This window comes from Pseudonaja textilis, chromosome 3 (assembly GCF_049901715.1).
Source record: "Pseudonaja textilis isolate UNSWEBS1 chromosome 3, rPseTex1.2, whole genome shotgun sequence".
NCBI lineage: Eukaryota > Metazoa > Chordata > Lepidosauria > Squamata > Elapidae > Pseudonaja > Pseudonaja textilis.
Genome location: NC_141992.1, coordinates 95,877,757 through 96,021,935, shown reverse-complemented (window position 1 = coordinate 96,021,935; position 144,179 = coordinate 95,877,757). Strand labels below are relative to the sequence as shown.

Genomic DNA, 144,179 nt, shown 5'->3' with positions numbered 1-144,179 from the left:
ATTCTCTCAGAACTAATCCTTCCATCAACCCCACCATCCCGCAAGAACCAATGAAGCTTCTTGGATGAGAAGCAAAATGTCTTCTTCTTCCTCATGGAAAAAACAGTCCAGTTGCCCTTTGAAAAAACACCTTTGAGGCACTTTTAACATGTTTCTTGTAATAGCAACTAGTATAATTCTTGCCTCCTAAGTGAAAGTTTGCTATTTTGAAACACAGCATTTTTTCAAATGTATTATTATGCCTTTTGAGAGTTCTACTTCTCCCTTAACTTATTTTTTTTCCATTCTACTTTTTTCTAATTTTCTGAAATTTAAGTGTTTACCCTCAGCTCCCAAATAGGCCATAGTGGGCCCATATAATCAGCATTCTGTTCCACAAAATGCAACCAGGAATCTCACTTATAACAAATTAAGGCAATCCTCCATGCCTATTGTTGTTCCTTTGCTTTTAGTGAGTAGAGCCACACAGTTTCCATGGCTGGAGGCAGTAATTAGTCATGAAGTCTAATCTATTAGCTTTTGAGAGATCTGTCTGAATTTATTTAATCCTTTGGAAAGCCATCTACACCAGCAACCAAACATTTTATGGCATATCGTGGTAGTTTCTTTGAATAGGCTTCCTCATAACTGAATGGGTCTATCCTCTGGATGTAGTAGCAATAGTAACATAATAATTTAATATGAATGCTTAATAAGAATATTAATAATGCTATTCCAAGACTTTTTGAGTACTTTCTGAGTGTTTAGAGTTATAGCAACCATGCCAAATTAAGCAAATTTACATCACCGTGAGAGGCTATGACAGAGAGTTGGGAATACAATTGAAGAAAATGCTGCTTTCTATATAAGAAAAAGAGTTGAAGCTAAAATTTTCTAAAGCTTCTGTACTCAGAGAACTCAAACTGTCAGTCTGTCTTAATTTCATCCTGGATGACCTTGAGGAAACTTTGCACATTTGTCTCTAACAACTCTACTCTGAGAAGGACTGTCAACCATTTAATGCAGCTTTCTAACTTCTTATTATGTCACAACCTTTGTATCAGGCTGGGTGTGGGTCTGCATGCACACAAATAAACATGTGTATATATCCACTAAAAATAAGACTTCAGATATCAGGGATGTCTATGATTGTCTCTGAATTCTTCATATCTTATACAGTATAGCAGTTTTTCTATCTTTTTTTCAGCTTGGCACTACAAAGGATATTGCAATGTCATCAGAATGGGTGGGATTGACTTTTTTTAATCCTTAACTTTTCCTTTGGCGAGTTTAAAGAGAAAAAATGGCTCAACACAACCATTTTCTTTTGCCAAAGGAAAAAGCAAAAAAAAAAAAAGGTATATATTTGGAGGCACCTAAGAGTTGCTATGGCTTAAACCTAAGCTATTTATTTATTTATAATTTATGTGTAACAAAATTTACTGGTCATTCCCATCTAGTGCTTTCCTTTAAAACACAAAATGTGTGTATGGAGGGAAGGATAAGGCAGAATTAACTGAAAGCAGAGAAGGATTTTTCTTCCCCAATTCATTTTACTCCTGACAATACTATCTGTAGATATTTTGGATTATAGACTGTGAACCAATTAAAGACACATAAAACAACTGAAGAAAGAAATCACTCTTCTCATCTTCTAATATTTCACTAATTCCATTCCTGTTGTTAAGCTACTTTAACCACAATAAGCTTGACAATCACACTTTTAATAAGTCAAACTCATAGTTCCATTACAAATGTCTCATTCAAACCTAAGAAACCAACTGGGATCTCTCTTCAGGAGTCAACTTAGAATTGCAATTCTTCACTGGATTCTTGAAATCTCCTGTTTTCCACTCTCTGAATTATTTTTTCTCACTCTGTTCATCCCACCGTGTTTCATTTCTTTGGTGGTAATAGCATGCACTTTCCCAAAATTTCTCTTCATCCATTTGACATCATTATTTATTTCTTCGTTTCTGGTCCAATGTTTCTATGGATTTTACTGTGAAAATTCTGAAGGCTTTGAAAAGAAACCAGAATATTCTTTGGGGGAAAATATATGCCTCGAACAAGGCTATTTAAAGTGTCTGAGAAGACCAGGAGCAGAATGTTAGTTACTTCTTATATCAAATGTAATTTCTTTTGTTTTCTAGTGATCTTAGTCTACTTAAAATCAGTGGTCTCAATAAATGAAATCCAAATTATTGCAAATACTAAAACACTTGAATTTTATAACTTCTATTTAACTGAGTTCAGAATAATTGTCCTATAATTCTCTGAAAATGCCCTGGATCCAAGCACAAATTAGACCTATTTTTGACATTGGTGTAGAGTATACAGGGTTTTTATTTGGGTACGGAGGTTCCATTGATCCCTTTTTTAATTTGTTACACTGAAATACTGACAGAAACTAGGTAAATGGGTTGGGATTCTATCAGCCGCATAATTCTCTAAACATTGAACAGAAGAGTACCAAAATTCAGCAAAACAATTACCAAGGAAGCTGTTAAGAAAAAGACCTAGAAACTTTCATCCTAAACTTCTCTTTTGTGATCAGTTGCAGCACGAATTACAGAATAACACAGACAAGAGAGAAAAAGAGAGAGAGAGAGAGAGAGGGAGGGAGGGAGACACCCAGCACATTATTATATTGTGCAGAGCAACATAATGACATTTCCTATGGCCACTGCTAGTAAAGGCATTGTAAAAATTCCAGATGTTAAAAAATGATGTACCCTTTAAACAATGGCAAAATGATTTATCAAGTTTTATATAGTGGGGGAGGCGGAAACTGAGAATAAAATATAAGATTTTACAAAAAGCAAAAGAAAGAGGATTAGAGATACTTAAATTGTATTTTGATGCTTGTTGTATGGATAAAGGAATGGTTATTGTTAAGAAATAAGAAAATATTAGAATTGGAGGATCAAAATCTGAGGTTTGCATAGCATTGTTTCTTATAGTATGAAAAGTTTCTGAACAAGCTTTTTATAGTAGAGAAACAGCATATAAAGAATTATGGTTAACATACGTGATCAAAGGACATCATTTTCAATGATTTTCTTATAATCAGTTGAAAGTGAGGTTTAGTATGGACAACAGGACAATTGGAATTGAGAAGAAAACTGAATCTGAAGTAGAATTATGTACAAATATTGATCATATAACAGCTAATATGTATAAAATTTAAATTTGTATACATTTTGTATAAATCAAATGAAGATTTGTAACAGAAGATGAATTTAAAGATTGTATGTGAAATGGCCTGCAAATTTTGGTTAAAATATAAATATGGGCATAACATATGGAAGAAAATGTAAGAAACTAGTGTTAAATTTACACTGTGTCATAAAAAGACAAAAATTTTATATACGATACTGACAAATATATATATATATATGTTTTCTGAGGTTCTCGCGGGTATTTGTATGTGGATCTTTGGTTGTTCGGGTTTTCTCCCGCGTAAGATTCGAAGTATCTAGGCAACGTTTCGATGAAGTCTCATTCATCATCTTCAGGCTTCTGTCTTCGGCTCTTGCTTCTCAGACTGATGTGAGATTGCAGCTGCTTCTTCCTTTTAACTGCTAGTGGGGGTGGGACTTGATTGGGTGGGGGCTTGGCTGTGTTCTGATTGGGTGGGGGTGTGTTCTCATTGGTAGGGGGTTTGGCTGTGTTCTGATTGGCTGGAGGCGTGTTCTGTTCAGGTGGGGGCTTGTTTGTGCTCAGGTTAGTCTTAGTTGCTGGGGATTTGAGTTGGTGAGCTGTGATCTTGCTGTTTGGCTTCGAGTTCGTGACTATGGGTCTGAGTGGGGTTCCTTCTTTGTGTATCTTGGGGAGACCATAAAGCTTAGGGCATCTGGATGATTTCTCTCTGGGTATAATTCTTTGCTGGATTTCTTCACTGATGGGGGAGGCTTTTATTTTGGATTTAGTAGTTTTTTCTAGGTAGGTGGTGGGGTCTGTCTTTAGGGGTTTGTATGTGGGGTCTTGGAATAGGTTGGTTAACTTGGTTTGGTAGTCAGATGTGTTCATAACCACTGTCGCGTTGCCCTTGTCTGCTGGTAGGATTATTATGCTGGTGTCTTCTTTCAGGTTAAGTAGTGCAGTTTGTTCTTCTTTGGATAAGTTGCTTTTGGGTGGTTTGCTAGTGCAGAGGATGTTGGTGATTTCGAGTCTGATTTTGTTAGCATCATCAGGGTTGGTTTTGGTCAGGCTGGTTTCAACTCCGCATATGATGGTTTCTGTGGGGATGTGTTTGGGAGCGACAGCAAAGTTGAATCCTTTTGAAAGGACCTTGGTTTCAGCTTTGGTGAGGATCTTGTCTGAGATGTTGTGCACTGTTTGTTTCATATGTGGCTGTGGGAGGAGAGGAGTTGGTTTCTGGCATTGTTGTAGTTTTCTGATGCCCTAAGCTTTATGGTCTCCCCAAGATACACAAAGAAGGAACCCCACTCAGACCCATAGTCAGCTCCATAGGCTCACCTCTACAAAACCTGGCCAAATTTCTCACCAAACAACTACAACCCTATGCAGAATCCATCAACTCACACGTAAGAAACTCATTCCAGTTCATCGAGATCATAAAGAAACAAAACTTACAACCCAGCGACCTACTAGTAAGCTTCGATGTCATATCCCTCTTCACCCAAGTGCCAATAAAAGAAGCCTTGAGAGCCATCCAAAACAAATACAACCCCCTCCAAGCACATCCTAGATCTGACCAACCACTGCCTATCCAATACATACTTCACCTACAATGGACAAAAATACAAACAAATAGAAGGAGCACCCATGGGATCACCCCTCTCACCTGTCATCGCAAACCTCTACATGGAACACTTTGAAACACAAGCTCTAGAAAAATACAACCACAAACCCAAACTCTGGCTCAGATACGTAGATGACACCTTCATAATCTGGCCACACGGAAAGAAAAACTGAACAACTTCCTCACACACCTCAACAGCCTACACCCCAAAATACAATTCACCATGGAAACAGAAGCCAACAATCAACTCCCCTTCCTAGATGTCTTGGTATACAAAAGATCCAATGGCTCCCTAGGACACACCATCTACCAGAAGAAAACACATACAAACCGCTATCTACATGCACTCTCACACCACCACCCAGCACAGATCAATTCCGTGGCCGAGACACTCATCTCCAGAACAAAATGCTTAGCTGATGAACAACACCAAAAAGCCGAACTACACACTCTCACCAATGTACTAACAGCCAATGGATTCCAAAGAAGGAAGATTACCCACCTAATCCAAAAGAAACCCCAACCAAAATCCAAGACAGAGAACAAGAAAACGGCAAAGCCCTCCTCCCATATATAAAAGGCACCACAGACAAAATCAGCAAGATCCTCCAAAAACACAACATTAAAACAGCATTCTGCACAAACAGAAAAATATCCACCATCCTAAGAAACCCCAAAGACAAAATCGAATTAGAAAACCAAGGAGTATATGAAATCCCCTGCACTGCCTGCCCCGCCACATACATTGGACAAACGAACAGAAGAATAAGTGCACGTGTTGAAGAACATAAGAACTCAATCAAAAAGAAGAAACGACCTCCTCCCTGGTCCAACACCTCAAAACCACAGAACATGAGATTGACTTTAAAAATACCAGAACCATCGCCAAAACTTAACACTTCAACAGCAGAATAATCAGAGAAGCCATAGAGATAGAAAAACGCCCACACAGCATGAACAAATGAGATGACACCTCCCGCCTTCCAGCCATTTGGAAACCCGCCCCCATGAACAGACGAGTACCCAACATGAAGATTGACACCAGACCCACACCCATGAGAGCCACACAAGATGCCACCACCACACTTCCATGTAGAAAACAGACTCACACCCACTCAGAAGATGACACACGACCACGGACCAGAAGCCGCACTGCAGCTGCATCACTACCCACTTCAAACCCCTCCGAGCCATACACAAAGCAAACCGACACCCACTATGAAGATGCAGCACGACCACGAACTCGAAGCCAAACAGCAAGATCACAGCTCACCAACTCAAATCCCCCAGCAACTAAGACTAACCTGAGCACAAACAAGCCCCCACCTGAACAGAACATGCCTCCAGCCAATCAGAACATGGCCAACCCCCAACCAATCAGAACACAGCCAAACCCCCTACCAATGAGAACACACCCCCACCCAATCAGAACACAGCCAAGCCCCCACCCAATCAAGTCCCACCCCACTAGCAGTTAAAAGGAGGAAGCAGCTGCAATCTCACATTACTCTGAGAAGCACAGAGCCGGAGACAGAAGCCTGAAGATGATGAATGAGACTTCATCGAAACGTTGCCTAGATACTTGAATCTTACGCGGGAGAAAACCCGAACAACCAAAGATCCACATATATATATATATGTATGTATGTATGTATGTATGTATGTATGTATATGTATATATATGTATGTATGTATATGTATATATATATATATATTTAAAAAAACAAACCTGTGTTGAAAGTATGAAAAAGAGACTTTTTGTCATGGTTGGTGGACTTGAGAAAAAATATAGAAATTTTTAATGCAAAATCATAAAACACTGCAAAAGATAATGTAGATGAATATTGCATTTGAAACCAGAGTTATTTCTATTGGGTTTTATGGACACTGAACAAGAAAAGAATTAATTGGGACACTAATTGGATATGAGTGTATATGATAACTGTGACAAGATTAGTTTTATTGTATACAAGTGTGGGTGTGCTGTATGTGTTTGTGGGGGGGGGGGGTCATGTATAAATTAGATAGCTACTTTCCTAGATAGACATTATGTTAATCCCGTAGAGCAGTATTTAACTGACAGATGCACAGCCTTCATCTTATAATATAGCAGTGAAGAAAAGGAGGTTCGTTTTTGAAGTATGACTTTTCAAACTAGGAACCACCAGCTGGTGTGCTCTAGGTCACTTCCAGTCAAACTAATTTCACCATTTGTGGAGACTGATGGTGGAAAATAAGAACACTCCATCCTAAAAGCTGTCAATGCAGTTTTATATATGAGGGAGCCTGATGCTTATTTCAGATGGACACTTAACACAAAAGCTAGCATCTGTGAATAAGACTGCAGTTGCCATAGAAATTAATTCACACTGTCAGAACAAATGCAACAGATCACCTCTGAAATTATGACTCTCTGATATGTCCTTCCTGCTCTTCAACCTCAATTTTTTTTTATACAAATACAAAATATTAGATCCCATATAATTTCTCTCTCCAGTCCCCACTCCCCCGCCCTTAGTCTCTCATTGAGTTGTTGTTTGGAGAATGAACAGGAGTCCCTCTTCTGCTGCTTGCCATTCACACGTCTGCCAACTCCTCTAGAAAGTCAAGATCTTTGCTGGGTATATCAAGTGAGCCGGGAAGAAAATCCAAGCCCCCAAAACGGTGAGACACACCAAGTTAATGGATTGCTTCATATGTATTTCTGTATGAATTCCGACTACCTTGTGCACATAAGCCTTTGTTCTAATTTTCTTTTTAGGGGAAAAACCATTCACTTGCCTCCTAGCGTATGCTAAACAAAATTTAAATGAAACACTGCATGATGTGTCTGCCAGGGTGTTACTTGTATAATTTGTGCTTTTAGTCTTAGAAAACAAAAAGTTAGAATTTATCCAAATCTGTTGGGTAGAACTGGACAACCCCATTCTTTGCTCTCAGCCTCTCTGACTAATATACTGCAACAGCCGTTTATTATCCTATTAAGCCTGGGATGTAATGGCAGTCACCACTGCACGCCAGTGAATAAGAGATCACTGCAGTAGAGATGGATGTGAACAAAATATGTTTTACTGATATTAAGATTCTATTAAATTAGCTGAAGGGAGGCTGTGTAGATTCACTGTAGAACTAGTTCGGATACTGGAAAAAAGTGCGAACTCCAATATTGCAGGAGTTGTTGCGTTTATCTAACTTACACTTACTCCACACTATTCCAACAGTTAAAGTATTGGTATGTTCCATTGGAGAGATCCGTTTATTTCATTTATTTTATTCATTTAATATATATGGCCTCCAATTTGCAAAAAGCAACTCTGGGCAGTTCACAATTTGTACACATCTACAAAGATAAATTCAATAAACATAGAACAGAGTAACAGATAGCTTCGGCAGCACATATACTAAAATTGGAGTAACAGACTGACAGAAAGACCAATAATGCATATCTTATTCAAGATTGTGGGCTCCTCCCACATTCTGGTCCAATGCAGGTTTTCAGGGCCTTACTTAGAAAGACAGAAAAGTTAAGGTCATCTGAAGCTCAGGAGAATGTCAATTCACAAGGCAGTCTCCATGACAGTGAAGGCAGGCAATCAGGTGACAGTTTTATAGACGAGATCTAAAGCAGGCCCACTGCAGGACCTCAGAGCTGGAGCAGAGATAATTGGTGGTCCCACAGATTATTTGGCCCTGTGCCATGGAAGGCTTTATAGGTGATACATTTTGTAATGTTCTGGAACCTTATAGGGAAAAGTGCAGTGAATAATCCCTAGGGTTTTAGATAGGTGATGGGGGAGCATATATTCCCCTGAATTTAGAACACTAGCATTTTAGAGACAAGTTTAGGCAATTATATACTTAAAAGTGGAAGTGGGTTTTGTCTGGATGTGTTTGGGTGTCTCTGTGTGTGAAAAGCTACATCAGAACAGCTTTCTGATATAGCTATTTACTTCAATTCTTTTCCTTGCTATTTTCTGAAGCCGCCTCCCCTGCACGAGCCATTCACATACTCAATTGTTCTTTTAGAGAAGAGGGTTCCCATTCCCCAAATAGTGGAAATATTTTCTTATGAATGAATACAATAAAAAATGTTTTCCTTTATGCCAATATTGAGACCAGGTAAAATCTCTCATGTGGCCAGATGTTGCCATTTTGCCAATAAACACATACCCCCCAAAATATTGAGGTTGGATTTTTTTCCCCCGGCACATAGTTTTTTCCTATAGCTTTTTAAATTGGAAGGAGAATAACAAGAATGAAAAGAAAGGGAAAACTATTTATTATTATTATTATTATTATTATTATTATTATTATTATTATTATTATTATTTTATTATTTTATTTATTTATTTATTTATTTATTTATTTATTTATTTATTTATTATGAGCCTCGGTGGCGCAGTAGTAAGAGTGCAGTACTGTGCAAGCTACTTCTGCTGCAGCCGGCTGCCTGGTTCAAGGTTAACTCAGCCTTCCATCTTTCTGAGGTGTGTAAAATGACGACCCAGATTATTGGGGCAATATGCTCACTCTGTAAACCGTTTAAAGAGGGCTCTGTGAAACATTATAAAGCGGTATAAGTCTAAGTGCTATTGCTATTATGTCTGTAAGGTGAAAGTAGGATAACTATTCTCCTTCTGTTGTAACTAAATTCTAACACCCATCATCCCCAGCCAGAGTTGGTCTAGAATGATTTGAATTCATGCCCACATTCTCCTGTACTGCTTAGGAAATGTTCACAAGTTAAAAATCCTATCTTCTCCCTGATACAAGAATTTTTTTTAAGATAGGAAAATTTTAAGGAAGTGGGGGCGGGAATAGAAACATTTCCCATGTTGGCATTTCCATTAAACATGCAATTCTTCATCCACAGAATTCTAATGTGGTCACTTCAGGATGTTTGTATTATGTGATTCATTTGAATTTATAAAGTGCCCAGGCTATTGCTGAGGTTAAAGAGGATCGTGTCCCTGCTACATTTCACAAATGATGGCTCCAGGCCAAACTTATGCTCATGTAATATTTCATATTCTCTTCCTGGGGCTTTGGTGACAGGCCTGCTTTCATTTCTCACTCCTAGAAAAATCCCACTGCTATTACAAATTTTCGGTCTGAATCTGTTCTCATTTTATTATTAATGTGTACCTTCTGATCTGTGACCCGAAAGAGCTTTTTAAAACAATTATTTATTGCTGCCAAACTTGTGAAATGATAAAATTGCTGCTATTAACAGTCCAAATTTTTTAAAAAAATACTTTTAAAAGGACTGTTACAATACAAAGCCAACATCTGAAAAACATACCAGGAGGCTTTCCAATTCAGCAGATTTCGGTTTTCATTCTTAGTAGGTACTTGCAGATGATCCGTGGCACTTCACATGCCTTTGGCAGTACAACAACAATATACACACATCTGAATACTCCCTCCCCCAAGTTAGATGAATAAATATCTTATTTGAAAAAAAGCTGTCCTTGGGTCACTGATTCGTACAACCCCTTAGAAAGTTAAGATCTTGACAGGCATCACAGAGCTAATTGTATTCTTTCTTACTTGGTAGTAACTTCATTGTTTTAGCGACTAAAAATCATTTTAACTGTAAGGGCAAAAGGTCATTTATGCTCCTGCTGAGCTGTCATTTTGTTAGTGAATCCAACCATACCATCTCAGTTTAAGAAAAAGGGGGCGGGGGGAGAGAACCTTTTAGATCTTGGTTCTTAAGAATAAAGACCTCTTTATTCTTCAGAAAACTGGCCTCTTCGGTGACTTTTTCAGAGTCTAATTAATGTCACATCAGTGCATCTGGCCTAAAATATAAAGCAAATGGTTTTCATAAACTTTTGTTTTAAAAATGCAACCCAGCTGGATTGACTCCTGGTGATATATAAAACATATCTAAACACAGTTTCTCAAAATGTACACCAAAAATAATTATAGCTGCCCAGTCAAGACCTCCACACCAATCAAATCCCAGATGCTGGATCCTAATTGGCTTAGAAAAGACCAATAGGAAGGGTGTAAGACATACTTTCTGAGACATGGTGTGGATGCCAATGTAGTGTTTGCTCTGTACCACCAATTTGAAAGCTGGCCTTTTCAAAAGTGGGATCAACATTCATTTTTTCAATATCGGCAACCATTCTTCTTCTCTCAAAGAGGCATTCAAGCCATGCTCTTGATATTCACTCAAAAGAGCTAGGAAGGGCGTGCATCTGACTCTCCGATGGCAGTGCCATCCCTACAAGGCACCCCATTTATTCGGAGAGAAACACAAGATCTTACAAGGGAATACCAACATGAATTGTAACCAAGATAATGTATGACAAGCTCATGATTGCCTTGGAGGCTATGAAATCCTGAATGCATATTTCCCTGGCATAGAATCCTTCCCTCTGGCCCCTATCCTTAAGAATAGAGGTTGAAGTCCAAAGCATATCAGTATAAGGGGTTCTACCATCAGTCTTGCAAGGATAGCTGTGAACTCAGCAGGAAACACTGCTGAGCAGCAGAATGGGTAACGCATCAACAAATGCATCAACTTGTCCCTATGGCTCAGTCTCATATAAAGGCATTCAATGTGGGCACTAATGAAGCAGTGCATATTATATCAATATGTCACACAGAATCACCACTATTTAATTCTCCACCTTGGTGTCTCAATTGCTGATCCTTGTCATCACTCAGCCATGTTTTGTAATACATGCCAAATATGCTTATTAACCACCACATAATTGAAAGAGGTTTTGGAAGGGGGTTGGTGCTTACCACCAGAAGCCTGAAGCCATGATTTTCAGTCACCATGCTTCTGGGCAAAAACTAGCCCAAAACTAGGAATCTGCATTACATTTCTGGTCCCTCTTTTCAAATGATATAACCTGCTCTTACCTTCACATCTCCCTCTGTCATGGAAATCTGCTCCCAAGCCCCAGTTCAATTTGAGCCTTGGATACCCAATCTACCCTATAGGATTGCTGAGAAAGTAACTTTGGAGGAATGAATATTTTGTAAATTACCTTGCATTCCAATAAGAATAATGGAATATTGATAAAGATGATGATGATGATTGATGGTGATTGACAACCATGACAGCTTTGATGAATGCCAAGTAAGGATATTGCAAAAAAGTAGACGTTCTCTTTAGCTGAGAGTGCAACCTGTCCCACTTGCTTCATAGAATTTAGTAGAGATCAATTCAAACCTCCAGAATATTCCCACACAATAATCATAATTTTACACAGAATTAAAAGCACTAAGGTCGGAATAGACAGCTTTGTATCTTTTCTAGAGGCTACTTAGGGCATGGCTGGAGAAATTGTTATATCACTGGAGACAACATTGTCTATTTGATTCTGTTTGTTTGTTTGAAGAATCTTGTATCAGGAACAATTAATAACTTTACCTGCTATCCAACTCAGGCAGGGGTAAAAACAGTGTGAGGGAGGGTCAGTTTATGAAGATTTATATATGTTATTCATTAAGCCATCTCACAAAATGGTTTTGAGGAAAACAGGAAGAAACACTGTGTATACCATTTTGAGCTCCTGAATGAACAGCAGGATATAAATCTAATAAATAAATAAATCCAGCTCCAAAGGAAACTTGCTATTCTGTGGTGACTTCTCTGAGAACCATGAATGGGCTGCTGAGAGTTGCTTACCATCTTCAAGCATGGGACAATTCATCATAGCCAACTTGCCACGGCCATCTCACCACAACTATCTTACTGCGGCCAACTCACAGTGGCCATCTTGCCACAGTCAACTTACCTCAGGCCAATTTGCCATGGACAATTCCATGCAGGATAATTCAAAACCCGCAATAAATATATTTTTATACATGATTTCCACTGTTTTTTTCAACATTATTTCCATTTTTATCAATTTTGTCAATAATATTGTTGCGACAAGATGACCATGGTGAGATGGTTGTGGTTAGTTGGCCATGGCAACTTGTCATAGACCCCTACAGCATACAGATTTTTCATCTCTAATATAAGGGAAAGCACTAGAATTTTTCAAGTATAGTATTAACTACACTATTTTCTCTTACACATGAGCCTGAAAGCTCTTGCTTCAAATTTATTTTACTTATTTAGTTTTTTAAAAAAAATCTCCCCTTAAAAATATTTTTATAAATATTCAAAAGTGGTGAAAAAATATAAACCAGACACTGGTATTCTGTTGCTATATCTCAGCTCAAATTCTCTCACAAGGTTGTTCTGAGGACAAAGTGAAGAATGATATGCCAGGTAAACTACCTTGAATTTCTGAAGGAAAGGAAAAGTATATATCTAACAAATAAATAATACACCCTCCCAAACTATTTTTCATTTTCATTCCAACTCTTATAATACAATCTGTAGCACCAGAATCTAGTCTCAATTGCCTAATACATCTTGCTACAGAAGGCTTTGATTCAATGAGGATGTCCTGCAAATCATGACAGCTAATAATTTTCATGTCCAAATTAACTGCACCAATGGTTTATTTTTCCTCACATCATTCCATATATAATATTGGCCTGTCATAAGCTTCTGCACAGATCATGATGTGGTGAATTTATTTGTGTAGCTTCCTAGACAAACAAAAGCTTATATTCCCAGCACAATAGAACAAAATGGCTATACTTCCACTCATGTCAAACAAAAGTACCTCATGATTATTCTGAACATTTTAGAGCTCTGAAGAAATAAAGGTTACATTCTACATGTTGCCCAGCAAATTCACCCTCCCTTCTTATCTCAGATTAGCTTTAGGATTCAAAAACAATCAATGGGATTTTTCTTTCTCATCTACCAAGATGCCCAAATTAAGGATTATTCAAACTCCAGGTTTCTATCAAGGTCAAAGAATAGAGCTGTACTGTATTGCTTCTGCTCTCTTCAGTTATATCAATATGTGTCCAGCATACACATTGAAACTATGGCCCTTGTTCAAGTGATTGTTTTCAAAAAATGAACTTCCGAAAACTTTGTTCTACAACAGTGGCCCCCAACTTTTTTTGTGCCACGGCCCGGTACCGGCATCAGCACGCATGACAAGGCAAGGCGAGCCGAGCGACCGGCCAGCCAGCCATCCCCCGCTTCTCCCTGCCACCTTCAACTCCTCCTTTGTACCTTTGTCGATGAGCTTCAGGACAGTCGCTCGGCTCACCTTGCCTTGGGTGCTGAAAGAATCCTTGCACCTTAGTTTCATTCGAAGCCCCCCCCCTCGATGAAACTAAGACACGAGGATTCTTTCAGCACCCAAACGCCGCTTTCCAACCAGAAAAGCTCACCTGGAAGCACTTTCTTGTCAAACAAGATGGCGGCGCCCAGCAAACCAGCAGCCCGGTAGGAAATGTTCCACGGACCAGTACCAGTCCACGGACCAGTGGTTGGGGACCCCTGTTCTACAGGAAATATGGATACATTTTTGTGCTTAGGGAATACATTTCCCCCCACATTGTTCAGCCTTAGAGAACTACAGTTATGGCTAGTAAGATTATGATGTATATGGAGTGGGTTAGGGTTAGGGTTAGGGTTATGGCTGTGGTTTGTGAGTGTTTTAATAGGAACATACAGGTGAAACTCAAAAAATTAGAATATCATGCAAAAGTTCATTTATTTCAGTAATGCAACTTAAAAGGTGAAACTAATATATGAGACAGACTCATTACATGCAAAGCAAGATAGTTCAAGTGGTGATGTGTCGTAATTTTGATGATTATGGCTTACAGTTCATGATAACCCCAAATCCACAATCTCAGAAAATTAGAATATTGTGAAAAGGTTCAATATTCTAGGCTCAAAGTGCCCCACTCTAATCAGCTAATTAAGCCATAACACCTGCAAAGGGTTCCTGAGCCTTTAAATGGTCTCTCAGTCTGGTTCAGTAGGAATCACAATCATGGGAAAGACTGCTGACCTGACCGTTGTGCAGAAAACCATCACTGACACCCTCCATAAGGAGGGAAAGCCTCAAAAGGTAATTGCAAAAGAAGTTGGATGTTCCCAAAGTGCTGTATCAAAGCACATTAATAGAAAGTTATGTGGAAGGGAAAAGTGTGGGGGAAAAAAAGTGCACAAGCAGCAGGGATGACCACAGCCTGGAGAGGATTGTCAGGAAAAGGCCATTCAAAAGTGTTGGGGACTTTCACAAGGAGTGGACTGAGGCTGGAGTCAGTGCATCAAGAACCACCAACACAGACGGATCCTGGACATGGGCTTCAAATGTCGTATTCCTCTTGTCAAGCCTTTCCTGAACAACAAACGTCAGAAGTGTCTTACCTGGGCTAAAGAAAAACAGAACTGGTCTGTTGCTCAGTGGTCCAAAGTCCTCTTTTCTGATGAGAGCAACTTTTGCATCTCATTTGGAAACCAAGGACCAAGAGTCTGGAGGAAGGATGGAGAGGCACACACTGCAAGATGCTTGAAGTCCAGTGTGAAGTTTCCACAGTCTGTGTTGATTAGGGGAGCCATGTCATCTGCTGGTGTTGGTCCACTATGTCCAGGGTCAATGCAGTCGTCTACCAGGAGATTTTGGAGCACTTCATGCTTCCTTCCACAGATGAGCTTTATGGGGATGCTGACTTCATTTTAAAGCAGGACTTGGCATCTGCCCACACTGCCCAAAGTACCAAAACCTGGTTCAATGACTGTGGGATTACTGTGCTTGACTGGCCAGCAAACTCGCCTGACCTGAACCCCATAGGGAATCTATGGGGCATTGCCAAGAGAAAGATGAGAGACATGAGACCGAACAATGCAGAAGAGCTGAAGACCGCTACTGAAGCATCCTGGTCTTCCACAACACCTCAGCAGTGCCACAGACTGATAACTTCCATGCCACACCGCATTGAGGCAGTAATTGCTGCAAAAGGGGCCCAAACCAAATACTGAGTACATATGCATGCTTATACTTTTCAGAGGTCCGATATTGTTTTATGTACAATCCTTGTTTTATTGATTGCATGTAATATTTTAATTTTCTGAGATTGTGGATTTGAGGTTTTCATGAGCTGTAAGCCATAATTATCTCAATTATGACACATCATGGCTTGAACTATCTAGCTTTGCATGTAATGAATCTATCTCATATATTAGTTTCACCTTTTAAGCTGCATTACTGAAATAAATGAACTTTTGCATGATATTCTAATTCTTTGAGTTTCACCTGTAGATACTTATTCCTTTCATTTCCAGTAGAAACAAATGCTGCTCAAAATGGCTGGTTTTGATGCTGATTTGTAGCAACATAATCTGAGTGTATTCTGGAGCTTGCAAAGTGGGAGTCATAGATTACATATGATCATCAGACTTCTAATTTCCCACATTTGTTCTACAGAGGGGTTGGTGACCTCTACTAAAGAGAGAAAACAATAGCTTGATCAGCAATTTTAAGAAACATACTGGAGATCTTTGGAGACACATTAAGATTCCAACAAATTTCAGGGGATGAAGTATTGCTAGATATATTCTAGTTATCAAAACTCCTGCTGGTTGCAGCAGAACACAACATTTTATTAGATCATAACCCTACCAAAAAAAGTCTTACAGAAAACAATATCCCCAATTCGGCTATCTCAGCCTTGATTTCCATAGTTCTACTGTGAAAAAAACCCCCAATTTTGACAATTGTATATTTGTTTGAATTCTTCTGAAGAACTGAAGCAAATGGAAAAAAACCCAAGAAAGTTCAATTGTCTTTTGGAAAAGCAGCTTTGGGTTTGAACTCTTCCTTCTTTGCTGGCTAGTATGCAGACATCATGAAGTCTATCATGTGATCTATAAATCAATCAAATATTTTAAATTAGCTTAGAATTAACCATTTTACTTGATTTTGCCCAACGGTAATACTAAACATTAAAATCACTGTTCTCATAACTCTTAATCCAGCATATTGGCAAATAAAAGAATTTTCACAATTTCATGAACCTTTTCACCTAAGTTAACTGAAAAACAGAAAGCTCGCTACTGGAGAATTATTTTAATTTTTTTTTTAAATGGAAAAGTAGGAAATTCTTTGAACCAGTCAAAATTTTCGCTACTGGTACTGTACAACCAGTCTGAACCAGCTGAATACCACCTCTGCACCCACTGCGCTATTACAAAATTCCCACAAGGAATAGATCAGTGATGGGATTCAAATTTTTTAACTACTGGTTCTGTGGGCATGGATTGGTGGGCATGGCAGGGGAAGGGTACTGTAAAATCCCCAGTCAGAGGTGGTATTTGCCACTTCTCCGAGCTACTCAAAATTTCCGCTACCGGTTCTCCAGATCTATAAGAATACAATGGTTCTTCTATCCTTATCCCTGCCCTATTGAACATCTTGCCTCCTGAGGTGGGGTTGGCCCCCAATATGCTGGCTTTCCAGAAGAACATTGAGACCTGGCTTTACCAACTAGCATGAAGATCCAAGAGGGGGACACAACCCTGGTGGTGGCTGATGGCTTGAGGGCACTCTTTCCAATCTTTTTACTTTATTTTTGTATGGATATTTGCATAGATTTTATTGTTTCTTACTTGAAAGCTGCCCAGAATCACTGAGGCACTGAGATGGGCAGTATACAAATGTGATAAATAAATAAATTGTATGAATTCAACTTTATGTTTAAACCACAGTCATTTTTCCAACATTTCAGTTTTCACATGTTTCATTTATTTGATCAAAGAAACAAAAACACTAGATTATAATGGATCTAATTTAAAAAATATACAGCCAAGAAAGCAATAATTCTGCAGCAATCATCACAAAAGGAGAAGCTGACAGTCTTAGGAAAGAAAAATCCTTCATAGGCTTTAATTTCTGATCCCAAAGGTTTCTTTAATGAAGGTTAACTTGATATGCAGGGTAATAAGCTCAGAGCTGTAACAGATAAAATGCTAATAGTCTAATTCTTATACATCTGATTGCATATGGAGAAGGGTACCACCTCTTCCGTTTTAATACACTTAGAAACTTTCTATCATTTTAGTACACGTTTCTTCCAGTTCAACCCCAAGCAAGAAACTAAGTGGGCTACAAGAAACCTGTTTACCAACAAAGGGCAATAGGTAGATTTTGCTTGATCTCTCTTTAAGGAGTTATGTAAGAAAGACATCAACACTCCTAATTTAGAAGAGAACCTATCCTTAAATTATATCTGACTATCCTATATAAGAGGGAGCAATGGATCAGCAGTTAAAGGCCCTGAGCTTTTCAGCTGGAAAACTGACAGTCCCGAGACCCGAGTGCTTTGTGATGGGGTGAGCTTCTGTTATTTGCCCGAGCTCCTGCCAACTTAGCAGTTCGAAAGGATAGAAATGTGAATAGATGAATAGGTACCACTTTAGTGGGACGATAACAGTATTCCATAAACAGTGTTCTGTGTGTCTCAGCAAATAGTCATGCTGGCCACATGACCATGGAAAATGTCTTCAGATTGACTTCTGGTTGACATCGCAATGGGACCAGAAGCAGAGAATGGATGTCTCCGTTCCTGTGCCGGCTTCTCCCTGTTTGTGGGCTCTGGAGGGAGCCAAAAACTGCCCTGGAGGGGTGGTGAAGCCAAGGAGGGGTGCTCCGTGAGGTCCAGGGGGAGAACACAACCCCTCTTTAGAAATCTGGAGCTTTTTCCCTCTATGCCATGATGGAGAGAAGAGGCTGGTCAAAATGGTTACCAAAAAGTTCAGACAACCATGACAATCTAAGCACTGAGCAGGAGAAGAGAACTGTGAACAGTGTGTGGATCAGGCAAAATAGCTGGACAATAAAAGGTAATTAAAAGGAAGACGTTTTATTAAAGATTGTAGCAGCAGCGACTTGAGAGAGAGAGGAAAATTGGAAATTTAAGAAACTGGATTTTGAACTTGGAAAAGAATTAAATTGGAGGTTGAAAAATTAAGAGAAATGCTTGATTTGGAAATCATTGGATAATCATATGGATTTTGGCACTAAATAGGCATTGATTAAATGCTGGAATTGACTGTGTTAAAAAAGGAATAATAGCCAATAATTGGTAATTAGCAAAATTAATAAAAACTTACAAAAAGGAAAAAAGCAGAAGATAAAAGGTGGAAAGTAGAATTGAATTAAGAGTGTCACCTAATGCTAAAGAAAAAAAATTCAGTGACCTTTTGAAAAGTGTCTGGTCTCTTTAAAACAGGAAAATGAAATGAAATAAGAGAAATCTTATTGCACTAAAATAAAAACCCCGAAAAGTGGAATATTAAAACATTACAATAAAGGGATGCATGAAGACATTATCCCAGGATTGACTGGTGATTTTGAAAAGAAGTTTGAAAAGAAGTAAATTGAATAAAACTTGGAAATAAAGACTTATAGATTTTGACTGTTAAACTTAAAAATAAAAGACGCTGGTTGAAATAAACTGTTGGACAATCGGATCGGATACAATACTAAAGGAGGAAAAGAAGAAGTGCACAAAATGAGTGGAATATTTATCGAAATAAAATCGGAATTACAAAGCATGAAGGAAATGATGAAAGAAAGCTTGGAACTGTGGAACGTTATGTTAGAAAAATTAGAAATGGCAACACAAGTCAAAGGAGAACAAAGAGAGCCAGAGGGGGAGGAATTAAACGAAGAAGAAATCAGCTTTAAAGAACAAGTGGAACAATGAACAGGACAAAAAAAGAGTTAAAATTAAAAATTTAAGATTTGATGTAATAAATAAAGGGGAAATTGTTTGGAAGTTTAAACAAAGGAAAAGGAAACAACAGGAGAGACAAAGGAAAAATCAAAAGAGGGGGATAAAATATATAATTGGAGTAAGAAATTGAGGGAAATAACAGGGAAAGAAAGGGAAATTAAGAGAAAGGACCAAAAAATGATAGAAAATAAAAAGCAAGCTAAAATGAGAAGAAATTATATAGTCAGAAGGATGAGAGATGATGGCTAGAAGATTATTAAGGAGGGATTCTGCATGGTTTTATAAAAAAAAAAAAAAAAAAAAAAAAAAAAAAAAAAAAAAAAAAAAAAAAAAAAAAAAAAACAAAAAAAAAAAAACTTATGTATTGTGACATTTAAGAATAAGAATTATTGTTAAATTAGATATAAACTCAATTGAAATAGATATGGGAATTAGAATTTATTATAAGATATTCATCACATTATTTGAATGTTAATTAATAAAAGTAAAAATGGAGTATGAGAATTGAAATGGAAATATTATTATTAGTTCTTAAAATTATTTGAATGGATTAAAATGGGGAAATTTTTTTTGCTATGTTAATGTTTCTAGCATAAAATAGAAAACTTAGACTGCAATAAAGAAAAGGGAATACCATGTGGAATCTGATTTAAAACATATGTGTGTTTATGTATGTATGTGTATGTGTATGCATATGTATATGACATATAGTAGTTAAGGGATTATTGTTACTAATGTAGAATGTGATAATTAAAAAATGACTATATTAACAAAATTTTTGATAATGAATTAAAGGGAGTAAAATAGGGGAAATGTATAAGTTAAAGGGGTGGCTAGCTTGAATTGACAATGAAAGGGGATAACTTTTGGATAATAAGATTTAAGATGATCTCTAAGGAACAATGAATGGAATAATAGTAAGTGAAAAAATTTACAAATGTGATGGATATAAGAAAATGTATGTAATGAGTATAGAAATTGAATAAGAACTTAGATAATATTGTAAAATAAGGCAAGAGAATATTTAAAGAAAAAATAAATAAGCTACAACATGAAATGAAATTGGATAAAAGGAATGTAATGAATATAACAATGTAGGAGAATATTTAAAGAAAAGTCAAACAAGTAATAATATGATATGAAATTGAATATGAATATTGAATATGTAATTATTGTCACTTTTGTATTGCAATGTAAAAATCTGGAACCATGTTGTTTGCCTAAAGAGCTGATTTTTAAAAGATAAAAATAAAAAATTTATTGCAAAAAAAATGTCTTCAGACAATGCTGGCTCCCTCGGCTAAGAAACAGAGGTGAGCATTGCCCCCTAGAGTTGGACACCAATGTACAGGGGAAATCTTTACCTTTATCCTACATAAACTTTACCTTTCTCCACAATAGCAATGAGCAGGATTTCAATCTTCCATTTGGAAGATGTATTAATACCAGAAATGAAACTGTTGTTAACCAAATGATTAGCTGAATTAACCTAATTGCCATAAATGGCATAGTACTCTGAGCCATAAACTAACAAACCACCATATTTTTAGCACGCTACACAAATGCAGCCAAGCTGTCACTTTTCTTCTTTTAAGCCAGGAGCAGGGACAGTTTTGTAACAGCTGAGGATAGCATCCTTTCATGAAAAACTGGAAAGGAGGTACCAGTCAATGATGGATGGATTCAGACCCAGAATGAAGAGGCGATCTATTACTCCTCTTATTACTTATTTTTCTGTGTTTTTGTCTTTCTATCTATAGTTCTTTCTATCATATGAAATTAATCAGAGGTCAGTATGTAGGTTTAGGGAACAGATTGTCTCACCATGTATTTAAATATGAATGTAAATTTCTTGTTTCTTCTTAATGGTTGAATTGCTGATATATTGTATAATTTGACACAACAGCTTTGAAAACAGTAGTAACTTTGATATTGTTTATTACATGAGTTCACCATTTATGCCAAATGCACAGCAAGCTATTCTCATGACTGGCTACCAAAATTCTTGCAAGCATCAGATATGAGTTACTCACAGCACATGGTATCTTTATGGCATTTTTAAAGGCTATTTATTATAAATTGTAAAAATCCTTTGCTAATATCCTGTATATATGTTATTATTCCTACATATGAAAACATTTTACCAATACTACCTCCCTGAACAATTTCAGGATCTGTTTTGAAATAAAGGACACTGAAAGATCCAGACACAAATTTTTGAATATAATGTCCAGTTTGTCCCTCTGGCTACTTTAAGCCATAAAATCAACATGCCACTTAAGAAAACTTATGAAATATTATTGAACATACCCAATCAGTTAACATTACCATGTTTTGTGAATCTCTCCCTCTCTCTCTTTCTGTCTATATATGTGTCTCCATTTCCATCTCATCTATCTATCTATCATCTATCTATCTATCTATCTATCTATCTATCTATCTATCTATCTATCTATCTATCATCTATCTATCTATCTATCTGATAAAGTCTTCAGAGTAGTGTGAAAACTAATAAACTTTGCAAGTGCAGAGTTATTTTTGTTCTTTAGAATTATTTATTCAATTTCTATAACCACCCAACTCAATCAAGTGACTCTGATAGAGGGATTAGCTTGAATTTGAGATTGGCTAATAAGTGGGGATATAAATAACAGAGTAGTGCTGCCACCATATCTGATACTCTTTTAGAACAGTATTTTTCAACCCCGGTAACTTTAAGTTGTGACTGAGGAATTCTGGGAATTGAAGTCCATTCATCTTAAAATTGCCATAGTTGAGAAACACTGCTTTAGAACCACAAGATAACAGGGGCATTTGGGGAAATATTTGTGCAGAGGTAAGTTAATGAGTAAGATTCAAAGATGACCATCATGGTAAAATAAAGCTTTAAAGCAGAGTTAGACTCCATTTTTGGAAATCATGTTTATATTAGTTATTTAATGACTTCTATGAATACTAAATTCCTGAGAATTAAAAATATGATGCCTTGTGTCTCACCCATTTTTCTATAACCTATGTCTAGTGTTTCTTCAATTTTTAAAATTTTTGCAATGCATTATGCAAGCTTAGGTGAAATAGAAATTTTTTTAAGAAAGAGAATTTAGCTTCCTTTCCCATTTTCTGCCTGCTTTGCTGCATTTGTACTATTTCCTGTTCGCAAGGATTTGCAATAAAACCTCACACAAGAGAGAAATCTTTTATTTGCTGCAAAGCTTTTCACAAATCAAAGGGAAAAAAGGAATCTTTCATTCTTACTTTATAGTTCTGTCTGCATGTATACTTAACTATGCTGACACCGCCTGTTATGTCCTGAGGACTCAAGAGCCTCTCATTGCTCAAACTTAACACCGCCAGTTTTAATCTTGGTCCTATGACACTGCCTTATTTTATCCTCCACATTTGCTTGTAATTAGTAATAGTACCTTTTCCCTTATCCCAATACCATTCAGGGAAGTGGTAACCAATGGTACGTATGTTCAGAAGACTTTGGGGAGACCTGAGAGATATAGGCATGCCCACCCCATTCTGGTCCCTGCCAGCTTCCACTGCTGTGTTTTTCTACCATCATTTTTAACTCAATTACCACTTTGTTTTCTGAATCTTTTTCATACTTGTCATTTGCCCCATCTTCCAATTCTGTTTTGACACCAGCTTCGCTCCAGGGCCTCAACAAGATAAAGAAGAGGAAAACAGATCTGCTGTCTTATTTAAGTTGTCGTTTAGCTTAACTGCCAAGCATGATTACCGTTACCTGTTTTAAAAATAAAGATGACTTTGCCTTAAAGATAGCAGCCCTCCTTTTCCACTTGGCAGGGTATAAAGCAAGGGTCTTCAAGCTTGGCAAGTTTAAGACTTGTGGACTTCAACTCCCAGAATTCCTGAGCTTACATGACTGGAGGAGGAATTCTGGGAGTTGAGGTCCACAAGTCTTAAAATGGTCAAATTTGAAGAGCACTGGTACAGAGCATAAATGAGGGGTGGTGAACTGGGCTTGTATTGGTTTATTTGTCTATTTCAATCACTTCTTGAAGTCCGTAAAGATAGATGCATAGGATCTGGTTTGGTCCAAATCATGACAGGATCTACATCTTTCTTCTCTAGGCCTATGTCAAGGGCAAACAAACTGGCCTTGAAAAGACAGAATCTAGAAGTCAGACTGTGCCTATGGTGTGCACAATTTCTCTGCTGACTGATAAAGTGTTGAAAGAAACCAGCAACCACATATAACGCATAGCAACTCCCAGATCAGGACAATGCCATTCACCAGTGGCTTTGAACTGACATTATAGAGGGGTGATCAGAACTGGCACGTGGGTTGTTTCACTTGTATTTCATTTGGTTTGTAACTTAAGTGCCATTCATTGCAAGCCAGAAAGAAGAAGGAAAGCCTAGCAATTTTTATTTTTTTTTAATAATGAAAATCAGACTTTTCCTTAAGAAATTACTCCAGTGTTTTTTTTTTCCAGAAAGTTAAGTCTTCATCCATAGATAAACTACAAATAAGGGATTGGTCCCTTGACAACAGTTTCCAAATCCAAATTGAGGAGTACTAGTTTTAGATGACAAATCAGACACAGAAATCACAATAGTCTACTCTTTCCCTCCCCTAATTCTACTATTTTTTTCGCTACCAGAAATCAATTTCCTGGCGATCTGACAGCTTATTTTAAAAAAAGCATATGGCTGTGTCTAAGATATACATTAGATAAAAATATGGAACAAAACAGTGACAGCATGTGACTTACAGCCTATGGGACACCTACACAAACCAAAGCTTTTCTGTTAGTCTTGGAAATCGAATCAAGAGACATCACGCATAGTTCTCTAGTGATTCACTGAGAAGTGGGCTGAAGAAGTAGACAAATTCTCATCAGTGAAAGCATCGGTTTTGTATGAATTTTGTATGAATTCATGGCAGAAGCTAGATTAACATGGCTGGTGGCTTTATTATTTATTTAGTTAAGAGAATATTAAATATAAAAGGTGAATTTTAGAATATGAAAGAAAAGAAAGGAAAAAAATAGGTCAAATGCTCCTACATACAACTCTTACTGTATATTATTCTCTGATGGAAAAGAACTTCCATGAAAAAAAAGAGACTGACAGACAGACAAACAGACAACTGGTCAATACATTCTGAGTAGAACATGGTATCAGCTAACCATAGGTTGGTTTCACTGGCTTTTTTGTCCTAACATCCACCTGTATAACAAAAGTCTTAGACTGTTGGTTAAAACCTTTCTACATATATGTTTAATACTTTTCTTTCCCTATTACAAATTACAATTCGGGAGTTACAACTGGAAGGGCTGCATGCATCTGTAGTTTTGGAGGGGCCATTTGAGACACAGATTATGTCTGTTAGACATGTTGTCTGATAAGAAGGATGGTCAGGAAGAGGAGGCAGGTTCACCAAGTTACAATAGTCTTGGTGTCATATTTCCAATAGCTGCAGAACCAATGACTCCATCTGGTGGAGACAATTGCAGCAAGACCCTAAGATGTCTTGCCTGTACCCAGTGACAGCCCCTTAGATTACAAAGTCCAGTCACCCAGTTCTAAGCAGAGGCATGTGATAGATATAAGAAAGAGAATAGGATTCTGTAGATTGTAGAGACTTCTCAAAAAGCACATTTGCAGAAGAGCCTATGTTGAGGAGTAAACTGCCATAGCTATATAATGGATGAAAGATCAGCTGGGCTTATTTAGTATACTGGTCTTACTCCTTTAGACAAAACATAAGGAACAACTTTTCAAACTTCACTCAATTGTGCGTAACTTGCCATACTTTGAAGTCTGAATTCTACCTCACCTTGTCTCCTGCCATTTCTTTCAGATTTGTTGCTTGTTTATTGGATTCCTGGTTTCAACTGTGCCAAACCTGTTACTATGTTACAATTAGCATCTTGATAGGCAATTGTAATAAAGTAAATTGGAAAAAGAATATAGGTAAAATGCCTTTATTTTTATAAAAGTTGTGTCTAAATTACATAGTTACATTGTGATAGGCACCCAACTTTCTATCTTGTTAATTGACAGCCAGCATGCCAGCACAGATAATAAATGGCACAGACAGTGCACCTTTAATTATAATAAAACGATGGAAGAGAGAAAAATGGAATATAAAAGAAGAGTTGTGTCAAATGAATGAATATATGAAAGAAAGGAAAGATGGAAGGTAGAGCCTTGCAATTAAAAACAAGATGACTAGTGATGTGCTGAAATGGGGGCCAGGTGACCAGGAGGTTTTTACCCAAGAGGTTGAGACAAGAGAGATTATTCAAGTCTTGCAAACAAGTAGAATAGCAACATGAGAGGCAAGAGATATAGTTTTGGATGGTTGAAATTATCTGAGAATAAGGTAGCCTTAAAGAACAGCAATAAATGCCATATTTGAAAGAAGGGATGAGAAGAAAGACATCCAAGGAAGAAATGGTGAAGATGTCTCCACTAAAAGAGAGCCAATGATTGCAGTGGACTGGAGAGCTGGTGAATAAACCAGCTCTTCATAGTTCTTCTAATATCGGTTTTAAATACAGGTTTAAGGACTTGTATTTAAGAACTTGTTGGGGAGTATAATGGCTCAGTGGTTAAAGACACTGTGCTTGTCAGCTGGAAAAATGACAGCCTGGGTTTAAGACCTGAGCACCATGCAACTGAGTGAGCTCCTGACTTTGCTCCAGCTCCTGCCCACCTGGTAGTTGAAAAACATCTAAATGCAAATAGATAAACAGGTACCACTTTGGTGGGGAGGTAAATAGTGTTCTGTGCACCTCAGTGTATAGTTGTGATGACCCAAAGGCAACACAGTCAGATAATCAATAAGAGTTCCTTTAATAGCTCCAACTTTGCCCCCAATGTCCAGGTTAACTTCTGGTTGGAGAAAAACTCTCCCAGGAACAGCCTTTAACTGCAGGGAATCAAGTCCAAAACATGGTCAACAAAAATTGTAACTTTAAGTCAAATCAAGCCAAACTGAGGTAATTAGTTTGGCAGGACAGGAGCAAGAATTCCAGATGTGAAGGCACGGCAAAACTCACACGCTTGAAAAGATGCCAGGAACACAGATAAGCAAAGAAAACACAGGATAAAGTCATGTTTGCTCCCAGCAGCTGCCGCTCTCAGCATTCCGTTCTTATAAACTTTCATTCCCAGGTGTAGCTAATGAAGGGAATCAGGGCCCTTTCTTCCCATGTAAGCCACGCAACCCATGTTGCTCTCTTCTCTGTTCCTCCCTGCATGCCCTAGGATGAAGAGGGGGTGGGCCTAGGTCTTCCTCTGAACTCCCTCTCCCTTGTTCTATCTCTCCCCCACTCTGCCCAGCTGGACTTCGTCCTTCCCCAGCCTCCTCCACAGCCAATGGAGCCATATTCCCACTCCCTATCAGCTGTTCGTCTTACTCCTCAGATTCAGATTCTGATAGGGGCATGACAATAGTCATGCTAGCCACATGATCATGGAAATGTCTTCAGACAACACTGGCTCCCTCAGCCAAGAAATGAGATGAGTACCACCCTGCTAGAGTCGGACATTACTGGACTGGGGAAATCTTTATCTTTACCTATTTAAGGACTTGAGATCATTTGCTAAAATTGCTTATATTTATGATGAATGGAGAAGAAATTACTTTATAGATTCCTTTTCTTTTTCTTTACTATATAGTTGTTTTTCCTTTTATTTTTCTATTTTTTTCTACACCTTCTATATTTTTAGTATGTATTAGGTTTTATCTTTGTAATTGTAATTTTTAATAAAATTACTGGAGAGAGAGAAAGAGAGACAAAAGGAATGAGCCATCATAGAAGAAGAACTGAACATTTACAAGGAAGGTGGTTTTTTTTTTAGATGGGAGACAACACTAGAGGGATTTAGAGCTGGAACATATATGTTTAGAAGGATATGAGGACAGAGAAATAAAAGAATAAGAATGATTTTGAACATATGGATGAAGAGTTTCTGTCTGAATCAAGAACAAATATGAAGGCATCTATAGGGATGAAAAATGGGAGAAGTATTTCTTCATATGGTCAAAAACTGTACAGAACTTTAGGCTTCTTATATTGCAGCAGATTGGATAAGTATAGATTGATTTCATTTGATTAAAGTTTGCAGTGCTTTTAACACACCAATGGGGTTTTACCTAAATCAACACCCATCTTCGTTTCATTTTTACCATTGGCAAACAAGTAACAATTAAAAAGGGGACTTGGCAAGGTCTAAGGTTGATTTATAGCGGAGAATAATTTTATTTGGGAAAGAATCTCCCTTTCGTAATACCTTTTGTCATCTTATTGCCAGAATAAGACTTCTCACACAATTAATGACAAAATAATTACCCAAAATAGCATCCATGCAAATCCAAATGGTTTTTTTTTTCAAATTGCGTTTTATTTTCCTTCAATAGAAATGTATGCAAAAATATGCTAATGCAAAAGCCTCACAGCCATACCATTCATTTTCACACCCTCTGAGCATCCAGTCTGTTTAACATGAAAAGACATCTGTGTGACTGAAATACAGTAGAGTTGTTTGGTGATGTTTGTCACCTAAGAGATTCTAGTTCTCATTTTAGTCAAGCTCTTGGATTTAAAGTATTAGCAACTGTTTCTTTTTTTAAAATATTCCACAGATCGTGTTTATTTTTAATGTCTCAAACTATTTTTCTTTTCTTTTTCTAATTATCTTCAAAAGTATTTTGTATATTTGTATCTCATCCATCCTTCAAGAACCCTAGGAACTATATCTCACAGGTTGTTGTTTTTTTTTTCACTTGAATAAAATGAGTTGAAAACTGAAGGAGAGAATGAATTTACTTCAAGAGAGTCATGATCAAATGCATGAAGCATTACAGAGTAATGGAAAAGCATCATACCTGCAGGGACATCATAGCTATTTATTTGCTGACTGGGTGAACTACTGAATAAAGTTGTGCTTCAGGTGATATCAAGCGATGTAAATATTCCATCTTTGTTGTCAGATCTCAGAACCTTTTATTTCTTTATTGTATTATTATTTTATTACAATAATCTAGTAACAAAATGGAACTCTCAGTAACGCCAAGCATTTTCAAGAAATCTATTCCTCTTGTTCTTTTCATCAACAACCAAAAAAGTCATTGTCAAAGAAAACCCCAAACATCCCAAGTTGATAGTCATATTTAAGGCAAAAAAAATGTACAAGATGCTCCACTGTCATTACCAGGAATAATAGAAAATATTGCTCCTTTAAAAATACCAGACTAATAAATTACAGAAACTTAATGTTCAAACCTAAATGCCTCCTATAAGAAGAAATGATGTTTTGAAGACAATATCTTAGAGAAATTTTTATTTGCAGGTAGAAATTTTTTATTCAAGAGAATTTTTATTCAAGAGCATTTTTGTGTCCTTAGAATGCAGCACAATTATTGATTAAAGAATCATTCTGCATTGAAAGGGACATTTTACCATTGTATTCTTGTATATTATTTTTCCTTCAGCAGCAGGATAAAAAAAGTTTTATTACATTATTATGAAGAGGGGCACAGTGTACACATCCTAGTTGCTCATACTGCTAAACCACCACAGTAAATACCTATGCACACAACTAGAAGAATCACATATTGTATATTTTCCTAGATAGTTTCACCAAAGTTTACAGATGTGTGAAATGGGTTACCACATATAAAGGCTCCACATACCCGCACACAAAGAGAGAGACACCTCACAAACCAAATAAGAAGAGATTCTTCGCTAGAAGAGATTCAGCGAAGGTCACTAGAAAAAACACTGGTTTTTCCACATGCAGAAAGAATTGTTTTCATTGAACCAGCATTCAGATAGGTTCAGATAATACTGGGGTCTCAGAGCGTTTCTTGTTCTACCTTCTACTTAGTGAAGAATCTTCTAAAGCATTTTGGACAGACAGCTATCTAGATGAATACCTCTAGTAAAGGTGAACATATCACTTCATGATTTGCCCAAGACAAGAGTTAGCAGCTCTTGTCCTCCTAACCAGAATATATTTCCTTGTAGTTTCAACCTATTGGTTCTGGTCCTTCCATTTGGGGCAACAGATAAGAATCCACTTCCCCATCTCTTTGATAGCCCTTCAAATATTTGAAGGCTGCGATCACATGTCCCCTCAGTTTTTACTTCTGCAATCTAAATATACCTAATTCCTTTAACTGCTTGTCTTGGGACAGTTTTCAGTTCCTTTATCATCTTGGTTTTTCTGAACTAATTTTAGCTTGCTGATGCCATGTTTAGATTGAAGTCCCAAGGATGTAATATTCTATGTAGGGCCTAACCAAAACAGAGAAGGCTGGGACAATTATTTTCCATTATCTGGAATCTGCTTATTAGTTTATACCAAAATTGTCTTCTTAGTAGCTGCATCACACTGGAATCTCATATTTAACTTTTGATCTCCTAAAGAACATGCAGATCCTTTTCATTATTCAGTCAAGCCAAGTCTTCTCTATACTATATCTGTGCCTTTCATTCCTACATACCATTACAGACCTGGAGACTTGGACTGATATAAATTAGCTAAGTGTTTTATCCAGAGGTGGGCTTCAAAAAATTTAGCAAACAGTTCTCTGCCCGGTTGCTGGCCAGGGTGGCTGTGGCCTAGTCAGCCTCCTGCACCACAGTAGGGGGGCAGTTTTTGCCCTCCCTGGGCTCCAGAGGCTTTCTTCTAGCCTCCAGGAGGGTGAAAATGGCCTCTCCAGGCTCCGGAGGCCCTCCAAGAAGCCTTCCAGAGCCTCTGGGAGGCCCATTTTCCCTCTCCCCAGGCTCCGGAATCTTTCCTTGAGCCTCTGGGAGGCCCGTTTCCCCCTTCCCGGGCTCTAGAGACTCTCTGGAGGCCAGAAACAGGCCCGTTTCCGGCCTTCTAGAGCTTCTGGGAGGCCCATTTTTGCCCTCCCCAAGCCTGTGTGTGTGCCCTGCACTTACCTGGGATCCAAAATGGGGCACATGGAGACTCCTGGGAGGGCCGGGGCGGGGTGGGCAGGGCCAGCCAGTCGGCTGAACTACTGGTTCAGTGACCTAGGTGTAAAATTAACATCCAGTTCACCTGAACCAGTGCAAATCAGCCCACCCATGATTTTATCCTCTTCTTATCTTCCCCAACTTGCAGCTTCTTCCTTCCACTAATAGTACAATGATTACCAACTAGGGTTTCATTTCCCTTCAACTCAAAGGACCCAGTCTCCCCAAAAGCTAGGGTTGACAAGGCTTCATCAGATAGTTGAGGATTGTCTTCAAAAATGGGAATCTATTTCTGAACTCCCAATGGCACTGGATACCTCCTAATATTCTTGCTTTGCTGGGACACATGCTTTCACTTATCTTCTGGTTTGTGTTCTTGGGATTCAGTTCCATTTCTGCCCTCTTAAGGAGCTTCACCCATTCAATTGAACAACTTCTCACCTTCCCTGATATGTTCCAGTCTAGAAACTCTCTCTGCAACCTTGCATTTCTAGCATGTACAGTTGAATTCAGAACAAAGTTTTCTTCACTGTGCATACTGTTTGAAGTTGACTGAATTCTCCCACAAAAGACTCCTGTTTGCTTTTCTTGTTCATTGATCAATGTATAGTTCCCTATTTTTTTAAAAAAACCCATGCACTTACATTATTTTTAATATATGTATGGAAGCTACAGAGAAACATGGAGTTTCACCAGAAACAACTATATCACAGAATGACAAAAACTTCTGCTAAATAAATATTTAACCATATGTAATGTTTTAAAGAGGCATAAATAGCTCTTGCAATCTCTAATCTTACAGGTAGTAAACATAACACCTGATAGAGTATTATTTTTAGATATATTGTAAAAAGAAGAAAACCGACATTTACTTTTGCCATCCATATACAATATTTGCAATGTATAATTCTCAATGCCACTTCAGTTTTAATTCAGAAAAACACTCATGGGGAAGAGCCTAATAATTATTTTTACCCTTTTTAAGTTTCCATTTGCAGTTCTGCTGGTGGCATTCACATCTTTTCTTCCAATTATTTAATTCAAGCAGTAAAGCAAAGGGAAAGAACAAATTAACACTTATTCAATAATCTGCTTAATTCAGTTCACTTAGACGTGCTTTTTTTCTTTTGGGACTATGTTTCTGACTGAAAAACTTCTAATGTGAATTACTGTGGAATTTAATGGTCTTCTCAATGCTAGCAATTTGCAAAATAATCCTAATACAGGATTGTACTGTAAGTAGTCAGATTTGGTGATTTCTAAGAAAAGATTTGTGGCTTGGTGAGTAATAGTAAAACTTTGCAAGCAGCTGTTTCTTTCGCTTTAGAATCCAAAGGGCAAATCTTGTGACTACTGCAGCTCTGGAATATGGGATTGACTTTCCCACCAACATCAGCAAGCCACCATCAGTCAAAATTCATACAGTGGTCCGTGGGATTTAAAATTATGAGTTTGGTGGTCCCTGAGGTCCAAAAGGCTGGTGATCCCTGCTTTAGATCACAGATTACCAGGACTTTAATCCTATGAACAATTACCTGAGGAACACATCCTACTTAATTTAATGAGTATTACTGCTGAGTAGACATAAATTTGGACTGTCATACTGGTACATGGAAATGGGAAAACTTTTTAAAACTTAGTAAATATTACAAATTGGAAAGCGGACATTAATTCATTAATTTTCCTATAGTTTGAAAATAGGCCAGGAAGTAATTTATGCAATTTGTAGGTTGTTTAAAGAATGGTAAATATATTTATCACTTTCATTATATGGTAGCTCCCACACCAAATACATTTAACACGACAGAAGCGGGGTATCTAATATATTATTAATAAAGACCTGTTGATTATATTGGCAACACTAACATAATAGCGTTAGTTGTATCTATACCTATCTGATATCTCTTTACTTAAGGATCACATCTTTGTAAAATATTTGTAAGACTGTATTAGAAATATAACATATGATGATGATGCTATCTGTTCAATCATGTCCAATTCACAGTGATTCTATGGACCGGCTCTCCACACATTTTCCAACTTTTTTAAATGAATATTTTCAGGGGGGGTGTTTTATGCTCTGGCTGGTATTGGCTTTGATGATGTCTAGCCACTATGGGTTCTGGTTTCCTCATTTCCTTTTACTGCTGACCATTCCAAGCATAACTGCCTTTTCCAGTGAGTTTGAGCACATTACATGGCTGAAAAAAGGTAGAATTTTTTGAGTTTTGCTTTCCAGTGATGCATCTGATTTTATACAGTCCAGTACTTGCTTATTTATTTCCTTTGTATTCCAAGGAGCCTACCCCAACACCACAGCCTGAACAAATTGATTTTCCTCTTGTTTATTTTTTTTTTTCATGGTCCAAGGTAGGTAGCTATGGGAAACACAATAATGCAAACAATCTGCATTTAGTTGCCAGGCTGATATCCTTGCTTTTCCATACTTGACTCATGCTTATCATTGCATTGCTGTGCAAACCAGGGCAATTTAACACTTTATTTCTGGACCTTTTTCGCTGCTTTGATCAATCTGCATCCTAAGAAAGTGAATTTTTGCACACATTCAATCTCTTCATTGTCAATTGTTATTTTGACATTTCCACTCCTTGCAAAAAGATGCCATGTTTCTCACTTTCTTTAATCCTTACGACCATGTTTCAGACTTTCTTTAGTTTCTGAAAAGAGAGCTGTATCATCAGCATAATGAAGATTATAGATGTTCCTCCCTCCATTTTTTTCTCCTTTTTAATTCTTCAGGATCCAGCTTACTTGTAATCAATTCAGAATACAGAGTGAATAAGAAATCTGAAAGAATGTAGCCTTACCACACTCCTTTCTCCATCTTGAACCAGTTAGTGTCTCCATATGCTGCTCAAGCAGTGGCTTCCTGATTTGTGTATGATGACTGCACCAACTTGACCAGATGTGTTAGTAACCCCAGGCCTTCTAAGTCTCTCCACAGCTGATCAGCTGATCATGATCAGCTCAATCACAAACTTGCTTGTAGTCAGTAAAGGATGTATAGACTGACTTTTGATGTTTTTGAGATTTTTCCATGATCCAGCATAGATTTGCAGTATGGTCACAGCTGTCATCACCTCTTCTGAAGCCAGTTTGAACGCCTGGTCTTTCAATGGTCAGCACCAGAAGTTGTTGTATGATCTTAAGGAGAATCTTGCAAGTGTGAGGGATGAGAGCAATTGTGTGGTAATTGGAGCAATCCTTGGAGTCACCCCTTTCTGACAATGGAATGAATACCGATTGTTTCTGATCCTGTGGCCATTATTCATTCCCCAGATTTTCTGGCACAAGGCTGTGGTGATTGTGGGTGTACAGGCCTCAGCAATTCTGTAGGGATAGCAACACCTGAAATCTTGTTGTTTGGTAGTTGACTCATTGCCCACACACTTTCTTCCTGTGGGGAGGGCTGCTGAATCTCTTTGTTTATGCCATACAGCTCTTCTCTATATTCTTGCCAACTGTTCTTGATATCTTGCTGGTCAGACAGTTCTTTCCCCTGATTGCTTTTGATCATGCTTTTTATGAGTAGAATATAGTTTTCAAATCCTTTTGAATTGTGCAAATGCATTTCTGGTGTCTCCCTTCATACAGTCTTCCCCAGCACTCAAATAATGGTACAGACACAACTTTGAAAAAGAATTCTAGGAATATTCATTAACATTATTATCTTATTATCCCTTGGGACATAATTGGAGTTCAATTCTGAGAAAAGCTATTCCTCATCTGGAATTAACTAGACTTTCTAAATACAGACAGAGAAAGAGAGTCTTCACAAATCACAAGGAAAAAGAATTACAGTGAATAATAAGTAATACACGTGCTTTACATGTTAAACATGGTTTTGGTTGTGTTCTGGAAGATTATTCTTTTTCTTTTTGTATGAGGTAAGCTCTTGGTCGTTTAATTTCTATACCTAGAAAGGTTATTACTGTTGATGAAGTCTGTAGGAATTGTGCTTCATAAATGAAACAAGTCAGAACTCTAATCAAGATAGAGACAGATATTTAAAGGAGTTTGGTGTAACATCAGCTCATCCTTCCTGTTGGTAGAAAGCTCAGTTTACAGTTATTAAAACAATTACCTGAATTCTAACTGGTTGGAAAAGAGCATGGAATACGTATATAAGAGAACTCAACTAATAATAAATTATTTTAAAATTAATTATTTCTATCAGTGTGAATTAGAAAAAATTGTACAATATAAATAATTTAATTGGCATTTCAGAATAATAAGTCCAATTTGGCTAGTTCACATATCCATGCTTATCAGAAGGAAAATTGCATTATATTAGAACTATAATTGGAATAATTCCATGTTTCAACTGTTCTACATTTGAGTAATTTGCTTGCTCATTACTCAATGACTTCAACATCTAGTGCAGATGTAAATGACTCATACCAGACTAGAATCACATCACATTTCAAGCAAAAACTCTTTTTTCCCCCAATGAAATCATGACTCAGGATTACTTTTGGCAAAGGCCTCAAAGTCATATTTTGGGTATAGACTTTGCAACCAAAGATCCCGGTTCTGTGAACAGGATCCTTGCCTCTTAAATCATTGCACTGGATCAGACCTTTATTAGAGACTTTGTTCCCTCTGATCAGAACTATACCATGGCCTACAAGAGTAGGCTAGAGAGATTAATTATTGAATTCATTATACATAATCTTCCTATTATTTATTAGATTTTTATATAGCCTTAACCAAATCTAAATAGCTTACAATTCAATAAATACACATAATTACAAATAAAACAATGAACAGTGACAAAATGTATGTGCCCTACTATAATTATCTCATCCTAAAATACAACATTTGTGGTACTGCATCTCATTCAGGACAATACATTCTAACCTTCCAAAATAACTAGATCTTGACTAGCCTTTAAGAAAAAAAGGGATATTCTTGCCTCTGGGTGAAACTGTTCCAAAGAAAATGTTTCGTGCTTTGTTCTAGTACATAATGCAACAACTTAAGACATTTTTCTTCCGCTACAGAAATCATTATAATTGATGGAATAAAAGTACAGAATGAATAATACCAATGTCAATTGTAAAAGTTAATTCAAACAGCAGTCCCAATAATTACAACCAGATTTAGAAATGCATATGTCAATACAATCATCAATACTATTCTCATAGTTACCATATGCTTCTATTGATAATAATTAAATTTATATTCTGCTTGACTTACATAATATCATCCATCAAACTTTTATATCCATGAACATTGTCTCAATCTCCATACCTCAAATGATACTCTGTTGCTAAAAAGGAAAAGTAGAGTATACTTGCCTTTTACTGCAGTCATTTATTGTCATAATATCTGGAACATAAAAATAAATACTACAAAAATATTTATAGGATCACAGATAATTTTCATAGGCACCCTTATTTTACAGTGTTATTGGAGAAGGCAAAAGTGACACCGCTCTTGGATGCAAGGGTGCAAAAGTGCAGAATGAAGCAAGATCACGTGATAGATATTGAAAATTATTAAAATAACATTTCCCAAAGGGATAGCTATGCTGCAACAAAAAAACAAATGTCCTGTCAAAGGCTTAGAAAAGATAATAAAGGGAGCAATAGATATTATTGGTTCTCATTTCTCCATTTTTTTTACCTAATCCCACCCCCCCACCCCAAAGAAAAAACCAAGAGAGAAAAGGAAAAACCAAGTCCTGGATCACTGAATGGTAGGACAAAACAGTTTTATTGCAGAGCAGCTTCTGAGCAGATGCAATCAGTTGCTGCAGTACCATTACCCTTTCACAGATCTAAAAGAGGACGTTGCTTCTTCTCTTATCCTTCTAATAGTTACTTCAGTTCCAGACATGTGCCAGTCCCCATGTGATATTAATGACAAAACTTCAACAATATATCCTCACATAAAACCTTTTAAAACCAAGCATTCCCCTTCCATGTTTTCTTTAAAATAACTTCTCTGTCTTTTAAAATGAAAAAAACACCACAAGATCTTCATCATCATCATCATCATCAAGTCACAAAATATTTTAATTTGAACTCCTGTGCTAAGCAGGAACTCACCATTCCTAAATCTACATTTCTATAAATTTACATTTCATCTCCCCTTCTCCTCCCCGCCCCTTTCCTAGCATCTTCCCCCAAATAACACCCCCCCCAAAACCTTCTTTTTCAGAGATTGTGACAGAAATTGACCAATTGACATGTTACTCGAGCCTGATGTTATGGGCTAAGAGACAGTGGAGCCCAAAGTCACCCGCTTAGCTTTGGTGCATAAGGCAGGATTAGAACTCTCAGCCTCCTGGTTTCTAGGCTAGTGCCTTCACTACTAGATCAAACTGGCTCTCCTCTCATACTCTTTGCTGGAAGCTATACTTTCATTATGCACCAATCTCTTGCACATTACCTTCACACTTTGTTAAAATATGGCCATATCTAATATTACCATAATTCTAAACATAGTAATAGCAACAACAGTAGTAACAAGAGCAACAACTTCTAACATTTATATACTGCTTTTGTTCCTTGCATTGGGCATGATTTATTTAGTTGAATTCCATACAATACAATAAATCAGAATTATTATCCATCACAGAGCATATTCCATCACTATTATGCTTCAGTTTATGTTTATAAGGTATAAAACTGTGTCATTCTTAACAGAGGAACATTTGCAGATACAGCTGCTCTAAGCAGCATACTATCCAAATGTTGATGATATGGAACCATAAAAGACAAGAAAGGAAGTGAGAAAGTTTAATAGGAACAAATGTCTGTTTGGGTAGCTGAAAAATCTAAAATTTAGATTTTTTTTTAGTGAAATAAATGCCCACCCCAGCTTACAAGACACTATAATTAATTTATGTCTTAAGATGTATATGATGACTTGTATCTGAAAGGATGCTAATTACTTTGAACAAAATAATATCACCAATCAAATTATGTGTAATTAAAAAGACAACATTCAATGCTAGAGCCACTTTCAGTTACTCTCTCAGGGAAGGAAGGAAGGAAGGAAGGAAGGAAGGAAGGAAGGAAGGAAGGAAGGAAGGAAGGAAGGAAGGAAGGAAGGAAGGAAGGAAGGCATGCTACATTTCACCTGGGATGATTTCAAAGATGATATTAAAATTTGATCGATATCATAGATGCCTATTCCCTTAGCCCCTTTGTTTTGGTGGATTACTATTTCCATTATTATCTGGTCCTCAAGGACAATTCTAGAGATTCTTGAATTATATGACAACCATTCTCTGCCATGAACAACTAATTGCTCATACCAGTAAGACAAAGCTGAATTATGGATAGTAGATTATATTGGCAAATGAGCAGGCAAGGCTTTACAAGAATTTGGGGCTCAGGACTCCATAGAAATAATTGCAAGGTAAATATGGACCAGACTTTTCCCCCACTTTGCTGACAGGTGGAAAAATGAAAGGATTATTCAGAAGGAATATTGGCTTCCTTTCTTTTCTTGTATGCAAATATTGACATCACAATAATACCACATGCTCTTTAAAAAGAGAGAGAGAGAGAGAGAGAGAGCATGCAGATGTGAAATCTTTTATGAGAGGTTGCATTAAATGTGGAAAAATGGAAATAAAAGTATCTACAAGCTCAGCAGGCTCCTGGAAGAATACAGGGGAAAGAGAATGAGTTTTTAGTTCTGATTATGCTCTATTGTCCAATCAACACATACATTACTAGACTCATGAAGATCTATTTTAACTGCAGAGCACAATTAGCATATATTGGTGTATGAAATCAAAACATTCCTATTCCTCCTCCTAAAGTTGAAAATATATTACAAAACATATTACAAAAGAGCATCCCTCATACATAAAGAAGTAGGATAATATTACAATGTTGATACAAAAGTAGTTTTTAACATACACAGTATATGCATTATTTTTAAAGTACTCTTTCCTATGATTTGGCTCAGAATGTCATCTTCTGGCTCTATTAAAAGTGCCACTTAAATTAATGTCTAAAATGCAGTTTTCTGAAAATAATATTTACCTCCAAAGTGAAAATGGAGGGAAAGGATATGAATAGCTTTTCCTGAGTGTTAAACACCCCTTTATACTTATACCTGTTATCTAATAACTGTTGATACTTATACCTGTTATCTAATACTTGTTTGACAAATATATAAATAAAATAAATAAACCCTGTGCTGGTTATAGCTGCACAATTCTTTACTAAATTGTCTTTGCAAATGTCATTGATAGGAAACACACACTTTTAAGTGATGTACAATAGATAATTATCTTATGAACTAAGTGCATTATCCATTTATGTTCAATCATTATACCTATGGCTAGCTCATCAAAATGTCAATCTCAAAACTCCCTGATATTGGTAGGAGAAAACTACCCTTTATCATTCTTCCCATGAAGCCATTTCAGCACTTGGAGCCGCGGACAGCAAACCACCTTAACTATTCTGCCAAAGCATATTAACGGCCATTATAATCCATTATCTTATATAGAACAGACCTTGAAAGATCGTCACAAATCACATGGGGTTTTGTACTCCAGTTCACTAGCATGGATTAGCTCCACTGCCGCCACACACACCAATGTATATTAAGGGGGGAAAACGAGAGAAGAAAATGAGTGATGCCTTGAACCAGTACTTTTTCATTCTTTACTCTCAAATTGCATATACATTAGCATGTATGGCCAATAAGCTTATAGGGCTGAGACTATTGTGTATACCCAAAATCCAAGTATGTACCCCAAAGTGCAATTTTAATTATGGTTATGTTTGGCAGCTCCATCCAAAGTAAACAAGACAAGATGCAAACAATACATTGACTTTTTTTTTTCCTGAGATTGTATCTTAAAAGCATAGCTAACCTCCAGACCTACTAGAGGTACACGAAAATATTTCTTCATCTCTTTTCTTCACATTTTGGAGCTCCAAAATGCTCCTCTGATTCTCCATTCTCCCTTCCTCCCATAACCAGTACAATAAATTACTCCCTATGGTAAAAGTACACAATTGTGTTTACAGCTGTTTCACGCATAACAGAAACATTGTAGAGATCCAGCCCAGACAGCTGAAAGAAAGGAAACTAGGAGTGCAACAAACCCTGCTTTTCATATCTAAGGATCCTATAATCAGGCTTTTCCGAGTTGCGCTATTAAGATGAAAACTCCCAGCGAAGTCCACCCAGAGGAGCAAACCCGAGCTTCTGGGTGAAATGCACATTACAGTGAATGGGGGCTTTGCCCCCCCTCCCTTATGCCATATTGGCGGGGTGGGTGGGTGTTGAAGTAGTCCAGTTATTGCCTCCTCCCCCTCCACTGTCCCTTTCTGCGTCAGAAGCAGGTGGGCAGGTAGCAAGGCTGACATTTTCCCAAGGAAAAGGACTCCCTGAACAACCACCCCCTTAAAGCCCCCACCCCGCTCCTTCTCTGACAACCACCACCCACCCTCCCTTGGCTACTGAACGAGGCTACTCCTCGGTTTTTCTGCCTGGAGACATCTACCATCCCCGCCCCTCATCCAACCCTCTCTCTAGCTATCCCATCCGCCTTGAACCCTTCTGGAAAGCTCCCTTGCTCAGCCCAGCCTTGGGGTACTGTTCGGGTGGGATGAAAGACCCTCCGGTCTCCTCCTCCTCCTCCTCCTCCCGCCCTCCTCTGACGCCGCTCCTAAGTGTTTTCCAAACAGCCCTCACCCCCGCTATTCTTTCCATCAATGGGAGCCGCCGCCCCTCCCCTCACCGCGGGCGAGCAACGGCAAGCGCCGCGCAAAAGCTCTCGGACGTTCCCTGCCCTTGCTCCCTCTTAAGTCTCCGCAGCCCCGTTGCCGATCCACAACACCCCACCCCCGCCTTCGCGTCCCAGAGGAAGTGTCCCTGGGCGCGCCGTCCGTCTGTCCCCCGGGGGGACCCCGAGCAACCCCGTTCAAGCGCACCAGTCAGCAAACACCGGGCGAGATCCGATGAGCCCAGGGCCGAGCCCAGGGCGGAGAACTCACCAAACATCTGAATGTGGCCTTTGGTGATGGGGTTGAAGCTGCCGCAGGCCAGCAAGATAACGTGGGTTTTGGTGGTTTCGGTCATGGTGGCGTCTGCTTGGCTTGGCGCTCCCTCGGAATTCCGCTCGCCCGGCCTCTCCTCTTCTTTTGTGTGTGTGTGTGTGTGTGTGTGTGTGTGTCTCACTGTGTCTGCAGAGGCAAGGGAGGCGAAGAGCTCCCAGACGCAAGCAGCGTCATCTCTTCCCCCCCTCCACCACCCCACACCGCACGCCGCCCAATTTTAACGCCTTCAGCGCCAGGAGGAGTTTACTTAACTCTGGGGCACCTGCGGGTCGTCTCGGCTCTTCAGGCAGATAGTAAAATATCCTCCATTCGCCCCCCAGGATAGTGAAATCCTCAGGGGTGCTTTATTTGTTTTGCCCGGGGTGGGTGTAGGGGTGGGGGGGGGTGTGGAGAAAAAGACAAATACATACTTACGTTCAAGCCTGACTGGAAGCATAAAAGACAACCCAAAGAAGACAAGCTCCTATATTCTGGTGGAGATAATCCAGAATAATGATTTACAATACACGCCCGGTCTTGTCTTCATATTCACTAAAGCAGATTATGTTTCCCATTTTGATCCTCTTACTTGAATGAAAGTATAATGGGAGGGAGCCTTTGCTAATGCTTAGTCTTATAACCTCAATCCTGCAACTTTTCTGTCAAATCCATGTCGTGCTACACTCCCTCGGAGGGAGAAGGAAGGAAGGAAGGAAGGGAAGGGAGGAAGGAAGGAAGGAAGGAAGGAGTGGGGGTGGTTAAATCCTGTTTCATTCACGATGGTATTATATACAGCATCCATAATGCCAACTCCAGTGAGGGTGAGGATAAATCACAGCCACAGTCTGCATTTTGTACCTTGCTGCATCTCATCTTAAAAAGAGTGAATAGAGATCCAAGAGATCACACACAAGCAAGGTCAGATGACAAAGGAAAACAAGAAGCCCCAGTAAGAGAAAAGATCTAAATATGAGTCTGCTGTTAAAACTATATCAAATACACTGATATGCCGCCATCAATGCCTTTTCTCATTGTACTTATCTACTGATCTGATGAGTTCAGCTTCACTACTATTGTCTCCTTGTAGTCTGTGCTAGAGGATAAGTTGGCTAGCTTCTTTGGAGCTTTTCCTTTGTCAGAATCAACCAGGCTTACCTTTGCTTAGTTTTTGAAAAGTTAAGGTGGCCCAGGCAAGGTTAACTGGCTATTGTCTCCTATTAACACTTTGATAGATGTGCATGTGTGATTGGTGTGTTTTGATTATGTGCCATCAGGTTGCTGCTGACTCATAAGGGCCACTTTAGTAGACCTTCTTCATGATTATGTGTTCCCAGTCTGGCCATTCAGTTCTCCCAAGAAGGCATTCATATTTGGTATAATTGAGTCCACCCACTTTGCTGCTGGTTGCCTTCTTTTTCTCTTTACTTCTGACTTTCCCAGCATAATAGACTTCTCAAGAGAACAATGTCTTTGCAAAATGTGTCTAAAATATGATACTTTGAGGCTATGGCTCAAATGAGAACTCTGGACTGATTTGTTCTATGATCCATCTGTTTATTTTCTTGGATATTCACAGTATTCTCAGGAATCTTCTTCAGCATGAAAGTGCAAAAGCATTGATACTTTTTCCAATCTTTTTCTACTCCAAAATCCAATTTTTGCTTCCATAGAATATCAATTCTCTAATTTTGTCTTATTCCTCTGTTCAATACTTCCAAAGGTAAAATAAATAGCAATAGTGATTAGGCACATCCTTGACTTGTCCACTTCTATATTCCACATGGTTTTGTTAAGTCTCCATTCACAACTATCTGTGCCTCTTTTGAAGTATAAATCAGTTTTATCCATTTAAATCCTCACCAAAATCCACCTCCTCCTCCAAAATTTTAAACAAGAAAGTCCAGTTCAGATTGTCAAAAGCCTTTTCTGCATTAAAAAAAATTAACAGTTTGTTTTTTATTGTGTTGTACTATAGCAGAGGTCTTCAAACTGGACAGCTTTAAGACTTGTGGACTTCAACTCCTAGAATTCCTCCTCCAGTCATGTTAGCTTGGGAATTCTAGGAGTTGAAGTCCTTGACAAGTCTTAAACGTGCCAAGTTTGAAGACCTATGTTCTATAGTATTCCAAAATGTCCAATACATTTCTAATATTGTCCCTCACCTGTTCTTAGGTTAAAAACCAACACTGATTTTCATGCATAAAGTCCTGTAAGACTATTGTCACTCTCTTGGCTTAACTCATCATGAATAACTTTTAACTAATATTATGTATCAAGGGGTAATTCTTTTTAATAAAGTCTTGACCTTCTTTAAATATTAATGCCATATTAGCCTTCTTCCAGCCATCTAGTATCTTTTCAGTCTGTAGAATAGAGTTCATCATTTTTGTAGCATTTGTAATAATTCATCTTCAAATGTTTATAAGAGGTTGGTAAACTATTAGATCCAGGCACTTTTCCTAAACATTTATCTTTGGCATTTGTAGTAGACTTTCCAACCTGTACTTAATTCTGTCATTCTCCAGGTCTATGGACATAGTTTAATTACTATTTACTTTGCTGACTCTTCTTTGATTACTTCCCACAGTTCTGTAGCTACCCACTGGAGTGGTGAATCTAAATTCATCTAATCTCCATTTCTGATATTTTACAGGTGTCAATATAATACTGTTTTTTTAAATTAGTAGGTCTCTGAAATACTTTAAGTTTCTTCCTAAGATCTTTGTCTTTCCTGGCTTTGGCTTTCTTTTCTTGGCAATTTCCACCAACTGTTCTGACATTCATTTTGATTTCTTCTGTTTCTTGTCTGTAGCAGTCTCTTTTCATATTCATCCTTGACAATGTCTTTGATCTCACCCCAACCTTCTTCTGATTCCATATCAATGAAGCTCAGGACTTTAAAGTGATTCCTTATGCATATGCACATAATCATATCATGGAAACCAATTCCCTTTATTCTTCTCGTTTAGTTTGACTTAGAATTGATATATGAACAATTTATTATCTGTTCTATAACCCAGCCACACATTTGCAGTTATAAATGTTTTTATTTTCATGTACCAATGATATGATCAATTTGATTTCTATGTATTCTTTCTAATAATATCTTTGTACACTGGCATCATTTTAGTTATCTGAAGACTATGTTAACACTCAAAAATATCCTGTCAGTTTCAGATTTAATGTGAACTATTAAGCTAGTCTTCTTTCTCTTCTTCATCAATGGTTAGAGCGTACACTTGAACAATTGTCATATGTATATTAAATATACTGAAATAAATGAAACGATATAGGAGGAGAGCTGAAATGAAATTAACATTAGGGTTTAGGATTAATGGGTAGATTAATATATCTCTTTTTTCTGAAATTGTAAACAAACTTTATGAAATTAAAAAGGGGAAAAACCACGCAGAATCTGATTTATTTATGCTATGTAGTTTTAAGGGGATTATTAATTTTAATGTTTTAGGTAATAATATTAAACATTTAATGGGATTTAAAAGGGGTGATAATGAATATGTAACTTAGAGGTGGCGCACTTATATTGATATTTCAGGGGGGAAACCAATTTATAGAAGGAGTCTTTTTAATTATAATTTAAGATGAAATATACAAATGTGACAGTTAAAAGTACTAAAGTATAATGATTATGAAGTTAACATAAGTGAATTAAACAATAAGTATTTGGAATAACACAGTAAAATAGAAAATGTATAAAAGCATTGTTAAGATAAGAAATTGTATGCAAAAATTGAATATGTAAATACAAATACAAAATACAAATATGGTCATACTTGTATGTATATGTGAAACGTATAATCATGCTGTTCACTAAAAAGAGATGTTAAAATGTGGAAAACTGAATAAAACTTGTTTTTTTAAAAAAATGTCATATTAAAGGTTTGTCTGCAAAATCCAATTGATATTATTCAGCCCTTGATTGCATTATACCCAAATACTGTCTTCCTGATTAAGAAAACACTGTTCCTTTTTGTGTTTGTGCATACATATATATGTGTGTACATTGTGCATTGTGTTCTAGATGAAAATGTCCAATTCTAGTTTATTTCAAGTCATTGATGCCTAAGATATCAATGTGTACTTTATTCATTTCATCTTCTACTGTATTGTTTTCCCATATTCATGTTTCTTATATTCCATGCTTCTGTTACAATTTTGTCTTTCAGCTTTGAATTTTCATTTCTTGGATGGTAGTATTAGCAATTAGACACCCCAAAGGCATTTATCTAGCCACATCATGAACACTATTAATATTAAGAAATATCCTGAATCTTCCTCAGTAGCATCTGATCAAAGGGGCTGATCATCTGGGACTATATCTTCAATCACTTTATCTTATCTATCAATTTTATTTCCTTGGTAAAATATGGGAGTGGTTTACCCCTATCTTCCACTGCAACTTATGAAATTATGCCCTTGCTGTTGTTGTTAGTCATAAGCCTTTGGCACCTTACTATATCACTTCTGTTCAATATAGTTGTTTGCTTTTACTGGGCCACTATGATGACCTTTGCTTCTTGTGCAATACTGCTGCAGGTTTATATTCTTGGTAAACACTCCTGGCATTTTTTACTCATCCCTGTCAAATATACTTCCTCCAAATAAAAAAGCACAGCAGAACTGATTGATTGATTGATTAGGTGCCATCAAGTCAGTGTTGACTTTTAGTGACCACCTAGATCAGGGGTTCCCAACCTTGGGTGCTTTCACCCCCTGGGGGTGCGAGACGATATTCCAGGGGGTGCGAGAAAAGTCCAGGTAAATAATAGGATATTGGCTATATGTTGGCATTTTTATTTATTATTTATTTTAGGGGGTGCGAGGTTCAAGTGAAATTTCTTTAGGGCTGTGGGGCGAAAAAAAGGTTGGGAACCACTGACCTAGACAGATCTAAGGGAGATATATGTAGTCCAAATATTGGTGTCCAGTGTTTGCTTATGTATTGCTTTGAAAAACTTAATTTCCACAGATGGCAGCAATCAAATAATGAATTGACATTTCCCTTCTCCAAGTCCAGAAATCTTTCGTATGCTTTCTCAGAGTAAAATTTCAGAAGCAAAAGCAAGAATGTAGAAACCAACAAAGAGCTGCCATTCTTGTCATCTTTCTCCATCACTGTCACAGCTGTTATTATTTACTTAATGTATACACTATCTGACTTCTAGTACTATACATACAAACATAATACACATGCATATGTATAGAATATTTCTGGTTGATTATCCATAAACCAAAAGAGAATATAATAATTTGGAATGCAAATCTCTCTTTAATACCCAATATTTTGTTTAAACACGAATTTATTGTATTATAAAAGAAATTTAAAATGCTAATGCACGATGCTACTGGATTTTTCTTTTTATTGCATTTTCATTTTTGTTTTTGGTCTGAGAGCTTTTCATTCCTGATACCAGTAAATCAAAGATATATTTCCTGTTAATGGCTCTCATTCCAAATCAGCAAAACCCCTTTCACTTTCTGAAAAGGCTGAAGTAGTTTTGGTTTTAGTTTTGGAAATTCACTGGAAAGCTTTCCTGCAGCCAAAGGCTGAGCAGATCAATGTCATAAAATGCTAATCACAACAAGCAGGAAGAAATGGAACTCAGGGTACATTTATCCCTTTGTATTGCATTTCAGCGGCTCCTGATATTTGGAAGGCTATGAACTTTAAACAGACAGAAAAGGTTATGGTTAAATTCCTCATGAAAAATAATCAAACTCAAGCTGCAGAAAGGCCAGGCTAGCAGAACTTTATTTTCAGACACAGCAGATAAGTCTACAAATAGGTTCTGGATTGTATCAGAGTCCAAGCAAGTCCAGAATGTGGTGGCTATATTTTTACAGAAAATGTTTCTCATTTCTCAATGTCATTCTCCTTCAAGTCCATTTTAGAATGATAAAAAGAGAAAGAACAGGAGCCTCAGATTTATGAAGGAGCCCTTGAAGAGTAGACTGAGCAGATCAATTAATCATGATCTTCTCCAAAAAGATAAAATATATATTGCCTCTTATTTAAATTATAATAATAATGCTTACATTTTCTGAACACGTGTACAACAGCATATGTTATGCCAGTCTGTGCATTAGGCATGTAGCCTTTGTGTATAGAATAGAATAGAATAGAATAGAATAGAATAGAATAGAATAGAATAGGAATAACAAACTAGAATAGAATAGAATAAATAGAATTATTTATTGGTCAAGTGTGATTGAATACACAAAGAATTTGTCTCTGGTGCATAAACTCTCAATGTAAATGATAAATCATGATCATAACCATCATAAAATACGTTCATCATAAATCATAAGATACAAGAATTAGTGATAGTCATAGGATACTAAATAAAACAATATAAATTGTAAGATACAAGCAACAAAGTATAGTCACAAGAAGATAAGGAAATAATGTAATAGGAAAGATGAGAAGAAGAATAGTAATACAGCCCTATTAGGTAGTTTGACAGTGTTGTGGGAATTAGTTGTTTAGCAGAGTGATGGCATGGAGGGGAAAACTGTCCTTGTGTCTAGTTGTTTTGATGTGCAATGCCCTAAAGCGTCATCTTGAGGGAAGAAGTTGAAACAATTTATGTCCAGGATGTGAGGGCATTATCAAGCTAATAATGATAATAATAGATAATGACATTATCGTTATCAAGTTCTTTGGCCAAAGAAAGAAACTGCTGTACCAGGAAACCAAAAAGATGATTAAGAAATGTCAGAAATGATGATTAAGAAACAAATTGTGCCTGACTTTTTTTTTTTTAAGTTTGTAGCTGAAACTGTACAACCCAGCAGTGGCTGAGAAGAGGGATTGTATAGTACAAAAAACATTGAGGAGATGCAGGAAGTACATCCAAATTGTACGGTACAGCTTCCTTACCTCAAGCTTTATCTGTAGTTTATTAATATTAATTGAGATTGAAATACTGTTTTTCCTTCAAGATAAAATTCAAAGTAGATTGCAATCAAGTGAACAAGCAAAACTATAATGCTATATATTAGCTGTAAAAATTCACAGTGATTATTTGCAGGGATAGGGACATCAAAACATCAGATAAGATTATATTGTTATATGCTTTCTTGCCTTGCATCTTGAAAGGCTTTTGAGTTCCAAAGCTATTCTGCATTTTCTATTTTGTCAGTCAATTGTGCTTAGGCAAAATCGATCCTTTGGGATTGATCATAGCAAGATGTTATACAATTCTCTTTTCAGAAGCCAATAGTAGTTTCCTAAACTTATTATCGTAGGTTAGTCTGGATATTCTCCACCTCCTCTTTCTGTATTGTGTGTAGTGATGACATACACATAGCTATTCAATTTTTTTTGCACTAGTTTGTAAAAACTTATGTGTAATGTGCATTCTTTTTCTTTCAGCAAACACTATAGAATAATTTGTGTTGCAAGTGGCCCTTGATTAGTTTCATACTACCATAAGAACATCATAACCTCAGATCACACAAATGGTTCATCTGTCATAATAATTCACTTCCCCATAGTGAATGTGAATTAACACTTCGGAAAAGTGCACAAATTGAACAACGCTTCAGCAAGATGTTTTGGGATGCCCTTTATGCTTGCTCACCCTCTGAATCACAGCATTAAAATCAATCCCCACTATCCTCAAACTGAACAAAATGCATTACAAATGTAGTTAACAGGTTTGCTAAACACTAAACAAAAACAGTAACTACAAATTTATATGTTGCCCAGAGTTATAAGCGATGAGAACTGTTAGTAATTTAAAAAAAACAAATAAAAAAACTGAAAGGGGAATTTGACCAATGATGGGTAATAAGAATCAGTTAGCAACAATATAGGGGTTCAAATAGAGAATTTGAGCGGGTGATGGTCTATTTATACATAAGTGCCCTTGATGGTTATTGAACCACATGGAGCTGCCTCTGGCCAGTCGCTCAGCCTTAGGTGCTTTCATCCTGCCTCGTGTATTTTTGATTCATACTTGATCCCATCCTTGTCACCACATAGAACAAGTCAGTGTAGCTTCTGCCATTATATGCTTCATAAAAGAAGGCATATAGGAGGCATAGCTTGTTGTGCAAAAAATTAAAAAGTTGCCCATTTATTTTGCACAGCACTTATGAATGCTAGAACTATGTTCTCTGATCTTCCACATCCTGCACTGTCCCAACATTAAATTAAGACAACATTAATCAGAAAAAAAATAGGTCTAAAATGTACTGGACTAATAGATCATCTCATGACATCATAGAAAAAATTGAAATTATTATGCAAAATGACCCATATATTTCATAATGAATTAATCAGTTACAGTGGAATATAATGATTAATCAAATGATTAATGCAATGTAAATAAATGAAATAATAAAAAATAAAATAATAAAATGAACCAAAATCAATGACAAAAGTCATTTAATTAAAACCACACAAAAAAATTACTAAACCCAAATCCTTGCTGGTTTTACTAGAAGCATATGGAATCACTCTGTTAGCTGTAAAAGAAAAAGTGATATTCCAGAGAAGATTTAAAATTCTGAGATAATTTACAGATTAAGATGAAAGTGCCAAAACTGCAGAGAAACATTAAGAAAATTAAGGAAAGTCCTGTAGTTCTAAAGGAGGAAAATTTTCCTATCAGCTAAAAGAATTCAAAGTACAGAATTACTTACATCTCCTTTTTAGGACAGAAACTAAACATTAAGGTCATTTCCCCCATAGAAACATATACTGCAGCAGTCTATGAGATGCTTCTGATGTGACCCCAAATTTCATTGGTCACCACTTCTTTGGATTTCTATTGGCTGTTGGTTGTGTTCTTGTGCCTGTCAATTAACATTAATACCATGGTAGTGGTTTGTAAGACCAAGATTTTATAATTTTCCTATATCCAATGTTTTTTGGTTTTTCCTTCTCACAGCTGAACTTTTTAAAATATTACTCAGGTTATTAATTGGTCCATTTTGGTTCTTGCAACCAAAACATTTCTTATTACATTGTACTTTCCACTGGGGCTACTTTTATCATGTGGCAAGCAGGACTTGATCCATTGTGCCTCACCTGACAGCACCTAATCTGTAGGAATGTAGAGTGAGTGGGGTCAAATCATATGATATGATGCTGTAGTACTATGTGGCCTTAAGCCAATATGTTTGGTAAGGTTTACACACATTCACTCCTCTACAATTCCTGATCTTCAAATGGATTCTGTCTAGTAATGCTAGAGCTTTTGTTCATCTATAGAAAAGCCATCAACCACTCTGCAGATCAGATGGTTAAATCCACTGTACAAGTTTCCTTACATTTTATCTGATATTCTTCTCTGTTCTACCAACTTCTCAGGTTTTTTTTTCCTATGAAGAAATATGCTTTCTAGCCTGGTGCCTGAACCACTAAACCAAACTGGCTAGTGAGTAAATAATTTGTCTTCATTCATGCTTGCCATCTCAATCATGATTATATCATTATTTATTCTTTCGATCCTTGGTTATCAAAAAGGCTTCTCAGAATAATGCTGTCTTCTCTCATTTCTATCGGTTGCTTCTTCTGTAGTTTAGAAACTTCTGAAATATAAAAGCTCACTTTGAACTTTTTAATCTTTTTGTCACATTGTTAATCCTATCCCCCATCCCTATTAATTCCAAAGTTCTTGTTGTTAGCCATAGATAGATCTTAATTTAGCACAACGAAAAAATACCACCCTGATAAAGAAAGACCCCATCTATCTGAAATAAAAAAGCTGTTTGTAAGCATGGTTTGCATAAATGAAGCCTTTAAATCTTTGGGGCAAATGCTTAGAAAATGCTTTGTGGCAAAGCAATTATTTCAGGATCATATATATCTGTTGATGTCTCTAGAAGAGAAATCCTTTTGGGAATAGAGATGCTTCAAAGTGTATCTGACACATGCATACAGGCATGAAATAACACAGCATGCTTCCAAGATGATAACATTTTGTGCATTTCAGAAAGCTAAATCTTTTCTAATGGGTATAAATTTCTAAAGCTAACAACTAAGAAATTTGTGAATGTTGAAAGAAATGTGGTTTGGGATTTTTTTTTAAAGCTCAAATTAACCACATAAAGCTGCTAGGACAGATCATACCAGTCTTTCAGCTTGAATGTAATCAATATGCTCCTGGCACCAGGCTCCATGTTTTCACAATTACAAGCAAGAGTCTAGGCACTGCAGCTCATATTAGCTATCCAGACTATCATGAAATCAATAGAAAGAGAGAAAGTAATGGGGAAGAGGTAACTTGATTTGAGAAACATGAAGGCAATCTATTGATATTGGTGGGTATATAGATTGAGTTGGATTCTAGACTAAAAGGGAAGCATAATAAAATGTCAATAGAGGATCCTACTCCAAGACATTTTTCACCTCCTAATAGACACTAGTTATAAAGCTTGTTATTTTCTGGGGACTCTTTCCATCAAATTGTGTCTGCAGAGGCACAATTTGAATATCTGTCACAGAATGCATACTGTTGAAGATATTGTGACATCTTATAGAATGTAATAGGGCATTAACTCCTTTCTCTTTCTCTAGTATAGGAGGGCATTCATGAGATTCCAATTCTCAGGCACAGATGCTTTACATCAGGGGTCCCCTGACTTGGTAACTTTTAAACTTGTGGACTTCAATTCCCGGAATTCTGAAGTCTTAAAGTTGTCAAGTTTTGAGATCTCTGCTTTACATGATACTCACACATTGAAACACAAAATACCTATCCCATTTTAGAGTAATCAGGAATGCTTTAATTTAAACTAGCACAATCCAGACTTGGCAGTAATCTTTAAAGACTGAAATGCCAGTTACAGGAACTGGGCTTGGCTAGTCTAGTGAAGAGAAGGACCGGGGGAGACATGATAGCAGTCTTCCAATATTTGAGGGGCTGCCACAGAGAGGAAGGAATCAAGCTATTTTCTAAAGCGCCTGTAGGACAGACAAGGAATAATGGATGGAAACTGAACAAGGAGAGATTTAACCTGGAAGTAAGGAGAAACTTTCTGACAGTGAGAACAATCAACCAATGGAACAGCTTGCCCTCGGAAGTTGTGGGAGCGCCATCACTTGAGACTTTCAAGAAGAGATTGGACTCCCATCTGTCAGAAATAGTGTAGGGTTTCCTGCTTGGGTGGGGAGTTGGACTAGATGACCTACAAGGTCCCTTCCAACTCTGATTGTCTGTTATTCTGGCTTTTGGTCCAGTGTATAAGTTTATTGGTATCGGTTGAGATTTGCTTATAAAACATGAAGATTTTACCTAGTTCTCAGTGTTGATTAGAATGACAAGAGACATGACTGGACATTTCACATGACTTTTTCCAATGTATTTTTAAAAAACTCTTTTCACTTAACTTTATTTCTCTGATTTCCTGTCCTCCCTGCTACCTTCTGCTATTTGTCAATTATCATTATTCTTGAGATATTGGCAGTTAATTTTATTTCCTTGATTAATTATATTAATTAACATTATTTGATTTCTTGTGCAATGTCATGGGAGTTGTTTAGCCAAACACAATGTACAACAGAGCACACTATTTCATTTTCTGAGTCTTAGGATAATATAGCTTTGTTTGCTTTCTTTTGTTACTACTGTACTTCTTTTGGAGCGGGTGGACTCCTTTTATGATGACTGTTGTAACAATGCAGTTATAACTTATGTCAAAAGTTGCTGGTTCAAAACCCAGCAATTTCTTAAATTAATCATGTTTCTGTATATTAGGCTATACTTTCACAGCTGGTACTTTCTTCAGCAGTCTACGGGGATTCTCAATTATCCAGGTCCTGGTGCTTTTTCTAGAGGCAACTGAACTTTCTGGTTTTTCTCTGAAGACGTTTCACTTCTCATCCAAGAAGCTTCTTCAGCTCTGACTGGATGGAGGGGAATGGAAGGATTTATACTTCTTGCAGATAGCTGCTCATTTGCATCTTTTAGAGAGTCCTTGAGGCCATCTGGATGCTTATCCACATCATCAGGGTCACCTGAGTGGTGCAAATGGGTATGGAGCCTTCTTGGAACTGCTGAAAGGACTGTGTTGTAGACTGGACATAGATGATGCCATATCCCTCCCCCTCTGTTCAGTTTCGACATAGATGGCTTCTTTGAACCCTCTTTCAAATCACCAGTCCTCTCTGTTCAAAATGTGGACTCTGCAGTCTTCAAAAGAGTGGTCTCTGTCTTTTAAATGCAGATGGACTGCTGAATCTTGTCCTGATGGCTTTGGTTTCTTATACAGACCACAAAAAATTAACTGGACAGGGACTGACTGGGCTCCTGCCTTTATAGTCAGGTTCCTGACTTCTGTTTGGTCTTCAGTCAGGCTGGCTTTTGATTGGGGCAGGGTGATGAGACAACCTTGCTTCTGAAGATGCCAGCCACAATTGCTGTGAAACATCAAAACATCTGTTGTCTAGACCACATTCTCTAAACAACCAAAGTCCAACACTGCACTTCCACTCTTCTTTCCAAGAATTTACTTTTCCCTGTAGATATTTTTTAATAAGTACATTTCCACTTATTCACTATTTTTCCAGTCACTTGAGATGGAGAGGTTTTGCCCCTACTTGCCAGTTTCCCATTGTTATCAATATTTTAGATATATTTTCAGCAAAATTGAAACCAGCAGGGTTTCATTGGATGCAGAAAGGGCTTTTGTTATAAATTCTTAAAGCTTTGGTCAGATGTGACATTTTAAAACTAATCTGATTTTATGTGGTTCTCTAATCCTTTTCCCAGGATTATTATAAATGAAATTACTTCTTCATCTTTAAAAATTCCTCCCGGGACTCATCAAGACTATCTTTTATCTTCTTTTGTTCTTAGTTTGGTACTGGAGCCATCAGCCGGCTTATTAGAATAACTACTGGCTGAAATTGAACATACATATTGTATGTGCTCTACTAAATTATATTGTTTTTGTGCAAGAGCTTAATAAATTATTAATGACATAGGGTTCCTATATTATATGAAATTAATAATTTACAAATTGTTGCACAATATATTTTGTTATTGAACATACAACATAAAATAATATTTCTATTGATATTTTGAATATTAAATTATCCGAAGGAAATCTCCTTCATTTCTGACATATATATATATATATATGTGGATCTTTGGTTGTTCGGGTTTTCTCCGCGTAAGATTCAAAGTATCTAGGCAACGCTTTCGATGAAGTCTCATTCATCATCTTCAGGCTTCTGTCTCCGGCTCTGTGCTTCTCAGAGTAATGTGAGATTGCAGCTGCTTCCTCCTTTTAACTGCCAGTGGGGTGGGACTTGATTCAGTGGGGGCTTGGCTGTGTTCTGATTGGGTGGGGGTGTGTTCTCATTGGTAGGGGTTTGGCTGTGTTCTGATTGGTTGGGGGTTAGCCGTGTTCTGATTGGTTGGAGGCGTGTTCTGTTCAGGTGGGGGCTTGGTTGTGCTCAGGTTAGTCTTAGTTGCTGGGGATTTGGGCTGGTGAGTTGTGATCTTGCTGTTTGGCTTCTAGTTCGTGGTCCTGCTGCATCTTCATAGTGGGTGTCGGTTTGCTTCATGTATGGCTCGGAGGGGTTTAAAGTGGGTAGTGATGCAGCTGCAGTGAAGCTTCTGGTCCAGGGTCGTGTCTCATCTTCTGGGTGGGTGGGAGTCTGTTTTCTACATGGAAGTGTGGTGGTGGCATCTTGTGTGGCTCTCATGGGTGTGGGTCTGGTGTCCTTCTTCATGTTAGGTACTCGTCTGTTCATGAGGGCGGGTTTCCAAATGGCTGGAAGGCGGGAGGTGTCGTCTCGTTTGTTCATGCTGTGTGGGCGTTTTTCTATCTCTATGGCTTCTCTGATTATTCTGCTGTTGAAGTGTTCGGTTTTGGCGATAGTTCTGGTATTTTTAAAATCAATTTCATGTCCTGTGGCTTTGAGGTGTTGGACCAGGGAAGAGGTCGTTTCTTCTTTTTGATTGAGTTCTTATGTTCTTCAATGCGTGCACTTATTCTTCTGTTAGTTTGTCCAATGTATGTGGTAGGGCAGGCAGTGCAGGGGATTTCGTATACTCCTTGGTTTTCTAATTGATTTTGTCTTTGGGGTTTCTTAGGATGGTGGATATTTTTCTGTTTGTGCAGAATGCTGTTTTGATGTTGTGTTTTTGGAGGATCTTGCTAATTTTGTCTGTAGTGCCTTTTATATATGGGAGGAGGGCTTTGCCGTTTTCTTGTTCTCTGTCTTGGATTTTGGTTGGGGTTTCTTTTTGGATTAGGTGGGTAATCTTCTTTCTTTGGAATCCATTGGCTGTAAGTACGTTGGTGAGAGTGTGTAGTTCGGTTTTTGGTGTTGTTCATCGGCTAAGCATTTTGTTCTGGAGATGAGTGTCTTGGCTACGGAATTGATCTGTGCTGGGTGGTGGTGTGAGAGTGCATGTAGATAGCGGTTAGTATGTGTTTTCTTCTGGTAGATGGTGTGTCCTAGGGAGCCATTGGATCTTTTGTATACCAAGACATCTAGGAAGGAAGTTGGTTGTTGGCTTCTGTTTCCATGGTGAATTGTATTTTGGGGTGTAGGCTGTTGAGGTGTGTGAGGAAGTTGTTCAGTTTTTCTTTCCGTGTGGCCAGATTATGAAGGTGTCATCTACGTATCTGAGCCAGAGTTTGGGTTTGTGGTCATATTTTTCTAGAGCTTGTGTTTCAAAGTGTTCCATGTAGAGGTTTGCGATGACAGGTGAGAGGGTGTTCCCATGGGTGCTCCTTCTATTTCTTTGTATTTTTGTCCATTGTAGGTGAAGTATGTATTGGATAGGCAGTGGTTGGTTAGATCTAGGATGTGCTTGGGGGGGTTGTATTTGTTTTGGATGGCTGTCAAGGCTTCTTTTATTGGCACTTGGGTGAAGAGGGATATGACATCGAAGCTCACTAGTAGGTCGCTAGGTTGTAAGTTTTGTTTCTTTATGATCTCGATGAACTGGAATGAGTTTCTTACGTGTGAGTTGATGGATTCTGCATAGGGTTGTAGTTGTTTGGTGAGAAATTTGGCTAGGTTTTGTAGAGGTGAGCCTATGGAGCTGACTATTGGTCTGAGTGGGGTTCCTTCTTTGTGTATTTTGGGGGAGACCATAAAGCTTGGGGCATCTGGATGATTTTCTCTGGGTATGATTCCTTGCTGGATTTCTTCACTGATGGGGGAGGCTTTTATTTTGGATTTGGTAGTTTTTTCTAGGTAGGTGGTGGGGTCTGTCTTTAGGGGTTTGTATGTGGGGTCTTGGAGTAGGTTGGTTAGCTTGGTTTGGTAGTCAGATGTGTTCATAACTACTGTCGCGTTGCCCTTGTCTGCTGGTAGGATTATTATGCTGGTGTCTTCTTTCAGGTTAAGTAGTGCAGTTTGTTCTTCTTTGGATAAGTTGCTTTTGGGTGGTTTGCTAGTGCAGAGGATGTTGGTGATTTGAGTCTGATTTTGTTAGCATCATCAGGTTGGTTTTGGTCAGGCTGGTTTCAACTCCGCATATGATGGTTTCTGTGGGGATGTGTTTGGGAGCGACAGCAAAGTTGAATCCTTTTGAAAGGACCTTGGTTTCAGCTTCAGTGAGGATCTTGTCTGAGATGTTGTGCAATGTTTGTTTCATGCGTGGCTGTGGGGGAGGGGGAGTTGGTTTCTGGCATTGTTGTAGTTTCCTGAGTTTGTTGGTGTGTGTGTCTGTCTTGAGGGTGGTCTGTGTTTTGGCTCTCCAGACAGCGAGTTGTTTGGATTTGTCCCAAAATAGAGGGTGAATCTTGTTGCTGAGTCTGAGGTGGAGTGTGAGGAGATCTTTGTTGATTTGGTCTAGGAGAAACCTTTTCGTGTGAAGTTCATTTCTAATTAGGGCCAGTTCTGTTCTTTTAAGGATGCGTTTGGTGGCTGCTGTGTTGGTGTGGAATTTCAATTGGAAGCTTGTGGGAATTAAATTTTGATCTCGGCAGTTGCATAGGAATGCAAGGTCACATAAAATGCAAGATCACAACTCACCAGCCCAAATCCCCCAGCAACTAAGACTAACCTGAGCACAACCAAGCCCCCACCTGAACAGAACACGCCTCCAACCAATCAGAACACGGCTAACCCCCAACCAATCAGAACACAGCCAAACCCCTACCAATGAGAACACACCCCACCCAATCAGAACACAGCCAAGCCCCCACTGAATCAAGTCCCACCCCACTGGCAGTTAAAAGGAGGAAGCAGCTGCAATCTCACATTACTCTGAGAAGCACAGAGCCGGAGACAGAAGCCTGAAGATGATGAATGAGACTTCATCGAAACGTTGCCTAGATACTTCGAATCTTACGCGGGAGAAAACCCGAACAACCAAAGATCCACATATAAATACCATGAGAACCTCAGAAAATATATATATATATATATATATATATATATATATATATATATATATATATATATATAAAATTGCTTATCACATGTGTTTAAATCCCACTTATTTATCTTAAAGATAAATGTTGTAAAAATAAGATAAATGTTGTAAAAATAAATATCATGTCAAGGCTGATATATTTACTCAGAGGCATTCAGGTATTTTAGCTGAAAAATAAAACATTATTATTATAGTTTGTTGCCAGATGTTTAGACTGGACTTGGCATTTTTTTTCCAGCTGCTCAGTATTTCCCAAGGACCTAGGATAAGCAGTAATGGAGTATATTAAAGATATTGTGACAGCATATAAGCTGTTCCAAGTAAGACTGCCTTTTGCAATTGACTGATGGTGAGATTGTTTTTAGCACCATCAGGGAATACAAAGGATCAAAAAAAAAATTAAGGAGAAAATCAAAAAGGACTCTGTGATTTCTTTGATGTCATGGCCCAGGGTTGACTCTTTTGATAGTAACAATTCTATTGCATTTCTCACATTAAGAATTTCAAAGCATAATTGGAAGGTGTTTGAGCCTAAGTATTAAAACCTTCCCAATTCTAAGAGAATATGTAGCCTTCTGTCCCAGAATTCCTCCAGATAGTTATTGCTGAAAATTCTGGAAATTTATGACTGGAACTGAGGGACATAAAAGTTGAGAGAGGTTGTTCTTGTTGATGTTTCCACTTGTGATCATTTCCAATGATGAGCTTCCAACATCTTGAAAGCTCATCAAAAGCATTATTCTTATCCATTTTGGTCCCAGTAGTCAGCACTTAGAAGTAAGTTAAACATGGTTTGGAAAGTAAGTATTGATATGATTGGCTTAATTACTGAAATTAATTCTTTTTAATCTAGGGAATTTTATACAATGTGTTGAATGAGGAAGTGCTTTAGTTTGACTGACAGAATCAGTATTCCAAATAGAAACTGAAAACCAGTGCTGGCAGTATTTTCATACATGCTTAAGTATTTGCAGTTTAAATTGTTGTACTTTCAGAATGGTGAACTCTATGAAATGATCAACCTTCAAATCACATGAATCAGAGGACATCCTTTTTATATCAAAGTACTTGGTTATTGATCTCATATTATTCTGAGACACGATTTATTGTGATTTCATTCCCATTATTGTCTTGATCGGAAGACAATAAGTTCACCTTTTGATTGTGTAAGATCAAAACCTTGGAGAGATTGGATGCAGTCTTTGAACAGTTGATGTTGATGCTGATCTTTCCCAGTCTCACATCCTTCTATTGATTTAACATGGGCCAGGACCAGAAATTGCAGCATTTCATACAAATGTGTATATTTGAAAAAGGTGTATATAGTTAAGTGATTCCATCCAACCCAACCAATTTGCTTTAGCGTGGGACAAATTTCTTCACAAAAACAGGACCTAATTCCACAACTGCGCCGTATTTTAATTTATTGCCTTTGGGCTCATTAAACATTTCCCATACTGCACAGGTTCTCATATAACATAAATGTAAGGTGCTGGAATTCACATTTGTAATATACACATTTGTAGAATATAATTCCAGTTTTGCAAAACAGCTCAGACTTTCATTTAAATGTTAAATCCTTCTCTAATGGAACAGCAACATTCAATATTTTTGAAAATATCCACTTCTTTTTGATGCCTGGCTGAATGGAATAAGATCATTATTATTTTTCTTTATGTCATTTCAGCTTGCATACTGTGAAAAAGATTGATTAGCTTCAGCCAAGGTTTAAGAACAACCTGTAATAGCGAATCTATCTATGTATTGATATTGCTTCTGTTTAACTTTTCAAACTGATTGCTATTTTGGTATGCCTTCATGTAAATTTTCAGCAAAACTAATTAAAGCTATTAAAATTTTGCAGCATTAAATGATGTCAGGTAAAGGGGATGTTAAAGGGAATTACTATCATATGGCAATAATTCAAGCTGTTTTTCATGTAGCAAGGAAGAAGTAAAGATAGTATTAATTCTGTTCTCTGGTAGCCTTTATGAATTTTCTCTGAAACCTACGGTAGATAAATTAATGGACTGTCACTAAGGAAACTACCATCTGGCAAGCATGTTAAGATTTATTTTTCATCTGTTGGAACATCTTTGCATCCTTTTCACAGAACTAAGACTTCCAAGATTTTTCTGAAGAAAAATCTGATTAATAATGCTTAAAGCTGTGTTCTAGAGAAAACTTCCTCAACCTATTGCCTCTACATTTAGTCAATTAAAACTGTCACAGTCTCCAGCTCCCCATCCATTTTGGGTGTTTTAGCTCAACACATCTAGAGGGCAACAGGTTGAGGAAGGCTGGTGTAGGGACTTCACATTTCACTTCTTTTTAGAAAAGAATAAACTTTTAAGATTTAATGTTTTCACATTGATTTTATTTATTTCATTTATATGCTGCCTATCTTTCTGGTAAGGTGACTGGGCAGCCATAAGAAAATAAATAGAAAAATAATTTTTTTCAAAAACTATGCCAAAAAAAATAGAACCAAGGAGATGGACAGCATGGGGATGAAGTCTTCTTACTCTGTCAGCCACTTCCAGTGGTGAGCATACCCTTCAGAGCCTGAAGCCATGTGGCAAAATCAAATTTTAATACCCTTCTGGAAGGCCAAAAGAATGCAAGCAGTTCTTATTTCTGTGGTAGAGTGCTCCACAGGCTGAGGATCACAGCGGAAAATGTTCTTCTCCTTAACCCCACCCACTGGAATTTCTTAGCACCCAGGGTCTGTAGCAGACTTCTTTTGCTGGTATGAGTGGGGTGGGCTAGTCTCAATGGAGTGAGGCAACTCCTCAGATACCTTAGATCACAATTTATTATATTGGTCTAGTGCAGGTTAGTACATAGATGCTTTTCAACATGGTATAGGTATGAAAGAATATGACTGGCCCAAATCATCCAGCCAACTTCTCTGCCTAATGGAGACTAAAATCTGGGCATTCCTACTCCTAGTCTAGCAGCTTAAACACTAACCACACTGATTCTCCACCCCACCCCCCCCACTTCGTACACATATACATTTAGAAAGGATGAAAAATATACACAGAAAGAGATAAGCAACCGGTTGCTGGAAAGCAAATAAAGAAGACCTGAACAATCATAGAAGGATGGGATTCTTATTACAAGCATTTCTACTTCTACTGGGAAAAAATCATTTTACAAAATCTTAGGGGAAAAGGACAATATATTATCAGGCATAAGTAGATATCATTTTTTAAAATGATCACTGTAGTTCTGCTTTTAAATGTACTTCTGATAATTAGAAAACTCAGAATTTAGCTTTGTGTCAGAAAACTAGATGGAATATACTAATTTATATATAAATGTCGATTCCACTTTACACAGTAGCTCTGGATGACTTACAAGAAGAAAGATAAAATTAGAAAATAATTTACGGTCCTAAAACTATATTAAGACTAATACCAGCAACTTAAAACTTGAAAAAATCCTGGATAATGAGGAAAGATAAGCTTTAAGCTGCCTCCTAAATTGTCATTTGCAGGACTCCAGACTCAACTTCAATGCTGCTTTGTTCCACAGTAGGAGCTCAATGACAGAAAAAGAAGATTACCTGTTAATCTTAAATGTATGTGGGGAGACCTTTAAAGCTGTTCGGTGGAAGACAGAATTTATGCTGAAGAAATGGGAACAGGAGTGGAAGAAAAGGAATGCATCAATTCAGTGCACGAATCTAAATCTCTAAACTGTGTCACAGTGATTGGGTCAGGGACAGGTAAGTCTCTAATTGCAGGGAGTTCGAAGTTAGTTTTATTCAGGGACTTCTCCCTGGAGAACCACATTTTTATCCTCTGGTTTTATGGACAGGCTGCTTCAAAGCCTATAATTCTTTTTGCTCTCTGATATAAAGGAATATCTTTTCCAAGACTTGCATTGAATAAGGTCATGCACAGCCTCACAAAGAAAATAGAACTTATGGGCATTTAAGCTCTAAGACATTCAGAATACATGGGCTTTTTAAATCAAACCAAGAAAGAAGCAAAAAACACATTCAACCTATGCCAGAGTACATTGTGTCTTTTTGGAGGCGAAGGCTGACAGATCTGCTTTTATTATTGTGCTCAGGTTATTTTTGTGTCCTCAGTTTCAAGAAAAAGAAAACGTTAAGGAGCAAAACAATAAGGAGCAAAACAAAATCCAGTCAATTTGGGGAGCTGTTTTCCTTTGTTTCGGCTTTTCCTTTTCTCACCTTTCCATTGTGAGCTTTGGAGCTTGACTTGAAATTATTGTGATTTTATTTTTAGAACTATACGCAAATATTGTATCTTATAGAATTACAATGTGAAGAAAAGCCATTTAGTTCCTCAATTTAGTTTAAATACCACAATTATTGGGGTCACACAATAAGCCAGGCTCATTTTTCCTCTCTAGCTTTCCTCCATTTCAGTAATGTACTGTAAAAATGGGGGAAATTGTCATGCTGCCTGTGTTAAATCACTGATGATCAGAACTGCTTTGTGATGTGCAGCAAAATTACTAGTAAATCCTCAACTATTTTTTGCCCAACTGTGAAATATGAGGAGGGAGTTCCAGACAAGGCATGTTTGTTCTTGAAATACCCAATTAATCTTACTATTTTTCAGCTGGGTAAGAGACAGTGGTCCTCACTGGCATAAATAAAGTGAAAGAATACAGAACACGTAATAACAGAGTTGGAAGTGGTCTTCTAATCCAATCCCCTGCTAAAGCAGGAGATTCCATTCTATTCTGGAACAATGACTGTCCAATCTCTTAAAAACTTCCAGCGCTACAGCTCCCCACAACTTTTGGAGGCAAGTCATTTTATCAATTGTTCTCACTGCCAGGAAATTTCTTCATAGTTCTAGGTTGGATTCCTCTCTTACAACCATTACTTCTTGTCTTACTTTAGAGAATAGGTTGTCCCAAAACAAATGACTCCACAGATGCAGTGACCCTTCCCAAGCCCCTTTGCCATTTATTCCTTCCTCCAGGCATTCAACAAGCTTGATCAAATGGGATAGGACCGCCAGATAAAGACTGCAGACTTCTGAACAAATGCTAGATGACAACAAAGAGGGTGTTCTATCTATCTAACCATGGCTAGTGGTCATCCAGATTCTTGCAGCCCAGTTGTGGGTGCTCAAAGGCAGGAATTCATGTCAGCTTTGCTGGCAGGGAGCTGTGAAATACTATCTTGTGCACTATTGCTGCTTTTCTGCTAGTCGTCGTTCAAGCAGCAGCTCTGAGTGCAGAGCTTTCGGAGGCTCCCTCAGCAACCATGGCTGTTTCTCCTTTGCTTCAACTTTCTATTGTGAAGGGAACAGGAAAGGGAACAGGCATACTGTATCAAGGCTGCAGAAATCCAGACAAATTCAGCAGTAAAATACTGTTCATGAGATCCCCATAGTCTCCCAGAAACTTGATCTGGAAATTCTAATGAACTGCAAGTTATTGTGCATGAGCCATTCCCAAATGGATGAGTCTGCATAAGTGCTAGAAATCATGAAAGAAGTTGTAAACTAACTCATCTAAAGGGCACCAGATTGTGAAATATTAGTCTAGAAACTAGTATAGATTTTATCAAAATTGCTGTTCATGACTTGAACAAATGTCTCAGTGTCTCTAGCCTGTCTCTTAATAACTGAAAACCACAGATGTAGATATTCCTATTTGCCAGTGTGACATATTTCAAAATGTACGCTATCTGTATGGCAAAATGTGAGCTGGGACAAAATAATTTCTCATCCCAGTCCATCATGGATGTGCCAAGATTTTAAAAATTGTAACTAAACTTTCTCCTTTTTCATAATAATTTAATGAACTCTGTGGTCTATATTAAGGCTATTCAGCACCACAGCTATAATTAGTCTTAAATCAGAGATAGGCAATGACTCTATGAAAGATTTTGAGATGAGACATAGATCACATTGCACTGTGGAAGTATTCTCAGTGAAATTGCCATGGCATGTGCATCAAAAAGCTGCCTCATGCTCTGCATTAAAACTGTGATACAGCAGAGAATACTTTCTGACTTGTATTGTAACTGGTTTTTGTTCTCTGAATGGTTTGAGAGGATACAGGAAAGGTGTATTGGGAACCATACAATATTTAGAGAAGTGACATTAATGTATGATTTAACATTATTTTACAATTGCCATTTCTTGTCTACCTATGCTTTCCCTATGAAGCTTGTAGTAGGCTTGGAGAATGAAGGAACAGCACAGGCACCCTTGGGTGCTGATACATTTATTCACGATAAAGGGATTTGCATTGGAATGTGTCTTAAGTTCACATACGATAATAAATAATGATTTGCTATCATTTGTCAATCCACAGGGAGACTTTCAAAGAGACACATAGCTGTCCACACTGCTGCCAGTTTCTAGGCATAGAAAATTATATTTAATATTGATCAACTTGCCCTAGTTGTCCCAGATCCTGGAATAAAGTAAGACTATAGGTATCATTCTATAGAAGAAAATGAAATGCATTGCTAATATATCCTTCAGTCCCATCCGTGTCCTTATTTCATGTTTTGTGCATTTGTTCATATTTTTTAAAAAAAATCTCATCAGTTAAACAGTTCAGCTACAAAGTTGTCCAGCTACCTTTTCCTTTCAAGGATTTGTTAGAATGGAGAGAGTACTGTATAGGAGTCAAGAGACGTGGAGAGACAGATTATCCCACTGTGAACAGAACCATGGTTAGCTCCATTGCCTTGCACTTCAGTGTGACAAAGATAAACACTAGCTTTGCTGTGGCTTCAATCTTGCATGATTATTGAGCTAGAATAAGCTCTGCTTTCAAACTGGCACAAAGAGCTTGTGCATACATGGCCAACAAGTAATTACATTTACATATCCATATTCTACTATCACCTTGATGTGCAGCTGATTTCTATGGGGGAAAAGATATGGAAACACCAATCATGGAACTTCATTTACCTTGTTTGCTCATAGAAATAAAGATGAGTTGGCCAAGATTGCCATGATTTTTCTTACAAAAATATCTAATAAGAAGTGGAGGCCCTGAGCCACTATGAAAGGTTAAACTGTGTTATCAGTCCTCTCCTCTCTATACAAATAGGGAAATGAATGAGATAAATGAGAAAATGGCACGGAGACTATCATCAACTGAATTCAAAACTTAAGACATGCTGATGACTTCTCAGAGTAGCCAAGAACATCAAACAAATCATTGGTGTAAAATTTATTTATTCAGAAAATTTACATAGCCATCTATTCACTCACAGTGACAATAGGCAGCTTACAAATGTTTTACAGATAGTGCACAACTCTTTCAATAATTTCCAAAAAACTAACAGCATAAATCCATAATAAAAGTTAACCAAATTCAAGCAAAAATGAATAGAAACAGAATCCAAAACAGCAAGGCAAACATATATATATATAGCTTTTAGGGGATCTATCTAAATGTTTATAAACACTATAAAAATAATTGGGAAAATAGTTCATGACGAGAATAATGAAAGACGCTGTTAAGTTCTTGGCTAATTGTTGGAAGCAAAAGAAATATAGGACAGTGATTCCAAATATTAGAGGTGAAAGGAATAAAATGTATAAAACCTCAAAGGGTATAAATTTTAAATTTTTTATCCAGAGTTATACAGTATACTAGAGAAAGTATCTAGTGAAGACATAAAGGCTTTTTAAAATAAAGCTAACCTACCGAAGTTAGATGATACAGGTAATCCTCAACCTTGAGCCCTAAATTTTTGTTGCTAAGCAAGACATTTGTTAAGTGAGTTTTGCCCCATTTTACATTTCTTGCCTCAGTTGTTAATGAATCACTGCTGTTGTTAATTTAATAATACAGTTGTAGATGAATCTGATTATTAAAAATGACTAAGCAGGGTTTATAAAAACTAGCCAAGCATCAGAAAATTTAGTTGTAGATATAATAGATTTGAATAAACATCCATTTATAATGCTATCATTAGATAACATTAAAAGGCCTGACACAGTATATGAACTGAACAGGTTCAGATTTCCTTTTGAATTTGTAAAATGGGTCATATATTATATGAGTCACCCATAGCTAAAATAAAGGTTAATGGCATGCCTTCTTCTACTTTCCCACTATTTAGAAGAATAAGACAAAGATGTCCATTTTCAGCTTTGTTTTTTAATATTTGAATTGAACACTTCGCATGTATTATTGGACAACGTAAGAGATTTATGCAGTAGTACACAAGTTGATTGAATACAAATTGTTTGAACCTGCAGCACTTTAGCTTCTGAGGCAGCTGAAATACTGGGATTAGGACTGTTAAATCTTTTAAAATTAAAAAGACTTGCTATTAGTTTTTATAGATATTTGTTATTAAGAAATTAATTTGATATGCAGATGCTAAGAAATAAATGAATCAGAGGTTCCTATATTGCCTAGACCCGAGAATGGGAGAATGATTAGGTTCTATAGCAAGAGTGCCACTAGATCTCAAATTATGATTTACATAACAAAAATATTTATACGTCATTAAAGTCTGTTTTGTTTGTGTAGAAAAGGACTGTCTTAAACAGAATTTTGTTAGAGATATAATAAGGATTATGCTTCTTTAAAACGTTGTTATGTCTTAATAAGTTTTGGGGGAATTACTAAATTACATAAATGTAATTAAGTGACAAAAGCTAAAATTTTCAGACAATAATATTCTCTTGAACCACATACCTAGTTCTTGGAATTTAACAAATGGACAATGTAAATAACCTCTCAGCTTTATTATGGCCAAATATGCCAATATTGCAGCATTGGAAAGATAAATCCCTTTCACCAGTGGTGGGATTCAAAAAGTTTTACTACCGGTTCTGTGGCGTGGCTTGGTGGGCGTGGTGTGGCTTGGTGGCCATGGCCGGGGAAGGATACTGTAAAATCCCCATTCTCTCCCCACCTCCCTAACCTGCTTTCCAGCTCCATCCTCCTGTGCTGGGCAACAAAAAAAGACCCAGCTGGGACTCAGGAGGCAGAGAATAGATGGGGGCGGGCCCAGTCAGAGGTGGTATGTGCCTGTTCTTCGAATTACTCAAAATTTCCGCTACTGGTTCTCCAGAACTGGTCAGAACCTGCTGAATACCACCTCTGTCTTTCACTCAATAGATTGAAGACCAGATTCCACTTGCCACCTATGAGAGGATTGCCTGAAGACATAGGCTTTATATGGACAAATATAATAAATAAATTGAAAAGTGAGTGTTATACAAAATAGGCTAAAACATAATTATATAAATGTATTAGAGTAATTTATTATATAGCTATGCAAGTTAACTATTTACTGCTAAAATGAAATATTTCAAGGTTTATTTAAATCATAGTGTTAATGATTTTCAGTTTTCTTTGTATAAATACCATTGTATTCAGCCATCATCTGTATTCTATAATGCATTATTGCATTTTATAAAGTCATAGATCTATTTCAAAAAAGCACACCTCTGAAATGTTGTTTTTTAAATAGAAACCACGGGTGACAATTGAAGTAATGGAGGAAATGTCTAGAGAGGAAACATAAGAAATATTCCAAAACAAATATTTCCATCTGAAGGATCGTTTATAAATATCAATACCACCTGCCACAGACCAATGATTAAAAATAAACATTCTATAACTTTGTGGATAAAAATCTTGCTCTTCATCATTGTCTCAGTCTTGTTTCTGGCATTCTTGTTTATATAAAAAAAGTCATATTAAAAATATTTTTACATTTTAAGCGAACTAGTTTTCCTTCAGAGTTGCTCTTGCAAATTGGGCAGCAAGCTGTATGACAGAGGAGGAGGGAGGGGAGGGAGGGAGGACGGAAACGCCCACCACCTTTACAGTTTGCAATATATCTTCTATTACTCCCTGAATATATTTCTCTCCTTATTCCTTTTTTGGTGGTGGTGGTGGGGAGATGAAGGGTGCACAAAAGGACTGGGCCAAAGTCATCTTCTACTTTACTTTCCAAAAAAAGACCCATGGCACTGCTTAAGGTCTAGAGAAGCATTCTTGCCCTCGATGCTAAAGGTTGGCAATTTCTTCTGCAGCATGCCTCCTTCAACTCCTTTTAATAAAGAATCTCTTTAAAAATAGGCAGGGGTTTTGGCAGGGATCCAAGCACCCCAAGTTTAGACAATGCGGTATTCTACTTTTATTTCATCTGTTCTTCTTGGCGCTCCCAAGGAGCAACTGCCACTGTGCAGGAGAAGAAAAGTCCGGGTGCCAAACTGGAAAGCGACCTCAGAAAGAGTCAAGAGAAGCCGCCACAGTAGTTCCGTGGCTCGAAGGACACCGTCTCTCGTCAAACGTAAATAAATCTCGGCTCTTCCGATCGGCACCCTGAGCGGGTGCGACGAGCCTCAGGGCAGACTTCGAGCAGTCCTATTAAAATAAATTCCACTTCTTCTGGGTGGGCGGTGAGGTGGGGGGGGGGGAAGGGGAGGAAGATGTCTCTACACCTACGTCTTCACACGAGTTAAGAGAGAAACTGCCAGGAGGGCATTTGGAGTGAGGGAAGGAGGGAGCTGATGACTTTCCAGACGGGAGTTGGGGAAGGAGCGCGCGCTAGAGTAGCTGCGACGGTTACCATGGCGATGAACACACCACACCACGATTCATCCCCTCCTCTACTCGCACGCAACTCCCCGTTGCTATGACAGCAGCGCCGCCAATGGAAAGCCGCATTAGAAGGCCGCCTTGCGGGCCCACGAGCTGACAAGGGAAGGGTTTCGCTGTGCACGAAAGACGGAAGTGGGTCCCGTTGAGCTTGGGCCGCGCCCGGAAGTAAGGGTGGGAAGGTGGAAAAAGGAGGCATTGACAGGGAGGCCCGCCGGCTGGTAGTCAAACACCTGCCCGGCTGCCTCCGCGCGAGTCAGGGAAGGCGACAGCCGCCTTCAACGTGGAGGCGGGGCAGTTCGAGAGGCTCTCGCGATAATTCCTTTCCCCCCAGTCAGGAGGCGGAGAGCGGAACTGTTCCTCCTCCCCTCGCTGCTACCTCTTCCCCCTCCTCCCGCCTCCCGCCTCCTCCCTCTCCAGGAAGAGCTTGGGCCCAACACGGGAAGATGGCGGCGGCCGGAGGCGGCAGCAGCAGTAGCGGCGGCTGCGGCTTCCAGGCTGCGGAAGGACCCGAGCTGTAGACCCCGACGCGGGGCCGGCGTGGACTGGCGGGCAGCGAGAGGCGGCGGCAGAGGATGAGCCTGCTTTGCGCTCAGTATCTCCGGTGAGGAGGATGGGGAAATCCTATTGAGGATGGGAAGCACGTTAAAGAGAGAGAGAGAGAGAAAGGGGGGAGAGAAAGTGTGTGTGTGTGTGTGTGTGTGTGTGTGCTGGGGAAAGGGGGTGCGGGTAGATTAAACACCATTTGGGAAAGATGTATGGACTGGAGGAGCCGCTATCCCAACAGGAAACTAGGAATAATCAAAACCCAGCTTTACAAGATCTGGAGGAGACTTCAGTGTGTGAGTGGGATGCTGTGCTTCTCTTTGGAAAGGAAGGTTTCCTGGTGAAGATGATGAAGGAGAGGGTGACAGGAGGCAGAAAAACATATGTTCTCCTATAAGGTGTTTTTTTTTATTACACATCCCTCAATTCTAGCATTGATAGTATTAGTTAACTGACGCTTATTCAGCGGCTGTATGTCCTGAGCATGTGTGTGTGTGAAAAATCTACCTTCCCCTCCAATCGGTCTTTTATTTAAGGTTATTTAATATCGGGTTTGGGATTTGTCTGGTGTTTCTTTTGAGCAACATGATTGTACCTGAAAAAGTAAGTGAACAGACATGGGGGTAAAATGGAACATGGATTCCTCACTATCTCATCAGCCTCTCTGTGCTCAGTACACACCTTCTGAAATAGAGTAACATTGCAAGGAGCGCAAGCGATGTTAAGGCTGGGTGTAGGTGATACAAATAAAACGACATGTGTGCGCACACACGCAGGAGATGATAAAGGAGGCAAAAATTAGAGAGTTGTTCTACAGAGGAGAGAGTGCTCTAGCCTGTACTGAGAGGGAGATATAGTGGGAAATGTGCAGAAGGGCAGTGACGTTTCATGGCTGATGGGTGAGACAATGGTTGGCTGAGCAAATGAGAAGACTACATGGCAGAGAGGAACAGGCTATTAGGGAACTGAAGTGAGGAGCTCTTGTTCATTTAAAGATGCAAGTGCTGTCCTAGATATAAGTATTGTTAATTCACTTATCTCTCAGCCTGAATTGTACTTGCAGTAATTGAAAGCTGTCCTATAAATTCAGTTCTGCAGTTATGCTTTACGTTGTTAAATGGTACAAGAATTTACCTCTGGTGTAAAGTTAATCAGTAACTCCCATAAATATTTCTGTGACTTCAATCTTTAAGGTGCTTTATAATTAATTTCCAAATTATGATAACTTGGTTATCAGTCCTCTGCAAGTCTCTTCTTCCAAGCCTGCAGTGCCAACTAATTGTAAATCAAATTATTTTGTCTGGCAAGAAAAAGATAATTTAAGTGGTTAAAGCACCAGGCCACAAAGTGGGAGACTCAACTCCTTCCTTAGCCATGGAAGCCAGCTGGGTGACATTGGGCCAGTAAATTATTCTAAGCCCAACTTGCTTCACAGGTTGGTTGTTGTAGGACAAATAGGAAACTGTGTTGAATATGTTTGCCACTTTGAGTTATTTGTAAAAAAAAAAAGATGGGATAGAGAGAAGAATAAAAATAAGATATTTGTTGTTGGATGATGCCTTTACTGAACATAGTTTTTGGCCACAAAATATATCATGAATAAAGAAAAAACACTTCTCAATTTTACTATATTATACCCCAGATATTTCTTTGCATTATTCTGTCATTTTAAATAACATTAGCATAAATATATTTGCAGATTATTTCAGTGCTATAAAGTTGTATACATGTCATTGTTATTATTTACCCAGATAATAGAATAATATAGATAGCATACTCATAGACTTATTTTTGTTTTACCAGCATACAAAAGTCTTATTAACAATGATTTTTTTTTAAAAAAATGTCAATGTATGTCCTACAAGACCATACTGACAACTGTAAATTATTAAGCTGTAAGAAAATGCAAAAAAATAATTCTTATGTGTTTAAAGCAGTATGTCCAAATAAAGATTTAGCCAGTTTTAAGTTTTCCCAGTGAAAAACCTGCATGTGTTATTGGATAATGGATCCTCTCCATTTTGTAAGTGTCTGCAAACTTGGAAACTCTAAAGACTTGCAATTGGAGATAAATTAGGAAACACAACACCTGATTATTTTGGGGAGGCTGTTTTACACCTCAATGATTATTCTCTGTCACCTTTAGGTGGTTTAGGTTTGCTCTTTGGAGCCTTCATTTCTTTCTGTTAAAGCAGAAGTTTAGCTTCAGGGGAGCTAAAATGTTCCACAGTGCTCTTATTTGTATACTTTATTCTATATTTTCTTCTGCAGCTTTGAATTTGGGTACATCACTGCACCAAAGATGTCCAATCATGTTCTCCCTTTTCCATTTTCAAAGAGAGAGAACAGGGTTTGGAAGGATAAAGTAAAATAAAATGACCCTGTAATCCCTCAAATTCAGGGTAGAGTGGGTTGGGGGGAATTGGTTGAAGCTGAACATTCACTGGCTGGATGCTCTTCCTGATGCCACAAGAGTTCACAGCAGATATTTTTTTCTTTGCACCCTAGGAGAGAAATCTAGGAGAGATTTTTTTCTGCTGCTACCTAGGATTGTACTCTCAACCTTTGGAGTGGGAGGGAGAGCGTCTTCAACATTAGGCCACCACACCACCCTTGGAAGGATAAAGTTAAATAAATGTATTAAATGTACATAAAGAAAGGTGATGCTGGTGAGAAATATTTATGCTTTAAGTGCATTCAATAGTTTAGCAGTTGAGGGGTATGATTACAATGTTGATACATGTTTCCCACATTGGCTGTCATTCTTCTGAATTTAAGATGCTAACTGTAATTTGAAAAGTTTTGAACTAACTTTCATTAGGATCATGCTCTGTTTTTGGATCAACTCTCCCATCATCTTTACCAAATCAGGCCTTATTTAAGTTTCACTTATTCCAGTAAAATGAATAACTTTTGCTGGTAGCAATGCCTCTAATTGTAGACCTAGCTTCTATTTCTTCATCGAATGTAGCAGTTTCCTGTCTTTATTTTTGTTCCAGAGAAACAGTGACTTTTTGTTTCATCAGTTCTCTTGGAGATATGTCTCTAAATATATATTTTTAGTTTACCATTTAACTTAGAACTGTATTTCTTACTTTTTTCTGATAAGATGTTTAGTAGAATATAGATTCTTATAATAGTAATTACATTATGGACTATTCGAGGAGACAGGTGTTATTTTTACATATTTTCTTACTGTTCTTGTCTTATTGCTCTTGTAAATTTGCCATTGAAATTGATCCCACAATAAAATTTTCCTAGAGAAAGACAACTTCTGTCATAGTATTATATTGCAAATATAAATATATTGCAAATATATTTATAAATATTGTGATGAAAAGTCAAAGACACTATTTGGTAATTGTAAAACCAAATAATTATTGTGACCCTTAAATATTTTTCACCTCTAAGTGACAGTCAATGAAGTTGGGCAGCCAATAAATTTAAATCAGTTAAAATAATAAGTGAAGTACATAAAAGATTAAAAGATATATATGCTGCAAAACTAATAACTAAATTATAAACCTTACGAGTGAAGTCACCCTGATGTCTGAGTAAACATGCATAGGCTTATGGTTTAAAATTGATCCCAACTTCTACTTATTCTCCAAAGAAGTTGATAATACATAAGCCACATCATATTCATATAAAGTCTAGGATATACTTATGACATTTCAAAAACATGAAATAAATTCTAATCTGACTAAAGTGACCTCTGATAAGTAAAATGTTATCTCGTATTTGAGAAGTGGAAAATCTGTATTTTTTAAATATGTGGGATGTGAGTGCAAATATGAAATTTCAGTGTAACCTGTTTCAGAAGTTGTGATGTAAATAATTGTGTTGTAGGATTATATATGTTGTCTTAAACTCCAAAGACCAAAGGTGGGATATAAATATAATACATTGTTCTTATATTTGACTTTGAAGATATGGTAGTGCAGTTAAGTATAATTTTCAATTTATTATTACCTTGATTGTGGGTTGTCTTTGAGCCTGTTTGTGGGTAAAATACACAATGAATTTATTTATTTAGTGTTTATTTAAAGTCTAGCGAATGAGATCAAAATCTTAATTAGAACTGATGTTCAATATGATTATCAAAGATTCTATTAATAGCCTGTTCAGATTTAAAAACTCCAGTTTATATCAAAATGGTATGCCTTTTCTATTTGGCTGTTTAATATTGTATGTAAAAATTTCTTGATGTTTAAATGCCTTTTTTTTTTTTTTTTGCTTAAACCTGTGAGAGATAGTAGTCTTATCTCCTCTACAGAATTTAATTTGTTATTCTTGAATTGATCTTCCACCTTTTCTTTTAAAGAGGAGGAGGAAAATAAATAGTTAATGATCTGTTTTCCTCAACGTATTTGTGGCCTCCAGTGTATTGGGTTCTCTCTCTCTCTCTCTCTCTCTCTCTCTCCCCCCCCCTTTCTTTCTTGATGTGACCCTGGGTGGTTAATAATATTAAAATGGATAAAACAATGCAACAATATTTTACAGTAAGAATAAAACATTATAAAAATACATATTATCACCTATAATTAAAAGATAGGGAGGAAAGGAACAGGATAAGCTGGGGAACTGGGGATCTGCTATTAATCTGTCAACCACCTCCAGCATGATGTTGCCCCATTGGAGCCTCAGCCCAAATGACAGAGCCAGGTCTTTAACCTCTTATGGAAAGTCAGGGGGGTGGGAGCCAAACTCACTCCGGGGGGGGCAAGATATTCCAAAGGGCAAGAGCAAGGGCAGAGAAGGCTCTTCTCCTGCACCCCACCAGCCGGAATTCTCTGGCTGATGGGACCCACTGCATACCACATCTGCCAGCAGGCCAATCCTAGTAGGATGAGATGATTCCTCAATAGCACAGCCTTTAGATTATGGGAATTAGACCAACCATCTTCTGAACACTAGAATTTGGAAAATTGGTACCCATAGAGGGAAAAATCCTGAGTTTTTCTCCTGCTGTGGTTAATCATAGTTACCATAAACTGTACAGCAAACTTTGTGGTGTGGTGGTGAGAATCCTTAAAGTATTAATTACCATTATGCTGTGCTTAGCACAGAATTGGGGGAACGGTTTTTAGTGATTTTTGAGATGTAAAAAAGAGAATCCCTGCAGATACATTGTGTTATACAGTTATTCACAAACTCACTATTGCATTAGGGAGGGTGTGTGTATTAGTATTTTGCCATACAGACTTTTAAAGTAGTCTATTTTGACTGTGTTTCACTTTGATGTTTTTTTCTGGTATATCCACTATTTACTTTTATATCACAAATTGGAGATAAGCACTCTTATACACAGCCCTTTCATGAATTGTGATAAATATTAATTCTTTGCAACATATCATGTATTACCTACCATCCTCTACCAGGTTCAATCAGTATGTGCAGTCATCTACTCTCTCTATTTTTTTGCCATTTATATAAAACTTGCAGTTGTTCATGTCTTCTTTCTCATCGAACATAACTATCTGGATTAAGATTCATGCTTCTTGTTGCATCCTAGAATCTATCCAGATTTCTCAGCAAATATTTATGTGCTCAACCAATAATGTGGTATTATATGCATAGAATAGTACACATATAACCTTATTTTTATCAACATAACTTCTGCTGTCACCACATTAATTTTTTATGTATTTATCCATTAATATATTCATTTTATTACAGCCTTATAGTATAATAAATATTCTCTGAAAATTTCATTTTTTCATGTGTTCTTTTCTATCATAGACTACTTTTCACATTTAGCAACTAACCTTCAACTCTATGTTCATGGAAACCTTTTCATAATTCAAGCCTACCTGTTATATCTTATGCTTTTTGTAAACTATAACATAGAATAAATTTTCTTTTTCCATATTTGTATATTTTCAATGACTTGCTAAAGAGCAAAACTCTGCATTTACATACCATACCCAGCATCTTCACAGACACAGAACTGATATGTTCCTTATTTTGTTTGTTAATGTTTCTTTACCATTTCCCACTTATAGACTTCAGATTGGTAATAGCAGTTCTGATTAGGTTGGGCCCATTTTGTCAATATGCCACAAGCGGAAGCCAAGTTTTATCCCAAACATTCTCACGCTATTCTATGCAGTCTTAATATCTCAAATCTACAAATTTGCTGTATGTATTACACTAATTGAATGTGAACCATGCAATAACTTCCTATCTTTCTGAGCCTGTACGCTTCCCATCCCTTTCTTTGTAATCTTCTATATACTTAAAAGATTTTCTAGAACATTAGGGGTTAATTTTATTAAGCTCTATGAAAAACTTTAAATCTATGTTTAAAATTAGCTATGCAAATGTTAGAAAAAGCATATTTGGGACAGGAAATAACTTGCAGCAATGCCAACGTTTTTTTAAAAGTCGTGTGTAATATAGAATAGTGAGCTGTCACCTGTTTACATCCATGAAGCAGACTCCCCCCCCCCCCAAACTGCTATATCGTGCATATTATGAGCAATATATTATGAACAGCTGTAATATCAGGCATGTTATGCTTGTCCATTTGATTTTCCAAAATCTGCTCAACTTGATGATAAATTTTCTTGCATTCACATCCAAAACTCATGCAAAATTTCCAGTGAATAATTCTGGCATTCCTAACACTTCTTGTAGGCAGTTTGTAACATTTTGCTCAGCCACTGGTCAGTTATTTCATCCTTTTACTACAGAGGGAACATCGGCTTTTGTTTGTTACATGTTGAATTTTTGCCTTCATGCCGTTACCTGGTAAAGCTTATTGAGCCACTAAAGTAAAGCCTTCAGTTTTTTTCTTTAGCTCTCCTGATATTAATCAACTTCATATGGGTTTTTTAATCAGCTTTTTTCTTCTATATCCTTCAAGTATTAAGCATATATTGGCTAGTTCTTCCAATTAGGAAATCATTTTCAGTTGTCTATTTAGCATTCACCTGTGCTTTTCAAGAGCTTTCCTTTGTTGAGTTCCTTCAAGATTTTCCTTGTTTCTTTTTAAAAAATGTAATCATTCAGGCCATGCTTTTCTTCTTTGACAATTTGTTTCATCTGTAGGAGTCCTCCAACACCTTCAGCTCTTACCAAATACAGTCAATCAGTATCATTTTTGGGTGCAAAACATGGTACAATGTTATTAGTTTTCTTGTTTTCTGATCCAAGTTATCAAGTTCTATCCAGTCAGTTGTTTCTGCTATACATCAAATAATAGGGACTGCACAGGTATATGATATTTCCATTTAGCTTTGATTTCAAAATTTTCCAGACTCATTTGGTATGTTTGGTAGAAGTATTATAGTATGATTCTATAATAAGTCAGAAGTATCCAAATTTCCCACTTATTAAATCTTCATTGTTAAGCTGTATCCATCAGATTCGATCTTTATGCCAACAATATACACTTGTCAATGCCAAATCACATTTCAATATATTTACTGAATACTTTTGTATTTTTGAAATAAGGAATCTAATGTGACTTTTTTTCAGTGGAGCCATAAAGTACTAGTTGATACCGAGTCACCTTAGAAAATTCTATTTTTGCTTTGGATTTCTAGCCCTTCCCCATTAGCTTTATTCACCCAAACTCACTGGTGGGATGCTACTGGTTCTGCCCAGCTCTATAGAACCAGTAGCTCTGAAGAGTAGCAGACACTGAACCAGTTCTGTGTTTGCTGCTGTTTGGCCCATCCACCTGCCCGGGCTCTTGCCTGTCCTTTATTTCCTGCTTTTTCAACCTTAGCTGCTTTGTGCTGCAGAGCTGAGGTTGAAAAAGCAGGAAAGAGGCTTTACAAATGCTGGGCACCTGCGCGCAGTGCTTTTCAGCTGTCAGGGCGGCAAAGCTAAAGGTTTTTATACACGCACGCACAGCATGTGTCTGGCGCACATGCGCGCAAAGCAAAACATAGTCACCGAACCAGTAGTAACACCGGTTGAATCCTAGCACTGCTCAAACTTAAAGCATTCATAAATTGCTGAATGTTTCTGCTGATTCCAAAAATTTTGAGACATTCTTGAGAATCCAATCCAGCTATGTGAAATGGAATCAAATGCCTTTTTATAGTCTATATAAGCCGGGGGTCTTCAAACTTGACAGCTTTAAGACTTTTGGACTTCAGCTCCCAGAATTCCTCCTCCAATCATGTTAGCTCACAAGTTCCAGGAGTTGAAGTCCACAAGTTTAAAACTTGCCAAGTTTGAAGACCCTTGATGTAAAATTGTTCTTTTTTTTTTTCAAATTCATTTAAACCAATTTTGTCAATCAATACTGGTCCTTTATTCCTCTTGATTTTTTCTAGCACCCTTTTTGTTCTATATTTTCAAATAGTTGTAGATTTTATTTGCATTTATGCCCATAAGTAGTTTGTATGTTGTTGGCAAACAGGTTACAGGCCTGTAGTTTCCAGTCTCATTTCCCTTCTCCTTTTCCTTATGAGTTAGGAATGTCCTTTCAGCTGTTAGTCATTTTTCAGTTTCTGATGCTTCCAAACCCTACTCATCTGGTTTGCCAAGCTCAAGTGTAGATTTGTCAGTTATTTTAGTAAGAAAACATGGAGCTCATCTGATATAGGAGCACTCAAGTTTTTATCCTTCTCTGATTGTTTTTGTACTATTTCCTTAGTTAATCTAATTTCTTCCATACCAAGTAATTTCACTGTTTTCAACCTGCTTGATTCATGTTGCATGCCTATTAGGACTCCAGTTGTTTTTCCACAAACTTTTCCAAAATTTTAGGGTCTTTCTTTGCCAGGCTTTACATTATTTGTGACCAGTCCTTTCATATCTTCAAGCGTTTTGTAGAATTGATGCTAAGTTGCTCTCAAGTGCAGGTTCTGCTAGAATTGAATTATTTGATTGGCACATCACTTGATTTTCTCTGCAATAGCCATGATATTTTGTTTCAATTGTTCTACAGCAATGCTGTCAAACTCAAGGCTTGCGGGCCAAATGCGGCCCACAGGTGCTTAGATCTAGCCTTTGGGGCTGCCCTAGAAACAGAAAAGTACTGGCCCACAATGTGCTTGCCAGCCCTCCTGGGTTCTGTTTTCGATGGCCCACCCCAGCAACACCCACTCTCCCCCCTGTCAAACACAACCCTGATGCAACCCTCAATGAAATCAAGTTTGATACCCCTGTTCTACAGTCTCCGCAATTCCTTTACTATCCAGCTTGTACTTCACAGATAGATTAGTTTGATTTTCTTTTCAAGTTTCCTTGCCTCAAATTCTTTAAATTGCTCAGATTTGTGCAAATTTTATTTATCTTCAGTTTCAATTGCATTTTTATTTTTGATTTTCTTAATAATTAATTCCTTTGTATTTTAAATCCTAATTCTTAATAGAAATGTCCTATTACAACAATAACAATTTTAGTTGCAGAGTGTGCTGCCACTACTCCTCTTTTACACATACGGGTTACCAGTTGATCCATCCAAACACACAAAAAACATGTTAATGATACAGGCATAGCAATTTAGATAACTAGAAAAAGATACTAACTAGAAAAAGCGATTGCCTGATATAATGTCCACCAATCAGTCTCTTGCATTTTTGCAGTTAAAATATAAAGTGTGAATTAAACAATAGCTGTAATGTCTCATCATTGCATCTGAATTAAAAACAAATACTTTTTGTCATTCTGCTTGTTTAAAGCAAATAAATTATACATTCCCAAACAGCTCTTTTAAACACCTGGAAAAGTGTAGTTGGTTAGCATAAGAGAAAATTCCAGAATACACAATAGGTCATGTTAAAAGAACATCAATCTTATTTAGGTTGGCTTTTAATAGGGTCTGTGTCTCAAATCTGTATATCAAGATTGGCAGAACTAGTGCCTTGAAGACTTTTATCCAGGGGTGGGATTCAATTTTTTTAACAACCGGTTCTGTGGGTATGGCTAGGTGGGTGTGGCCATGTGACTGGGTGGGCGTGGCTTCATTTGGGTTTTTTTGTAGCATCCCCCCATTTTTTTGGCCTCCTGGGCTTCAGGAAAGCCTCCTGGGGAGCATTTTTGTTCCCAGAAGGCTTTCCTGGGGTCCAGCAAGGCAAAAAATGGAGCGTGGGGGGTATACACCCCCGTGCTCCATTTTTGGCCTCCTGGGTGAAGCAGTAAGACAGCAAGCGGGATCCTGGCACAGCTGATCATCGAAACAGCTGATTGTCGGGAGGGGAAAAAAAGAAATACCTTAAGGAGTGACTGGGAGGAAGAGAATGCAGTCAGCGATGTCAGGCATGCACAATAAAGACTGACTGGAGGAGTGGGGGGGCGGAGAGGGGCAGGGCGGGGCCAGCCAGGGGCACGATTTGCTGGTTCTTTGAGCTACACAAAATCATAACAACCGGTTCTATAGAACCAGTCTGAACAGGTAGAATCCCACCTCTGCTTTTATCCCTTTTCACTGAAATGTTTTGTTTCTTCCTGAAGCACTAGTTGAAATATCTAAGGACAGCAATTGATCTGGCCAATTCTGTTAGCTCGTTCTGTTTTTTTATGATGTTTTATTTATTTTTTTACCAGCAACCCAAGATACTGAATTGGTTAACTTGCTCTTAACTACCTAAACTTAACTACTTATCTCAACTTCTGTTGAGGTAGGTAGCAGATTGAGACCCATCAATTGTCAAAATCTTCATTTTGCTGTCAATTTTTCTACTGTATAATCAACTGTGTTGATGATATATAAGATATTAGCAATTTCTGTGATATTGTCTACAAAAACAGATACTCTTTGACATATGACCAGTTGTTTAACAACCATTCATTGTTGCAGCAGCCTTGGAAAGAGTGCTGTATGATCCATAATGCATTGTAAAATATTGTGCTGTAGTAGTTTACCACATTCCCCCTACAGGATCACAGGGCTGTATTTTAGCTTTTGGGAAACCATTTTGCATTTATGACTAGTTGCAGTGTCCCACAGTTACAAGACCTTGATTTCTGATATGAAATAAAGCCTTCCACTCAGGACAATGGATTCACTTAACAACCACATTATTTGCTTAATGATTGCATGGTTCAGGTGTACAACTGTGTGATTCATTTAACAACTGCCATACAAAGAGTAGAAAAATGAGGTTTAATCATGTTGGGTGCTTACAACTAATGGTAGAAATTCCAGTCCCAATTGTTGTAAATTGGAGATAATGGGTTTTGTTGCAGAGCCTTCCAAACCTTTCTTCATAATAGCATCAGTATGACTTTGAACAGAAGGGTTGAGATCACACAGCCATACCTAATGCCAATTCGGATCAAGAACTGAACATTAATTTTGGATATGTACACAATTTGTTGGAATTGTTGTAGAATATGTGGGTTTTCAGTTCTTTCCATAAAACTGACTAGTGTACACTGTCAAAGTTGCTTCAAAGTCATTGAGCAAGTTATTATTGAATTCTCATTGAATTCATTATCATTGAATTCTCTCATTTATTCATTTTGTGATGATGAAAATCTGATCACAGTATCCTTGATTTGGGTGGAAGCCAGGCTACTTTCCTCTAATTATTTTTTTCCTATTGTTTCTGGAAATGCAGTTACCTGATTCTTATGAAGACCTTTCCAAGGACTGACAATAAATGAGGGATCCTTGGTGCTCTCTGAGCTTCATGGTTTTCCTGTAGATGTTTCATTATCCAAATTATGTAACATTGTCAGGGCTAGTTTGGGTAATGAAACGTCTGCAAGAAAACAACCAAGTCAGAGCACAAAGGACCTGCATTTCAACTCTGAGATACAAATATTCTCCTTTATTGATACTGGCAGTAAAACTTTATTGATACTGGCAATAAAACTTGAATTGCTTTCAACTTTTTTCAAAATATAGATTATAATATTTTGTTTCCATATAGTGGAGACTTTCCATGAATGCCAAATTAACTATAAATATAGTCACTCAATGAAACAGACACTAGCTCTGGGTGCCGCAGTTGTAGTTCCATCCTTCTGTTCTACCATTTTTCATTACCTTTATTCTTCTATCGTGGGCACAATGTTTGACTCCTGATTTTTTTTGGCATTTGATTAAGTTACAGTATTCGATCTACTGGTGATACCTATAGCTCTTCATGGTTGTAGAGTTATTGGAAAAGTTCATTTGAAGATGCTACAAATGTTCCATCAGTTTTGTAGGCATTGCTGTTTGCTGATTTAATCCTTCTTATTAGGTGTCTAAGAGTGGTTAAAAAAAGAGTGTGATGCTTGTATTTTGCCTAGCCTCTTCCAGTTTTAGGACCATGGTATTCCAGCGGGTCTTGTGTTCCACTTTGCAGACAAATTGCGGCTAAAAAAACCTCTCAGAATGACAGGAGTATTAATGCAAGTAAATAGTTCCCTATTGGAGCAGAAAAGTAATAGATTTTTTAGAGTTATCATGGCCGAACATGGGTATTCCATTGTACCAGGATATGTGAAAGTCTGTGTACATCTGTTACTTTGCCCTTTGTAAAGAAGCCCTAATTAATGTAAGCAATTGTGAAAATGTATTAAAAGTGTGTTCTGCACTATCAGTGAATTAAACACCTAAGTATTTTTATGAGCAAATAAAATATATTATAAAACACTGAATCAGTAATAATGATAAAGAGTGAATTTATTCAGTATTATTCTTTGTATTCTCATCTGCAGAGTTGCTGTTTATTTGTTTGTATACCAGCTGTAGTATTTTAAAAAATAATTCAATGTAGCAAACATATCCAATATACCTTCCTCCTCCTATTTTCCCACAACAACCCTGTGAGGTGGGTTGGGCTGGAAGAGAGTGACAGGTGTACTGCTCTTGTTATAGTGAAAAGTAAAAGTAGTTGATTTCATTTCAAATGTGATTAAATAGGTTAGGCTTTAACTCTGGTCAATTCCCCGTTTCAGCGTGTATTTTGGATATTCTAAAATACATACTAATGGAAACAGAGACAGACAATATTATTTCTATTGGATTTCTGCTTTTTTTATATCAGCAGAATGCCCAGGTTTATGTGTGTGAATGACAGACCTCTGGGAAAGGGAATAATGTGCCTTTACTACAACTGTATTGCATCATAGAATCGTGAGGATCTATTCTTTTTCGATCCTGTGTATCTTCTCCTTTTGGGAGATAATGCTAGTTCTTTCAAAATAATATTAAGGTGGAAATAAAAAAGCTAAATGAAACAGCAGATTTGGAAGATGTATTTCGAGACTGAAAATCCTACCTGACAGAAAATTGCTGTGGAACTTTGATAGCAGGCCCTCAGGTTTCAGGGTTAAGTCTGTTTTTAGAGGAAAATGAACAAACATAGCATGGCATATATATATTTTGAATATTGTATTTGCACAAGGATAGGCAAAGGAAATACAGCATATATTGAGTTTTTTTTCCTTAATTCTTCCAGTTAAAATATTCATGTTCTCATAAATAATTAGAAAAGATGACTATATTTGAATTAAATTACTCTTCAACACAGAAGCAGTTAGGACTTCAGTATTTAGGATTTCTACAATTCAAATTACTTTATTTTTAACATACATTTGGAAAGAAGTTTTTAATTTTTTTTTTTTGCAAGTATACGTGAAAAATCAGGTTTTGTATCTTAAGATTGCTTTTCTTTAAAAAAATATTTTTATTAATATTTCTAAAGAGGGATGTGGGTAGATGGCTAAATTGAAAGAAACTGAAATAGACGGGATTTTAGTGTTTGTGTCTTCTGTATATAATGACATGTATTTCTCAGACATGTAAGAACTAAGTCTGTTATTAAATACTTGGAATATGCTTAGTTATTTAATATTGTTTCTTATGTTGAAGCATTTCAAAATGGTTTGCAAAACTTCAGTAAAATACATGTTAAGCAATACATTAAAATATTCAATAAGAAAGCAATAGCAATAGCTTTTACAAGCAATTGTAAAAGTAGTTTACAATTACTTGATAAAGTAATATATTTGTATTATCCTGTGAAGTTATATGAAAAAAACCCACTCTTATTTTCTTAGATTTCTGACTTTATGCAGAAGTGTAATAAGACTTTAGGTAGGAAGAGCTATTAGTTTGGCAAGTGGCTTAATGTGAAAAGGCTCCACTTAATACATGGTTGGTTATATATATTTGAGAGCAACAGATGTTTTCTAAATGAGATTTTAATGTAGGAACCTAATCCAGTAATTATTGTACTTAAATATCTTGCTATACATGTAAGTTTTAACTGGTGTATGTGTGTGTATTTTAAAGATTGCCTATTATTTGCTGTTCATATGCACGTCATCACCATTGGCATGCTGGCTAAGATTCATAAATAAGCTATAGTACTCTTTCCTATAAATGCTGTTGAATTCCCCTTGTGATAATTGTCTAACAACTGTTTAATACATAAATTTATATTTTAAATTCCTAAAAATCCCAGTGTTGGACATATTCCAAGTAGGTTCTTAAGATACCTTGAACATGAAAAATGATCTTGTAAAAACCAGTGAGCTGTACAAAAAACTGCTACAAGTGTGCATATTTATGAATAACTTACTCAGTATCAGAGCTGTGCGATAGCAGTTGAGCAATAGCAGTTTTTTTCTTTGAACGAAGTATATGAAACAGTTGCCTTAGTAGTTGCATCTAAATTTACTCACTTCTGTTCTTAATAATCAGCTAAGTAAAGGAATAAGTTGGGGTGGTAGAAAGTTGGAACTGAAACAAAAGATACTTAAAAAGAGCAATTTCAAACATCTACTCTATGTCAAGATCTGGACACTTAAGGCTCAGAGCAAGTTATTTTTCTTTTAACTTTTCCAGTTTCCCCCAGAAAACAAATATTTTATGATGCTGCAGCCATTCTATGCAATAGCCAGTTCCAATCAGTTCAACAATGGCTCTAAAATGACCTAAACATATGCATGGAATAGTTTTGTTAAAAGGTTATATAACAACTACAACAGATATAAAATTTAAAGTACTACATAAGGCTGCTGAGAAGGATGGCATTTATGTGAAATAACAGTAAAATGTGTTAATAGCTATACCTCAGAGAGATTGAAAATAAAAAATATCTGCTAATCTAATGGCGTAGGTACAAATTCATATATAAATACCTAAGCTTGATGTAATCCCCAGTATCCCACTTTTTTATTCATTTCTTCTGCTGTGTGAAAAATATATAACTTGCAATCTGTTGTTGCTTTATATTTTGGCAGCACATCTATATATATTGTGAACTGGGTAAAAATGTTATTCTTAATATATCATAATGAAGGCTAAAGCTTAGAACATGAGCTGAGATTCTGTTGTAGATTGCATTTTAGATAAATTGCACAAATCCATTAGACCTGAATATTCTTGCATTTAAAATTTATTTAAAATATTGCTCTTTATTAATAGTTTTAACAAGTATTGTATGTATTTTATTTACAGGCAGGCAGAAGTCCTGAAGGCTGACATGACAGGTAATGTTTTCACCATCTAAATCTCCCAAATTTAGGTAATCAGATTTCATTGAAAGCTGTTATTGTAATTCACAAACAGGTTTTAATTAATTTTCTGGTCTAGTGACTATGAATTACTAAAATCAAGAGATTTGGTTGAGGAGCCATTCTTCCTACTTCTTTGGAGCAAGAAGATACAAAGGCATCAACTTCAAATACAGGGTGGCAGCAGGAATGAGGACAAGGGAGAAGACTAGCACTACTACCCCGAGATTTTAGATACTTTGGGGTCAACTGTATTGCAACTGGTCTTCAGTACTCTTCCAGATCTGATGAAAATCTTGTTCTTTCCATTAATGTCCATGTGCCACTGGTCCAGATTTCTTATTTTGAATCCTGCAAAAGCAAAAGAGAAATTAATTGTGCAAGCTAGTTCACAGCTAAGACAATGCTTTATTGGTCTAGAGCCAATAAAACCAAGACTATGTTTCTTGGAACGCAGGGTTTCATAAGAATTACCTTGGGGGTCCACATGGCTGCTTATGATTATAGTGAAATTGTAAAATGTTAATTCATTTGTTTAAGGAGAGAAATCTATGACAAGGTATTATATAAAACGTATTTATTAATGCGATTCATACAATTTTTCACGTGGAGAAAGGTTTTTCAGATATCTCAAAGTTTGAGGACCATTGGTCTAGGCAGGGGAAGTGCACATAGACACAGACGCATACATATAGACACATACGCAAACACATACCTATATATGTATATTTCTCAGATTCGAAGCTGGGACCAGCCGAAGCCTGGACATCTCGACAAGCTTTACAGGACTTATACCAGAAAATGTTAGTAACAGATTTGGAGTATGCATTGGATAAAAAAGTGGAACAGGATCTGTAAGTATAACTAAGTGTGACTTACAGTATTTTGTTAAAGATGCTAGTGTAGTCCTTGACTTAACAACCATTCACTTAACAAAGGCACATTGGCCTGGGATTTATAATTTGTACTATTGCACCAACCCCATAGTCCTATGGTTGCAATTCAGGTACTTGGCAGCTGGCTTACATTTATTACCAGTTGCAGCATTCTGTAGTCACGTAATTGCAATTCATAATCTTTTTTGCCAGTTTCTGGCAAAAAAAAAGCCAATTGAAGAACTATGATTCACTTAATAATTGCCATAAAAATTGTCCTTAAACCCAGTCCAACTTGATTTATGACTGCAATAATTTAGAACCAAAATTCTGGTTCCAATTGTGATGATAAGTCAAGGACTATATGTACAATCTCTTTTTTAACTGAACAAGTACTTGAGTAAAATGGTTTGGTTGAGATTGGCTTGGTTGATATGTGGGTCTGATTGGGGTAGATTGTAGGGGTTATACTGAAATATAATTTTATCTTATATTATCTATATATTGTATTTTACTCCAATTTCATTTTAAATTGTTTTTTACAGAATTTTACTAATAATTTGTGTTTGGAATTCTGTATTTTGATATGGCCTATCGGCTAATAACCAATAAACTAAACTGAACTGAACACAATGTGTGCAGACTGAAACATTATTTTGAAAAATTGGATTTTAAATAAAACTTTTGGGTTTTTTTTCCTTACGCTGCAAGTAGTTGGTGGTAATAGAGATAATATTATAACCATTTGGCTGATCTCAAGCACATATAGACTCCCAATTAAAAAAGAGTCAGCTTTGTCATTGAGCTTACAAACTTAAAAAAAAAAAGACATTCAAGGAAAGAGGAGAAGAAAAAAAGAAAGTTGGGAAACCATTCATTCAAGCCAAAGCCTTGGATGAATTTATATCCAATTCAACCTTGGCTGATTGGCATTTCCTGTGGGTACTAAATATTAGCTGGCAGTTCTTGATATCCCTGTCTAGTACCTGTGTCCAGAATGCATAGCCTTTCAATTCCAAGGTATTTACTGCATCACAAGCATAGAGTTCTACTTTGCAGAGAAGGGTGAAAGAAACTCCATGCAGCTGCTTTATCACTGATTGTTGCAGACAGCCAGGTTCATCTTCCCCCTTGTCACAATGGGCTCTTTGCGAGAGAACTACTCCTTTCCTTGGGCCTTTTTCTATTGAGCAATCTGAGGTTATTTTGGTCCATACTGTAAAGAGAAAAAAGGGTAATACTCACCCCCAATTCTTATTACTAGCCAGGCTTTCTGACAATCCTCATTGCCATGAATGTTTGACATAAGTGTCAACAAGTGAAGAGAAGGGTTAGGTAGATATATGGTCATAATGTAAAGATAATATTTGTGGTACTCTAGAAGCTTCATTGAAACAGCTCTTTCCTATTCTCTTCTTCAAGCAGGTATCATTCAATATATCATTTTTTTGTGTAACATAGAACAATGAAAAGTTCTCCTTTTTTTAGGTGGAATCATGCCTTTAAGAATCAGATCACAACTCTACAGGGTCAAGCAAAAAACCGAGCAAATCCAAATCGGAGTGAAGTTCAAGCAAACCTCTCCCTATTTCTAGAAGCAGCTAGTGGCTTCTATACGCAGGTGAGTCAAGGGATAGACCATGGTATGAAAATTGTATTGTTGCTCAATGACATGAAATTTTATTTATGTAAATGTATTGGCTGCTCAATTACTGTGGACTGGGCTGTGCACAAAACTAAAAAACAGCTAAAGATATTAAATCAACAGATAGCCTGAATTAAAATATTCTAATAACAAAATCCACAAAACAAGGCAGAGGTCATTAAACGAATAACAGACATCAACTCCAAGCCTGGAGGACTCTTGGAGAAAGGGCCCAATGAGTACTGCAAATTTATTTTCCCTTTAGAAAAGGCAAGAGATGTCTCCATGACATTTAACCATAAAGGCTTTTGGAAAACATACGGATATTGCAGATAACTATTCTGTCTTCCCCTCCTCTCCTCTTTGTCTAATTTTAATTTACATTCTATACCAGCCCTAACCATTGCATCTGATAAAGTGAGCTGCAGCTTACAAAAACTTCAAGTAAAATGTGTTAGTTGGAAAATGGCTGTTGATTTTAGAGTATTTAAACTGTGGAGTAGTATTTAGAAGAGAGAGTTTTCATAATATATATCTTATATTTTCTTTGTTCCTGTTTGCTTGGATCTATATTAATATTTATAAAATTATCTTCCCCCCAAACATCTAAAATGTAGGGATCCTGAAATAAAGAATTGCAAATCCATTAAAGATATATTTAGTTTTGATTTTTTTTTTAAAAAAGGTTATATATTATAACATTATAGAACCATGTTCTTAAGGTCACATAATAGATTCCATTGTTCTTTAGTCTGAAGAAATCTGATTTTACATATAATATTTTTGCAGCTTCATACAAGAGGCTTAAATAAAGTCATAAACAATGCAATCATTAGGCTGCTTCAAATAACGTAGTAAACCACAATGTAATCTGTTTCAGTTATGTAGAACCCAGCTATGCATTTTAAGCTCATTTGTAACATTCTTATTTCTGTTTCACATTTTCAAATAGACGCAACAAGGTTAGATAATTTTATGAAGAAGTTCTATATATAGCAGCATGTAGGAAATTTGCCTGATGTGAATCTCATAGTTCCAGTCTTGAATGTCTCCCCATGTTTTAAGCTACAGATTTTGAGTTGTGCTTTTCTTGGTCTCAGAGTTCTTTGCTATCTTTTTATGATAGCTTTTTCTGTATGAGAATCAAGCTGTCACACCTCCCCCCCTTAAAATGTGATGTGTAAGCCATGCAGGGTTTTTCTTCTTAGTGTTCCATGCTAACCAGGCCTTTGTGGTTTAATTTAAAAAAAAAAAATTAAAATAAGAATGGCCAGAAATGATAGATAGATAGATAGATAGATGGATGGATGGATGGATGGATGGATGGATGGATGGATGGATGGATGGATAGATAGATAGATACCCACCGCCCCCCACCCTTTGGCATCTGCCTCCTAGCAATTTGCCTTCTTGCAGCAAACAGCAAATAGCCTGGTCAGTTGCAGCACAGCCTGATTTAGCATGAGCAGCTGATTGGCGGTTGGATCAGGCTCCCGGAATACCACCCATCAGCTGTTCCAGGCTGTGGGGATCATCACCATCTTCGCACGCCTCATTTTTGGCTTCCACACGTCCCATTTTCGGCCTGTTCCAGGCGGTGGGGATCGCCACCTCCTCCTGGAACAGGCCAAAAACGGATCACGTGGAGGCCGAAAATGGGACACACAGAGGCTGAAAATGGAGTATGCTGAGGTGACAATGGATGGCGGCAATCCTCACAACCTGGAACAGCTGATGGATGGTATTCCGGGAGCCAATCCAACTGTCAATCAGCTGCTTATGCTAAATCAGGCTGTGCTAAAGCTGACCAGGCTGTTTGCTGCAAGGAGGCAAATTGCTGTGAGGCAGAGGCAGATTTTTTCCCTTGCTTTCTCATCTAAAGCTAATGTGTGTCTTATAGTCTGGAATGTCTTATAGTCTGAAAAATACAATGTGTATGTCTGAAATACTAATTGAAAAATTATGAAAAGAAGATAGCAATCCTGTTTTGAGATTTTTCTTTGGTCTTAATTTGACTGCTTTAGAAAAAGATGCTGAAATAGAACTATCTATCTACCTACTTATCTACCAAAACTAGCTTGGTATAGTAGTTAAAGAAACATCAGGTTAGAAGCTCAGGAGATCATGAATCTTAGTCCTGCTTTTGTCCCGAAGCCAGCTTGGACCAATCACTCTCACCCTTGCCCCAAAGAGGAAGGACAGTGGCAAACTACTTCTAAAAATCTTGTTTAGAAAATTCCAGGGATTGGTACAGGTACTGGTAGTTGCCAAGAATCAAGATTGATACTTATTTATTTTATAACAAATCAGACCAAGGTCTCTCTTTTATCTCTTTCAGTTAATAACAGCTCTTCGGGATCTCTAAAGTCTTTATCTCTATGTTATAATATTTTTTGACCACTGAATATCGAGATTTTTTTACTAAACAAATGAGCTCAAAACTTTCAAGAAATAAACTTAAGAAATAAAACAAGAATGATAAAAAGATTTATTGTTCTATTAAATCTTCTTGAATAACTTCAAGACAAAGTGATTATGATGGAGAATAACAAAGAGAAATGTTTAACTAAGCTTTAATAGAGAATCTGAGATTTAGATATAACTGATAATTTCTAATTTTAGCTACTGCAGGAGCTGTGCACAGTATTTAATGTGGATTTGCCCTGCCGTGTGAAGTCCTCTCAGTTGGGAATTATCAGCAATAAACAGACGCACACCAGCGCCATAGTGAAGCCACAATCTAGCTCCTGCTCATATATATGCCAGCACTGCCTTGTCCACCTTGGAGACATTGGTAAGTATTGGAAGTAGGCAAAGTTCTTTTTTAAGCTTATCTTCCAAGGGTAAAAAATATACAAATGATAGAGTCCCAAGGAGGGGGTGCAAAAATAGACACATCAATTTATGAAGACAGTACAAGACTGCATATTCTATAGCAGGGATGTCAAACTTGTGGCCCTCAGGCCAGATGCGTCACATGCTGGCCCCACCCCCACCCAGTTTAGCGGAGGGGATAAAAGTCCCGATACGTCACGTGATGCCGCCCCAACAATGCAGGTTTGACACCCCTTTCTATAGTGTCTTGAATATGCCACATTTAAGTGACATTGTGGCCTTGTGAAATTGCAGTACAAACAGGACATTTGTATTGTAAATTGTAGAACTCTTTAAAGTGATGCACTTGATCACCTGTGCAGTTTTGTAACTCTGGTTACCAATTAGTTTTTCAGTTTCTCTTAGACAACAAAATAACTCAAAACCATATATTTGGAAGGTCACAAATGTTATGAGAACCACTATGTATTATGCACAAAACAAGCTATTTTAGAAATTGGGTACATGTAAACTAGTATTCTGTTTAAAATAAAATAATCTCTTCCCAGCTCGCTACAGAAATCAGACCAGCCAGGCTGAATCCTATTATAGGCATGCAGCTCAGCTTGTCCCCTCCAATGGTGAGTTTTGAAAGTGTAATACACATGGTTGAATAACTTCTGTTTCAGCAGATAAGGCTTATTTCTATTTAGGATACCAGTTTTAAGTACTTATATTTCACAGTCATGGCAGTGAAAGAAGGAAGACAGGGCAGTCTTTCTAAGACCAACTTAATCACTGCTGAGGATTTTATACCAGAAGTAGCCCTGTTTTAACAAAACCTTACAGCAGGGATGTCCAATCCCCAGGCCATAGACTATTCAAAATGGGCCACGTGTGCACCTCAACTTGTTTGAGCAGTAGGCCAGCACATGTGTACCTGCGCATGCAGCTCAACTTGCACAAATGTGGCCATATGTGTGTGTGCGCTGGCCTGACCCTTGCAGAAATAAAACCGCACACACGTGCATGCGTGCTAGCCTGTTGCTCTTGTGGCCGGTTCCCCGTCCCCCAGCCAGACTGCCAAGTCGCAAAAGTTGGGGACTGCTGATGCTTAGTAAGCATCACACTGAAATGTTTTTTGCTATTGCATATCCAATTGGAACAGCTTTTTCATACCTATCTTGTATTTTTTAAACGTATGTCCTCTTTGATTTATAAAAGGAATGATGTAAATGAACAATTATGCTGTAAATTGAAGTCATTCATATTTTTCAGCATTTAATTCAGAAAGTGCTTCACGTTCCCATCAGGCCGTAGGTTGATAGCGGTCCGCGGATTGTGGGTTTGGACCTCTGGTTTAGAATATAACAAGGACATTGGATTGCGCTTATAAAACAAAGCTGGAACTCAGTAACTAACCTTTTATTTATCCTATTTAGGTCAGCCTTATAATCAGCTGGCTATTTTAGCATCCTCCAAAGGAGATCACCTGACCACAATTTTCTACTACTGCAGAAGCATTGCTGTGAAATTTCCTTTCCCAGCTGCTTCTACTAACCTACAAAAAGCACTTTCTAAAGCACTGGAAAGGTAAGGCCATTGGATGTATTTCACAAGGGAATATATTGATGTAACATTGTCTCTGTACAAATACCGTTTTAGTTCAGTAACATCTGGGGGTCATAAGTTCATGTGTGCAAAGTATTAACCATGTATAAGGTTTGAAGTGTGTACAGAGTCACATTATAGATTGTTTGCCCAAACCGCAGTATCAATACGTTCTCAAAAAAGTTGCAAGCAAATAATTTTATTTCGCATATCTTTTTATCCAGTATTAGTCTAATTGTAAATGAATTCCTAATTGTAAATATTGCACATAAATTAGATTATAATTTTATTTATGAGATGGAGCAGTCCTTGAATCGGTGGCTGGATGGATAGATTGATTATCCTAACAGCTGGCTATATCAAAATTGTACACGAGTGCAGTCTTAAGCTTCTATTATTAATATGGGTCCTTGGTTTGTTTTGGTTAATTGCTTTTTAGTGGACGATATGATTTCCAAAGCAATTCTGTCTAGCTTCTGACACTTTTATCAAATATTATTTCTCTTCAACCCATAATAATGCTCTTGAATAAAGTCCAGTAATAAATACATATTTTATGCAGTAAGTGTTTACAAAGTGCATACGTAATATAAAAGTTTAATATGTGTGCTTCCAAGACTGAAATACAATTTTTGTTTCATAATTGCAGTCGTGATGAGGTGAAAACTCAGTGGGGAATATCTGATTTCATTAAGGCATTTATAAAATTTCATGGCCATGTATATCTGAGTAAGAATTTGGAGAAATTAAATCCTCTTCGTGAGAAATTAGAAGAGCAATTCAAGGTTAGTTTATGAATACTCCCAGCTTTTCCTGCTGAACCAACTTCTGTATAAAATTGATTTAATTGATTTATGAATGCAACAATCCTTGGGAATTTCTTCTAATCCATTTAAACATGTATAGGTACTCCTCAATTTGCAGCAGTTCATTTAGTGACCATTTGAAGTTACAGTGGCATTGAAAAAAGTGACTTATGACCATTTTTCATACTTATGACTGATGCAGCAACCCCATAGTCATGTAGTTTACATTTGAATTGTTGACCGCTGGTTCATATTTATGACAGTTGCAGTGTCCTGGGGTCATGTGATAATTTTTTGCAATCTTCTGACAAGCAAAGTCAGTTGGGAAGCTAGATTCACTTAACAACCATGTTACTAATTTAAAATCTGCTGTCATTTTAACTGCAGTGATAACAAGTGCACTTAACAAATATGGCAAGAAAAGTTGTAATATGGGGCAAAATTCACTTAACAAATTTTTCACTTAGCAACATAAGTTCTGGGTTCAATTGTGGTCATAAGTTGAAGACTACCTGTAGTAGGAATGCTGCTTTCCTGTTCTTTATTGGCTTAAGAAAGAAGACAACCATTATGATATCATGCATCTTACAAAAATATTTTTTTCTTGCAAGATGCCCCAATAATAATGTGCTGTAATACTTCCATCCTTACACATCTGGCATTAAAAACATTATGTTTCCATCTGTAACTCCTACTTGAAATCCTGGGTCTTAAAAAACATAGTTGCAATTCATTTTGCTGCTTGTGTTTTCTGCTTTTTACACTTCAAGCAACAGGCTAATAGCATGGTGATCTTAATATGGAGGAAGAGATTAAATGTATTTAGGTCTATGGGAGTGGGAGGAGAGGGACAGACACAATTCTTTTTGCAAATAATTTTTATTGCAAAGTTGTTTGAATCTGTCATTTGACTAGACTATTTAGATATGTGTAGTACTCTCTTTGTGTATTCCTATCAGTGATTCTGTGTATTCCTATCCAGAAGCAATTGATAGACAAAAGACATTAATGCAATGGTCTCTCCAGATAGCACTGTCACCTACATACATACATGAATTGTCATTAAAAGAATTGAAGACCATGATGGGGACTTAACTAAATCTGAGACAATAGCTATTTGAATATGCACAGTTTCACATGGTTCTATATACATTGCTACACTGGAGGTAATTGAGGGTTAAATGGTCTACAGGCGTAGATGCTCTGTAATAGCTGCCAGTCAGATTGAACAGTTTGACATAATATATTTTTGAAAGGTTGGATTATGTGTTTTTTATTATTGCAGAGGTTGCTGTTCCAAAAAACCTTCAATTCTCAACAGCTTGTCCATATTACTGTCATCAACCTGTTTCAGTTGCACCATTTACGGGACTTTAGCAATGAGACCGAACAGCATAGTTACAGTCAGGATGAACAGCTATGCTGGACACAATTACTGGCACTCTTCAGTAAGTTATACAGTTGACAGAGTATTTTTGCAAAGCTATTCACTAGATTGCTTTTTAACCAAGTCTCTTGGATTCTGGAATGAGATTATAAGGCTGGAGTGGGTTCAACATTGCACAAGCTGATTGTGCAGTGAGAAGAAACAGTTGCTTGGGATGCTAATGCTGTTCTTGAATCGCATTAACATGGCGTGATCTTATAGCTAGATGTCATAGTTACTGCTTCTAGAGGAGAAATTGTGACTCAATTGAGTTCTTGTAGATTGTGAATAAATTAAGTTTGCTAAACCTTATGAGTCCTTATTTCCGTTTAATTGTTGATTTACTTCCTGCTATATCCACATATTTCTTTTGGCATGTTGGAAGGGGAATATCTGCACCTGGGAATCTGTTTTAAGGTATAGGCTGTCTGTACCACATAGAATCCTGACATTAAAAGATTCTAAACTATGTAATTTCTACATACATACATACATACATACATACATACATACATACATACATATACAGAGAGAGAGAGAGAGAGAGAGAGAGCACTCAGCTTTGTTCTGTAAGAAGCCTGATGATGGCAGATGAGATTCTGCCAAAACGTTGCTACAACTTTGAAAGCACAACTACAATGACGTGGGAAAATACCCGAACAAAGCTGAATGCCATACATGTAAGTACCCGTGAAAACTTAAGAATATATGTATGTATGTATGTATGTATGTGTGTATGTATGTATGTATATGTATGTGTGTGTGTGTGTTTTCTTAAGTTTTCGCGGGTACTTACATGTATTCAGCTTTGTTCGGGTATTTTCCCACGTCACTATAATGACATGGAAAAATACCCATATATATATATAAAAGCACATAGAAAGATTATAAAGCTGTGGTGGAGCTACAGTGACCATATTCACATATTATTATTTCATACTTTGCAAAGATTTAAATGCTAAAACAGAGATAATACAGATAGTGTGTGACTTAGAATTGGTTGCTTAATGACCATTCAAAGTTATGTTGTACTCAAAGTCATGACATGTCTTCAAAGTTATGACTACTGCATTCCACTACCATGATTACAGTTTGGGCGCTTGGCAACTACCTTGCATTTACAACTGATTGCAGCATCCTGTGGTCACTTGGAGGCGTATTGTGATTTTTTTTGCTGTTTGCCCTTTGGATTAGCTGGATTCAGACTTATGAACATGTAATTTGCTTAACAACAATAGTGACTTGCTTAATGACCATCATAAAATAGTCATAAAATTGAGTCTGGTCATTTAGTGACTTGCTTTACAGCCCTCTCTAAGCAGTTTACAGAGTCAACATGTTGCCCCAACAATTTGGGCCCTCATTTTACCCACCTTGGGAGGATGGAAGGCTGAGTTTATAGTAATCGTTTTTTTTAATTAGATACTGTATTATGATTATCTCTTATATACACTTTTTCCTTTTTTTCCTTTTATCCAGTGTTGTTAATTTTTTCCTGTCTTGTTTGTAGTTTTTGTTATTTTTGTTCCTGTTTTTTAATTTGCATTTTGTATTTTATCTTTTGAAATTAATCACAATTTCAAAAAAAACCCACCAAGGATCAGCAAGAAATGATTCTTATTGCTTGAATTGATAACCATCTTTATATCATTATAATGCTCAAAGTAGTTCACCAAAAAACACATGCTATACTTTTGTTTTTCTCAGTGTCTTTTCTTGGGATTTTATGCAAGTGCCCACTTCAGAATGATTACCAAGAAGAATCGTGGGGTTCTTATCCCCTTCCTGCACTCAAAGTCTCAATGGACTGGCTGAAACTTAGACCCAGTGTTTTTCAGGAGACTGTGGTTGATGAAAGGCAATAGTAAGTCTTGTCTGCCTGTATTTTTCCATTTTTCCTTGGTTTAGATGAAATAAATTTGTAATGAATAATCTAAATTTCTCCTGATATAAATATAATGAACTTGGTTGTGGTTCAAATTTTTATTAGTTTATCAGAATATAAAATACAAAGGAAAATAAAAATAATGGGAAATTAAAGGTGGCAAAAGAGATAAAGAGAAAGTGTAGGGTTGAAGGGGAAAAATAAAAAATAGCATTGACTTCCAATTCTTTTTAGCACAGTGGAAGGTAAGAACATTACAGGCTCAACTTGAGCTGAAGATGATGCATCCCTCTAAGTGGCATTTTGCAGTGGAGTTTATAGTTTGAGATCTACATAGAGCACATGCTCTATGTAGATCTACATAGAACATATGCTTTGATTATTCAGTGAATGTTTCCTAATACATGACTCAACAATTATAATATGGACAGCTGGAAGCTATAATTATTTCTAAAGTAACCTCCCCTTTCCTTTGAATAAATATACTTTCTAATTATTTAGTCTGTCAATGCTAAATGTTACAGAAAACTGTATTTGTATAGTAAAATAGCTTCAAACTAAAATAGAGAGATAATGGATGGATGGCACAGCTTTTCAAACATGGGTTGGCTGTTTATGCCATGACACTACATTTAAAGTACAGGGATTTTTATATTTATTATATTATACTATATTAATATTGAATCATTTTTAGTGTTTTTGACTCTTGTTCATTTAGGTTCTAAGCTGGCAGGAATAGCTAACACCCAAGAAGATAGGCTCAAGATCCAGATGGATCTTGACAGACTAGAACACTGGGCCATATCTAACAAAATGAAATTCAATGTAGAGAAAAGTAAAGTCCTACACTTAGGCAAGAAAAACCAAAAGTACACATATAGACTGGGTGAAACCAGGCTCAATAGCAGTAACTGTGAGAGGGATCTTGGAGTCTTAGTAGACGACCAGCTAAATATGAGCCAGCACTGTGCAGCAACAGCTAAAAAAGCTAATGCAATCCTAAGTTGTATTAACAGAGGGATACAATCAAGATCAAGGGAAGTACTAATACCACTCTATAAAGCCTTAGTAAGATCACACCTAGAGTACTGCATCCAGTTTTGGTCACCACATTATAAAATAAGACATTGAGACTCTAGAAAAAGTACAGAGAAGAGCAACCAGGATGATTAGGGGACTGGAGGCTAAAACGTAAAATGAACGGTTGCAGGAACTGGGCTTGGCTAGTCTAGTAAAGAGAAGGACCAGGGGAGACATGATAGAGGTCTTCCAATATTTGAGGGGCTGCCACAGGGAGGAAGGAATCAAGCTATTTTCTAAAGCGCCTGTAGGCCAGACAAGGAATAATGGATGGAAACTGAACAAGGAGAGATTTAACCTGGAAATAAGGAGAAATTTTCTGACAGAACAATCAACCCATGGAACAGCTTGCCCTCAGAAGTTGTGGGAGCACCATCACTTGAGACTTTAAAGAAGAGATTGGACTGCCATTTGTCAGAAATGGTGTAGGGTCTCCCGCTTGGGCGATGGGGGGTTGGACTAGATGACCTGCAAGGTCCCTTCCAACTCTGATTATCTGTTATCTGTTCTGTATCTAGTTTGAAGAACTATGGAGAACCGATCTTGTTTTAGCTCATATTTATGCAAAAATAATTAAAATTCAAATGAGTTCACAAATATTTAAGTACCACCATAGACGGCTGCATTATCCTCACGTAAAACAAGAGTGAATTCCTTGTTGACCCATACAAAGGTTATTTTAATTTCAAGGTCAAGAACAGTTCTGTGATATCTTACACCTAATCTGCTTCATCACTTTCCTGTTCACAGAAGGAAATTCCTGTACCCAAACCTCTTGATACTGAAACTGCTTTCAATGCTAATTTAGGTGTAATTTGCAAACAGGCATCTTCAGATATAAAAATTCAATTACCTTCCAGAAGAGTCAGAAAATCTTTCTATTTTAAGATTCTTTGCTACCTTACTTATGCAAGTTGACAGTAATTGCTGTCAACTCTGTGGGAGTCTGCTTCAGACTAGAAGCAGTTGTATTTCTTTTCAATTTAAGAAAAGTAGCATTTCCCCTACTCCAGATTGTACACATGGGCCTTTTTAGCTTTTTGACAGTGTTTCCACTTAGTGTTACCTTCAAGTGCATGGGGTTTTGTTTTTAGAACAGCTGGATAAAACAAGAGGCACAGAGATTTGCATAAGGCATTCCTTGTGTCTAACTGAATCCCTGAGTTTTTCACCAGTCACTCAGTTGCACTGCTCTGAACTCCCTGGTATTTGGATCTTACAGCTTGAATAAAAAAGGATTTTAAATTAGAAGCTGATTGCTTAATGTGAGTTCTTGTTAACAGATATTATATTTATAATATGATAGGTATAATATTAATTATACTTATTATATTATAAATTCAACTCAATAGTTCAAGTGTTTTACAATAGAGGAATGTATATAGTCTGTAAATCTGGGAAATCTGGAATCGAAGGATATCAACAGTGTGTGTTAATAATGCATGTCTGATTGTAAATGGTAAAATAAAGACATTAGAGCATGTCCTTTTATTTTCCTGTCAGGTAACAAGTTACCCTGTTATTCTTTCTCCTTTCTGGGACAGACTTAAAGAGGAAAATGAAATAAGGTTGACAGCTAGGGCATAAGTCACAAATACACTCTTGTGTGACTTTTAAAAATGGCCACTTTTTGTTAAGCCTGGAATAATCCTTTGCCATTAAAAATCTAGATGTACACATGGTTTTTGAATAACTTTTTTTACATATACATCAATTTATGCACTCCCTACTTTCATGGTACACCTGACATTAAACCACATACTTTAAACAAAATCCCATGTAAACAATTAAGAATATACTTAAAACAAATATATAGCCAACAGCAAAATCTGTCAAAATGGTGGCCCAGCATTGCCTTTATCTATCAAACATTCGCTGGAATAAAATGCCCTTCATAGCCTTCTAGAAACTAATGAGTTGAGGACTCTGTATACCTTGGGGCATATTCTTCTTCAGAATAGAATAGCCACTGTGAAGTTTTACCTTTTTGTTCCATTCTCTTCACTTAACATGGAGTAGGGACTTTCAGCATCCACATTTGAAAAAAAATGCACAAGACTGGCTAAATCCAAGCAAGAGAGAAAATGGAAGCTAAAGCCATGTAAAGCTAACCTAGCCATGTTAGATTAGTTAAAGCTAATGGAGAAAATTATGTGAAAAGTAAAAACCTCTCTAGATCATAAGTATACTACAGCACTCTGTTCCCACAAGGATGAAGCAAATATTTGTGAGAAGGTTTTGGATTAGACAAGAAGTCAAGAGCTGTGGGTCTGAGCTTTTTAGGTCTGAGTGATTGTGCCCAATAGTGAAAAAGTCAGAGCTTCTATCAGTATTCCTTAGAAACCGACTTAAAAGAGTCTACAGAAAGGAACAACTAAGAAATTTCCCAAAATGGAATAAATAGGCATCCTCTCAATTCTTCATCCATTTGTGTTGTATAGAGGAAAAACCAAGTAGTTACTTCAGGATCGAAATAAAATACGATTGTAAGACATTGTTTTACAGTGGCATTAAGCAATGCCTGTGTATTTGAACCCATAAGATAATGTGTGACTGTGTTATTTAAATGATACTGCAGACATACCAGTTGAAAATCGTACTGACAGACAGCAAGATAATTACTGGAATTTTCAGAAAAGGATCTTGGATAGAAATAGTATTTATAGATTATATCAGAAGAGATCTGATAAGAAATGGGGCATTTGATGCAGTAAGGACAAGGTATGTAACGGAAGAGACAATAGTGAGAGTGCAATGTGTTATGTAAGTAAAACTCTTTTTGCTTTGCAGTGTTTGGCCTTGGCTGATTTCTCTTCTAAACAGTTTTCAGCCTCATGAAGAAGACCTCTCCTGCCCTAATGGTAAGAACATTCCCTTATGACATAGTCCAAAGAAGATAAGAGCAGAGTGAAATCAAGAACAATGTAGTAGGAAGACACTGATGAACTTGTGTATACGTTTAAGTTGAATCAAAACTATTTAGCTCATATTGACTTCATTGATTCTGAGAAGTACCTTCTAAGTAGCCATTAAATTATGTAGATTCTATTCTATGCCGTCAGCCTGCATCATTTTGTTTGCCCTAACTCCTCTGCGGTGTCATTAATGATACAATTCATTTACAGTTTTATATTTGTCCTTCAGTGCTATCATGACTTGTAAAAAAATCATACAGATTGCAACAATCAGTCAAATGATTGGTAAGTGCAGACCACAAGAAGCGGTCCAAATAAGACAAAAGGAAAAAAAAAAAGGGTCAAAATCAGCAGATGAAAATAAATGATAATAGGAATATTCAGAGATGTGACAAATATAGAATTTCTCAGAATGGTTACTGAAGCTGAAGAATATTCTGTGCAATCTTAATTATGAATTTCCTTATTAATTTTGCTTTCAGGAAGAATTGCATCTGTTCTCTTTTGGATTAAAATTTTAATACATTCTAACTACAAGTGGTTCTCAGTTTATTACCATTTCCATTCAAAATTAAAATGGCCTTGGGATAGGTGCTGTACAGGCACCATATAATGTCAGTTTGGCTCTTGGCAACTGGTCGCCTTTACGACCGACTGTAGCCTCCTGCAGGCACATGATTGTAATTTGCAACATTCGGAAGAATGGTTTTGCTTAACAAGTTCATGATTTGCTTTAACTGCTATGGTGATTCATTTAATGGTCGCTGCAAAAAATGTTTTTAAAAATGGGCCCTGTTCCTTGACTTAGAACCACACCAACTTATGACTGAATTTCCGGTTCGAATTGTAGCTGTATTCTATAACCACAACTAGGACAGGAATATCTAGTGATAAGTTATTGAGTTGTAAAGGTCAAGGTGATATAACTGCTTCGGTTAGCAAGAGCACTCCCCATTGTCATCATTAAGCAAATTCCACCAGTTGTTAGCCAAGGGCCTGCCCTAAGCTATGCCATTTCAGGCTTGGTCCCCGCCAGCCCAGAGCAGTGAGAGACTGTTTCCTCATCAATTCCCCCTTCCTTACTATCACCTGTCCCATCTCTGCTCTTTTGCCAGTGTTGCACCCTGGCTGGCGAGGTGGCAAATAACCCTTCATGACTCTGGGACTGCTTGGCCTGTATGAAGCCCTTGAAGCTCATCAAAAATCCCCAGGAAGCCTCACTAGCATAGTGTGCAGCCTCAGTGTGGCACAAAGCCAGAACTGTCCTGGGAAGCTCCAGCTGTCCATGGAAGCCCTAAAAGCATGGCACCGCAATTGAGTAGCACAACATGAAGCCGCAGCCCAGTTGCAAGGTGCAAATCCAGCAGTGCAAGGCAAAACCTGTCACCCCATGAAGCTCCATCTGCCACACCCCAGCCACATTCACTGCCCTGCACTCCTAGGACCTATGTTGCCCTCAACATGGTCAACTATTCCAGTTGATCTTCATCTAGCTGCTATGTGGTGTGCCCATCCTGGCCTTTGCAAGGCAGCTGCTAACCTCCTGAGGCCATCTTGCCCAGGTCTTTTGATGAATCTTCTGTGTGCAACCTGGGAAAAACGTTTTACATAGTCATTGCCTCACAAGGGCCATGGTAGGCATGTTTGGTCAGACTGGGAGCAAGAAGTTGGCAGTCAATTAAGGCCACAGGAACCTCAGAGTATAAGGTGTCTAAAAGGGGGAAATAAATAAAGGGAGAGTTGAAACATCGCTGCAGCCGTAAGTGTAGGCAGATGTCAAGTGCCCAAATTTGGATCATGAAAGCACTGCAATGTCTGTAACTTCAGGGACAAGTCATAAATCCATTCAGTACTGTTGTAACTTCACATGGTCTCTGAATATATGAATTTAGATTGAGGACTACCTGTAACTTAAAAAGTACTTGATATTTATTGGATCAGATCCTTGCTTGCTAATGAGAAGTAGACTTGAATAAAGATGTGCATATTCCTTTGTTTCATTCACCAGCCACCCCTCTTCCAGAAGAGTTTGAGCTGCAGGGATTCTTAGCTTTGAGACCCTCGTTCAGGTGAGTGATTATTATAGATAAATGATACTCATCTGTGTTATTCAAACAGCATTAATATCCACTGTTTTCTAAGCTCCACGCTACAAAATGTACATTTTCATTCTTTTCTGTAATACATTATTACAGAATCATTGGGATTAAAATTCCAATTCTGGTTTCCTTAAATTTCAGTTTAATTTTTGTGTATTTAAAGTTTAATATCTTTGGAAACCTCTAGGGAAAGTGGTGTGAGAGGGGAAAAAAGGATAACCAATTCTTGTTTTTCACTGAAAAGGATTTCTGCTTTTTAACCTAATAGATCTTCTGGTCTAATACTATACAAGATAACTGTTACTGCTATAAATTAATTTCCCTGGGTGAATCCAGGGGGGGAAAAGCTTAGCAGATCTGAGCCTGTAAACATATCCACAGTACTTTTCTATTCTGAAATTGATTCTGCTATTATTTGCTTTTATATTTGAAAGTTAAGGTGGAAAACTAATTGAAGAACAATTGCAGCAAGAATAATAAAGCTTGATACAAAATACATCAACATTGTGCAAGTATTTATCTGAAACAGAATAGTAAAACTTCCTTAAAATGGGACTCTTTCTTTCTCTGCCACCTGCAAATTCTGTGTAATTGCTTTCTCATTTAAAGGGAAACGTTAGATAACTAATCAGACCTCTTCATCTTAGACAAACATGTACTCCTCTTATTCCTGATTCATAATCTGAACATCCCATTTTTATTTTTGTCAACAATCAGGAACTTGGATTTTTCTAAAGGCCATCAGGGAATTACTGGAGACAAAGAAGGGCAGCATCGCCGTATACGGCAACAACGCTTGATTTTCACAGGAAAATGGATTGCTGACAATCAGCCAAGGTATTTCTATAACTGCTAGTATCATCCTATACCTTTCACCCATGATGGTTCTCCTTGCCACTCAGTTTTGTTGTTTCATGTTTATAATGACAGATATTAAAACTCAAAACAAAGGTATAACTGTGGACACTAATAATTTAATTTAACACTAACACAAGGCAGCAATACGGGAATGGTAGATAGACACTTAAAATGTGCATAATAAGTATGGCCTTTTTCAGGGCTTAGAGAGCTTGTTAGGAACTTAAAGCCATATTTTAGTTTGATATAAAAGGTAGTCAGTCCTCGTTTAATTGGCCCCTAATTCCCATAATAACGACCAACAACTTCATTCCTAATCAAAGCAATGTCTCATAACTGCCCCACAGTAGTTTGGGCAGTTCCTTTGGCTATGAATCCTGCTTGGTCATTACCTAAGGACCCAACCTGATCCGAGCTGTTCCTGGCAGTGTCCCTCCCATTCCTGAGCCTTGGTCCTTTCCAAGGTAGGGAACTACTTCAGTCCCCCCCCTCCCCAATCCACCTATCTCCCTCTCATCTCTGCCCTTTTGACCACCTACTACCCACTGCGACTTCCGTCTACCATGCACCACTGACAGCTAGGATAGTCTTTCATGCTGCACCTGACTGCATGCTCCTCCTGGCTGGGACAATCTTTAGTATGAAGGATCAAGAAAAGAGGATCGGTGAGACAATCCACAGTGTGAAGGCTCATTCTCAGTGGCAAGGGCATGCAGCAAGGCACACATTTAACTGTGTGCATAACCTGCAGCACTTGTTTGCCTGCCCCTGCTTCCTGGCACCTGCTGCCCTCAATTAACCTTGACTGTCATTTTGGCTCCCTCTTTTCTACTGGCAACACTATCCTGGCCACACAGGAAAGTACTATGGGAAGGTGGATATGTGCCGCTACCCTGCTGACTAAGCCAATCTTTCATGCTACACCTTGCCATACACCACTTCCAGCCAGGACGATGCTTAGAGCAAAGGATCAATGGGTAAAGGATTACTGCAGGACAATCTGCAACACAAAGGATTATCTAGGTCTGCAGGGGAAGATGGCACAATTTGGTGCAGGACAGGCAAGGTCATTCTGGCCAGACCAGAATTCTTTTCCAGCACGATCTGAGAACAGCAGGACTTAAAATCCTACACATAACTTGATATATTGAGAATGATATATTGTGGTTCATTGGGGAGAAACCCACATTTAAAATCCTTCTTCAGATATGAATCTGGCTGGGTAAACATGAGCAGACCACTTTCTTATTGTAATCTAATCCTTCCAAGATTCATCAGAATAAATTGTATGTGTGTGTGTGTGTGTGAGAGAGAGAGAGAGAGAGAGAGAGAGAGGAGAAGAAGAAGAAGAAGGAGGAGGAGGAGGAGGAGGAAGAAGGAAGAAGAAAGAATCAGTAGCAACCCAGTGACCCTCTTTTTTTTTAAAGAAGCAGATAACCACAGTTGTAATTTGAGAACTAGTTGCAACTCCATTTTTTCAGCACTGTTATAACTTTGAACAATTGCAAAACAAATGGACGTTAAGTCCAGGCTACTTGTAGCAACATAATTTGTAAGGCTACACACCTCTTCAGATTCAGTGGTACAAAAGTGTTTCAGCATGGGGGGGGGGGGCAGGCAAATAAATGCTTCACCTGCAACCCTAGAAAAAGGGAAAAGCTGCTTTAAGAAGTTGCAGACAGGCACCACGTTTCCATCTCCTATATGTCAAAGCATCTTTTTCACCCTTGAATTTGAAACACTGCTTAGACCTAATAGTAGACTGGTTAGACAGATTGAAATAGATAAGTTGTCTTTTGGTAAATCTGATCTCTGATCTAGTTTGATTGCAGTTTTGTAATAACTCAGGCTTTCAGCCAGACCGCTTCACAGCTTTAAACAGGAGCTGCTGCAGACTGAATTGGAATCTTGTGCGCTCAAAGCATATGAAGCAATATAGTAGGGTTTGCTCCGGATCTCTTTATATTAAAAATGTTTTCCTGCAGTGTTTCAATTACCTCAGCATGTCAAAGTTATGTTGCATGCAATGCATGGGGCCAGAGCTAGGAATAAGTATGACTGCCCGTTCTCTGTCCCCTTTCTTCCTTTTACTTTCTGAAGCTCTTTTTTATCGAAACAGCAGAAAGAGAGATTTTTCTAGAGATCTGAGCTGATCCCTTGCATAGGCCTTTTGAAATTGGATTGGAGATCTTGAGTATCGAAAGCTGCAGGTAGTCGTTCCCTACCTAGATTAATCTACTGGAGTTGGGGGAAGGGGGGAATGAAGTCCTTGCAGAGGGAGAATGAAAAACAATTGCTTTAGTAAATGCATGGTTATTACCTGCATTTTACTACTCATTATCTCTGTAATCAAATTCTCAAATGTTAATCCCAGGTTTTAGTCAACGTCGCTTAAAGGATGGTGGTATTCTTCACTCTTAGTGAGATATTATGGCAAAGGGGGCTTTACTGTCAGTTGTAATGGCCTGCAATATAAACAGAAGCATTGTGCCGCATGTTCCAGTCAAATTATAGCGTTGTGTGATTTCCTTAGTTATATTGAACTTCAGCTGCTGGTTTGAAAGAAGCAAGGTGAGTTTTTAGCTCAAATGCTACCACCCAGCTAAAGAAGTTACAGAAATAGCTCTCAAAAAGCCTTCATTATTAAATGTCAGAGGAGATCAGATGATAATCCCTGACTGCTTTAAAGCCTCATCAAGGTTAACCATTCTCAATTTGCACAAGTAAAGGTTGCTTTCCCTTTGATCCCTTCTAGGTCTATTTTACTTTGCTTTCAATTTTGTGGGCTTAATATTAAAAAAAAAAAAACAACTATATATATATTTTCCACTCAAGGTTTGTGACTTTGAGTATCCTTGAAAATTTGTTGGTAACATACAGTTAATTGTTTTTATTTATTTTTTGTTAAAGGTTGATCCAATGTGAAAATGAGATTGGCAAACTCATGTTTTTGACAGAGATCCCAGAACTGTTACTGGAGGAACATAATGAATCCAAACAGAGTCATGTTCTGCAGGAAGCATCAGAGCCACAGTTTGTAGATGGAAGCCCAGGACTTAAGTCTGTGCTCTCTACAAGTCGAAACCTCAGCAGCAGCACTGATACAGGAGATAAGCCAATGGTGACATTCAAGGAAAACATTAAACCACGAGAAATAAACAGAGAGCAAAGCCGAAACTATCTGACCAAGGAAGTAGGAAGGGAAAGACGAGATTATAACAAAGGAATAACAGCCAATAAAAATGATGGAAAGAAGGACAACAACAACAAAAGGAAGAATGAGATTAAGAAATGTGGCATGGAGAAGAGTCAAGAAACAGGGAAGCAGAATGTAGCAGTACAGGTAAGAGCCTCGATATGTTATTATTCCTCTGAATGTTTTCATGCTGCCGCCTAATTTAGTCGCAATGTTATAAAGTTGTCTGAGCGGCTTTTAAGCTTTTGGATAATGTGGCATAGTGAAACAGCTGTGAGAGACAGCTGAAGCTTCCATATCTTCACTTCGATTCCTCTTCCATACCTTAATTTTCCTTACCAGAGGATCTAGTGAAATAGTGGCTTATGTTTCTCTTTTTCATTGCATATCTATTTTCTTATTTTCCTTTCCTTTCCCTCCTTTACTCAGTCCATCCATTAGTTGTTCTCCTCGGGTACCTTTCTTTGGAGTCTGATGACTCATCTTCCTAATTAGTGTATGTCCAATTTACTCTTTACTTAGTAGAGTGGGACTCAGTCACTTCATTCATTCATCATTCATTCATTCATTCATTCATTTAATTGATTTGTGGCTGCCTTCTTATTCAAGAGTTCAGGATAACATACATAGCACTCTCCCTGTTAGCAACAGCCCGGTGATGTAGGTAGGCTGAGAAAGAGTGAGTGACTCACCCTAGGTCACACTTTGAATTTCAGGCTGGACTTGAACCTCAAAACTCTCCAATGCTAGTGCCATCTCTTAATGACTACATGACACTATCGTTTAATCACATGGTTTAAATAAGCTTAATAATGCTGTTGTGTTTTCTGAAATTAAGCTTTCCAATTTTAAAGTGCAAGAGTTATTTGCTAGCGTTCAATATAATATTATAGCAAATGTTTGCCAATTTCTGGTAATTGGGAACTGCTCTAAGTGAAAATGATTTGGGACACAGGTCGTTCTAGCATTTTATAAAATGAATTCAGGACAAAGATCTTGATAAGGTTTAAGAAAGTTCTATATTAGTACACAGTTTAGTGGAGGCAGATTGTACCTAATAAATTTTCTAAACATACTATTTTGCAATTGTTCAAATTGGCTCAGGGATGCATTTTGTTGTTGTTGAACTACCGTTCTTTCAAGAGCTTTTCCTTATAAGTTGTTGCTTCTAAATAAAGTATAAAGTTACCTTACGATGGGTATTATTTATTGTGCTTTCTTTTTCTCTAAATTTAAGTTTTTGTCAGTACATAGGTTTATTAATGTATTCATTTTTTTCTGGAATAAGTGAGGTAGTTTGGATGTATGTATTTTTAAGATCTTCATCTTTTCTTTGTCTTTATCTTTTCTGCAAAAAAGTCCAGCACATCTATGGTATATGAATTGCTGTAACTTTGAGGTTGCAACTGAAATTGAATAAAATGAAACTGACATTGATATAAAGGAATGAGGATCAGGCTCTAATTTCATTAATACTTACATCTTAAACTCTTGTACCTGCAAAAGCTGTGGTAGTTTGGAAACTATCTAGGGCTTCTAGATAGAGATATCTAGCATCGTAAGTCCAATAGCTGGATAAGTATTAAAATACTTCTTCAAAAGTCTGAAATAATGTTTTTATCAATGTTTGTATTTTAATGTTCCAATGTGCATTCAGAATCCTTGGCCCAACTGCTAGGAGTTCTTAACTAGCCCCTCTATTAGGTTTCTTTTGAAGCTATAACTCTTTGAGTTCCACCAAGAAAATGTGAAGCCAAAGACAGGTTAGCTACCTCCTCTAGTCCAGTGTGGAGATAATGGCTTGCCCAAATTCCAAACATGATCTTCAGTCTGAGCTCTTTTCTATACCTTGTGAGCTAGAGGAAAATAGTACATGATCAGTCTAAAATGTTCTGAGAATTGCAAATGTGGAGCTGGCCACATTCTTTGTTCCTGTAAAACAAATCCCTGGAAAGAATTGATATGTCTTATACTAACTTTTTATTTATTACATTCTTAAGAAGTCATGGACAAATGAACAAGGTCAAATATTTAGAATTATTGCTTTTACTGATTTATCCCTTTAGGTAAAATCCCAGACTGAGTTGAGGAAGACTCCAGTGTCTGAAGTCAGAAAAACCCCAGTAACTCAATCTCCAAACCAGGCCAGCAACTCCCAGTTCATCCCCATACATCACCCAGGAGCTTTCCCTCCTCTTCCCAGCAGGCCAGGTAAAAATGCTATTCCTCTAAACTAACCTTGGCTTGGTATAAACTGACAAGTAATGTCTTCTATACAATTACCTCTCTTAATGCAAAGGGGAAAGGGGCAAAAGGGAGAGAATGAATGTATGTGTATAAGTGTGATTAAGTAAATGGATTGTGAAATGGAAGGTTCACATTATTTCTAGAAAGCAGGCATAATCATTACATGTGTAATTTTACATGATATTTACCAGGCATCAGTCTTTCCGGTGTCTTTTTTGCAAAGATGCAGCATGAGAAAGAAGCCATCTTGCTTTTATTTCTCTGTGTGTGTGCGTGCGCCCCTACAGTGTATGTGACAAGGAAGAAAACTTACAGATCTTTTCAAACCTAAATTTAGATTTTGAAGTAGAAAACATAATAAATGCAAGGCATCCCTGTACTGCTCGGACTAATTTATTTGTGTATAACATTTCTTAAGGAAGCCTAAAGTCCTCTGAAAGTCACAGTGAAGCATCCCCTAGGAAGTTAGAGCTTTCCTAGAGTTTTCCTCCAGCAAAGTGAGAGTAGGCTTACCGGCACAAATTTCTGCCTACAAATATTTCTTCAGCACAGAAGAATGAACTGAATTAATCCATTCCTGTAATTGAATGCTGACAGATAGGAGACCTTTGTTTTCCGAAGATTCTCTTTAGCTACTAGGATCAGAGAGGTAAAGAAAGGGACCCATCATAATCTGTCTCAGTGGTTTATCTAGAAGAGGAGGCAGGCATTATTATCTGAGGTTTCAGTTATTAAAAGGTGTGCTTTCTTCCTTTCAAGGCTTCCCACCTCCTGCCTACGTTATTCCTCCTCCTGTGGCTTTTTCTATGAGCTCAGGATATACTTTCCCAGGTGGTGTTTCTGTCCCAGGAACCTTTCTTCAGCCTGCAGCTCATTCGCCTGCAGGAAATCAGGTGCAAGCTGGGAAGCAATCCCACATTCCTTACAGCCAGCAGCGGCCCTCTGGACCAGGCCCAATGAACCAGGGACCTCAACAGACTCCATCCCCTTCTCAGCAGCCCCTTGCATCCTTACCAGCTCAGGCAACAACCCCATCGGCAAGCCAGCTACAGGTCCAGGCTCTTGCCCAGCAGCAGCAACAGCAGCAGCAACAGTCCCCAACAAAAGCTGTGCAGGCATTAGGGAAGAGTCCTCCACACCACTCTGGATTCCAGCAGGTGAGCCTCTGCTAATTTTGAGAGAGGAGAGAGTGTTAGAGCTCCAAACCTTCTGTACTCGAAGAATGCAAAAACTCCAGCATAGATTGCAATGCTGGCCTCTCTAAATATTATAATGGCAAGTACAACCACTAAAGCTGAAAAGGAATGTACAAGTCAATGGGAAAGAGACAGACAAAATATGGTGAATAAGCTAGGAATGTAGTTGAAGGCCAAGAACAGAAAAATATCAGAATGAACATTTATTAATGATCAAATGTCTCTCGTTTAGGTGAGAGGACTCAAAATAGTCCAGATTATATTTGATAAAAGCTTTCCTACTGCTTCTTCTCAAGTATGGCATGACTAGCCTTATAAATGATAAATTGGTATTATTGAAAAATTGATTAAACATAATTGAAGGATTACAACTTAATATGCACCTTTGTGCTTGCAGAGCTGCAACATTGTGTCTTGTTTGAAAAATTAATGGATGAATCTTAATGTCAAAATACTAGTCTTGTTTTTCTCTGCTAAAAGGTCTCTTTAGTTTTTCTCTGCTTGTGAGGTCTGAAAATTTTAATCTCAAAAAGAAACTGTAAACTTTGGAAGTTTGCTTTGTAGAATTGAATGTGCAGTTCTGCCTAACATGCTCAGCATTGAAAATATTTTTGTAATAAGGTAATACATTTAGTGTACAGTGTATGCTCAGAGAAGAGAAAAAGGTTTTTTGTTATCCTGTAATGCTAGAGTTTTCAACCCTGTTATTTAATTCTAAGTCAGAGCATACTTGACATTCATATCACTTTCGGTTTGTTCTATGGTTCTTTGCTGGATCCTAAAACCAATCTCTTATCCAGAGAGTGTGTATTACTGATAATACTGAATGCTGGTGTGTTTATTCTTAGTATCCCCAGGGAGACTCCTCCAAGCAGCTCTGGAACCCCTCTCAGGTTCAAGGCCCATTGGGGAAGATCATGCCTGTGAAGCAGCCGTACTATCTTCAGGGCCAGGATCCTGTGAAACTCTTTGAACACTCCTTGCAGCCTCCCCTTCTGCAACAACAGCAGCCTCTGGAGAAGAAAATGAAGCCTTTCCCTATGGAGCCATATAACCAGAATCCCTCAGAGGTCAAGATGCCAGAATTTTATTGGGACTCCTATGGTATGGCTGATAACCGTGTTGTGATGGCACAACAACAAGCCAACCTGGACCGCAGAGGGAAACGTCAGCAAGGAGTCTTCCGCCCAGAGCAGGACCCAATGCCGAGGATGGGTTTTGAGGTAAACTAAGAGTTCACCACAGAATATAGGCAGTAGTTTCACAAAATGGACAGTTTCTGATGATTTACCAGAGTGGTGTGTAGGCCAGTCATGTCTTCCTATAGTGTTTTGCTTGGGTGAATCTGTGTTTCTGGCTCAATGGTTCCACAGTTCTACTGTTCTTATAAAGAGTTAACTGGCAGTGTGTTCATGAAACCAGAATGCACCCAGGTTGTTTTGTTTTAAGCTCAGAACAAAATAATCCCACTTAGAACACCTCACTGTAATATTTCAGGCATGCTGTGTTCCAGTGGAGCAAAGAGAATGTTTCTTGTATTTTGTTGTTCATGATTGTTCCCCTGCATGAAAGCACAATACATAATAAAATCAAAACCCAATCAGGATAACTTCAGAACAATCCAATAAAATCAGCTCAGAATTCAAACAAATATTTATATTAAAATAACCAACACAACAATGCTAACCCTTAAAACGATGCTTTAGGTAGGGTAGGATAGTGTATGTATGTAATGTATGTGGGAATGATGTTTGGAAATGGTGAAGAAACACAGCCAAGGGAACAGTCAGATAAAAGGTAACATAGCCCCACGTATAAATTTGGGTGGGACCAGTGGGTCAGAAGAGATCCTCCCTAGTTTCTTGGCTGTAAAGGGACAGGTAGTCCTCAACTTATGACCACAATTGAGTCCAAACTTTATGTTGTTAAGTGAGTTTTGCCTCATTTTACGACCTTTCTTGCCACAACCGTTAAGTGAATCATTGCAGTTGATAAGCGAGTCACACAGTTGTTAAGTGAACCCGGCTTCCCCATTGATTTTGCTTGTCAGAAGGTTGCAAAAGCGGGTCACAGGACCGTGGGACCCAGCAATGGTCATAAGTATGAACCAGTGAATCACACGAGCATGGGGCACTACAAAGGTCCTAAGTATGAAAAGCAGTCCTAAGTCACTTTTTTTCAGTGCCATTGTAACTTTGAACAGTCACTAAATGAACTGTTGTAAATCGAAGACTATCTATCTGGATATGTTAATCTGTCCACTAAATAAAAGTGGGATGGAATAATCAGACCTTATAATAATCAAATGATATACAATGATCTAAAAGGCTGTGAGATTTCCACAAAGACAAGGAGAGTTGAATGGAATCCTTTCGGCAATTTGGAGATTATAATCCTAGACTGAATATCCTAAAGAAGGCTTTGCTGAACGAATGTAAAAAACAGTCAGGGTTTTATTGAGGAATAAGGCCAGACAGATATTGAGGGTTTTGTGACGAAAGGATCCTAAATAGGGGCACCAGTCGTTTCTGCTGGACTCTGGTTTATGTGCCCAGGGGAGCTTATCAATTATCAGTCAGCAAACAAGAAACATCAATAGCTTTACTTCTGCATGGTCTACCAACAACAGCAAAAATACACTTTTGTGCTGTTACTTTGTGACTTTTCCTAAATACACTTGCATGCGTTTATACATTTGGCAACAGTTCTCTGAAAGTCATACATTAGTATCTAGCTGTTACACAGTTTCACCTTTAATAAGCAGTGTTATACAAAGAAGAGAAAGGGAGTAAAATAAAGTAAGACACACAATTTTTTCCACTGCCTTTTGTTCTTTAAACTTCACTTGCTTTTGAAGATCTTATCCATTCTATCCAGCCACAGACTCATGATTTTTCCCTTCCTTTTGACCGATTCGCTTTTTGTATATTTGTTCTGTGATTCTGTCCTCATTCATTCTCACTGTCACCAGGCCAGTTCAATTTGCTTCTTTCTACTGGCCTTTTACTTTTTGTATTCAACACTCATTAATTTAATGCCCATTTAGACAACACTCTCCCAAGTTTAAGTAATCTGCACCCACTACATTCAATGTTGATGTTCCTGCTGACATACCCAACTCTTACTTTCACAGAAAAAAGTGGACAGAAGAAGCACTATGAGCCATTTCTGCTTCGTTTCGATAAACATTAATTGTTTTTGACAGATACCTGCTGAGATGGGTAGCTATAGAAATTAAATAAATAAATACTTAAGTAGCTGCCTACTTGCATTTACATGCCATGACATTTCTTCATCCATTCTCACATCTCACATGTAGTACCCATAAATCAATTTATTGCTCTAGTTTTTTTTGCCATTTAAGTATAACTTAACATTTTTCATTCTTGTTTTTCCTGTCAGATTTGAACATTTGCTACATTAACATTCAGATCTATGCTCCTCAATTCTCAGCAAGTCATTAGTGCTCTCTTCTAACAGCATTGCATTCTCTGCATTCAAAAGTACATGTGTATCCACATCCTTAACTCACATACTTCTGATGGCGCATTTCTTCTACATTTATATTCATAAGTGCATTAAATAGCCAAGGGGATGCCACACATTTTTGATCCCTGCTCAGTGTTGAACCATGCTCATGAATGCTTTACTTTAATCTTACACAGCTCTTATCACATTCAGCATCCAATCTGCAACTCTGCATGTGCCAAACATTTCATAACTTAGACTTCTTCACTTCATGATATACGCTTTGTAAATCAAAATACAGAAAAGCATCTTTCTTATATTTTTTTCAGAGAAATGCACTGCAAAGCTAAACAAATAAAAGAATAAACACTGAAGATTCAACTTTGCAGGGCTGTATGCAGTGTACAGACACATTAAACAGCTATCTGTATGCCTGCCCATCTGTTTTAACAACTTGCCTGAAATAGATAAACAATAATGAAGTGATGATATAAATGTGGAGGAAGCAAAGGCTGCAAATTATCAAGAGACAGGGTGGTATAAAGTAGTGTTATCTGTATTTTTTCCTCTTACATTTCTTTCACTTTTCCCATACTTTTTGATACTCTGGGTAATATTGAATATGCTTCAAGGGAATTGAGTGATTGCTATATGTGTGGAAGAAAATGTATAACATATTGCATTGTATAACCCATTAATCTAATTTCCCCATAGCAAAGATTTAACAAAATGATGGCCAACTTTTCTGCCAAACAGCAGCAGCATGTGATAAACTGACTTTCCTCTCCTTCCCCTTCATTAGGACCAGCCAGTAGCTGCAGGGATGGTACTTTGCCTGTTGTCTTAGTGGCTGATGGAGAATACTTAGTATTGGTAGGACTACAGAACTTCCTGCCAGTTCCAATAATTTTGGGGGAAGGCAGGCAGAACAAAAGCTCTGTTCATTTTATCAAACAGAATAATAAATGTGAGAATTGGAAAGCAACTTACTGCAGTTACCAGAATAAGGGATACAGATCATACAATGGTTTAGGAAGGCTTTGCTTCACTTCCCTCTTTCCCCAGCATCTTTTGCCATATGTATACATTGCAATATATAAAGAAATAATTAGCAACATCATAAGATACTGCTTGCTTGTAGTATAATGTTGATATCCAGCGTAAGGTTTTTAAAACTTAAAATGTCACAAGAGAAGAGGAGTGGATCATTATCTGGTGGCAAATTCTAAAGTCCAAGTTGGGCATGGATTTCTTCCAAAACTTTCCAGTTAAAATGTAATTTATTTATTCTCAAGCTTTGTCATTCTAAGATTGTATAAATCAATATTTGAATAGTTGGATACTCCCTAAATATAGAGAAAGCAAACACAAACCTCTTTTCTGTCAGTTGTTCCTTTACTTCATCAGGGAAATTTTAGGTAGAACCCCCCAAATGAACCTAAATATGTTTAGCAGATCTAAATCTCTGAAAAATACATAGATATAACCAGTTAAGAGTTATTTTGAAAATTTTGGATAAAAGTTCATACTGCCTTGTCTGCATTTCCACATTAGCAGGGTAGAGTTGCTTAAAACCAAGGAAACAAGGTTGGCTAATCCCCCTGCCTTTATTTATTTGTTTGTTTGTTTGTTTGTTTATCAGTCTGTCAATCAATCACCAAAAGCAACTCTGGATGGTGCATAACAATCTAAATAAATAAATAAATAAATAACAAAAATATAAAAATCCATATTAATAATTATCATTAAAGTGAACAATTCAAACATGGGAGAAGGATAAAAATGGCCGCTTCTACAAAGGAACCATCTGAGCAAGTCTCTGGGAGCCTCAGGACTAGCAACATAACCTTGTCTTGAGGACTTATCAAAAGGGATGGAACTGATCTAATCTCAGGGGGCCATTATTGAGAGCAATGTGTGCAGGAAAATAATCAAGGCACAAAATCACTTCTAAAAATAATTAACTGCAGCAGTCCATCAAAGTCATAAGACAACATTCCTAAGTATATGCCTATGTTTTTCCTGACAAAGATATCCACACAAGTGTACAGATGGTAGGCCTGGTAAGAGATAAAGCTAATACTATTCAATCTCCTTACTTCTATATAATATCACCTTTTTAAAAATAAAAGCAAGGAGCCAGTTGCTTCCTGTTAGTAGTTGCAAATATGTTAAAGATATGTAATTTTTTTTGACCTTCCTGTGAGAGTTTGCTAGAAATATTATAAAAGAATATCATAAAGCTCTATAATATTTTATGTTTCATATTTACTTCTGTATATTTAGATTAATTTCAATAACCTTAAGGCTTGATTTTATCCCAGCTGTAACAGTTTTGAAGTATTCATGCTAGGGTACTATATATTTCAGTCATGAACTACATTGTTATCAGGATCAGGTGAAAAGGGCAGATCATTTTTATAGACCAAGAGGGAAGCTGTGATATTCAAGATCAAAGAAGGACTTTGCTTGGCTCACAAGTAGCATTCTGAAAACTTTCAACAACTTCCAGTGATTTTTTTAAAAGTCCAGTTTCTATGTTATAGAAAGGTTTTCAAAATATGAGTGGCATCCCTTAGGAAGTTGCAAGCAACATACAGGGAGCCACAAGTATTTATAGCAGTGCATGCAAAGTAGGAATACTCTAAAACTTGTTCTAGCTTTGCCTGGGCAAGCCTACGGTGGATTTGCCTAGAAAAAACAGGGAACAACTTGCCCCAGCCACTTTGCTTTGCATGTGGTAATCGTAAGGACAGTCAAACCTGCTCCTACTTTGAGTGACCTGTAACAGCCCTGTTTTCACTAGCAGGGTTGCAGGAGGCTGTGGCAGCCAAAAAATGGGGGTCCATTTTTGCTAGCAGAAGCACCACAGACCAGTCCGCTGTTTCCAGGGCAGCCCCGCAGGCCAGATCTAAATACCCCGTGGGGTGAATCTGGGCCCTAGGCCTTGAGTTTGATATCCCTGATCTAGACCTATATACAGTATGGTAGAATTCTCAAATTCTAGCTCTAGACTCTAGATCTTCCAGTTTTGATCAATAAGGTGGTATAAATATATCTTGCATTATGGGCAAAATTACTGTCTAAACTTTACAGAACTACTAAGATGCTGGATAAATAACAACTTACTCTGCACGCATTTGCTAAGTCAGACAGTGGGGACTACATTTTCCTCAAATGTCAGTCCCGATATTTTGTTTATCTATACATTCAAACATGGAGGGAAGGGAAGTGATTCCTAAAGCACAAAACAGTGACAGAAGTTTATATTGGCACTGCTTTTCTCTTTTCTCCCTTGAATCTTGTCTCCCTCTTGTCTTTACCTCTTTGACTAGTTTTTGCATGCTGGCTTACCTATCTTTGCATTCTCTTCCCTTTCTCCTTGCCTTGCCTTTGTTCATACGGGTCTCTTGGGGCTTTTAAACTTTTTGCTTGTCTGTTGCTATTCTTACTTCTTTGTCTTTCCATGCTGCGTCTCACTGTGCTCCTTTCTGTCACTAGGACCCCAAGAGCTCCCCTCTGCTTCCTCCGGACCTGTTAAAGAGTTTGGCTGCCTTGGAGGAGGAGGAAGAGCTGATTTTCTCTAATCCTCCTGATCTTTACCCAGCACTGCTGGGGCCTCTCGCCTCTCTTCCTGGACGAAGCCTCTTTGTATGTATTTGACTTAATTCTGCTGCTTCTTGCTCTAATTTTGCCCTCCTTTTTTTCTCCCTGAAAGGTCAGTTGGAGGTTTGAAATCTATATTCCTTGCTGAAATTGTCTTAATGAGGGAAATGGAGATCTTATAGGGGAAAGCAGCTTTTAAACAGATGTAATGTTCTATCAGGGTTGCTCCTTTCTGGCTCAACACACAATTCTTTGTAAATACCGGAAAAATGGCCATTTTGAACCATACACCCACCCACCCACCCCCCAAAAAATTCCTGTTTTCTACAAAAATGGGCCACCTTGACTATTCAATTAGGGGTAATGAAAGTGTGGCAGCCTACTACAACCTACCTGTCCACATAATTGCTCCCGAATTCTTATTCAAGCACAGTGTAAGAAAGCTGCAATCTTACGTGATCCAAATTCTGGTTCCTTCTTGGATTGCAGGGAACCTTCTAGTTAAGTTTTCCATCTGTGTTAGTAGAAAAGTGAAGATACCTTTACATTCTGTACTGTCAATAAAATAGGCATTACGAGATTAAAACTATGAATTTAAGAAATTAATAAACTACTGTCTGCATGTGGTCCATTGATCTCCTTTTTTAAAGACTACCCAAGCTGTTTCCACATTTATCAGGCAGAGACATACAGTCCTTCAAGTAAGAATGAGATGAAAAATACTCATATTTGTTAATATAATCAATAAGAACTGGTTTAAGCCATATCAGGGTTTCATGCAAATTTCATTAGTCAACCAGATGTGGAACATGAAAATAGCAGCTTTCCCTCTTATCATTCCCAGCTTTTGCTGATAGAAAGTATTGTTCTCTAGTACTAGAAAAGGAGTAACCCTTGGTAGATTCATCTTTCAAAAATCTAATTTGAGAGTATCATAGATTAACATAAAGATCATATGTATTTTAAGTGTATGTGACATTTATGTACCTGTATCCTTCCTGGGGTCATGAATGCAGAAAAGTCCTTAATTAAGGAGATTCTATGTATTTTACCACAAAAGGCAGAGAAATGCTTTGCCTTAATACATGTTCAACCTTAGTGAAAATCCAAAGCTTTTCTAATTAAATTCTAATTTCTAATTAAAATGCTACCGTTAAGAAAGAGAGATTCTATTGTCATAAAATCACTAGGATTTCTTCCTTCCTGTTAATTATATATTTACCTAGGATGCTTGATGGGAAGGTAAGAAAAGTGAAGCCCTGTAAATTTTAGATCCTAGAGGTTGAATTTCTATATGATCATTTCATATATATATATATATACATATGAAATATATCTTTATTTATGTACAACAACTGCCCTGTGGAATTGGCTAAAAACTACTTCCCTTAAAATGGTGGCCCAGCTACATGGAACTGTTTATGTCAACATCAGAGATGCATGGTTAGATGAGAAGCTGCAAAGAGAACTCAAGAGCATCAGTCTATTACACAAAGCATAGTTAGTAAGTTTTATAGTTCAGCTTTGTAGGATCTTGATTATCTTGTATAAATTTATTTTCAGTGACAGGTCTTTAGAAATGCCACTGTTTCTCAGAAACAGTTTCTACTTTGTAAACACAGTAACCGGGCATATTTATTGAGTGGAAGGTTATTAAAGATCTAAATATTTAGAAATATGTCTTGGATCCCTTGACAAATGAAGGAATTCCTTTCATTATCTTCGGAAGCTTGGTTCCTTGCTGAACAGAATAGGAACAGGAAGGAAGAGATGTCGTTTCTTGTTTTCCTTTGCAAATCACAATAATGTATTACGTTAAAAAAATCTTCCAGTATTCCAGAACAGATTCTTTTTGCTAAAGGAGGCTGCAAAGAGAAGGGAATTGGTTAAAATTTCAGGAAAGTCATTGAGTTTATGGAGTTGCAGTTCTGGATTGAGCTTGCTGATTGTGTGTGTGTGTGTGTGTGTGTGTGTGTAATCCCTGCAATGTTGAGGATTTTTTTTTACTTTAGCAGAATATTTTTGTCAGTATTTCTTTAGACTGAATGCTACTCTTGCTCATCTCCCCAGTATCATTTGAGATTAATGATTTGAATTATGCAGCTGGCATTGATTACATCCCTTCCAATCAAATCCTAATAACATGTCAGGGCAGGGCCTCCATTATAAGAGAGTTGAAGGTATGTTGAAGGTTTATCTGCAGATATGTGTCCAACTGACATCAATTAAAACCAAACTATGATACGAAGCCTGAGCTCATCCACTTATCTTTTTTTAAAAAATGGCTTTAAAATTAATTCGTTTCACCAACCAATCAGAAATCCCCCCCCAGATTATGCAAATTAGGCAGTTTTGCATAATTGTTATACAATGTTGTGCAATTTTTTTCTGATTTTCTTTTCGCAGAGAAAGCCAGCAACTCTATAGGATTTCTCTCATACTTCCATGCTTTCCTCTGGAGATAAATTATATAGGATCTTGTTTCTGCTGTATGAAATTGGCGTTTCTAATGAAACTGTAGTCTTCATTCAAATGATATTCCTCTTTTTTTTTCTACATCCAAGAACAGGCTTGGAAAGCAGATACAGCTCTGCATATTAGTCAGTTTTAATTGTTTTAATCAGATTGTATTTAACACGATATCTTCACTTTGGCTAATATTAATTTATTAATTTCATTAACAAGTTATTTGCAACATCAGTATTTTTTAAAAAAATAAAATCTTAAATACTACTAGGATTATGGTTATAGAAATACTAATTCAGATATTAAGCCTTCATATTTGAGCAGAGACTGATTAGTTTGTATATGTCATACATTCATACCAAAAGAATAATTTGATAAATTGCAATTTTAGGGCTCTTCAACCACACGAGGTGATAAAACCTCTTGTTTTAGTATGAAATTTCCCAAATCAATTGTCATTTTTGAGAGCTACATATGCAACTGACTGCATTATTTGCAATTAAATCAAATTATTTGTATTTATTTTAAGTGCCTCTATCATAAAGTAAAGGAAGTAATACAATACACGGATCTTTAATATGATTCTTGTTCTCATGCATGCTATATGAACCCCCAGGACACTTTCCACTCTGTTATTTTTATATTAGCTGACTTGCAAGTCAATGACAAGCTTTATTGCTCTCTTTCCTTTATCCTGAAGAAATCATTGTTGGAGAAACCATCAGATCTGATGTCACAGTCGCCATCTTTCCTATCGCTCACAGGCTTCTCTCTTAATCAGGTAACTAATAACTTTCTCTTTTTCTTCCTTCTGGACAGCTTTGTCACGTTGTTAGGAGCATGTGTGGCTTTGAAGAAATAGCTTAGCAGAGCTTTGAAAAAAGCACCAGGTCCAAGCTGCTTTGAAAGCAATAGAGATCCTTTTGCTTCTAAGACCAGGAGCTGGACTAGCCAGTGCCAGAGAGATGCAGTCAAGCAGCATGATCAGTTCCCTTCTTCAGGATCCATTGCCCACAGTATTTACTCAGGCACGCGGCAATTAATACTTAGGTTGATTCTATGCCCGTATGCGGGAAGGCTTCCAGATTGGCTGACTGGCTTCAATAATTGTTTAATAGACAATGCAGCAAAGTTAGCCCATCTGGAGTCTCTTCAATAAGTGGGCTTCCAGGCTGCTTCCTGCTGTGGACAATCCTGCGGTGCTTACTAAAGCTACCCAAGTTGAAAGACCTTGAGAGCAAGCATAGGAGCTACAGACTGGTTGAATTCAGCCAGTGCTGTGAGAATGGACTTATAGAGCAATGGTTGCCAACCAGTGGGCCGTGGACCACTAGTGGTCCGCAAGAAAACTTTGATGGTCCGCAGAGAAATGTCACCCCCAAAGCACCCCCCAAAGAAATTAATCCAGGCTGCGTGAGAACACAAGGCTGTGCCACCCACATGGCCCATGGGAACACAAGCTTGCGTCGCTTGCATTGCGAACAACATAAGGTAGTAAAGGGAGGGGAGAAACATGTCCCATGCGCCTGGCCTGGCCCCGGGCTGCTTGTTTCTGCTTCTTTCTTCTTCTGCTTTTGGCTGCATGCAAGGAAAGCAGCAAAAGTCTTTCTTTCTCTCCCCCAAACTCTACCAGAAATGAGTCTTTGGGACCTTGCAAGGCATCCTGCTCCAAGAAGCTGTGCTGGTGTGACAAATCTTACAAAGACTCATTTCTGGCATGGGGAAGAGAAAGAAAGACTTCTGCTGCTTCTGCTGCTTTCCTTGCATGAAGCCAAAAGTCTCTCTATCTCCTCCTGAGAACAGTATCTTGCAATCCCAAATAAAGAATGATTGATCGGTAGGAAAACAGGGTGGGGAATTTTCCTGCAGACTTTTTTGGGGATTCTCCAGGACCCTGGGAAAATCCAAAAAAGGGCCAGTCTTGTGACTACTGCAGCTCTGGAATATGGGACCAACTTTCCCACCAATGTCAGCAAGTCACCATCAGTCAAAATTCATATTAGTGGTCTGCGGGATTTAAAATTATGAGTTTGGTGGTCCCTGAGGTCCAAAAGGTTGGCAACCCCTGTTATAGAGTATGTGTGTATGTATACTTGTTGATGCTACTTACCCTAGAATTTTCTCTTATGTTACTTAGCTATTTATTTATTTAAACAAACAAACAAACATGGATACTTGAACTTATATGCTGGAAGGCGTATACCTCATAACAATAAATATTTTCTAAAAAGAAAAATATTAAAGCATGCATTCAGACTAAATCTGTATGTGTCCCACGAGCAATTGCCTATAATTAAGTAGCATCTTTATCCCAAAGGCTGTGGAATGTGATCAAAAGAGCCACCATCACCTCCTGGGGTAGGCCATTTCAGAGCAGAGGGGCTACTGTATAAGTGCACCACTGTGCCTACCGTCCCTGTCCTATTGTCCCCATTTATTCGTACCTATTTCATGTAATCTTACTCATGTTTATACTTATACCTCTTATCTTGTAAGTGATCGACAAATCAAACAAATAAATAAATAAACTTCTCTCTGGACACTCTTTATATTAAGTTCTCGGGGGTATGTGGTGCCCAGATTCCTAAAACAGCTTGAAGATGCCCTGCCAATACAAACTTATGTAAAAACTAGGCAGAACGCCATGTGTATTTTGAGGCATGATAGTGGTGTGTTCAGTTGCCAGATCTAAACAATTCAATACAATATGTGTTGTCAGTCAAACAGAACTAAAGATATGCTACCCTAGCACATTTCATTCTGCTTGCTTACTTACTGATACCAAAAGGAACTGACTGTCCCCCCCTTCCAGTTTTAATAACCGTTATCAATAAATGTTTACACATTGATTGTCTGGCATTGCAATCTGATTTGTTACTTTCAACCTAGTATATAGAATAGTACTGTTACATTGTTCTATTTTTTACTTTTTATTTTTCATTTAAGAGCCAAGAATAGTGCATCGCAGTAAAAGCAGTATTCCTTATAGCTAGGTTATATCTAATCCCCCATATCATATCATTTAAAATAGATAAATGTAATTTGCAAAAAGACCTCTGGGTTTTAATATGAATTACTGTCTTTCTTAAGCTAAATGGTTTTGGACATCTTTACTATGAACTCTGTAGCAATTTGAAGTAAACTTACTTCTATACTTCAGAAATATTGGATAAAAGCAACATTGACATATCCTACTAATACCTGCTGTACTGTACTAATGTATTGAATTGGTCTGGTGTGGCCCAAGTTGATCCCTTTTTTATCCATATGCTCTTTCTTTCAATTTTATAGGAAAGATATCCAAACAGCATGTTCAATGAAGTTTATGGGAAAAACCTCAATGCCAGCACAAAAGCCGAGGTTACACCATCAGTAGCTCACCAAGAGACTTCACTTTATTCTCTTTTTGAAGGTACTCCATGGTCTCCATCTCTTCCAGCCAGCTCAGGTGAGGCTCCAACATTCTCTTCATCACCTATAGCATATAACCTGAGGATAACGTGTGTACCACTTGCTCAGCATCTCCCTTCCATCACTGTTGTAGGAACATCATAGAATATCAAGATCTATGGACTGCCATTTGTCAGAAATGGTGTAGGGTCTCCCGCTTGGGCGGGGGGTTGGACTAGATGACCTACAAGGTCCCTTTCAACTCTCATTATCTGTTAAATCTGTTAAGTTGCCTTTGAATTGTTCAGCAAATTTTATACTTCTTTTTCTTTTCTAAGTAAATTTCCTTTCCTTTCAATGTCTGCACATAACTGCTCATTATATTTCTACATCTGTCAGTACACGTGTATGGGCTGTGTGTGTGTGTGTGTGTGTGTGTGTGTGTGTGTGTGTGTGTGTGAGAGAGAGAGAGAGAGAGAGAGAGAGAGAGGAAAACCCATTTGCAATCTTTGTGATATTCTACCATATTTGTTTAATAATGAATAAAAGTGAGTACAAATCTTACATTAATAAAACCAAAATCATACATAAAATGAAAGAAGTTAAATCAGGAGATCACCAACTTGACTTTTTTCTAAATTCCATAGATCATTCAACACCAGCCAGCCAGTCTCCCCACTCCTCCAACCCAAGCAGCTTGCCAAGCTCTCCTCCAACTCACAACCATAATTCGGTCCCATTCTCCAACTTTGGACCCATTGGGACTCCAGACAACAGGGATCGAAGGATAACAGATCGGTGGAAGACAGATAAGCCAGGTGAGTGGAAGGCCTTAGCGTCCATTTAATTTCAGTGAGTTTCAGGGACATTTATCTGTTACTCTTGTTCTCATACAGCAATGGGAGGCTTTGGCCTGGACTATCTCCCAGCAACCTCATCCTCTTCAGAGAGTAGCTGGCACCCAACCAGCACCCACAGCGGTCCCTGGTCAGCCCATGGCCCATCCATAGAGGATTCGTCAACTGTGCTTATGGAAAGTCTGAAGGTGGGTTGCGTATTGATTCTGCCCTTGTCAGGTTATGCACTAGATAATAGATACGGCAAAATTCTGAAATGTTAATGATGTGTCCTTTGTGATATTTTTCTGAATCTTGCTCTTTTGGCAATGATATTGTGAACCATTTGTCTGTGATGTATGTACAATTAAGGTGTATCGATAGGTACATCTTATACAGATATATTTAGTTACAGCCACAATTATGAGCACAACTTCCATTGCTAAACAGTGTGCTCGTTTAGTGAGTCACCATATGACCGTGCTTGATTTCACAACTTTTTGTTGCTATAATTGTTCAGCAAATCAGGCTTCCCCCATTGACTTTGCTTGTCAGAAGCCGGCTGGGAAGATCACAAATGGTGATCACATTAACCCAGCATGCTGCAGCTGCCATAAATACATGCCAGTGGCCAAAGGCCCGAATTGTGCTAACATGATTGTGGAGATGCAGCTATGGTTGTAAGTGTGAACGTTTTCCAGCAGAGTCATAAATTCTAATGGTTGTGAAACAGATGGCCATAAGCGGAGCACCACCGTATAAGTTTACCTTCAAGTACCCAATATGCTTATCACATTTGTCATTTGTATATGGATAAGCCGTGGTGGCAAAGCATTTCAATTCTTACAGATGTATTTTACGATGCTTCAAGGGTAGGTTCAGCCATCCTGTGCCAGGAAGAACAGCAAGTCAGAGATAGGAAAAGCTAGAGAAGTTAGCGAGGAAATAAGCCGTGCCTTGAGATGTTTTTAGCATGCCCTTTCTGTGCGTCAGATTCCAACTTCATCGTTATGGGGTGTTTGTTTCGTTGCTTAGTCTATCTGGTCCAGTTCTATGATGCACCCTGGACCTTCTGCCCTGGAGCAACTGTTGATGCAGCAGAAGCAAAAGCAGCAACGTGGGCAAGGTGCCATGAATCCACCACACTGAGAACAAAAGAGCTGGCAACCTTTGCAATCGGAAGCTCCACACATCATGGCATGTTGGGTTTACAGGACTGTCCCACACAGTTCTGTGCGCGTGGCAGCCTCTCTTCTGTTCCTTGATGTCAGGAGGGTGTAAGTGCTCCACCAACCCACTGAGTATGCACGAAAATGAATGCAGTGCAATGGAAAACCAACACCAGGAACTCTCCCGTCCCACCAGGGCCTTCTGGAGGGAGAGAGGGACTGCTGTTTATCTTCACGGTAACCTGATATCACCGCCTCTCACCTTCTCCATCGTGCATGTGCCCAGCCATGTGGGAAAATAAAAGATGGGAAAGAAGAGCAGATGGGAGAAGCCACTGAGAACTTCTCGATCCTCTTCCTCAGTTTTGGGGAACCTAGTAGGAATCTATTACCTATAGCTTTGCTGACTGAGAATGTAGTTGAAATTTATTCCTCAACGTCTAAATTTCGAATTATTACTGTCTCAGTAGTAAGATCACACTGAATTCTTCCATACACAAACGTGCTTTGTAGTCAGTGTGTAGCACCCCTCGAGTCACCGGTCCAGAGTTGGGTAAGTGGTAAATTGACGGGAAGGGCGAGTGTCTGGTCTCCTGAGTTAGGTAAGGCGTTTCACGAAGGAGCATTTGGTCCCTCCGGCGTCACTTCCACCTCTTCTTCAAAGGTTGAGTCTGGACTATTGTGAATGGGTTAAGGATTCCAGCAGTACTAAAGTGCAGTGGCCACTGCCAGCCCTCAATTCGGGGCAGCACACTGCTGCTATGGGGTTTTTAAGTTAAATGGTTCAGATTCCTGTACATTTTATGATAGCGTAGTGACCAGTCTGATGAAATGGCAAAGCTGGCCTGTGCATTCACAGCCTGACTCCTTTATGTAGGTAGGTAGAAGCTTTCTGTGTCTTTCTTCCTTTTTTCTCCCCCACCCCGCCCGCCCAAGTCCCTTTTTCTAGTCTCCCTCCAACCCTGCTCGGTTGCTTGTAGTTCTGTTCTCCATATGCAGCATCCCACCAACTTCTAGCAGGATAACGGGGAGCAAAGGAATTAGACAGGACAATATAGGCAATCTCCTCTGCCAGTAAGTATATGTCCGCAGGTTCGCGCACACGTGTAATCGCAGAGTTCCAGCAGTTTCAGAATGGAAGCTCAAGGCAACAAGATCCCTATGAGGGGACCCCCATGCAGGGAAGCCGTCAGTCCACTTGCTCCTGTAAGGATGCTGAAAGCGGGGGGAAAGGTTGAACTTGATATTTATTGAGCAGAAGGACGGCTGCAACTCTTCTTGCATAGGAAACAAGGTCACCCCTTACCTTTTTTTAAAAAATTTTTTTTGTTTGTTTCCCAGGGTACCTAAGGAAACAGTCTAAATGTTTTAAACCGTTGCAAATGCAGGAGTATGTATGTGTATGTGTATCAGTTCAGGATCTGTGAGCCACAAAAAACAGCTGCAGAGCAAAGCACATCTGGGGTCCACAAGTGACACTGGAGTCGGGGAGCAGCCCCAAATAGACTATATATATAAAAAGAAGAAGCTGAATGAGGTAATGCTCTCTCTCTCTCTCTAGGATAGGAATTGAACTCCCCATGCAAGCAGTGTTGCTGCTCTGGGTTATATTGCTTAAAAAAAAACTTCCTTTAGAAAACTTTAAAAAAAAAAATCAAACCCCTCATGGATGAAGTTCTTGCCCTAGTTGTGCTTCTTTGGCCCCCCTGCCCCCTCCCAAGCCGGCTTCTCTCCCTCTCCCTTTCCCCAAGTTTGCGTATTTGAGCTGTGCACCCCAGCAGCTACAACATTCCAGTGTTTGAACAGCCACTGATTCTTGCACTCTAGACAACCTAACCAGATTCGTGATCTCACACTCTCCACTGTGCCAGAATCCCGACCCATAGGTTCCCATTTCTGCATGAGAAATCTGGTGTTTGGAATGTTCTCTCTCTCTTTTTTTTCCTGAATCTTCAAGGCAGGGCTCCCTTCCCCATCCACCCCTTACACACATGCCCTGCCGTGGCTAGAACCTCAAGGGAAGGGGGGAAAACGCCCCCCAGCAGAGAAAACTGGTTTGTGTCGTAAGCTTCTTTTGTGTTTTTGTCTGTCTGTGCGAGACCTGCAGCTGCTGAACTCAGCTTTGCCTTTAATTAAACCATGTTCTCTACAGCCAGTCTCGTGTAGTAACATTTTCTTTGACCAATTATTTCTTGTTAATGAAACTCCGTTGATCTCTTCATGGCATAGGATATCTCTGTTAACAAATAGAAGGGATTTATAGAGTGATGCATACGGCAAGTGAAGTTGAATATGACGAAGCATGGTAAACAAGGTTGCATCTTCTACACCAGTGATGGCAAACCTTTTTGTTGTGGTGTGCCAAAAGCACAAGAGAGATAGTGCGTGCACATGCCAGCACCCACAATGCTATGCCCCCGCTCCCCTGTGCATACGTACGCAACACCCCCACCCCCTTACCTGCACTGGGCATGCATGCGCCTCCCAGCTGATATTTGTCCCGTTGGAGGCCGTTTTTTTCCTCCTGGAGGCTCAAAGGAAGCTTCTGCAGCCTTGGGATGCCGAAAAACAGGCCTTCCGGAAATACCGGAAGTACCCATTTTCAGCCTGTGGAGGGCCTCTGGACCCTGGGGGAGACCATTTTCGCCCTCCCGTGAGGCGTGAGGGAAGCCTCTGTAGTCTCGGGAGGCAGAAAACAGGCCCATTTCGGCACTTCTGGTATTTCCGGAAGGCCCGTTTTTCAGCCTCCTGAGGCTTCAGAGGCTTCCTTTGAGCCTCCGAGAGGGCGAAAACGGCCTCAAATGGGACGAAAATCAGCTGGGAGGCATGCACATGTGCAGTGCAGGTAAGTTTAGCTGCAGCTCGTGCGCCTGCTCAAATGGCTCTACCTGCCACCTGTAGCACGCGTGCCACAGGTTCGCCATCATGGCTCTACACCAAGAAAAAAGCTCTTTGCAAGCTATGTTGTATCATTCCAATTACTGTGTGACAGAAGAGTTGGCAATGAAGAGAGAGACACACACACAGTACTAAATTGATTTCTAGAATTAAATAACCAAGGTTTGACAGACTAAACTCTTTGGAACTGCCCTACAGGTAAGTTCTTCTATTGAAGAGTTGGTTTTTGTGTCAATAGTAGTTGGGGGGGAAAAAAAACCACACTAGTTTTTTACTAGTTTTATAGAGAAAATAACAAAACTACACCTTTTGAAGAAGTACTGGCAAAAATCAAACACTTGAACATTGTGCTGCTTTTCAACAACCTTGCACGTAATTTTTATTGCAGTAAAACACTATACAGAAGCAATTGAGCTAATAATTATTATCACTTGCTACAGATGGAATTACCTTCACAGTATGCTTTTCTGTCATTCCAGCCTCATCTAAAATTCAGAGGTTCACTCATAGGTTTGTGCAGGTGCCTTTGAAAGGTTTCTTTCTGCAGTAGAAATTGAAGCAGCCATAGCTTCTGCCCATTTTTTCTTCACGGCCCATTATTTGCTTCTGCTATGCAGTACTTAACATTATTTGCCCTAACAAGGTAGCAAAACATTTTGAGATCTGAAAGATACATTTTTTCCTGTGTTTGGACATAACTGTATTAACAGCAAAGAACGTTGCCAGAGATGGAAACTAAAATACTGCTATTAAACAAGAACCCAGTTGCAAATAGCTGGCCCTATAATAAGGTATAATATAGGAAAGTTATAAAAGCTACACTGAACATCTAACAGCAAGAAAAAAAATGGCTTCAATTAGCAAAGGCGACCTTCAATATAATGAATGAGTTGCTTTGAAAAAACAAACAAACGATTTTCTCAATTCTTTGTGGGCTTTCAACTTATCCTTCAGAGTTATTTTCCAGATTTGGGCTGTGTTCAATGAATGCTTTGGGGAAAATACCCACTTTCCCATTGCACGTGCCTTCCAACCAGTCTTCATTCACTGTAAGATAAAATAAGATTGAATCATAAACATCATTGATTAATGGTGAATGGGAAAATGAGATTGAAAGTTGGGTGCCTCATGGAGAATTCCGCAAAAAGCTATGTGAGAAGTCTTTGGGATTTGGTAATGTTTTAAATGGCTTAATTATGAAACCCTCAGTAATAGAACTGCTGCTTGAAGTTTTCTGTGAAGGAGAATATGGCTATTAAAGGATGGGAGTGTGAGTTTTTAAGATTACAATCAGAAGTTAGAAGCCTAATTTGCTAAACAATACAGGATTTGGTAAAAAAAATGTATATTAATGCATTTGGTGGTAAAGTGAGTGAATGCCTGCTTGACTGCAAAATGCAAATGAATTGGGAAATCTGGAAAAAAAAGTAAATTCTCCAATAGAAGCATACAGTTGTGGGATTATAAAACATTTGATACTGGAGCTGTACAGCGCTTTGAATTGAAAGAGAAAAACAACGGCGATTCAGAGCGTGAGAAGGTGCTGAGATTGTACCTATTTGCATTTTCTTAAGCAGCTGCATCTTTCCATGGGTTTGCACACTTGCCTAATGCAGATACAACACAATCCTGGAAAAAAATTGTGTTTGGTTTCAGTAGTTGTAGATTTATGATATTTGTGTGCCCCAGTGTATTCCAGGGCATCTTTTTGCCTTCCAATACAAAGTCTAAGTCAGTATGATTTTGAGCAAAGAAGCTGTAAGGTTCTCAGTTGCCATGCAACTGAGACTTCCTGTCCATCCCTTTTAATAGCACTGAGCATGAACTTCACCTTGCCACTGAAGGGAGATGAAGAGGAGCTTGAAAAAGGCAAAAGAAATGAGGAAATGCAAGGTGCCCAGAGCCAGTATTTCAAGGCAATTATCACTGAGGAAGAGAACTGGTTGGAAAATGAACCTGTAAAGATGCTAAGTCATAAGAAAATAGGTCAATACCACAGCACTGTATTTATTTTCCAAGAAAGAAGAGCTGCCTCTGAGCTCCAGAAAGAACTTCCGTGAACACTGCTAAAACTTGGAAACTTTCATCACACCAGTATGATCTACTAAGAACACATTCCGAATGAAATTCATTGAACTTGCAAATAAAAATAAAAATAGGTTGAAGTTGAAGTAAATATGTATACTGCAGCTTCCTGTAGGTGGAGCTATTTAGTTCATTTAATGATTGCTAAGATGTAAAATTGGAATTAAGGTTTAAGATGGAGAAACTATAGAAGGAGAAAGATAATGTCTCAAATAAGTTTCCATAGTTTAAATTTACCTGTTGCCAGAACAACAATTGTGTCCCCTTTCTGAAACTCCAGATCTTCCGCCTGAGTGGCTTCGTAAGTATAACACGCTATAACTCGATTTGGTTCAGTCTCCGTTAGTATTTTCTGCTGTGCCTCCTCACCGTTTTTCATTCTTAAATTGTCTTTGCTGATCTAATGTGAGAAAAAAATACCTTTATCTCTTGCTGCTTTCATAATTAGCAGTTAGATTTTTTTTCAAAAGTGCCTTCATTATAAGTGCTTGAATTACTGTTACTTCTGTACATATATTAAACTTTTCAAAAACGAAATACAAAACTTACGAGAAAAAAAATGAAAAATAAGTAATTAATAGAAGCCCTAATTTCCTATCTTAAAGGATACAGCATTCTTCCGGATGTACCTTTGGTAGGTGCTAAACATCTAATATTCCTAAACATCTTCCATTGCTGGGATGGAGGGAGGGGAGAGAGAAAGTGTAGAAAAATTATACGTAGCTTTCAGAATAACTTTTATAGTCAAAAGGCTTCTGTGTGGCTTAGATGAAATTTTCAGAGAGTACTGATCTAATTTAAAAAAAACCAATGTTCTCAGGGAATTATATGTGATGCTGCCCAGCAAGGTATGTTACTTTCTAATCTAGTCTGTCTTACCTCATGAGTGGTGCACCACAATGTCAAGCAGTTGTCCTTAGCATGCTCCCATAAGGTGCTCATTTCATCTTCATTCAGAACCTGATCCTTGCCATCTATTGTCTGGTTGCTAAGCAACAGAAGACTTGGTGAGAATCAGAGGCTTCGTCCCACTCATTAGGAGCGAAGTGCTGCTGAGTGGTCTTACTTACCTCAATGTTGTATGTTCAGGAGAGAGTTCCAGTTTCTTACACACCTTCTCTAAAAGGCTGCTGTAAGACAGGTTGGGACTTACAAGCAGGGCTATTGTGAATTTGTAATGCACTTTGATGATATAGGATGTTGGAGATGCATCAAACTGTAAGAGAAAATTACAAGATTAGTTCATGATTTCAGTGCATGAAAAAGACATACTAAAACTCTGCTGTGTGCTTCAGGCATTACAGTGATTAAAACTGGTGAAAATAGCGGATACAGCTGTGGTGCTTTGACCAATATTTTTTAATTCTGCTTTTTGAACAAAATTAAAAGTAAACACGGTCAGCAGTATATTCTTTATTTTTGTATTTGCGTGCTGTCCAATAAGCAAGTTTTGAGTGGTTTATTAAAACATCAAAAAAATGTGTTATAGTGGTGCAAACTATTTCAAGTTCCAAGGACCAAATTCCAATACTGCATTCTAATCAGTGCACCACTAGGGCTGTAAAATGGTTTGTATTGAGTAAAGAGTTAGTATTTTTGTGAGAGGCATAATTTGAGATGACAGCCTTGTTTATATATTATTTTTAAATATTTGTGTAAGATGCTGTGTCCTTTGCTGGGAGTAGGAACCCCATTAGCTCTTTAATGAACAGCAATTAGTATTTCAGTTTTGCCTATCCAAAAGCTCACAATGAAAGGAAATCATGTACCTTCAGTTCTCTTTGACCTGCAGAAAACAGAACAATTGTCACATAAAAATATTTCTTAAAAAAACACAGTCCCTAGATTATGCATTTGCTTGATTTAAATCATGATTTGTTAAATAATTCCTATGGTCTTTTCGTAAATTGGTATTCATAAATATGGTACAACATGAAACTGAAAATTATAATGCTGAAGAGAGTTTGTTATCATTCATCAGAAATGCCGTTTATGCCTTTGTTAATATTTCCTTCTCGTAATTCATAAAGACAGAGAATTTAGATAGTCAGTGCCTGCTTTAGCTTTGTTGTAGAGTGGGAATAAATTTTCAGGTAGCTTTTGTAATAGCCCAAAACATTAGGATTATTTGCTGTATGAGGTTTTTACTCACTTGAAGGAAGGTTGGGGAATCTTGGAGCAGCAAAGCTTGGTGGATCAGGGATATCCATCTCTCTATTATTTTCTTCCTGGAGAGAATAAAAATAGCTTATCAGAGTCCTGAGGGTAGTATATGCAGTGGACTGAACTGTTTTAAGTTGCAAAACATACAACACAAAACATGGGGCAGGAGGCATATTGGGAATATCCAGACTTGGATTTATCATATGCATCTCCATTTAAAAAAGATGCACTCCTTGAAGAGAGCATTGTCTCTGTCTGATGTGAACCTTGCCACTTTTCCCTTGATTAATCTTTCCAGAAGTTATCATGAACTCCTATCTATTGGGCTTTGTAGAAAGGAATTCCGTAGATAAGACACCATTTGTATTCATACCATCCCTTTAAAAATGTATGTCAGCATAAGACAGATTCACAGTCCTTTGGGGGGGGCTTGAACATTACTTCCAAGTCATAACCTTGTGAGCAATCTGATCGTGTACTGACAGAGTTGTATTTTCCATTTTCAGTATTATTTTACTGTTTACTGTTGCTAGCTAGAAAAAGGCAGTTCAACTAAGAAATCTTAAATAATGTGGACGGGAAGCATGGAGATACTATGCAGCTTCATTTTGGGGAAGGCAAATCCAATCCATTTTCTTACATTTAATTCTTGCCAACAAAATCCCTGGGCACTCACCTGAAATATAGGCTGGTTCTGCAATTCCATTGGCTGTAAGTAGTTACAAGGCACAATCCCTTTCTACACAGAAGTCAAAGCAAGAATTTTTAACATGTTAGAATGCATCCAGATTTGTATGAGAATGAGAAAAAAACAAAAACCATTCTTTATTTCTAATCTCTGTATGACAGCATTTTTATTTGGCTGGTACCTTCATTTCCAGAGCCATGTAGTTCCTCTGCTACATGAAAAACTGAAAGTTCAAAATCACAAAACAACTTCCTTACATTTACCTATGGGTTCCATTTATCTTTCACTTTTGTTGAATTCACCAATGTCAGAAAGAATGCTGCATTTTACTACCAGCATGGTTATGGTGTACAACGTGGAAAAAACCAATTATAATCGTTTTTTATATCAACTTTCATATTAACATGAAAAACTTTAACATAGAGGCATATTTCCTTTGTGACCTTGAGCATAATTAGAGAAGCAAAGTTATTGCCCTAAGGAGCAGGAATTGCTTTGAAGTAAAGATAATAACTCCAGGATACGGGACATCCTGAATCAAAAAACACAGCTTGAACTTCTTAGGAAATCAACAGAAATATTCAGCAGCAAAGCAGGGGAAGGGGTCATCATGTAATATTAGATGTTCCCCTATGAAAGTTTTGAAGGCACCAGTGCAATATTTGTGTGACTGGATGTTGAATTTCTCAAAGAGTGAGCTTCTATTGAAATAATTGATTGATTTACTTATTTATGTGTTAAGTTTATATGGCAGATTTATATGGCTGCCTATAGTACACTCCAATAATTCTTGGGCACTCACAACAAAAACACAAAAAGCAGCAAAACAAACAATTGTATCTCCCTTACCATGGGCCAGATGCGTCACGCACTGGCCACGCCCATGCCTAGTTCAGCAAAGGGGGGGGGAGTTCTGATATGTCACGTGACACTGCTGTGACGACGTAAGTTTGACCCTCCTTTGGTATAGCATCTCATCTACTTTATAGCCACTGATTCATTGCCTTCCTTGGCCATGGCTTCAATTCTTCATGGTCTTCCAGAAAGCTAAAAGATATCTAAGCTAAACTATTAGGTGGGAGACTGCTCAAAAGCCAGAGTAGCTATAGGGAAGGCCAGATTCAGAGGAACCACTGGATGACAATATTTATGGGAAGGGGCTTGGAGGATGCCTACCTTGGCTGACCTGGTGATAGACAAATGCCCTCAAGGAGAGGTGGTTCTGCAACTAACCTAGCCTTCTGTCATTTAGATCTTTAATCAGATTGTACCCCAAAAGAGACTAGGAGTCAATACATCTCATACAACTGCAGGGTGGCAAGGGAAACTGCAGGGTGCCCAGAACTGAATGTGCCACTGCATTCTGGACCATTCATAGTTTCCAAGTGGTTTTGAGTGGCAGCCCTAGGTAGAGCACATGGCAGTAGTCCAGTCAGGAAATGATGTAAGGTGTGAGTGACGGTGACCAAAGCCTCCCAGTTCAGGAATGGATAAAGCTGGGACACATAATGAGTTTGTGCGAAGAGCCCCTTTGCCACAGCTTGCTTGAGCAACAGCAACAAATCCTTAAATTGTATGACAGTTCTGCCTGGTGAAGAACCGTCAAATCAAAGTCAAAGATGATACCAGACTAGGGACAAGGGAAGGGTGTTTGGTTTGACCTCACTCATTGGTTTCATGTAGGTGTTAAATTGTGATAAGAGACCCGGGCCCTATGGCTCCCCATACAGACCTCCCCCTTTCCCCCAGCAAACCACTGATTGCACCTGGCCACAGAAAAAGGAATAGAAGCACTACAAGACAGTGCCCACTCTCTCGATTCTAACATTTTAAAGGGGCACCATCCCTTTCCCAAGCCTTCAAAGATCATAAGTACAAGTAACGATGTCTTAGTACATAACCCAGCCTGAACTACAACTGAAAAGGGTCTAGATAACCTGCTTCATCCAAGGCCATCCAAAGCTGGATTCCTACCACAGTCTCAACAGTCTTTCCCCCAAAAAGATAAGGTTGGAAATTGGACAAAAGTTATACAATGCCCTCCGATATCAATGGATCCAAGGATGGCTTCTTGAGGATGGAGTGAAACACTACCACCTCCTTCACAGACAGACAGACAGATGGACAGACAGAGATTTGCTTTTCCACATCTCTGACTGCTGGCACAAATTGGAGTCTGATAGAAATTACGACTTTCTTGGGAATGAAGTAAGGATTAATTAATACCAGTGGCTTTAATGGCAAAATTGTAAAGCAGCCTTTCCAAGCTAGTGCCTATTGGAATTTCCCCAGTTCTATTGACTACCAAATCTGGGCTGCAAATATCCAAACAACTATAACGTGCCAGCAAAAAAAAATTCCATATGTTTTTAATACATCAGGTAAAAGGAGCAGATTTCTGATGCTTAATCATTGCCAAAGAGGAAAGCCAGGATATCCATACTAATGGTGCTAATAAAAATTGGAAATCAACATATTTATAAAATGCATAAATAAATAAATTGGTGTGGCACCAAGATGGGAAAGCTATTGAGCATTTTATTTACTGTATGCTTCATCACCAAACTTCAAGTGTTGCAGCATTGGGTAAATCCCTCATCCCTCATTCATTTGTCTCAACCTAAAGAGTTCATTTTTGTGGTGAGATGAAATAGGCTCACCCTTAGCAACATGAAACTGAGTTCTTTGAGTTGAAATATTAATGTGATAAAGCTATGTATGTAATTACAGGAAATAATACAGACTGGTAACCTACAATTGATCATCAGTTCAGTGCACTTAGAATGAAGGTCCAAAATGACACCAAAGGTTAATGTAAATATGGCAGCAGTGGTTGGAAGTGGTTCTCAGAGTTTTTTTTCTAAAGGAGACCCCTTTATCTTTTGTTCTACTAATCAAAGCACAAAGGGTCACTTTGAAAATATTTTTCATTGGTATCATTGTCTCAGCCACGCCATTTTATGAAAATTGTTTGTCCATAATATTAGTTTTACAGTCAGATAATCTGGCCCAAGCCAAATGTTTCATGAGTTTTGAAAAATCAATGTCAGACAAATTCAATCATGTCCCACACTTTCTCTAACCCATTTGCAAATTGCAGCTTTAAAGACTTACACTACCTTTCCATTAAACACAACAGTGGCCCAGTTGTCTTTCTCCTTTTTCAAAACAAAAACAATGTTTCCAGGAACGACTTGAAGCTCTTCTGAAGTTTCAGGAATAAATTCATACAAGACTCTATGAGGTTCTCCTTGCAGTGCCCTAAATAAGTAAGCAAGAGTATACAGTATTAGATCATACACGATTCCTTTTCTGTACATTCCAATTTCCGGGGGTGGCTGGGGGGAGAATCAACCAGAAGAATAGAAATAGGACTTATAGACAAGGAATTGGTCATCAATAGCTTTTCATTCAGTGAATAATAGTTCCCATAATGTCTAATTCTTAAGATGCAAGGAGTGGGAGCATTATGAGGGAAAAGACTTCAAATAGATCAATCTGCATTTTACAATATGTGTACATTTATGTGTTTTGAATATTTTTTTCTGTTTTGTTTAGAAAATGATATAATATAATATCTAGTATAACAAATGCCTATTATAGCAAGCTTTTATATTACATTAATTAGCTATAGCTAATAATATACAAAATGCTGTGTGCATGAATTCTAAATTTATTGTAACTATTCTTTACATAGTTTTGGGAGAGAGTTTTGGCTGAAGGAATAACTGATGGATGTTAGTATTCTCTGGACTTTATTGATCGTACCTGAGGATTTCTGGTGTTTTAGGTCTGGAAGGTGGTTCTGATGTCTGTAAGCACAGCATACATATTAGCTTATTCATATCCATCAATAGCAGACATTCAATCTTTTCTAATAGAAACCCTGAGTTCACTTGGAATGAAGAGGAAGTAGTTTTCTTTTTCTTTCCCACATCCCATCTAGGAAGCAAATTGGTAACTGTTTTTTTTCCAAGCATAGTGAAAAGTTAACCCATGTTTATAAAGGTAAGATTCCCCTGGCCAGAGATGTCCAATTCTAGGAGACAGTGCTCATCTCTATTTTCTAGCCGAGGGAGCAACATTGTCTGAAGATACTTCTGTGGTCATGTGGCTGGCATGACTATACACCAAGGTGTACAGAACACTGTTACCTTCCCATTGAAATGGTACCTATTTATCTACTTGCATTTGTCATGCTTCTGAATGGCTAGATTGGCAGGAATTGGGGCAAGAACAGGAGCTTGTCCTGTCATGTGGTACTTGGCAGTGGTGGGATTCAAAAATGTTTATTACCCGTTCTGTGGGCATGGCTTGGTGGGCATGGCAGGGGAAGGATACTGCAAAATCCCATTCCCTCCCCATCCCACTAACCTGCTTTCCAGCTCCATTCTCCTGTGCAAGGCAACAAAAGAAGACCCAGCCGATCAGCTGGGACTCGGAAGGCAGAGAATAGGGGCCAGTCAGAGATGATATTTGCCGGTTCTCTGAACTACTCAAAATTTCCGCTACCAGTTCTCCACAACCGGTCAGAACCTGCTGAACCTCTGGTACTTGGGTTTCAAACTGCCAACTTTTTGGTCAACAAGCCCAGCATGCTAGCCACTAGGCCACTGTCTCTCCTTAACCCATATTTAGTTTCTGAAATAGAAAACTACAGAAAAAGGTTTCTAATTTCCCAGCTCCCTTAAAAAAACAGTCCTCTATATAAAAATTAATGTCTTGGGCAATTAAATATATTGGTAAGTATGTACCTGTTACCAAAAAGTTTATTTTAAACTTCCATCTTATGATGTTGATTACAGGGTATATCTGTTGCCTCTTACACAGGATGGAATACCCTGTGCCCTGCATGCTTACAAGTTTTGGATCTTCTTGTGTTCTACTAAAAATGAAGATAATTATTCTGTTTAATTAAATGGAATTTTATATGGCTAAAATTAAAAGCTCAAAGTGTTAATTATTGCAAATGATGCTGTCATAGTCAGTCAGGGTTCTAGAGGACCCACTCTAAACCTCACTTCTTTAAAATAGGAGGCATCTTGATAAGCGACTTATCACTTCAATTTACATCATCTTGTGCAATAAGTTACATTTTCAGCAGTTGGACGGAATAGCAGATATGACTTTGAAAGCTTGATGGCTAGAACAGCAAAGGCAAATGGAGGTGGATCATATTATGAGACCTATGGCTGCAAATGGAGCCCAAGGAGGAAACTAAATCATGATTCATGATCAAAACAGGAGAATGTGGGACTGAGCAAAATAGCGATCCTGTCTTACCTGGGGCTGAAGAGGAGCAAAACCTGAAAAGTCATCATTGTCAATCACAGATGCCACAACCTAAAATGGGAAACAAGGCTTGTTTTTAATCTATTTTATTCATCCCCCCCCCCGCCCCAAACAAAACTTTAAGCATTCTTAACTCTATTATTTCCCCATCCTGCCCAAATTACCACCTTGATACTAAAAAATAGCATGAGATAAATTGTTCTGTGCCTCTTCTTTTGATCCTTGAAAATAAGCTGAATTGAGTAATACATTCTCTGTTTCAGCAACGATGAAAAATAAACCTGCACTTTTTATCTAATTCTACACCCAATGCTGGGAAATTCTGAAGAAGAATATATAAGAATACCTAACAAAACACAGGGCATTCTATTGGGTTTAAGGAATGCCTGTATAATATGAGACATTTGAAAACTATTTTAAAAAAGAAATTATTGAAATGAAATGTTTTTTTTAAAGACCTGTTTAGGTGTGTTTAAGACACCCACACACACAAAAGAATATTGAAGACAGGTAGTCTCAAAATGCACGACAATTTGATGCAGAATATGGACTCTGCCATGGGAAAAGTAGAATTTTCTCATGACATTAAAAATATTCATGGTGTGACTTACCATGTCTTAAGACTTCCTTCAGCTGAGACTTTCTTCTAGAGCCCCCACCATTACTAAAAAGTTTCTCAGGGTTGTGCGCTGTGGGTATTGGCTTAGAATACTTAGAGTACAATTATAATGGAAGCTCTGCCATATGAATGGAGCGACAATGAAGGATTGATTCCATAGTATACTAGTGGGATTTTTAATATTTTCAGCAGAAATTAAATGCAATAATTCAGAACATGAATTGCAAGAATAATTCCAAATTCTTGAAAACTGATGATGTTGAGGGCAAAAGTGAAAATACAGACATTTTCATTTATCTTTTTCATATTTTTATTGTTATTCATTACTAGATGGATGGTGGAACATTGGCTTGTCTGCAAATGTTAAGGCCTCCATGATAAAATGTTATGTTTCAATGAACTCTTCAGTGAACAAATTAATATATCTTTCCCATGGTACAGAGGTAAACATAGCATATATCTCTACATTTCTCTAAATTTGACTGCATGCTTGCTATTTATATTCTATGATTTACAGAGTCAAAATAAAAATAATTGCATTTGAAAATGGCATTTGCAATTTTTTTCACTTAGGGAACCATTGAAACATATAATTTGATCAGGGTACCATATAAATGTAACAGCAACTTGTGTCTGAAAGTGTTTTATCATTCCTTTTACCTGGCTTTTGTGTACACTTTAAATTGTGTACTTTATTTGCAATCCTAATCTTTACCCTAACCATGAAAGTAAATTATCATTGATTCCAGGCACATTCTCTTTCCACTTAATTATTCAATTCGTTTGCTTTATATATTTATTTATAAATATTAATATCAGTTTTTGACCAGAAGATGAGAATAATAATCTCTGTGCTACACAAGGTATCACTTTCTGCGTACTAGATTTAAAAATGTTAATGGTGCAAAGGCAACCGAGGACAGTGATTTCCAATCAGCTGGCAGAACTATTATAATATGACCTGAATAGCCTTTCCAGAAAAACACCTGGAACAAAATTATCTGAATAATTCTGTATTTGTGGCAGATTAAATTCTTACCGTGGCTTTCCCTAAATAATCTTTCTTCTCCAACTGTGCCACTTGCTTTTCATTTGGTCGAAATATCTTTCCTTCAGGGATCACTATGGGTTCAAACAATCTTTGCTTCTGCACATATCAAAAACAAAAAATAAAGAACAAAAATCAACCAGTTTCCCTGACCCAATAAGTGAAAACATAATTTCTTCCAACATCCTTTATTCCATGCTTTTTATAATAAATCAGGTAGGGAGAATCTACAATGCATCGTCTAAATTGTATACTGAGATGGCAGAGACAGAAGTGGAGAGAAAGCTAGAGAATCTAGCAAGGCAGCAGATTTTGGCCATCTTTGGGTCTGGATCTGCCAACCAGTATTTCTGATCCATCTACCATCACTAGTGGTGGAGAGCAGGAAACATAAAACGTCAAAATAATGATTGCAGTAGCAATGATCAAAGGCCCACTTCTTTTGTATTGTCACATACATGTACCAAAAGGTCAGTGTTTCAATTATGTTGCCAGGGCCACCATCTTGATTTTTTTAAAATTCTCCCTGCAGATATCACTGTCATTAGTAGACACCCCTAAGAGATTACTCCTGATAGAATGTGATTTCCCACCAAAAAAACAAAACACAAAACAATTCTGCCATCTTGCTCAAAATTCTTAACCGAGTACTTCATAAGAGGCTGCTCTTTAATCTCCTCTCCCCCATTCTCTCACACAGAGAGAGTTCTTTCTTTCCTTTCTTTCTTTCATTCTTTCTTTTTTCTCTCTCTCACACACAGAGGGATAAGGAAGAAAGGAAAGAAAGAAAGAATGAATGAATGAAAGAAGGAAAAGACAAGAAAGAGAGGAAGGAGGGAGGGAGGGAAGGAAGGACAGAAGGAAGGAAGGGCACTTTTTGTACTCAGATGGCTGAATTCATGTTTAATGTAATCGTAGAATCCCAGAATAGAGAGAGAAAGATTTTAAATGGAAACAATGATGCATTCAGAACATGAGAAAGAACCACCATCCGGGCAATAAGCATCTACATATTTTTAATGTTTTAGATTAAATATCTGGCCAGCTAGACATTTTTCTCTTTAAGTTGAAAGAACAACTTCCATATCCTTAGTAACAAAGTCTCTTAAGTATACTGCAGAGTAAATTGGGTCTTAAAAACGACGCCACTGCTGATATTCCTCATTTTAAACCTAGGGAGAATCCCGCTTTCTCTTGAAATAAGTTTGACAGTATTGAATTCTAGTGACTAGAGGCAGTGAAACTGAAGTCTCCTGGTGCACACTAAAGATTGCATGACAAAGTGAATCCCAAAATGCACCCTTGGCTGCTCAGTTCTTGATAGGACTCTTTATTGGACTCTCCAGAAAAAAGAATTGAAGTCAAAGCAAAAAAACAATTTCATTTTCTACATGGTCTATTCAAGCTGCTGGTCCTCTGTGCCAAGTTTTGAAGAGATATTTCTCATCCTTTAGAGTTTTAATCTTCTGTGCGGGCAAGTCACATACTATACATCTGTAATAAAGACCCCCTTCATGAGGATGCCAAATTTGCAACTATGGGGGCAGCAGCCAACATGCATAACAGTATTCAAGGGGTGGAATTCATGCACCCTTTCTACATTTTCTTACCAAGATGGATTCCATAGCTTTATCTATCTTGTTGTGCCTGGCGCCCATCCTCTGCTTTACTGCTCTTGTCAAATGTTCCTCAGCCTTTTTCCAGTCTTTCAGCTTAGCGTAGGCAAGAGCAATGTTGTGTAATACCTGCACATAAAAGAGTAGGGATGTCAGAAATATGCCTGGACCTAACTCTAATTGTTTAGAAATCTCATGGATTTGGAGTACCAGGATAAGGTAATGTAACCTTTCCCAACTTGATGCCTCCCACAGGCACTAGATTACAGTGCAGCCTTGAATTCTGGGAATTTTAGTCCAATATCTAATGAGGGAAAACTGAACTGTATTGTCTATCCCAGTCTTGTTAAAACAGGTGTTCTTCTGTTCCTCTTCGCCCAATTTGCAGCCCTTCTTTTGAGATTATTTCAGATCTCTTCCATGGTTCTTCTCTTTCCTAGGTGCTTTTCCGCCTCCATCTTTCTGGAGGGCACCTGATATCATCTGTCAGGATGATACATTTCGTAAGCTGTCTGGAGTCACCAATGTGTGAGTTGGGCAGCTATATAAATTTGTTTAATAAATAAAATAAATAATACATAGATAGTGCAGATTTGCAGCAAAGAGACCTCCCCCCCCAAACTCAATGCTGATTGTGAGTTCAATTTGCTCCTTTAGCTTATCTACTTCACAGAACTGTTGTAAGAGCAAATTGTATTTATTCAGTGTACGCATCTGCAGAGATCATGCAATCAGTGATACAAAAACATTAGTTTAAATAAAGCATCAAGTAGTTGCAATTAGATTGCAACAGTGAGAGCAAATCAGACACTTCTGTATGTCACTTTGAGTTTATTGAAAGAAATCAGAGCTGGAAAAGTCCTTAGAGATCTTCCATGATGAACTTCAAATACGAAAACCATAACCATGTATCATAAATACAGTAAAGGTTGAAATATGCATTTAAAGCATGTGGAATGTTTGCAGAATGTCCAGTTATACCTCTTTGGAAATGTTCTCTGCACACCTGATTTTTAGATTTTTTTTTAATGACCTTGGCATGCTAGAAAGCAAATTGTGTAGTGGTTGCATCTCCTCAAGACTGCTTCTGCCCTCCTTCCACATTCTGACCCCCAAAACATGTTTAGACAGGAGACAATGTGTGGTTTCCAGTTCTCCTTGAAACTTTGGCTCCTACTCAGAAAAAAAAATTCTGAGGTAAAATTCTGTAGGGACTGAGGTAGGAGTCCTGAGATAAGCCTCCACTCATTCCTTTCTATTTTGCCATATACCAAATGGAGATTTTTGGCAACCACTTTATGAATAAGCAAATCTTCCCATTGCAATTATTTAATGGGAATATATACAATATGTCCTCAAAAATCCAAATCTCTAATAGTTCCTCAAAACATAGTTTCTCCCTGGTATAACAGAGTACAGTATGCGTTGAACTGAATCCCTGTCCAATACTCCATTCCTGAAACAGCTATCTTGAATTTAAACATCAATCTTCAACCTCTTGCTAGTAGGCTGCAATTTCCAATAAAGACTTACCTCACAAGCAAGCAACTTAAACTGCAGGCCTAGAATCTTGTAATCTATAAGGTCATTCCCCCGTAGTTGAGCCAAAGCCTCTTTTAAGTTAGTAATAGATAATTCATAACTGAAAGCAAAAAAAGAAAATAAAAAAGGAATAGTTAATATGTGATCCTGGAGCAAGGGAAATGTGAAAATGCCAGCTTTCATCAAGCTGATGCCCTCCAGGTAGACATGTTGGCTGGGCATTACAGGCATAATAACCTAACATATCTAAGAGGTAGCAGGGTAGGGAAAGCCTGAGAGCTAGATTGGCAGTCCTGTCAGTCCTCAAAGTGACTGGGAAATAAATTTCACAGGAAGATTAAAACTACTTTTATTGGGACTGGCTATAACAACAGAATTGTTATCTGATTGTGCTGCACTTCTACTTACAGTTGAGTGAATTAGGGAGTCAACTCCCTCAGTCGTTTCCAAATGTCATCTCATTCTGGATTTTAAAAATGATTCAGCCCCCTTCGCCAAGGCAATAGATCCTGCATAATATTTCCATCCAAATTATCTTCCTTACTCCTTACAAGTCCCGAGATGAGCCTCCATTCATTCACAAGAGTCTACAGAACATTGATTTCCCTTAATAGAGTAGCAACATTGATTCCTTTTTACTAGCAAGCTTCCCGGATTAAAAGGAGAAATGCTATGCATTTTCAACCTGATAATTTCACATGATGGTGGCTTGTGGTTCATCAATATTATTTAAAAACCAGCAGCTTAATCTGCATGCTGTTGGATACTAAATGCTACAGAATCTGATCAAATAAGTTTTATTATTTGGGTTCAGTATTACCCTATTTACAGGGCATGGATATAATTGTGTGTCTATGGACACAATTACACCATTGTAAAACAATACAAATTCAAGTCCTATAAATATGTTCATATATTTACATAGACTTCTCTTCCTCAGAACTTAGAGAACTGAGCATCTCTGTTTTAGGGGTTGTAGCAAGCATCTTTAAGGACAGGCAGAGGCCCTATCTATTTTTTTTCCTCTGCTAAAGGAAAAATAGCATATTTCATGGACCTGTCCTATAATCCTTGAGCTTGCCTGCTGATTTCACTCACAAAAAGTAGAAGCTGATCATGAAGAGTGATCAGAGATTCAACTGTCTATGTGGCTAGCGTGGGAGGAAATTGCTGACTTGGTATTTTCCCACAGGGAAACAAAATATCTTCAGCTGATTTTGCTCAAGCCACCCACAGAAAGCGGCAGCCTTTCTGGAACTATTTGCAGTAAGGGGATACACAGCTAAATCTCATGGAAATGAGGATCATTATCTTCCTTCTGGGCAACTGTGAGAAACCAGATATTGGATGAAGATGGGCCTTGGGCCAGAACTAGCTGGATTTTTAAATTATTTATTTTAGAAAAACAACACGTTTTTAGTTCCTACAAATAGGAAGATAAGTTGGATGTGCCTAAGCCAGATTTCAACTCCCAGAATTCCCCAGCCAGCAGCTGGGTGAAGTCCACACATCTCAAGCGGCCCAGGTTGAAAAACACCAGTTTAAGCAATATCCATTAATGTATGCTGATTGAATTTATTGTAACTAAATTAATAAAAAAATGCATTTCTTCTTGTTTCTATTGCTTGCATCCTTCCCTTGTGGATTGCTAGGTCCTCCAATTGTTAGGTCTTAAACTTTTTGTGTGTAATTTTTTTCACTAATGGGAAATAACTAAGTGCTATGTGATTATCACTATATAATTAGTGGCAGGAGGGGAAATTCCATTGTCTACTTTTTCTTTTTTTTACTGATATATAATTACAAGATCTCTTTTCATTTTTAAACTAAAAATGAATTTGTATGCCCAAATCACACAAAGGCTGGGCAAGCAGGAAATGGCAGAACTGATTACTATAATAAACCAGCTAATAGCTCATCATTTTTGAAAGATACTATAACATTCTAGCTCACTTTTCCATCTGGTAAGCCACAGCTCCTCGCTGAAAATAGGCCACCGCTAAGTGCTTGTCATGGTCAGTGCTTCTGATAAAGGCCTGGAGGAAACAGACATAATACATAGATATAATTGCTGTTATGTAAGTGCATCCATAACATCTATTATATATATTGTAGCTTATGATTTCTGGACTGCAAGTTTATGATCAACATATTCAAAAGGCCACCAATAAGTCTTGTCATATATTTAGTTCAGGCCTGCGCCACACAATGTATAAATTCATCATTTTGAATCCTCTTAGATTTGGTTGCCCAACAAAGATTTACCTAACTTCATTTTTTAAAAATGTTTTCCTGGCTATCAAATAAAGAAAAAAGGATTGATAGATAACTGGCAGTTCTTATTACTGGGCTGACATTATTTTAGGAGACTGGTTATTATTATTTTTTAAAGTGATCAGTTACGCAACCAGTATCAGGAGTGACAAAGTTAGTACTTTCCAACTTCTGGAAGACAATATTCACAATTTTCTGAGTTTTTTGTATTTTGTTCCCTTCTCCCTTGGATTGCCAGACATCCACTAAAAAAGGGACAGTATTTTTGAAAACAGAAGTTGGTAATTTTATCTGACAGGTGGCCAAGATCGCTTTTTTCAGTCACTGACAATAACAACTTTAAAATCCAGCCACTCACCTTTTGTGCCTCTTCCAGATTCCTCATGATCAGGTGGATGCAGCCAATGTTAAAGCAGATTTTGGAAGAAGGATTCTGAACAGACATGAAGGCTTCCAGGGCTGCTGCCCAATTCTTGTGATCGGCAGCAGATACACCTTCACTCCAAAGCCGGATGGTCTCTACAAGTGACATGGCAAGCGAGAAATCCTGAGGTGATTCAGGAGCAGCTTGGATTTATCACGCTTCTCCCCTTCACTCTTCACTTGTTCAGTCTTTTTTGGATTCAACCCGGAACAGCCTCTTTGCTTCCAGTTTTGGTATTTTTTTCAGAAAGCTTTACATGTCGCAAACGTATCAGGAAGTGTATTCAGTCCTCACTGAAATAGCAAGCTCTCAAGGGGAAGTAAAATCACTGAAAATGATTCAACTGAAATTGTTTTCTAAACAGAGGATTCTTTGTCTAATTGTTTCAAACAAGATACTATATCTAACACCCATTTATTCAGGTGCACTTATTTCTTCCTTTAAAAAAAACTGGCTCAGCAGAATTCTTTGTTTTCTGGGTAATATTAAATCCGTGGTTGTTTATTTTGAAAATGGATGGGCAAGACATTGTAAAAATTCCCTGCTGGAAAATAACTGTCAAGATTAGAAAGCTGCATTGACTGCCCGTATCTCTTAATTCTGTCCAAATTGTTAATCTATTTAA

General features: G+C 37.8%; 3 protein-coding genes across 4 annotated transcripts in view; 1 reads left to right on the top strand and 2 right to left on the bottom strand.

Annotated features, from left to right (window-relative positions):
• NMNAT2 (nicotinamide nucleotide adenylyltransferase 2) overlaps positions 1–40,598 on the bottom strand; it is an 86,181-nt gene extending 45,583 nt beyond the window's left edge. The window contains exon 1 of the mRNA XM_087930437.1: positions 40,347–40,598. Within this exon, the coding sequence (XP_087786563.1) occupies positions 40,347–40,431 (85 nt within the window). The 5' untranslated portion in view covers positions 40,432–40,598. The remainder of the gene's footprint in view (positions 1–40,346) is intronic.
• A 26,913-nt stretch (positions 40,599–67,511) lies between these two features.
• Positions 67,512–124,937, top strand: SMG7 (SMG7 nonsense mediated mRNA decay factor). Of its 2 annotated transcripts, XM_026703267.2 has the most exons (23): positions 67,512–67,955; positions 83,262–83,293; positions 84,054–84,171; positions 85,681–85,813; positions 88,460–88,631; positions 89,221–89,292; positions 90,094–90,244; positions 90,912–91,047; positions 92,354–92,516; positions 94,202–94,358; positions 98,250–98,320; positions 100,383–100,443; positions 101,191–101,310; positions 104,242–104,674; positions 106,594–106,738; positions 107,534–107,931; positions 108,819–109,193; positions 114,940–115,089; positions 118,211–118,291; positions 120,802–120,958; positions 121,548–121,718; positions 121,797–121,945; positions 122,772–124,937. In XM_026703267.2, exons 1-23 carry the CDS (start codon positions 67,927–67,929, stop codon positions 122,883–122,885), a joined length of 3,588 nt encoding a protein of 1,195 aa, XP_026559052.1. In that variant the 5' UTR covers positions 67,512–67,926; the 3' UTR covers positions 122,886–124,937. The 2 variants fall into 2 exon arrangements, with proteins under 2 accessions (XP_026559052.1, XP_026559053.1); XM_026703268.2 differs by lacking the exon at positions 114,940–115,089.
• A 1,217-nt stretch (positions 124,938–126,154) lies between these two features.
• NCF2 (neutrophil cytosolic factor 2) lies at positions 126,155–143,849 on the bottom strand. The gene is made up of 15 exons (XM_026703266.2): positions 143,489–143,849; positions 142,810–142,892; positions 140,848–140,956; positions 139,309–139,443; positions 137,690–137,797; positions 136,023–136,082; positions 134,508–134,551; positions 133,859–134,000; positions 130,728–130,790; positions 130,041–130,116; positions 129,658–129,674; positions 128,959–129,104; positions 128,768–128,876; positions 128,126–128,288; positions 126,155–126,850 (listed from the first exon to the last, which is right to left on the bottom strand). Exons 1-15 carry the CDS (start codon positions 143,660–143,662, stop codon positions 126,747–126,749), a joined length of 1,533 nt encoding a protein of 510 aa, XP_026559051.1. The 5' UTR covers positions 143,663–143,849; the 3' UTR covers positions 126,155–126,746.
• Between the last annotated feature and the right edge of the window lie 330 nt (positions 143,850–144,179).

Bases quoted from the DNA above. Each gene is read 5' to 3' on its own strand.
- SMG7 (XM_026703267.2), top strand. From the start codon at position 67,927: ATGAGCCTGCTTTGCGCTCAGTATCTCCG. The intron at 89,293-90,093 runs GTGAGTTTTGAA...TATCCTATTTAG, and splicing joins TCAGCTTGTCCCCTCCAATG to GTCAGCCTTATAATCAGCTG. The intron at 101,311-104,241 runs GTATTTCTATAA...TTTTTGTTAAAG, and splicing joins ATTGCTGACAATCAGCCAAG to GTTGATCCAATGTGAAAATG.
- NCF2 (XM_026703266.2), bottom strand. From the start codon at position 143,662: ATGTCACTTGTAGAGACCATCCGGCTTTGGAGTGAAGGTGTATCTGCT. The intron at 136,083-137,689 runs GTAAGAATTTAA...TTCCCATTTTAG, and splicing joins ATTATTTAGGGAAAGCCACG to GTTGTGGCATCTGTGATTGA. The intron at 128,877-128,958 runs GTAAGTAAGACC...TCTGTTGCTTAG, and splicing joins CCTGAACATACAACATTGAG to CAACCAGACAATAGATGGCA.